We start from the raw sequence: 144179 nt of genomic DNA on the forward strand, positions 1-144179 counted from the left end.
AAGGAATTGCTGGTAATCGGCATCTCCTCACAGGGGAACATTAAGGAATGTAATGAGGGTACTGATCATCAGTGCCCTGATTACAATAGTAAAAAAAAAGTGTAAAAAAAAACAGTGCCCACCAATGCCAACGATCAGTGCCCACCAGTGGCAGCAATCAGTGCCCATCACTGCCCAAACGTGCCACCAATCAGTGCCCATTAGTGATGCCAGTCAATGCTGGCAATCAATGGCACCTATCAGTGCTGCCCATTACTGCAGTCAATCAATGCCTATCAGTGTCACCCATTAGTGCCACCCTCAATGCCCATCAGTGTCCATCAGTGCCACTTATCCGTGCCACCTATCAGTGCCCACCAGTGCCGCCTATTAGTGCCCATTAATACCACCTATTCGTTATTCGTGCCCACTAGTACCGCCTAACAGTGCCCACCAGCGCTGCCTATCAGTGCCCATTAGTGCCGCCTATCAGTGCCCATCAGTGCTGCCTATCAGTGCTCATCAGTGCCACATATCAGTGCCACATATCAGTGCCCATAAGTGTGGAATATTAGTGCCTCCTCATTAGTGCCACCTGATCAGTGCTAGTAAGTGCCGTTGTCACACAGTACCAGTTTCTTTCAGCCGATCCGGCGATACTGTGTGATAGGTGACCTGGGATGCGTCCTCCAAGTAAGTCTCCAGGCTCTTCCAGAGATACCAGCCTTGTTGCTCGGTCCTCTCCTGAAAAAGTCCTCCCCTGGATCCTCCAGTTGCTTGGCTTCTCCCCGCAGGCAAGACAGCACAGGACCACCCCTGGATCGGTAGGTCCCAAGACTTTTGGGCCTACCCTTTCAGTTACAAAGCCTCAGGCCAGCTGGCCCCGAGACACAGGAACAGGCAGCACACACCCCAGGCCAGGAGGGCCATGAGGTTGGGATAATGAACCCCCGAAAAAGAACCCTCAAAAATGGCATCAGTACCTTAAGTATCCCCACCCAGAATGCACAGCGGGTGAACCCCTTCCACTCGGCTATTTCCGAGTAAAAGGGGTATTCAATGCACTCAGCCTGTTGCATTTCCAACACTTACCGGTGGTGACAGCGACACCCACGGCCAAGTGGAAACTAGCACAACCCAGCTGAACTGGTACAGGAACCAGAACTTTGAAATAATTAGTCTGAGCCAAACTGCAGCTTCAGACAACTTAACTTTACAAAAAACAATAGCGTCTGCAGGGCGCTACACTTATATAAGGTTTAACTTGTTAATGTTAATGTGATTTCCAAGTTGTTTTCAATCTATTTAACCACTTGCTTACCACTTTTGTTATAAAATTTTGCAAACGGGTCATTTTTCTCCTTCATTGAAGTGCGCTGATTAGGCGGCACTGATAGGCTGCATTGGTGGGCACTGATGGGCTGCATTGGTGGGCACTGATGGGCTGCATTGGTGGGCACTGATAGGCTGCACTGGTGGGCACTGATAGGCATAGTTAAGGCGGCACTAATAGGCACAGATAAGGCGGCACCGATGGGCACAGATAAGGCGGCACTGATGGGCAAAGATGGGCACAGATAAGATGGCACGGATGGGTGGCACGGATAAGTGGCACGGATGGGTGGCACGGATGGGCACTGATAGGTACCACAGATAGATGGGACTGATGGGCACTGATAGGTGGCACTGATAGGTGGCTCTGATAGGTGGCACTGCTGGGCACTGATGGGCGGCACTGCTGGGCACTGATGGGCGGCACTGCTGGGCACTGATGGGCGGCACTGGGGTGCAGCACCTGAGGCAGATTTTGGGTGGCACTGTGGGTGGCACTGCTGGGTGGCACTGTGGGTGGCACTGTGGGCACTGCTGGGTGGCACTGTGGGCACTGCTGGGTGGCACTGTGGGCACTATGGGCACTGCTGGGTGGCACTGACAGGGGGGCACTTACTTTATTCAGGATGGCACTGCGGGTGGCAGGTGGGCACTGGCAGGGGGCAGGTGTCCTTTTATATTGCTGGCCGTGATCGGGACTGATGTCCCGAACACGGCCGCCGGCGATCGGCTTTTTTTTTTTCTCCTCGCGCTGTCAGCGCGAGGAGGAATACTAGCCGATTACCGGCTCCGTTTTATCACATGATCAGCTGTCATTGGCTGACAGCTGATCACGTGATAAGGGGTCGGGATCGACCCCTTACACGGATCGGTGATCAGGCGAGTCTCACGGACTCGCCGATCACAGAGCGCGCCGCGCGCGCCCCTCAGGGGGCGCGCAGGCCGCTCGTAACCGGGACTACGTCAATAGACGTAGTCCCGAAAATGTGGGTCCGCGCTATTGCCGTCATTTTGCAATAGCGCGGATCCCAAGTGGTTAAACATGGAGAGTTCAGTAAATGAAACTGAAAGATTGTTCCATGAGTGTTCTCTTTCAAGCACTTTCTGATATTTCTATCTTTGCACCTTTATTGTCGCCCTGTCATATACATCCTTGGAAAAGACTACAGGTGGCCATGCCAACACACAATGGGGGTTATTTACTAAAGGAAAATCCACTTTGCACTACAAGTGCACTTGAAAGTGCACAGAAAGTGCACTTGGAAGTAAAGTTGCTGTAGATCCGAAGGGGGACATGCAAGGAAAGTAAAAAACAGCATTTTAGCTTGCACATGATTGGATGATAAAATCAGCAGAGCTTCCACTCATTTCAAATCTACCCCTTAGATTGAGAGTGACTGCACTTCCAAGTGCACTTTTAAGTGGGGGTTCTCTAGGACTGCACGCACTGCACATTATCATGCAGCCCAAACCTCTGCAGGACCACCCCTAGCAGTCCTGTCCAACCTCAGAGCAGGCAGCACAGAGCAGAGGAAAGCTTGCTGGGTTCCTCTCCAGCTATGATATGTCCAGAGGAGGCACCAGGGGCTGCCATGGATGATGACCCAGAAGAAGACAGCCCCCATCCTACATTGAGTGAAAAAGCTATGATATGTCATATGACACAGCCGAAGGGGAGCTTGGGAGGACTTTCGCTCCTTAAGAATATGCCGTGCCAACATCTTTGGTCACCTTTTTTTCAATGGGGGGAGGGACATTTGCTGAAATACGATTTGTTGGGGGGAGGGGAGTTGGGGTTTTGAAGCATGAAGGATTATCTTTTTGGTGGGGGACTTTCCTGAAGGGGGGGGATTTTTCTGGAGATGGTGATAGGGAGTGGGGAGTTTTGGTGGAAGTTTTTGCTGGGGGGAGGGAAGTTAACTCTTGGGGGAGGGTGATATTTGTTAGGAAACATTTTTGTTGGGGGTGGAGTAGGGAGATGAAAGAGGGAGGCATTTGGAGGAGGGAGGAGGAATTTTAAGCCATACAGCAGGGATATGCAATTAGTGGACCTCCAGCTGTTGCAAAACTACAAGTCCCATGAGGCATAGCAAGAATCTGACAACCACAAGCATTACACCCAGAGGCAGAGGCATGATGGGAGTTTTTCAACAGCTGGAGGTCCGCTAATTGCATATCCCTGCCATACAGTATATTGTCTGAATTGTCTACTCATTTTCCACTAATGGAAGTTTTTTGTATGGATATTGTCACAACTGCCCGTTTAAGGTCCATGTATTTTCATAATTGCCTATTTGTTGCCAACATATTGTCAAAATTGTTTGTAAGTTGTCACAATTGCAGATTTGTTTTTTTAAATATAGTCACAATTGCCTATTTTTTTCCAGCTTTTTGTCACAATTTACGGTTTTCAGGCTGCATTAGTAAATATTGCCCATTTGCTACCTGACTATCAGTTTACCTGACTGTTGCCTATGTATTGTATTGGGGGGCCCATATATGGTCAGGATACCCAGTTTGTGGATCATTTTAGAGGATCACATTACTGTAATTGAATTCTCTGTAGGCCTGTCACTGTCAAAGCACGCCACTATTATACTCATGTTTCACCACTCCACTATGTATAACCTTGAATTTCATTTTTTTTATCCAACATGATTATATTTAAAACATATGGATACAGAAATTATACACTGATTGCAGTTTTACCAATTATTAGTATTCATTTATTTTCATGATTACTGCAAAAATACTGTAAATTTGATGTTTGTGGTGGATAGGTCTGGGCAGGGGCAGACTGACCATTGGGTCACCCGGGCACTGCCCAAGGGCCCCATACCACTAAGGGGCCCCAGCCAGGGTTGGCAGCCTCAATAAAGCCAGGGACAGTATGTAAAAATCTGTGTTTTTTTAAAAATCCCAAGATTATAGCTGCCCCACTTCTCCGGTACCTTTTCAGTGTGTGTCTGTGTATTCTGTGTGTGTATACTGTGTGTGTATATTGTGTGTCTGTGTGTGTATACTGTATGTGTGTGTGTGTATACTGTGTGGCCCCATAATCTATTGCCTGGGAGGCCCATAATCTCCTATTGCCTGGGGGCCCCATAATCTCCTATTGCCCGGGGGCCCCATGAGTTGTCAGTCCGCCCCTGGGTCTGGGTGTAATAAACAATATTGTAGTACAATCTCGCTTTGGCTCACTAGAGATGAAAAGTGTTGGGTAAAAATAAATAAAAGACCTGATCGCTTTTCACTAGCAGTTTCCTTATGGAGTTATTTATGAGTCATTCGTAGAGAGAGATTGCCACATGACAACATGACAACATGACAACCCGGAAACTGGCATCTCCAGTAGCCAATACCATAAAAATGACAAAACTTGATTCATGGTGTATGTTGATGTGACTTGAACCTTACCCCTCTTGATAAAGTTCGAAGTACTGTATGTGGAGGTGGTGTTGCCTCTCTGACTCACTTTATTGCATGGATAAGGATTGGCAATAATCGGGAACTCTATAAACCATCTAAAAAAAATGCATTGATTAATGTTGTTGTACATTTTTTTTCTTGCACTGGGATATAAGTCAATCAGATCATTGTAACAATATGTTAATGCCTGGATATTTTTGTATTTATCAACACATCATTTGCCACTATTATTGATATTGGTGAGCATTATTTAGAGCAGGGTTTCCCAGCTGGGGTTTTGTGGAACATTGGGGTTCTCAGGGATTCCACCATGAATTTATATTTGCCCAATGGTGGCTTTCGATGTGTCCCCTATAAGCTGCAACACAAAGGTCCGCTAGAAGGAAAGATATCAGCCTGATAGTATTAAATCCTTTGTTACCCCAAAACTTCATATTCTTGCTGTTACATCTACTTGTATGAGAAAGTATCCTACCGTATTCTCTTTGTATTGCTTGCTTTTTGTGAAATCTCTGGTGTTCCTGCCATTCCCTCTGCTTTCCTAATAAAAACTGACCACACTAAGCAGGAGAACACATCGTGTTCAGTTGTCTAGCTATGCTGGGAACCCAGCAGACTTGACACACCCCTGCTGCACAGCCATTCACTGGGAAGCTCAGTGTGCTGCTGCTTCTCCTCCCCCAGCTCTTATGCAGCTCAGAAAAGAGGGAATGTAATCACTTATAAAAATGGGAAAAAAGGTATTTATAATGTATTTTTAGATCTATACAAAAATGTTTGCCTTTCATCTCTATTTTAAACTGAATGGGTTGTTTTACAAGGTGATCGTTTACAATCATTTTAGGTTTCGGAGCCTGACTTCAGCATTGCGCTTCATGTCTACGCAGTAAAGCTGGCCATACAATTTTTGGAATTTTAGCTTATTCCTGCTGAATCTGCCAAAATGTGATCTAAGGGTGGCCCTATTGGCACCCCTAAACCCCCCTCCCCCCAAACACTTGAGAAAAGTTGATTTCTCAAACCTTTTGGCTGAACTGCACTTGCATCCAATCAGAGCACCAGCAGTGACTGCTGAATACAAATGACATTCCTCGGGGGAATCAATGAATTTCTCTCATATGGTGGCACCTGGGCCTACCAGAGCCATTGGTTGTTATGGTGCAGGCGCCACTAGCTGCCTAGCAACCAGGTCAGTAATGCTGCCCCATGTTAGAAGTTACTAGCCCAGCATATTATGTTACAAGCCTGTAATTACAGTGCTAACTAATTAGTTAATCCTTACTGGTTACATGTAGCTGTAAAAGCCAGACTGGCTCTGGGCATGAGACAAATTGCTCTCTAAGGTGACCGATTGTTTCTCATGAATTCATTCCACTGGAAATTTAATGAAATTTGGTGAAACATGGCACCGTTTATATAAAGTGTTTCCATCATTTTTTTTTTTTTTCCTTTTCTAAATTTTTGAATAGAGTGGGAAGGGTTAGGGTGACATCAGAAGGGTGTTCCTGCTAGAAACAAATCTCCAGCAGTAAGATTGCTAAAAAGGCTGCCAGTCTGCCCTATGATATCACTCTTTTTGTAGCCAGATGCAGCGAGATGTGGCTCTGACACTGGCCTGAATGTTACTGATCCTCAATCTCTAGTGATGGGAGCGACATCTCTCTGTTGCAGAAGAGGTGACTCGATAGGGACAAAATCAGGAAGCCTCATATGCTCCATTCACAGTTGGTATTTTGTGATCTCGGGCAGAATTGCTGCGAATCTGCCTGCCATCTCAAATCGCATTGCAATCGGAAAACGCATGTTTTTTTCAATGGCACATAAATCGTGCAGCAATCTCGTCAAAACCTCAACGTGCAAAGCTTGTTGCCCAAAAGAAGCTCCTGCTTTGGCATTGCAGATTGTCATGCAATAATTGTGGCAAAACTGCACAGTGGTTAAGGTGTCACTGAAAATTAATGGCCCCCGAACATGCGTTTTGGATTGCAGTGTGAATTGAGATTGCAGGCAGAGTCACAGCAATTCTGCCCGAGATCCCAAAACATCAAATGTGAATGGAGCCTTTTATGGTGCCTATACACTAGATTGTAAAATCTGTCATTTGTACAGTTTGTTCGTTTTCCGTCCAGTTAATGTTCACAAATGGAGAGTTGGTTGTGCCATTTTTGATCCAAAAAAATAATCGAAGGAAGAGTTTGGAAATAATTTGAAGGGTTTATGTGTTTCTCACCTGTTAAAAATTGAACTGTTGGTACTGCGCATATGTGACCCAGAAGCAAAAAACAAACGAGAAACTGATTAACCACTTGCCGATCGTGCCATAGCCGAAAGACAGCTACAGTGTGGTCGTGTTTTTCTGGGTGGTCTTCCATGGACATCCTCCCAGAATCTTGCTCTGAGGCACGCTGCCGCAAACATCCGTGACTGCCGGGTCCAGAAGACTCGGCGCATCACGGATCAAGGTAAATGGCCGCTGGTAGCGTCCGTTTACCACGTGATCGATCCGTCAAATGACAGAGTGATCACTTGTAAACAAACCACCGTCATGTCATGACAATGGTTCCTCCCTCCCCTCTCTGTACCGATCGGTACAGTGCGAGGGGAGAGGCGGAGAGATGGCGCTGTGAGCTGGATGTGCAGTGCCCGCAGTGCTGCCCAGTGCCAATGCTCTCCCCATACTGTGCAATACTCTGCCAATACTGTGCAATACTCTGCCAATACTCTGCAACACTGTGCAATACTCTGCCAATACTCTGCAACACTGCAATACTCTGCTAATACTCTGCAACACTGTAATACTCTGCAACGCTGCAATACTCGGCCAATACTCTGCAACACTGCAATACTCTGCAATACTATGCCAATACTCTACCAATACTCGCCAATACTCTGCCAATACTCGCTAATACTCGCCAGTACTCGCCAGTACTCGCCAATATTCTGCCAATACTAAATTTTCAGTCTGTTTTGATTTATATCGCAAAAAATAAAAAACCCAGCGGTGATTAAATACCACCAAAAGAAAGCTCTATTTGTGTGAAAAAAAAGGACAAAAATTTCATATAGGTACAGTGTTGCATGACTGAGTAATTGTCATTCAAAATGTGAGAGCACGAAAGCTGAAAATTGGTCTGGTTAGGAAGAGGGTTTAAGTGCCTAGTTGTCAAGTGGTTAATTTATGTCCATTGAATGATTTATCATTTGAAATTCAGACATTACATGATGGCAATATTGTTTGCTCTCACGACTGTCTGTTAGTTTTTTTGAAAACGCATTCAAATTTGTTTTCAACTTGTGTATGGCTAGCATTAGACCCTCTGACATGTTTATTACTGTGTCCCCTTTGGGGAAATTAGCCCCTCTATATTGGTAGCCATTGTCACAGAGAAATTGAGGGGAAATGTCCTCAGAACAATATGTGAGGGAAATGTTCAGATAGAAACCCCTGTTCCAGGGACAACTAGGGGCTCATTTTCAAAATCGCTTCATGAAGAACAATGGATTGCATTTTACAGAGGGGTGCAGGTGCAGCTGACAGGCATCCAGGAGGCAGGGGCAGAACTACCAGGTCACAAAGGTCTCAATAGTGACCGGACCCTGGTGTTCTGCCACTGTGGGGAGGCCCTGGGCCCCTTCCCCAGCACAACCCGGCTTAGGCACGCTATGCTAATTCCCAGAGCCCAGTGCCAGAACAGGTTCAGGCACAGTGCTCCGGTTACTTGCCTAATGGGGCGTACCAGTGTGGACACCCAGGACACCTGCACCGCATCTCTTGCGGGGTGCACGTGTTCCCGCGCGTGGTAATCAACCCCTCTGTGTGGCAGCCGGCACTCTTGTGCTGACTGCCTGCACAGTATAGACCTCGCTAAAACCGGCTCCTCCTCCTCGGCTCTGATGTTCTCCTGTACACAGACAGGAGGAGCCAGGGAGGAGTAACATTAAACTGGAAGAGCTGCTGATCTGAGGTATGTTTTTATTGATGATGTACTGTGTACAGAGGGAGACACAGTATCTGGGAAGGGGGGGGGGGGGTGCAGGTAGTCACTTAGAATATACACCTGAAGGAGTGATAGGGTGGTGGGAGTGCTTTGGGAGGGGTGAGTACTTGTTCGGAGGGGGGGGGTTGGATAACAATTCCCCCACAACACCCTCTCTCCCCTCCCAAAGCACCCCGAGCGCATAGCATATATATTCTCCAAATCCACCCCCCCCCAATCAAAGAGTTGCCACCTGCCACAGAGGGGGCAATCACATTGTCTGGCACCCTGTAAGAGATATGAGGCAAGTGCCTTGGGTGCCCACTCTGGAAGATTGGGGGTGAAGGGGGGATCTGTGGCGGGATGGAGGGGTGTTGTACTGGTAAGGAAGATTTGGGGGGGGGTCACGAGAATTTATGCTGGAGAGGATTGGGGCAGTGGAGAGGGACAGGGACGTATTTATAGGAGTCGCAATTGTGGCATATAGTGGGGAAGCAATGGGGGTGGCATATAAAGGAACTGATCCCCTCCATTTTCCTCCTGAAACCTTTCTGGGGGGAATTGGTTTGTCTACATGCCACCCCTGCCACCCCTCCTATCCACCTCCTGCTGCCCCCAGACCCCTGTGTACTCCAACAGCCCCCCCCCCATCCCCCACAGTGCTGTCACCTTCCCCCCTCCACTTGCTGTGGGGGATGTGTCAGGATAGAGAGCGGGGAAATTGCCAGTAAATGTATTACTTCTCTTAATGAATAAAGTCAGTGATCCAAACCAATCACTGACTGTTCATTCATAACTGTGTTTACTATGCTTCTGTTTATGAATGAACGTAAAGCTCTGTACAGATGTATTCCTGTCCATTCATTCTGTGCAGCTGAAACTGCAGAGATGGAGATTGAGGGTTGTTTCCTCAGTCTCCTTTCTCTGTCTCAAAGGTGAAATGTCAGTGGTCTGTTTAGACCCCTGACATCTCACCAAAGCCCCCAACGGGCTCCTAAAAATTGTATAAAATGATAAAAAATAAAATTGTAAAAAACAATAAAAAAATAAAATAGCAAAAATAAAAAAATGGGCTGTTTGAATGAAAATACTGCTTTTGCAGTTAGGAGCCTAGAGCTTGGCTTGCAGTTGTGTTGTGGCCCTATTCTCTTGAATTTGCTGCATTTGGTGGTGGTTAGAGTTGAGTCGAACACCCCCAAGTTCAGTTTGTTCCAGAACTCTTGAACATCACAAAAGTTCGGACCCAAACCCGAACCCCATTAAAGTCTATGGGACCCAAATTTGAAAAATCAAAAGTCCCCATTTTGAAGGCTTATATGGAAATTATTAGCCATAAAAAGTGTATGGGGTCCGGGTACTGCCCTATGGGATATGTATCAGTGCAAAAAATGTTTTCATGGGAGCAGAGATTTTAATGATGCTTATAGTGAAACAATAAAAATGAAAAATTCCTTTAAAAGTAGTGCCTGGTGGGTCCCCTTAGTCTGGATGTAAAGTGGCGCATCTGTACCATGTATAGAACCTGCTGCAGCGAACCCTGACATTTATAAAGAAAAAAAATTACATTTAAATTTCCCACCCCAATCCAAGAACCTAGTATGGATTTTATGGGGAACTCCACGCCAATATTTTTTAAAAAATTGAGTGGGGTCCCCCCATAATCCATACCAGACCCTTATCCATGCAGCCTGGCAGGTCAGAAAAGGGGGGGATGAGCGAGCACCCCTCCTGAACCATACTAGGCCATGGGGGGACAAGGGCCTCTTCCTGTCAACCCTGGGCTGTTGTTGTGAGGTCTGTGGGCCAGATCCCAGCCCCACCCATGTGAATGAGTATGGGGTACATTGTACCCATACCATTCACCAAAAAAAGTGGCTTGCACACCCCCCCTCCCCCTTTCCTGTCCTGCCAGGCTGCATGCTTGGATAAGGGTCTGGTATGGATTTTGGGGGGGACCTCATGCCGTTTTGTTTTAAAATTTTCGCATGGGGTTCCCCTTAAAATTAAAACCAGACCTGAGGAGGACCCTTATGCTGTTTTTTCACAGGGCTTAGAATGCACTGTGCAGCGCATGCCCCAGAGATTTGGATGTTTGCTGAACGGGCAAGCAGGCGATGTTCGAGCTGAACTTTTGCTCGGTTCGAACTGTTTGCCCAACTCTAGTGGTGGTATTACCTCTCTTCAGATAAATGAATAAATAAAGTCGTGCTATGGAAAAATCAGATCTTCAATGTGATAGAAATATGTGAAATAAAATTAGAAAAATGGAGAGAGAAAATGGAATATACTGGGTTAGAGCTGCCTGTGCCTGAAGCCCTCACTTCCTTATTGGGGAGGAGAGGGAAATGAAAAGTGTGAAATAAAAAGGTTATGGCGCTAAACCCTATCAGTGATGTGATGAGTTAACTTATCATCAAAGCCTGGTGTTTATTTTTTATATAAAAAGAAAAATAAAAATAAAAAACTGTTGGTGATAACGTGCAGAGGTATCCTAAAGCAATTTTATCCAAAGAAAATTGTGTATGATTAATGTGGAGTCAACATTCATGTTCCATTATAATTAAAACCAAATTGGGTATTAAATTATCCTATACGTATCAACCTACTAAAAACATGTAAACATTCATTTAAGTGTGCAAAATGGTGGAAATATTGTTAGTATTCAACAATGTGCTAGTTTAAAACAGATTGTGCAAACATGTGCAAAAAATGTGCAAAAAAGCAACTAAAGGTCAGAACAACCAGGGATCAGAAATAATTCAACCAAAAAATCGCATGAAGACGCAAAATGTGCAAATAGACAATAACTAAGGATCAAAACAACCAGGGGTCTGAAATATTTTCAACCAATAATCGCATGAAGACGCATCTATGTCCAATGTAAGTCCAAAATTAATATTTGGCTTAGTAATACTGCCTCTTCAGATTATTGTTGTAATTGGTACATAAAGTCAATAGGGAATATTTGATTCACTCGTGCAAATAGTGCGGGTTTTCAATTAGAGAACTTCATCCCCGGTGCGCCACTCAGTGCTATAGTATGTGAATGCTCTCACCAGAGTTAATGCCCCTGTGGGGCTGGATGGACCTTCACAATGTAAGCCACTGTGTCGCTCTCTGGCTGCTGCTGGTGCACTGGGTGAAGCTTCGTTATTCCGTCCGTATGGTATCCAACGTTAATTATATAAGGAAAGACATATCCATAGTGTAATACGTTCTTAACCAAATCGTTCGTTTATTAATATTAAGATCTACTCACATTTTACATTAAAAGCATATGCGTATGGAAAAAACTCAGCCGTTCGTCTCAAACGAGTGCACACAACGTGGCCACGCCCTACGCGTTTCGTCACTACGACGTCCTCTGGAGCGGCCATATTGGTGCACCTTACTGCTTAAATAGGGTGCAGTGCTCCACTACGCCTACGCTGAACTAACAGCGCCATTTTGGGTGTGGGATGCCCTTACTCTGCTAGGGATGAACACAGTTACTCCCCCTATAGCGTCCTTAGGGAAGACAGATAGAATTAGCCTTGGAGCACTGCAGCCTACCCATAAACCATACTCAATTTAGATGACATTCCTTAGTATTTTCCCATGTAACCGGAAGTTTATAATTACTTCTATCTGGGGAATATTGGATGAGAAAACAAAAATGACAATAAAAATACAATAAATAAATATATGTATAAAAATACATATATAAAATTCACATATATAAAAAATTCATACATATATAAAAATTCATACATAAAAAAATTCATACATAAAAAAGGGGGGTACACATTAATACTGAAGAAAAACGCATGAAAATTCATAAAAATTATGTGACATCATTTAAGAGGTTTTTTTATATTTAAAAAAGTTTTTTTATGCATACTAATATATAAATATAGAAGAGGAAATTATTCCAGAGGAAAGTTTTTCGGGAGAAATTGAAATTCTTAAAAAGATTTAAATATATGTGGAGGTACTGAGAAGGTCTATTTAGAATCGTCCTATAGGTGATTGTGATATTTGTGACTGTGTGTTTGGTTCCAACAGGGGGACCTTTAGATTATTTAGATTATTATTACTTCCCAATTGGGGGTAAAACTATTTTTTGTTTGGTCGTACTGTAAAAATAAAGATTGAAATTAGAAAATATAAAATATGTTCTAACCTACTGAGAATTAAATGTAAATGTAAAGTGTATAAAGGGACGCTCATATACCTAAAGTGTCTGGTAGTCAAGTCTTGTTGTAATTCCGACACATCTAATGTATTTTGAATGAATAACATTCGACCTGAACCCAAAGGTATAGGCCATGAAGTTCATGAATTGTCTTGTGTTGGGGCAGATAGGCTACTTATATATGTGGCTAGGTCTTGTCGGAATCCTGTAACATCATGTGTGTGTATGGATAACATTCGACTTTGACTACGGAATATTCGTCCAGCATTATCCAATGCTGAGGCAAGCAGTTAACTATTAAAAGTTAGTTAAGAAGCAATTGAGGTCTAAGTCTATGTTCATTCCCCTTGGCTGGAGGGTATCTAAATTGAAAATCCATTTCGTTTCGTTCCTGGATATTTTGATCGTTTTGTCTTCCCCTCTCCAGTGGCCTCTTATTTTGTCTATTCCGTAGAAAATCATTTGTCCAGGGTCCCGATTGTGGAAATCCCTAAAGTGTTTGGAAACACTGTGTTTCTGGAAGCCTTTTTTGATATTTGCAATATGTTCCCTTATCCTGACTCTTAACTCCCTGGTGGTCCTTCCCGCATATTGCTTGTGGCAAGGACATTCAATGACGTAAGTGACGTGGGAGCTATTACAAGTGATCAATTCTTTGATTTTATATTCTTTTCCATTAGAGGTGGATTTAAAAGTAGTTTTCTTTTTTTCGGTCTTTTTACTATTTCTGCATGGGAGGCAGTTTCCGCACTTATAGAATCCTTTTAGGGTCTCAGAGATTCTTATTTGTTTTGGTGGGTCCACCACATTTTTTACTAATTTGTTTCGGAGTGTTGGAGCCCTCCTGTAGATGAACCGTGGTTTGTTCGGCAGCATGGCCTGGAGTGAGCTGTCTGCTTTTAAGATCGGCCAGTGTTTTTTGATGATACGCTCCACATCTTTGTGTTGCCTGTTATACCCTGTAAGGAACGCGATGTTATGGAGGTTTTGTTTTGGTTTTACTTTCTTGCCTTCAATTAATTTTTTCCTATCCATATGTTTTACTTCATTTTTTAATTTACGGAGATTTTCTTCTTTATACCCTTTCTTCCTAAACCTTTCGATGACGATTTCCGCCTGCTTGTCAAAGTCGTCAATTTTGCTACAGTTCCTGTATAGCCGTAGAAGCTGGCCCTTGGGTATGTTCCCTAGCCACCTGGAATGGTGGCAGCTATTTGTGGGAATGTACCCATTGCGATCTGTGGTCTTGAAGAAGGTACGGGTGCCAAGATTTCCTTCATGTTTGTAAATTTGGAGGTCCAGATAATCAACAGTCTGGGTGTTAAACTTTCCTGTGAATTTAATGTGATATATATTGTCATTGATTTCTCCAAAAAAGTCTTGCAGTTGTTCTACCGTGCCTCCCCATACCAATACAATATCGTCTATATATCGACGGTAAAATTTCAAATTTTGCCTATGCACTCCATAGATTTGTTCTTCCTCCCATCGGTTCAAAAACAAGTTCGCCACACTTGGAGCGTACTTTGCCCCCATTGCCACGCCTTTCGTCTGTGTATAGAAAGTTCCATTGTACCAGAAATAGTTCGAAGTCATTGCCATCCTTAGGCCTTCAATGATGTATTTTATTTGCTCCTGTTTTAAATCCGATAGTCGTTGCAATGCCCACTCGACACTGCTGATGCCATCCTCTTGTTTTATATTTGTGTATAACGATTCCACGTCTATCGTCACCAGTATGTCACTTTCACTGATGGGGATTCCATTCAAGTCCTCTAGTAATTGCTTACTGTCCCTTAAGTATGACCTTCCTTTTGTCACCAGGGGCTGTAGGAAACCATCCACATATGCCCCTAGCCTGGAAAACAAAGAATCGATTCCACTTATTATGGGTCTCCCGGGTGGGTGAGTTTGATTTTTGTGGATCTTAGGGACGTAATATATAACTGGGGTCTTTGCCGCCTTTGGGAGTAGGTATCTTACCTCTTTTTTATTCAAAATGCCTAAATCTTTACCCCTTTTGATATATTTCTTAAGTTTAGTTTCATATTCTGATTTCGGGTTTTTCTTCAACTTCTTGTATGTGTTAGGTATGTTCAACAAGTTCTCCATTTCTTTCTCATAGTCTTGTCTATCCAAAATGACAAGGCTGCCTCCCTTGTCTGCGGGTCTGATGATAATCCCCTTTCTCTTTTCTATTGATTTAATGGTGTCCCATATTCCTTTTCCTCTGGTTTTCCTCACCTCTATATTCCTTAGAATATAAAAAAGTATGATAAGGAAATACAACAAAAGAAACAAAAGAAATTTAAGAGGGATGTGCTGGATTATAAAAACCAGCAGGTTTACAAATGGCAAATAGAGGGCAACTATAACGAGGAAGACAATGAACTATCCATAATGGAAGAATCCAGGGAAAACCCAACCCAAGACACAGAACAGGAGTGGGACCAACCCACACACACACACAAGATGGAACAGTAAGAACTGACATTCCACACACACCAGGGTATAGGAGACCCGAAGGGAGGACAGTAGGGGAATATGAGCAAGACAGATATAGGGGGAATCACACTCCCTATACACCCAATATTCCGAGACATCACAACAGATACTCTCCTCTAAGGGAATACCCACAATACACCCCATTTAGAAACCGGAGATTTGAAAGAGATTTTTTTCCCAGGGGACAGGAACACAGACCACCAGGCCCGAGAGATACGAGACATGGTCCCCAGAGAGAATGGAGACCTTTCCGATATCCAATAAGGAATCAACAGTACGGGCCCCCCAGAAGAAATGGTGGGTGGAACCCGAGATGGACCAGAGAAGACAATACGAGGAGGAACTATGGGGGAAACGGCCATCATCGGAATCAAAGAGGGGAAGAAACACACTGGATACAAGACAGAAGAGCAGAAAACGCATACGAGGAAAGAGAGGAGGCCTCCAGAAAAAGAAGAAGGGAACAATAGGGGAGGGCATTTATAATTTAAGTAAGGTGGTCTTTACGGAGGAAGAGCTCAGGGTGCTGGACATGGGCTTAAAGTTTGCCCCAGATAAGGGATTAGATAAATTTGAAACATATATAGACCTCCAAAGATTTGTGAGGAAACTTAACATCAAAAAATTTTTTGCAACCAGGAATCCCCACACGAAGGAAGATATTAACACATTTTACCAACACTCGCAATTAAGAAACAACTCAACCTTCAATCCCAAAGTCCAGCAGGATGAAAACATTAAGGTCTTCAAGAAGATGGTTGAACACGACCTAAGGAATATAGAGGTGAGGAAAACCAAAGGAAAAGGAATATGGGACACCATTAAATCAATAGAAAAGAGAAAGGGGATTATCATCAGACCCGCAGACAAGGGAGGCGGCCTTGTCATTTTGGATAGACAAGACTATGAGAAAGAAATGGAGAACTTGTTGAACATACCTAACACATACAAGAAGTTGAAGAAAAACCCGAAATCAGAATATGAAACTAAACTTAAGAAATATATCAAAAGGGGTAAAGATTTAGGCATTTTGAATAAAAAAGAGGTAAGATACCTACTCCCAAAGGCGGCAAAGACCCCAGTTATATATTACGTCCCTAAGATCCACAAAAATCAAACTCACCCACCCGGGAGACCCATAATAAGTGGAATCGATTCTTTGTTTTCCAGGCTAGGGGCATATGTGGATGGTTTCCTACAGCCCCTGGTGACAAAAGGAAGGTCATACTTAAGGGACAGTAAGCAATTACTAGAGGACTTGAATGGAATCCCCATCAGTGAAAGTGACATACTGGTGACGATAGACGTGGAATCGTTATACACAAATATAAAACAAGAGGATGGCATCAGCAGTGTCGAGTGGGCATTGCAACGACTATCGGATTTAAAACAGGAGCAAATAAAATACATCATTGAAGGCCTAAGGATGGCAATGACTTCGAACTATTTCTGGTACAATGGAACTTTCTATACACAGACGAAAGGCGTGGCAATGGGGGCAAAGTACGCTCCAAGTGTGGCGAACTTGTTTTTGAACCGATGGGAGGAAGAACAAATCTATGGAGTGCATAGGCAAAATTTGAAATTTTACCGTCGATATATAGACGATATTGTATTGGTATGGGGAGGCACGGTAGAACAACTGCAAGACTTTTTTGGAGAAATCAATGACAATATATATCACATTAAATTCACAGGAAAGTTTAACACCCAGACTGTTGATTATCTGGACCTCCAAATTTACAAACATGAAGGAAATCTTGGCACCCGTACCTTCTTCAAGACCACAGATCGCAATGGGTACATTCCCACAAATAGCTGCCACCATTCCAGGTGGCTAGGGAACATACCCAAGGGCCAGCTTCTACGGCTATACAGGAACTGTAGCAAAATTGACGACTTTGACAAGCAGGCGGAAATCGTCATCGAAAGGTTTAGGAAGAAAGGGTATAAAGAAGAAAATCTCCGTAAATTAAAAAATGAAGTAAAACATATGGATAGGAAAAAATTAATTGAAGGCAAGAAAGTAAAACCAAAACAAAACCTCCATAACATCGCGTTCCTTACAGGGTATAACAGGCAACACAAAGATGTGGAGCGTATCATCAAAAAACACTGGCCGATCTTACAAGCAGACAGCTCACTCCAGGCCATGCTGCCGAACAAACCACGGTTCATCTACAGGAGGGCTCCAACACTCCGAAACAAATTAGTAAAAAATGTGGTGGACCCACCAAAACAAATAAGAATCTCTGAGACCCTAAAAGGATTCTATAAGTGCGGAAACTGCCTCCCATGCAGAAATAGTAAAAAGACCGAAAAAAAAAAAAACTACTTTTAAATCCACCTCTAATGGAAAAGAATATAAAATCAAAGAATTGATCACTTGTAATAGCTCCCACGTCACTTACGTCATTGAATGTCCTTGCCACAAGCAATATGCGGGAAGGACCACCAGGGAGTTAAGAGTCAGGATAAGGGAACATATTGCAAATATCAAAAAAGGCTTCCAGAAACACAGTGTTTCCAAACACTTTAGGGATTTCCACAATCGGGACCCTGGACAAATGATTTTCTACGGAATAGACAAAATAAGAGGCCACTGGAGAGGGGAAGACAAAACGATCAAAATATCCAGGAACGAAACGAAATGGATTTTCAATTTAGATACCCTCCAGCCAAGGGGAATGAACATAGACTTAGACCTCAATTGCTTCTTAACTAACTTTTAATAGTTAACTGCTTGCCTCAGCATTGGATAATGCTGGACGAATATTCCGTAGTCAAAGTCGAATGTTATCCATACACACACATGATGTTACAGGATTCCGACAAGACCTAGCCACATATATAAGTAGCCTATCTGCCCCAACACAAGACAATTCATGAACTTCATGGCCTATACCTTTGGGTTCAGGTCGAATGTTATTCATTCAAAATACATTAGATGTGTCGGAATTACAACAAGACTTGACTACCAGACACTTTAGGTATATGAGCGTCCCTTTATACACTTTACATTTACATTTAATTCTCAGTAGGTTAGAACATATTTTATATTTTCTAATTTCAATCTTTATTTTTACAGTACGACCAAACAAAAAATAGTTTTACCCCCAATTGGGAAGTAATAATAATCTAAATAATCTAAAGGTCCCCCTGTTGGAACCAAACACACAGTCACAAATATCACAATCACCTATAGGACGATTCTAAATAGACCTTCTCAGTACCTCCACATATATTTAAATCTTTTTAAGAATTTCAATTTCTCCCGAAAAACTTTCCTCTGGAATAATTTCCTCTTCTATATTTATATATTAGTATGCATAAAAAAACTTTTTTAAATATAAAAAAACCTCTTAAATGATGTCACATAAATTTTATGAATTTTCATGCGTTTTTCTTCAGTATTAATGTGTACCCCCCTTTTTTATGTATGAATTTTTTTATGTATGAATTTTTATATATGTATGAATTTTTTATATATGTGAATTTTATATATGTATTTTTATACATATATTTATTTATTGTATTTTTATTGTCATTTTTGTTTTCTCATCCAATATTCCCCAGATAGAAGTAATTATAAACTTCCGGTTAAATGGGAAAATACTAAGGAATGTCATCTAAATTGAGTATGGTTTATGGGTAGGCTGCAGTGCTCCAAGGCTAATTCTATCTGTCTTCCCTAAGGACGCTATAGGGGGAGTAACTGTGTTCATCCCTAGCAGAGTAAGGGCATCCCACACCCAAAATGGCGCTGTTAGTTCAGCGCAGGCGTAGTGGAGCACTGCACCCTATTTAAGCAGTAAGGTGCACCAATATGGCCGCTCCAGAGGACGTTGTAGTGACGAAACGCGTAGGGCGTGGCCACGTTGTGTGCACTCGTTTGAGACGAACGGCTGAGTTTTTTCCATACGCATATGCTTTTAATGTAAAATGTGAGTAGATCTTAATATTAATAAACGAACGATTTGGTTAAGAACGTATTACACTATGGATATGTCTTTCCTTATATAATTAACGTTGGATACCATACGGACGGAATAACGAAGCTTCACCCAGTGCACCAGCAGCAGCCAGAGAGCGACACAGTGGCTTACATTGTGAAGGTCCATCCAGCCCCACAGGGGCATTAACTCTGGTGAGAGCATTCACATACTATAGCACTGAGTGGCGCACCGGGGATGAAGTTCTCTAATTGAAAACCCGCACTATTTGCACGAGTGAATCAAATATTCCCTATTGACTTTATGTACCAATTACAACAATAATCTGAAGAGGCAGTATTACTAAGCCAAATATTAATTTTGGACTTACATTGGACATAGATGCGTCTTCATGCGATTATTGGTTGAAAATATTTCAGACCCCTGGTTGTTTTGATCCTTAGTTATTGTCTATTTGCACATTTTGCGTCTTCATGCGATTTTTTGGTTGAATTATTTCTGATCCCTGGTTGTTCTGACCTTTAGTTGCTTTTTTGCACATTTTTTGCACATGTTTGCACAATCTGTTTTAAACTAGCACATTGTTGAATACTAACAATATTTCCACCATTTTGCACACTTAAATGAATGTTTACATGTTTTTAGTAGGTTGATACGTATAGGATAATTTAATACCCAATTTGGTTTTAATTATAATGGAACATGAATGTTGACTCCACATTAATCACACACAATTTTCTTTGGATAAAATTGCTTTAGGATACCTCTGCACGTTATCACCAACAGTTTTTTCTTTTTCTTTTTCTTTTTATATAAAAAATAAACACCAGGCTTTGATGATAAGTTAACTCATCACATCACTGATAGGGTTTAGCGCCATAACCTTTTTATTTCACACATTACCTCTCTTCAACTGTAAAAACAAAGGTAAGAAGAGACATCCCCTTACTTCGGGAGATTTCCGCTTTCTGTTGTGTCTCTGGGACAGGAAGTGAAGGGAAATTCCCCATATGGTACACAGACAGGAACAAATAATCTGACAGGGGGTTTTAACCCATCTCTACTCTATATAATGCTAAAAAAAAAAGTTTGATCTACACGTCACATACATCGTAAAATACATTCTAGTGCAAGCAGGGTGTGTTGTACAGTTCTATATGTAGATGGAGGTGTGTGTGATAGATATATATATATCTATATATATACACACACCTCTCAACATTTTGAGATGGGAATGAGGGACACTTACTAACAAATGTAAGTAGGCATAAGAAACGCCCTCTGCCACACCCCCTTAAAGGAGAATTAACCAAAAAAAGTTTAATTAAATCCACAAGGGCTTTTTTTTTACCACTACTATTCTGAAAGACTTTTTGAAAGATAAAAAGTGCATTTTATATACAACTATATAGATCAGACCAAAATGAGGGACAAATGTGACGGGAAGAGGTCCCTCAAAATAAGGGACATTTGGGAGCTATGGTGTATATATATATGTAGAAGGAGGTCGGACAATGCTATATTTATAGCTGGGATTAGTGTGACAGGAATAGCTGGAATTAGGGAGCTCCCACCACATTCCCAGCACCTCAGGACGGAACCATGCTATGAGGGGTGCTCTGCATTCGTTTGACATACTTCTATCCGTTATTGGAAGCTTAGACGGTTTTAGTTTTTCACATTTACATGAAGTGTATTTAGGCGGCAAAGCGTGATGGAGTCATCCGTGATGTGTTTGTATAGCCCAGAGATAACGGTGTGATATAGATGTGGACGCCCCCCCAGCTGTGTGCACATGGTACGCCCGGAGCTCCGGCCGCCTGTGTTTGTGCTGTCAGTCTGGGCGGAGGGAAGATGGCGGCGGCCGAGCAGGTCAGTGGTGGACTGCCTGCATGCCGGTGTAAATCTCCCGGGATTACAGGGTTGGGGGAAGGAAGGTGGGGGGACATTCAGAGGCAATAAAAGGGGCTTTGTTAGAGCATGCAGAGAGGAGCTGTGCGGGAATGAATTCTATACATTACACTGTGCTCTGTGTCATCACTAACAGTACACCTCTGTCTGTCACTGTGTGTCCCCCATGGTCAATGTTGTGCACAGTGTCACCCCTGCTAACATAACCCTCGTGCATGTGTCACTCAGTCTGTAAGGAAGAAGTAACACAACATCCCAGTGTCATAGATATTGTAACATTACAGCATGGAGAAATAAAGGTGTATCTAGATATCTCGAGGAAACTTTTCCTTCTTTGGTTTGGATACAGTGGGGGAGGGGCTCCTGTGTGTCCCAAAAGAGGAGATGTCTCTTCTGTCAGAGCCTTAGACCTGGAAGAAGCTGCATAGAGCGGATGGGAGAGCAGCTGCCACCATCTTGGTGACCGGTGGGCCAATATGGGTGTTAGAGAAGCCGCCACCACCCTGTTGAGTGGTCAGAATACTTCCAGGGATTTCTGATTCCTTGTGCAGCTAAAGGACCGGATGTGACCCAGACCTGGGCATTTTACAGCCTGCAGGCCACGTCCGGCCTGCATGAGGTCCATTAGAAATCCCTGGATATATGCTGACCACTCAGCAGGATGCTGGCAGCTTCTCTTCCACCCTTATCGGCCCACCAGACACCAAGTTGCGCTCCCACCCTTTCCAAACGGCGGCAACCCTCAAGCAACTAAGGGCTTGTAGAACAGTGGAGATAATATATAAATGTTGGTTTGGTTCCTACAACAGTCTCAGTATCATGTGCGGCCCCTTGGGAAAATGAACCCCTTCCCGCCTAAGGGTAAAACAAATGTTAATGCCTAAGCACAATTTTGCAACTTTGACATGCATTAGTAAAATTGTACATATCATCACAACTACTTTATGTATCCAGGTGGATTATACCTTGTTTTTTCAGGACAAATTGGGCTTTCATTTGGTGCTAAATGGTAACGGATATCTCATGATTTTATTTTATTATTATTAACCTCCTCGCGCCCGCCCTATGGCCGAATGACGGCAGTAGAGCAGGCGCCTTCGTCCGGGTTGTCGTCCCTGGACGGCGTGATGTTTACTTCCGCAATGCGCGCCGCCGCGGGCGCGCATCGCGGATGTTCTGTGTTCGCCGTGTCCCCCGGGGACAGGCAAACACAGATCGCTGTAAACGGCCAATCACAGCGGCCGTTTACAGCGTGATCGGCGTATCCAATGGGAGATGATCTCATATGTTTACATATGAGATCATCTCTCAGCGCCGCTCTCCTTCCTCGCACAGACAGTGCGAGAGGGGAGAGATGAACGGCTGCAGCGGCAGCCGTTCTGACTGTGAAAGAAAAAAAAGTAAAAAAATAAAATAAAGTGCCATCCTCCCCTAGCAGTGCCATCCTCCCCTAGCAGTGCCATCCACCCCCAGCAGTGCCATCCGCCCCAGTGCCATCTGCCCCAGTGCCATCTGCCCCAGTGCCATCCGCCCCAGTGCCATCCACCCCAGTGCCACCTGCCCCCAGTGCCATCCACCCCAGTGCTACCTGCCCCCAGTGCCATCCACCCCAGTGCTACCTGCCCCCAGTGCCATCCACCCCAGTGCTACCTGCCCCCAGTGCCATCCACCCCAGTGCTACCTGCCCCCAGTGCCATCCACCCCAGTGCTACCTGCCCCCAGTGCCATCCACCCCAGTGCTACCTGCCCCCAGTGCCATCCACCCCAGTGCCACCTGCCCCCAGTGCCACGTGTCGTCAGTGCCACGTGTCGTCAGTGCCACGTGTCAGTGCCACATAGTGCCATCTGTCATCAGTGCCATGTATCAGTGCCATTTGTCATCAGTGCCACCTGTCAGTGTCACGTGCCATCTGTTGTCAGTGTCACGTGTCATCAATGCCACTTATCAGTGCCATCTGTCATCAGTGTCACGCGTCATTGGTGCCACGTATTAGTGCCATCTGTCACCGGTGGCACGTATTAGTGCCACGTATTAGTGCCACGTGCCATCAGTGCCACGTATTAGTGCCACGTGTCATCAGTGCCACGTATTAGTGCCACGTGTCATCAGTGCCACATATTAGTGTCATCTGTCATCAGTGCCACATATTAGTGCCATCTGTCATCAGTGCCACGTGTCATCAGTGCCACGTATAAGTGTCATCATTGCCACGTATCAGTGCCATCTGTCATCAGTGTCACGTGTCATTGTCCTGGTATTTCAAAAGTGTAATAAATAGTCAACAAGTTAGATGTGTAATTTATGCTTCTAGAACACGTGATGGCGCTCCCTGCATGTTGGGCCTCTCTATGTGGCCAGGCTGTGAAAAAGTCCCACACATGTGGTATTGTAATATTCAGGAGGAGTAGCAGAATTTTTTGGGGGGTGTCATTTGTGGTATACACATGCCACGTGAGAGAAATAACCTATTACAATGACAATTTTGTGGAGAAAAATAAAAAAAATGAAAAATCTTCATTTTGCAAAGAATTGTGGGAAAAAAATGACAACATCAAAAAGCTCACCATGCCTCTTACTAAATACCTTGGAATGTCTACTTTCCAAAAAGGGGTCATTTGGGGGGTATTTGTACTTTTCTGACTTGTTCGGGTCACAAGAAGCGAGATAGGCCACCAGTACATCAGATGTGATCAATTTTGTGCGATTCGCACCACAGCTTGTAGACGCTCTAACTTTCACAAAGACCAAATAATATCCACTAATTTGGGTTATTTTTACCAAAGATATGTAGCAGTATAAATTGTGACCAAAATTTATGAAGAAAAATTTATAATTTGCATAATTTTGTCACAGAAACAAAGAAATATGCGGTTTTTTTCAAAATTTTCGGTCTTTTTTCATTTATAGCGCAAAAAATAAAAACCCCAGAGGTGATCAAATACCACCAAAAGAAAGCTCTATTTGTGGGAAAAAAAGGACAAAAAATTCATTTGGGTACAGTGTTGCATGACTGAGTAATTGTCATTCAAATTGTGAGAGCACCGAAAGCTGAAAATTGGTCTGGGCAGAATGGTGTTTAAGTGCCCAGTAAGCAAGTGGTTAAAGGAAAACTGGCCAAAAATAGTAAAAATAAATGATTTTTTAACCACTAGATGACCAGCCGGTGCAGTTATACTGCGGCAGGTTGGCTTTCCTGGGCAAAGCGCTGTAGGTATACGTTGGACGCTTTAAGACCACTAGGGGCGCACACCCCCGGCGCAACGATGGAGCCAATGCACGTGCCCGGTGGCTGCGATGTTTGCTGGGCACCCGCGATCGCTCCTGAGAGACACAGAACGGAGATCTGTCAATGTAAACAGATCGTTCTGTCAGGGGTGAGGAGACACATCTGTTGTTCATACTAAGCATGAACAGTGATATGTCTCCTCCTTCAGGCAGTCCCATCCTCCCACAGTTAGAATCACTGAGTAGGACACACATTTAACTCCTTGATCGGCCCCTAGTGTTAAGCCCTTCCCTGCCAGTGACATTTATACAGTAATCAGTGGCTATTTTTAGCTCTGATCGCTATATAAATGTCAATGGTCTCAAAAGTGTCTGATCTGTCCGCCGCAATGTCGCAATAAAAATCGCAGCTCTCCGCCATTACTATATAAAAAAAAATGTATAACAAAAATGCGTAGAAGAATACATATCGCCTAAACTGAGGAAGAAATTTTGTTTTTTTATATTTTTTTTTGGGGGGGGATATTTATTGTGGCAAAAAGTTAAAAAAAATATAGCTTCTTTTTCAAAATTATTGCTTTTTTTTGTTTATAGTGCAAAAAATAAATACCGCAGAGGTCATCGAATACCACCAAACGAAAGCTCTATTTGTGGGAAAAAAACATCAATTTTGTTTGGGTAGAACGTTGCACGACCGCATAATTGTCAGTTAAAATGACGCAGTTCTGTATCGCAAAAAATGGTCTGGTCATTAAGAGGCAAATCCTTCCGGGAATGAAGTGGTTCCTTCAGCTGCATATTTCTTGTTACTACCATAATCTACCTCCAAAAAGCAACCCAAAATACATTTTCCTGCTCCTGACAATCGCAGCAATATCACGTATGTGTATATTAGTTGTTGTTTGTACCTGTAAGTACGGCCCAGAAACAATGGTGCGCATTTTGCATTTCTTTTATTCTGCCTAAGGCTGGATTCACATCTATGCAGTTTTAGTGCTTTTTGCATTTTGCTGATTTGCACTACAGAACATTCAACATGGTTTCCTATGGAACAAGTTCTGTAGTGCAAATCTGCAGAATGCAAAAAGCACTAAAACTGCATAGGTGTGAATCCAGCCTAAAACACACTGACACTGATACTAATTAAAAAAATTTTTTTTATGCATTCCATCTTTATTAGTGTTTTACAAAAATAATCAAATACAGGATATGGTACAAAAAGAAAAAAGCAAACGCACTTCTAGTTAGGCATTCCAAGTAGATAGGATATCAATGTGTGGGGTCCTCGGTAAGGGGCGGACATACAAAGGTGTGTGAGTGAATGTGGAGAACATATTCAATATGTTGCATAAGACCATGTACAATATAGACTCCACTATAATGGGAATTAAACTGTGCCAGAGTCCCCAGGGTTTTAGGAAATGTAGGAGGGCCCAGCTTTAGAAGAAGGTAAGGGAAAAAAAGGCAGGGATGGTGAAAGCCTATTGGAGAGGGGTGGAAAAAATGGAAGGAAGGCATGAAATTAATTCTACCTAAAATATGCTGACTGTGAACCTAACCTTGACCCTAACACTAACCCTGGCAAACTTGATATTGTTATTTTTTCTTTATTTTTCATTTTTCTTTCATTTAATTTTTTACACTTTAAAAAAAAATAATAATCATCTCCTGCAAGAACCTCTCCCTTCAGAAAAGGAGGTAAACACAGGGGTGGGCTTACAGTAACTGATCATTGTGATAACCAATAAGAGGCTATGACAGTGATCAGGTGACCCGGAATTGGAAGTCCTGGTCATTAATATGAGACCCAGGGCTCTTAGTGAGAAGCACGGCAGAAAGAGAGATACACATATATGATATCCTGCAGAAAAAGACCCACTTCCATGAGGCTGCATATGTGTGTACAGTTGGCGGGAAGGTGTCATAGCAGGGTTAGGCATTTAACCACTATATTCCAATGTAGAAGTCAGGAGGTGATCAGTACAGTGTAGGAGCCATGGGCGGATGGGGCGGGGGGGGGGATTTGTCAAAGATTAATTGAACAAGCTGAAGTTGATTGGCTACCATGCACAGCTGTACCAGATTCTGAGTGCTTCATTATTAGTAAATCAACCCCACAGTGTTATTTTAAAGCAGAACTGCACTTTTTAGTGTTGCTCAGCACAACTCCCTTCCCCCTTCTCCAAGCTAAGGGCACAATTACATCAAAACACAGTGTGTCCTAATGCATGCTTGACGTTAAGCAGGGTATTCATTGTGAGTGGCTGCAGCACCAATCCCAGCTGCAGCTGTCCTCCATCGCCTCTAAGACCGAGAACTGAGCGTTCAAACATTGCTGATCACTCAGCTCTCAATCTTCAGCCTGCAGAAAGCTGGTGACTGTCAGTCAGCAGCTCTCCCCTCCAGCACTTACTGGAGTGCTGAGCTGTGGAGGGGGCAGGAGGGGCTTGCTCAGGTTCTCAGCAGATCGCTAAGACATTATACAATTTTCTTATTCAATTTCCTTTAGATTTACCTTCAACTATGTAGGGTAAGGGCCTGCCTGATGGCATACACATTGAAAGTGTATAGGTTTGACCCCATATGATTTTGGTAAATCTAAAGGAAAATTGAATAAGAACATTGTATAATGTATGGCCAGCCTAATGCTGCGTACGCACGATCGGAATTTTGGCCAGCAAAAGACCGATGAGAGCTTTTCATCAGAAAATGCAACCGCATGTAGGCTCCATCGGAATTTAGCTGCCAGATTCTTGCCAGCAAAAATTTGACAGCATGTTCTCAATTTTTCTGACGGAAAAAGTTTCGATCTTCTGTAGAAATTCTGACGGGCAAAATTCCTACACATGCTCAGAAACAATTTGGCGCATGCTCAGAAGCATTTAACTTGATATTTTCTCTGCTCGTCGTAGTGTTGTATGTCAACGCGTTCTTGACGGTCGGAATTTGGTGAGACCGCGTGTAGGCAAGACAGCTTGTGCGGAATTCCGTCGGGAAAAACCATCAGAGCTTTTTCCGACCATAATTCTGATCGTGTGTACGCGGCATAAGAGGCTGATCCAGTTGCCAGCCCTGGCTTCTGGACAGATCTTGACCATATGGTCAGGATCCTTTCAGAGCCTGGACTGGGTCTGTACTCCGGGGTCTAACTGTACTCCGGTGACCCTCAGGAGAAGAACATAAAAAAAAGCTTTGGCCACACTTCTCCTATAAGAAATGCCGCAATTTGTTTTTAAGAGCAACTTGCAGATGACATGTACTTGTGCGTTTGTAGGGCATTTTGCACGGGTGCATTGCAGTGCACTGTTATTGTGTGTTGGGGTTTAGTTGACTTTGCAATGCACATGCCATGCATTGCTTTACAGCAAGTTGTACCAATCTCATAAAATGAGAATCACCCCAGGGACCAAGCTCTGATTGGTGGCCCTGTTTTGGATTTAAAGCCTAATTGCTATAAGTCCAGCGGGGCTGTGTTATACTTGTCCTTACAGTGTTCATCTATCATAAAAAAGATCACTCAGTACAGTGTGATTCATCTGCCAGGGTTGTGTATGTTTACAAGCTAGATAGGCACAGCTCTGTGTCTCTGTTGTGAATGGCAGCATTGGTCCCCAGAGTGGGCCCTCCTGCCAAAGACCAGGTATCTCAGTCACAAATCTATATACTTTCTAGCTGTGTTTTGGACGGCGAAGGGAGTGGTAATTGACCAAACAAACTGCTTAGCAACGGCTGAACTGGTCTGAACAGTAGCAAGTGCTTGGTGCCCTGAAAAATGGAAATATCTTGTGATATAAATGATCTCTTTAGATCTGCCAAACATCACTCAAATTTTGGCTGGTTCCTGCTGAATCGGCTGAAATTTGAGCCATGGTTGGCTCCTTCAGACAGATGTTGCTCAGCTGTCAGAATACAATAGCCAGCGCAATTTGCTGTGGGCCAAGTCACTCTCACTTCACATGCTCACATAAACATATGTCCTGTACACATGAGTGGATTTTCCCGTCGGAAAAAACCTGGATGGTTTTTCCAACGGAATTCCGCTCAAGCTTGGCTCGCATACACACGGTCACACAAAAGTTCTCTGAACTTTCGACCGTCAAGAACACGGTGACGTACAACACTACGACAAGCCGAGAATATGAAGTTCAAAGCTTCTGAGCATGCGCTGAATTGTTTCCGAGCATGCGTAGGAATTTTGCGCGTCGGAATTTGTACAGACGATCGGAATTTCCGTTCTGAATTTTTTCCGACCGAAAAATAGAGAATCTGCTCTCAATATTTTGCTAGCTGGAATTCTACGGAGCATACACATCCGACTTTTGCTGGCAGAATTTCTGATTGTGTGTATGGAACTTAAGAGGCAGACTGCGGAGTGGAATTTACTCAGCCCAAAGCTCAGTGGAGTAAAAAATAAGTGCACGTTTGTCCAGAGATGAGTTTGGAGGATGCTCAAGAATGTCTCTGGTTAAGAGTCTTAACCTAAAATTCCTGCCAAACTTTGTTTAAAATGTTCCCTCCCCACTCCTGCTGCCTGTACATGCGCTGTACTTGTCTCAGTGCTAGCAATGAAAAACTCTTCATCCATAACATGTATGGAAGTCATTTAAAAAATCGTCTGCGTATAGCTTGTATGCTGGTTGCTATTGACAGCTGTTACACGGCAAACTGGATTAAATGCATCCGTGGACAGAGAGGTAAGCATACATAATCTGGCCATGTGTTTGTATTTAAAGTATGTGTATGCAGAGAGGAAGGACAGGAGGAGTGTAGCATGGAGACAGTGCCAGTATCACTTATCTCTGGGGGGACAGTAAGATCGGAACAGGATTTCTAGTATGATGGATGAGTGTTCTGTCTAACCCCTACACACGACCAGACTTTCCATTAGAAAAGGTCAGACGGAATCATTCCGTCGGATATTACGATTGTGTGTGGGCTTCATCTGACTTTTTACTTAAAAAATTCCTAGAAATAGAACATGTTTCAAATCTGTCCGACGGAATCAATTTCTATCGGGATAACCGTTCGTCTGTATGGTGGTCCGACAGACCAAATACGACGCGAGGGTATCTATTGGCTACTTGCTATTGAACTTCCTTTTCTAGTCCCGTCGTTCATCATCACGTTCAAGATGGACTTTGGTCCATTCGTGTGTGGGCAAGTCCGTTCGGTCAGAAGACCGTCGGACCTTTTCTGCCGGAAAGTCCGGTCGTGTATACACGGCATTAGAAGTTAGAACATGCAATATTCGGGTAGATTTCCAAGGGGTTAAAACCAACATGACTGCTATGCTACTTCAAGAACGTATGTCCAGTATTGTCCATGATTCTCATGCTAAATTTCTAAAAATCTGGGAGCCGTAGATCTCCTATGAGTTCCCTGTGCTCTAAGCCGCATGTCTGGGCTTGGTCTAACTCCCCTCGGCGAGGCGTCCACGCCCGAGCTTCCCCCTTCCTTTCTCCCCCCTCTCTTCTCTCTAACCTTCCTTCTTTTGTTCCCTATCTCTTTTCACTCTTCTTTATAATCTCTCCCATTGCTAACAAATACTGCTGCCCCCTGTGGAAGGGGGTAGTGGGAGAAGGGCTTTCCCTCCAGAGACAACAAGGGGACAAGTTGTTCGGTACTGTAGCCAGTCTCGATACCATCCCCTACTCATTTTTTGTTATAAGTACAATGCGATGGTTGGCCCTTTGGTTTTGTATTCATGCTTTGTAGCCCCTGCGAGGGCGCTCAAGGAGAAGATTGTAGTTTCTTGTTTATTCTTGTTTATTCAAATTTAAAATAAACATATTGAAACAGAACATGCAATGTATCCCTAAAGGAAGACTTGATCCAGAGCTTTTTTACATTTTCTATAATAAATATCCCCCAAAAATATATAAAAAAAGTTTTTTTCCTCAGTTTAGGCCGATACGAATTCTTCTTCAACATATTTTTGGTAAAAAAAAATCGCAATAAGCATTTATTGATTGATTTGCACAAAAGTTATAGCATTTACAAAATAGGGGATAGTTTTATGGCATTTTTATTATTATTATTATTTTTTTTTTTTACTAGTAATGGCGGTGATCAGCGATTTTTATCATGACTGTGACATTATGGTGGACACATCGGACATTTTTGGGACCATTGTCATTTATACAGCAATCAGTGCTATACAAATGCACTGATTCCTGTGTAAATGACACTGGCAGTGAAGTTAACCACTAGGGGGCAGTGTAATGGTTAAGTGTGATTCTAACTGTGGGGGGGGGGGGGGGGTGTGGCTACCTGTGACACGTCACTGATCTCTGCTTCCGATCACAGGGAGCAGAGATCAGTGACACTGTCACTAGACAGAATGGGGAGATGCTTGTTTACATTAGCATCTCCCTGTACTTCCTCTCTGTGAGGCGATCGCGAGTATTGCCACGGCGATTGAGTCCGAGGGACCCGTGACCTGACTCACGGAGGTCCCGGCCGGCGGCACGCACGCGATGGCATGGCGACAAATTTAAAGGGACGTACAGGTACGCCCATTTGCCCAGCTGTGCTGTGCCATTCTGCCGGCATACGTGCGCTGGTCGGGAACCAGTTAATAGGAAAACCAGGGTGTCTCATAATTGGCAGGTATATAAAAATCTCTTTTGCACTTTTTCCCAGAGCTCAAATGGACCGGTCAAGAAGTCAATGAGAGAGAAAGCCGTGGAGCGTAGAAGTGTGAATAAAGAGCACAACAGTAATTTCAAGGCAGGATATGTTCCCATCGATGAGGATCGCCTTCATAAAACTGGACTGAGAGGCAGAAAAGGCAACTTAGCCATCTGTGTGATTGTCCTCTTATTTATCTTGGCTGTGATCAACTTAATTGTAAGTACAATAACTCAGAGAAGATTTGTGACTAAAAGGCCGTACACACGATAAGAAAATCGGAAATAACATTTTGTACGACGAATGATCGACCGGTTATCTGATCGTTATAGTGCTTTCAACAGCAGATTCCGACTTTTCGGACGACAAAACCTGAAGGTCCATGCTATAAAGATTTTAATTTACACGCACAATTTCCTATTTTCATTTAATTAGTACTGTTTTCGTCCTAAAAAAATCGTAAGAGCAAGACTAAGCATGCTCAGAAACGAAAGAATACATTACAAAACAATTCAACATATTACATCACTTCTGAAGTTGTATTCTGTCGTACGAGAATTTATGTAAGTTGAGTAACCTCTTCACTTTCAATATGAGACTAGCATCCAAAAAACAATTATTCATCCGATAATCTGATCGTGTGTACCAGGCTTAACCACGCAAGATATTCTTTGCTCATAGGCAGGCACACATTGCAGACTGTAGGTGTGGCCACTGAACAACAAAATATTCCACTCTTTTATTAAATGATACAGGATTCCTAGACATTTAGGTTATACTGTGACCTACAGGAGGATTTGGACACTGGCAAAGATAAAAACTGTGACCAGCCAGTATAACCCTTCCCACTTCCAGCATTTCTCAGCTTCTTGCTAATGTTTCAGAAGGATATAGGTCTTTAATTTGCAAAAGTCTAACCATTATTACTAGTCATTTTTCCCTATAGTCTTCAATCAGCACTTCCCTGAGCTGGGCTTTATATGCAGCTATCCTCTGCAATGGCTTTGGAGGCCATACCTGGACCTCGCTGGACTGGACAATTGTAGGGCTAGCCTGAGATGTGTCTTTAGGGTGATGAGTATTGCATTATAGTGCTTTTCAGACCTGAGTGTTAGCCGTGGAGAACTTTCCGGTTCCAGAGCTGTGGTGCAGCCTCTGGTGTGACCCAGTCTCTGAAGATTCACTTTGTGTATGGATCGAGCACTTAGCTAATAGGGCTGTTGGTCATCTTTATTTTTCCTATTTTTCATCATTTAACGTACAAAGGGTTCATGTGTAAGGTCTGAGTGGTCATGCACTTAGCTAAGAGAAGTGTTGTATGTGTGCAATCTACACTCTTGGTCCTCTCATCTCAGTGTGACTGAACATCTCCTGCTACTACTTCTTTTCACTGCACTGGAATCTTCTTTGGTTTGTCTTTGCTGCCCACATTGATCCCGTTGTCTGAATCTCTCTGGCCAACTAAGCCTTCTCTGCTTCCAGCAGCCAGTTCGTGAATGTTCAAGGGTTAACCTTTTATCCTGAACAGTATAAGCTCTGCCTTGCAGCACATGTCAGATCCTAGACAGACGGGTAGCAGTCCCGCTGTAACGTATCCCTCCAGCTCTCAATCCACTGAAGGCTCCAGTGCTGTCTACTGTGCAGTGTTAATTTTTAAGTCTGCACGGTGGGGGAGCCTATGTGCAGGTCTGGCACCCATGATGTCAACCGGCCACCTGCGAACGCTCCTCAGAGAGCAGAACAAAGCAGATCCCCATTCTGACAGGAAAGTACAGTGAGATCGTCTGTTCCTAGTGATCATGAACGCGATCTCTCTGTACTCTGAATCAGTTCACTCCCCCCACAGTTAGAAAGAACTTCCATGAGACACACTTAACCACTTGTTCGCCCCCTAGTGTTAACCTCTTCCTTGCCAGTGTCATTTATACAATGATATGTGCATATTTTTAGCTCTGATCACTGTAATAATGTCACTGTTCCCAAAAAAGTGTCAAAAGTGTCTTATCTGTCTGCCCCTATGTCACAGTCCCGCTAAAAATTGCTGATCACCGCCATTACTAGTAGAAAATAAGAAGAATAAGACGCTATAACTTTTGCGCAAACCAATCAATATATGCTTATTGCAATTTTTTACCAAAAATATATAGAAGAATACATATTGGCCTAAAAACTGATGAATAAATAATTTTTTTTACATTTTTTGGATATGTATTATAGCAAAAAGTAAAAAATATTGTTTTTTCTTTCAAAATTGTCGGTCTTTTTTTTTTTATAGCGCAAAAAATAAAAACCACAGGGCTGATCAAATACCACCAAAAGAAAGCTCTATTTGTGGGAAAAAAAGGACATCAATTTTGTTTGGGTACAACGTCACACGCTCGCGCAATTGTCAGTTAAAGTAACGCACTGCTGTATCGCAAAAAATGGCTTGGTCATTAACGGGGTAAATCCTTCAGGGATTGAAGTGGTTAAAATAATTTTTTTTTTACTGTAAACGCTATTGGCTGTAATGCCATTGCACATATTACCTGAATATATTACCAATATTAAATATTAAGACCAAAAAATAAGAAAAGCCTTTTTCTTAGCCCCTGTACACACGGTCGGAGATTTCGACAACCAAATCCGTCGGATTTTGCCCGTCGGATCTTGTCCGAAACTGTTGCATACACACGGTCGGACAAAGTTGGCGAAAAATCCGATCTTTCAGAACGTGATGACGTAATTTCGTTACGATGGGACTATATTCAGGCTAGTAGCCAATAGCTTTGATGTAGGAATTTGATCTGAGCATGCGTGGTACTTGGTCCGATCAAAATTCTCTACACATGATCGGAGTATGTCCGATCTGGCCCAGTTGGTCGGGAAATATTTCCAACATGTTGGAAAATTGGGTCCGACGGATATTCCGACGTAATCAGTCCGATGCATACCACACACAGTCAGATTATCCGACGACACGGTCCGATAGGACACATTCCGACGGATTCTCCGACCGTGTGTACAAGGGCTTAGAGTAGTAGTAAACGCTGTTACACCACTTATACCTTCAGGTAAGCCTATGATAAGGCTTAACTGTAGGTACTGTGAATATCTCCTAAACTTGCACTGTTTCTTGGAGAATCTTGGAGTTCCATCTTCATTTAAACGGATGCAAAAGTTTACATATCATTGCACCTGAGAATTTTAAACTGGCTAATTGCTGTGATGTGGATGAGCTGAACATTAAGGATGAGCTCCGACGTGTTTGCATAATCCACGTGCAGAGCCCGCCAGGAAGTCGGCGCAGAGCTGCGCTAATCACTGGTAGTGAGACATTGCCCCGATGTGCGGCTGCAGAGATCGGGAAATGTCTCACTGCCTGTGATTAGCACTGCGCCGACTTCCTGGCGGGCTCTGCACGTGGAGTGTGCAAACACACCGGAGGTCATCCCTACTGAACATCTATGGAAGTCAGTCAGTTCCTTGTTTTTTTGAATCACCAGTTTCTGGTGGTGTTTGGTTGTGAAAAAAACCTAGGAGAGTGATATCCACACAGGTGGTCATAGCCCACAGATAGTCGGAACTCTGTAACAGGGATCCAACATATCTGGTAAGAGGCCAACTTTACTTTATGAAACATCATAGTAGAATCCAGTAGACATCTTGCAAAATGTCAACGCTTTTCAGCATAGGAGATCAATGCCTGAAAATCTGTCTGAAAAGATGCCACATGTGGCATCTTTGCTCATGAATATTAACTTTGTGCGATATAATTGTTTATCACATAAAGCACAATTTTTTTATACATAGATTGTTTATTTATATGTACTGTTTTGAGCATCTCAGAGTGTCACTTATGCACCAATCTATTTAGTATCAGTCCCCATTTATCAAGGCAATTACCTCACATACTATTGTGTCACTCTTTGTTCCTTCAATATATTGTGTTACATACTTTAACAAAGGAAATAGCGTACCATTTCTATTATTATTATTTATGTGATTCCTTCCTGGTCTTGAGTAGCAGCTGTTCCACCAATTCAGACCAGCGCAGAGATTTACATTTATTCACATCATTCAGATATCCCCACTCAAAGTCAATGACAATGTAGGACATCCTTGGGCTGGAGGTGGTTAGATGACGAAAACACTATTTTACTTTACAGTAAGTTTATAGAGTATATGCTCACATATCTCTTCCCAAATTCTACACTAAGCTTGGAATTGTTTTGTTAAATTCATAATGGAGTAGTATATGAGAAATATTACACATTTTATTAGTACATGCAATAACCTAGTTCTCTTTTTAACTAGATTACATTGGTTATTTGGGTTGTAATTCGTATTGGTCCGAATGGCTGTGAGAGCATGGAATTTCGTGACAGCGGTTTGCTCCGATTTAAACAAGTATCAGACATGGGAATCATCCATCCTTTATACAAGAGTACTGTGGGAGGACGGCGTAATGAAGACCTTGTGATCACTGGCAACAACCAGCCTGTAAGTTGAAGGAGAGCTGCTTGTTAATTAGATATACATGTGAAAGAGGGCAGAGACAATATAATTCCAAGTTTAACATAGGTCATTGGGGCGAAGCTGGTCCAGACTGATGATTTCCTTGCCTGAATGTTCTGGCAGCTGTAATAGGCTGTAGTAGCATTAGCTACATAAAGTATTCCAGTATACTTTAAAGAATAAAGTGTTCCAGCAGCAGTATGAGACACTTCCTCTTTGCTGTGGGATATAGATCAAGTCGGTCTTAGTATGTCTCCCCATTCAGCAGAAGCTTTGAATTTTTATCAATGAATACAAGGCTTCCTCTGATTGGCCGAGGTAGAGATTGTGATGTCATCCACTCACCTCTTCACCTCGGCCAATCAGAGGAAGCCTTTTATTCATTGATAAAAAATACAAGGCTTCTCCTAATATGTGGGGAATGTGCTAAGACCAACTTGATCTATATCTAGTAGCAGAGAAGAATGGTCTCATACTGCTGCCGGCACACACAGCAGCTTACTATATGTAACTGATTCTACTACAGCCTTACTGTTTTGGTGAGGAAATAATGTATCGCTATTTAAAGTGATTATAGGCCTGAAATTTACTTTAATGCGAATAACCTATGCGTTAAAGAATCATATGTCTTTGTTTAGTTGCTACATATGCAATCGTGGGAACTTTATTTCCCATATATATTTTACATATACAAGCTCTGTTTAGTAGTATTGCTGCACAGAAATTGTGCCTTGCTGATCTTCTTATCTCCCTGCAAGTTTATCAGACATTTTCTAACTGAAATCAATGGACTGAAAGCTGTTTCTAATGACATTAAACAGCTTTGGTGCTCCTACTAGCAATAGACCAATACAATTTAAGCACTCGTGGAAGAAAATTGCCCTCCTGCAGCACTATTGTGTTATGCTGACGGGGGCCTTCCCTGCCGGGACAACACAATGATCACTGCAGGCAGCTATAGCCACCAACAGCAATTACAATAAATAAAACTGACAGGCTTACTCAGAAAAGACTCAGGAATTTAGTGTAGTTTTCCTGACTCCCATAGCTGGTTATTAACTGAACAGATAAAGCAGAATAAGGGATTTGACAGTTTTATGTGAAATTATGGAGTCTGACTTATTCTATTTAGTGTAAAAAAAAAACAATTGAGTACAGTCTAGGATACCTCTTTATTTGCACTAATCTCCAGATTTTCAGGACAAGCTTTCAGGGTCTACCCTCTTCTTCAAGGTCCAAGCAATTGTTTTTGTTATAAGTGCACCAATATCGCTACAATCACAGTAATTAAGGCTACTTTCACACCGAGGCGCTTTACAGGCGCTATAACGCTAAAAACAGCGCCTGCATAGCACCTTGAAAGACCCTCTCCTCTCACTCCAATGTGAAAGCCCAAGGGTGTGAAAGCCCGGAGCGGTGTGCTGGCATTTTTGCAGCTCTGAAATCAATGGGCAGTGGCGCAGAACGTCCGGCAAAGCGCCACTTTTTTAACCCTTTTAACCACCACAAGCGGCCGAAAAACCTCTGCAAAAACTACGGTAAAGAGCCTCTAAAAATAGCAACTATTTACCGCCGATGCCCCAGTGTGAAAGTAGCCTAAGTGTAAAGTTGCTTATGGTAGATGCTTGCAGATGAGGGGACAGCTGAAGTGTGACGCCTACGTCTTGCTTACTCTCTCTGTCAGTACAGTAGGCATTCAAACTACGGATGTACACCATCATCCATAGAAAAACCCAGAAAAAAACAGTAAGCTGATAGGTTACTGATTATTTTAAAGTGTGGGGTGATATCACTGTGTCAGCATCAGCTTGCTCTCACCGGTTATTTTTATGTAATTGCACAAATAGTTTTTTTGTTAACATCCCTAGAAAGCAAAAGTGTCCTTTAAATTTGTTTTATATAGTAAAATAATATATAAAAACTACCGTATATATCCCAGTGAAGTTTTAATTATGGTTCCTTTATTATTGTACTCATTACCAAAAAGCAATGCAGAAACTGGGTGCACATATACAATTGTTATTTTTCTGATTGCAGGTGATTCTTCAACAAGGTTCAACAAAACTTAGTGTGGGAAAAAGCAAGACCTCCATTACCAGCGACTTAGGCATGGAATTTGTGGACCCAAGAACTCAGAACACTTTGTTCAGCACAGATTATGAGAAACATGAATTTCATTTACCCAAGGGCGTGAAGACCTTAAATGTTCAGAAAGCATCTACAGAAAGGGTAATGTATTTTGTTTCTAATATATTAATCACTTTCTGCTCACAACCTAAAGGTAACTTAAAGCATAATGCTTTAAGGGAACATAAACCCACTGTACATTTCCTTTTGGAACTAGGAACCTACAGAGACCATGCTGTCACTGGCAGCTCAGTCTCAATTACTCCGATTGGTTCCTGATCATGTGATCACAGCAGCCAATCATAATGATGGCCAGATGGGTATATATCAGGGATATGCAATTAGCAGACTTCCAGCTGTTGTAAAACTACAAGTTCCATCATTCCTCTTCCTCTGGGTGTCATGCTTGTGGCTGTCAGAGTCTTGCTATGCCTCATGGGATTTGTAAAATACACTCAAAATAACACTGCGCTGCCTAAAAGCTCTTAAAATAAGCAAACCCAAGCAGCTAACACAACAAACAGATACATTTGTTTTTAAAAGTAAATAAGTGTATAAAGTGCAGCGCTAAGGATGATAGTCTGGTTAGAACATGTCAGGACCCCCAGACATATAAACCTACATGAAATGATACTGTAGTGAACTGGTGGCCTATACTTAAAAAATATGAAATAAAATACCCAAAGACCTCACAACCGCTGGTCAGAAGTCGAAAAACTATGGTTGGCCCCCGACACACCCTAATAGCATGCTCTGGAGTGCGGCGACATCGGTCCCCCAGTCCCGACTGTTGGAATCTATGTCCCACCTGCCACGCCTCTGGCGTAAGCTTTCTAAAGACTTTGGCCTGGCCTCGGACAAATCGCTCCTGACTTCCTTTTTAGGCAACCCCCAGGTGCCAGATAGCCTATCCCACCAGATGTCACACCCCTGGTCTTCCCGAAACCTCTTCCACCTGGGGGCCCTCGTGGACCCCAGGTCGCAGAGACTTCTGTCTTATGAGGACCTCCAAGCCAAACACGGCCTCCCCCATCAGGGATTCTATAGCTATCTGCAAATACGTCACTTTGCCCAGACCATATCCTCCGACCTCCGCTTCTCTCCGCCTACCTCATTTGAAAATGTTATTCTAGCGGGCACAGCCCAGAGAGGGATGATCTCAGACATCTACAAAATACTTAATGCATTTCCTATGGGCTCCAAAGGCAAACATGCATACATGCTTAAATGGGAGGGGGCACTGGGTGAAGTGCTTACGGAGGAGCAATGGCGGATGATATGGTCACATGCATCCAAAAGCTCCATGTGTACACTATATCGGGAAAACGCATACAGAATTTTATTCTTCTGGTACATGACCCCGGACGTTCTTCATGCCATATACCCCTCTGCAACAGACAGGTGCTGGCGTTGCCGGGAGCACAAGGGCACCCTCCTACACATTTATTGGCAGTGCCCCCGTATAGTCCCTTTTTGGAAGGAGGTCCTACATCTCCTGACCAGCATTCTGGACCATCCGCTGGACTTGACTCCTAAAACTTTTTTGCTTGGTGTCCCCGTCCCCAAACTGTCAAAGCCGTTGCAAAAACTAACTCGACACATCCTGACGGCAGCACGGTGTCTTGTGGCCCTGCACTGGAAAAAGACACAGCCCCCTACCCTGGACACGCTACATGTCAGAATCAGGGACGTGGAACTAATGGAAAAGATGACCGCCAGGATACAGGACCGGTTGGAGGCGCATGATGTGGTTTGGAGTCTCTGGAACCTCAGGGAAGGCCGGACCTGACAGACACACGGAACGTTTACGGTGACTACCCCCCCACCTCTCTCTTCCCCCTCTTCTCTTTTCTTTAACACTTTTAGTACCCCCCTCTTTTCCCAGCTTCTGGCTCTTCTCTCACTTCTCTCTTTTTCTTCCAAACTCTCCCAGGAACATATGTTTAATAATGTTATATACTAGTATACAGCACTTTAAGACGGCACCTGCTGTCTCCACAAGTTGTTCTTCACTAGACAAAGAGATTTGAGGATTAGTTTTGTGTCGATTGATCTTTAACTTTTTATTTACGTTTGAGAATGATCCTAATGCCTGTGGACAGCACTCCCTGGCCTAGTTCATACCTACTCCAAGTGGCTATACCCCACAGGCCGGTGTGCACTTATTGTTTGCTAACTTTCTGTTTCTGGCTTCACCATTGTTACATTGAAGTGTAGGACATGTACTGCTTGATATTATACAAATAAAATGTTATTTGACAAAAAAAAAATATCAAATAAAATTACAAAACTATGTGATAATATCAAATTCAAAATTACAGAGTGTAATTAGTGATACACATTAATGACCCGTGCAGATATTAACATTTCACATATGTAAACCTGAAGCTGGGCTAGTGATGAACCTGTACAGAAAGCCTAATTAATACAACATAGATAAGCATAAAGCATGTGAAAAAAAGTATTTAGGTGAAAAAGTTGAATGTGCAAGGAAATCCCACGTGGATGGATATGAGCGTTTCTTCAAAACCTCAAAGAAGAGAAGTATGTTGACGCACAATTGCTACTCTGACAGTCCCACCACCTATGAAGATGTGAGCTTACCGAATAGCTCAGACCCAAACGAACGTACGTTCTATGAGTCAAAAGAGCTTAGAAGTGTCAGCTGGCAACCTGGGATGCGATATCTGGAACTGCGTCCACGAACCTTTCAAAAGGGGTCCGTCTCCACACAGGGATCCAATTTCAACCGAAATAGTGGGAGAGGATAGAGAAGACCATATAGCGTAATTCCATATAACAACGACAATTTATTAAAAAGTAACACATTACATTTTAAATGTTTCATGCGCCTGTAAAAGGTATATATATTGGCGGCAGTGGAGTTCCCCCGGCGCGTTTCGTCTCCATAAACTTTGTCTGGGGTGTCCCTCCACTGCAGCCTTACTTACATTTATAGACATAATAGACCCCTCTAATGAGAATCCAGCTGATGGTGTCACCGTTTGATTATGCCGCCTACTTCCGGGTAACGCCAAAATGCCCGACCGCCGTGCGATCCACGTCTCAGTATCATATTACGTTCGGAATACCGGAACTTCCAGTCGTTATGCGTTACAACCCTCTATAGCGTCCGAACGGCATAATGTAACATCCGATCGGTATGCGTTCCACCTACACCCAGCTGTATACCAAGCCTCGATGTGGAAACAACAAGATACATTTCTATAAGGAAAGAACTATGATCGTATACCAAGCCTCAGTATGAAACCTGGCTTGCGTTCCGACGGCATATACATACCAAACCCCAATATGAAAACTGGCTTGCGTTATGATAGTGTATCCATGTCCGGGCTTACATATTAAACTTTACTGAACTAAAATTTAATTAAAAAACGTAATTAAAATAATGTTAGCACTAATGGACCCTCGGCTGTAATCCAGGCCCCCAAAGGGACCCTACAATGATATGCAGATTGCAAACAACTTATTGCCAAAATCGCATTAGACACCAGTCAAGTACGTAGAACGTAATATGATACTGAGACGTGGAATGCATGCCAGACAGCCATTTTGGCGTTACCCGGAAGAAGGCGGCATAATCGAACGGTGACACTATCAGCTGGATTCTCATTAGAGGGGTCTATTATGTCTATAAATGTAAGTAAGGCTGCAGTGGAGGGACACCCCAGACGAAGTCTATGGAGACGAAACGCGTCGGGAGGACTCCACTGCCACCAATATATATACCTTTTACAATCGCTTGAAACACTTTTAAAATATGTGTTACTTTTTAATAAATTGTCCTTGTTATATGGAATTACGCTATATGGTCTTCTCTATCCTCTCCCACTATTTCGGTTGAAATTGGATCCCTGTGTGATGACGGACCCCTTTTTGAAAGGATCGTGGACGCAGTTCCAGATATCGCATCCCAGGTTGCCAGCTGACACTTCTAAGCTCTTTTGACTCGTAGAACGTACGTTTGTTTGGGTCTGAACTATTCGGTAAGCTCACATCTTCATAGGTGGTGGGACTGTCACAGTAGCGATTGTGCGTCAACATACTTCTCTTCTTTGAGGTTTTGAAGAAACGCCCATATCCATCCACGTGGGATTTCCTTGCACATTCAACTTTTTCACCTAAAGACTTTTTTTTACATGCTTTATGCTTATCTATGTTGTATTAATTAGGCTTTCTGTGCAGGTTGATCACTAGCCCAGCTTCAGGTTTACATATGTGAAATGTTAATATCTGCACGGGTCATTAATGTGTATCACTAATTACACTCTGTAATTTTGAATTTGATATTATCACATCGTTTTGTAATTTTATTTGATATTTTTTTAGTATAGGCCACCAGTTCACTACAGTATCATTTCATGTAGATTTATATGTCTGGGGGTCCTGACATGTTCTAACCTGACTATCATCCTTAGCGCTACACTTTATACACTTATTTACTCATGGGATTTGTAGTTCTGCAACAGCTGGAGGTCCGCTAATTGCATATCCCTGGTATATATTAACAAACAAGCTTGTGGTTATGGACCACTAGTACAGACAAAGTGTTGTGTGTGGGTATTAAATCTTGCCCTCTGTACTGAGAAACATATGCTGAATGCCATTTTTAAATCCTCCTGCAAATTATAGTTGTCAATCATGCTTCAGTATTTTGACCTAGTAACCCAGAATGAGAATGCACATAATGAATTCTGATTTCATTCTAAATGTACTGATTTGCCTATTGGTTTAGGGTGAGTGATTTAAGGTCCATTCACATGGGCAAATGCATATTTTCTGTATAAAAGCAGGTTCTCTCTGGCAGAAGATCCTGCGTAAAATACTCACATTTAGACTTGTTTAGACAGCATTTTGGCACATACAATGCTTTTTAAATGAATGTCTATACTGTAGATATGCACATAAAATCTGCAGATCTGTGCATCCCTTTTTTGCGTTCTTCTGGGATCAAGTGGCAGGCCTCCGGATAAGGCGCCGCTTTTAGAAGGAGGTCAGCCTCCTTTTCCTTTGGAAGGGTTCATTGTAAAATTTGAAACCCACCAAATCGCTTGGAATCACCTAATAAATGTAAAGTTTCTATTCTTTTCCTGTAGTTTTCCTTGTAGAGCTTGTATGGAAAATAGAGACATAGAAAAGTGACAGCAGAAAAAAACATTTTTTCCTGTGTATAAATAGATTTTTGTCCCAAGCATGTTTTTTTTTTTGTTTGAAGCCATTTACTGTTGACTGGCTTACTAAGGCCTTATTCACACTTGACTAAATTACTGCTGCTCAACAAACGGTCTTATAGCATTTGTATGGCATTAGTATGGGCGTCAATGAGCTTTAGAATGGGGCATTTTACAAGCGTTAAACACTCCCTAAATGTTCTATGTGCGGTTTAATAGCATTTGATGAGCATTAAAACTGCTCCACAATGGAAAGTGACTACTTTTAACGTGACGCAACCGCACCAATACCGCACCCAAAACACCTGCCAGAGCATTTGTGGAGTGTTACCATAGACTTGAATGGGAGGTTGTTGAAGGGCTTAAAATGTCTCCTGACTTGACACGAGGCTTCAATTTTGAAGCGACGCAATGCTAGCGCTTAGTGAGAACAGCACAATGTGCTGTCTATTATATCTTGTGCATAAGCGTTTGAGGGGTGTTTTTAATACCTCTCAAATGCCTGCTCTTAATGCCATTGTGAACTAAGCCTAATTCTGCTGGAAGTTTATTCCAACCATTTACTATCCTTTTAGTAAAATAATACTTTGAACTTTGCTTTAGCTAGTTTAAGGTCATGTCCCCGTATTCTTGATTTTGGTTTCATAATGAAAAAACTGGCCTCCTGAACTTATTCACCCCCTTGATGTATTTAAAAGTTTAATAACTTGTAGCATTCTATCATCTGCCTTTTACTTCATCACCAGCATTCTTCATATTTAAGCCAGCCATGTATGGATCGAAATTCATTCAGTTCAACAGGGACCGAATTTTGGCCCATATATGGGCAGGGTGGTTGTACCGAAGTCGATCTACAAGCAGCCCGCTGGGTTTGTCCCGATTGACCACTGCTACCGGCTATAGTGTGTATACTGACGGTGGGGAAGTCTCCTCGCTGTCAAAATACAATAGCTCAGAAGGGAGGATTCAGATGCGTGGATGCAGGAATAGGTCATTTTTTTTTTCATTCAACGCTCTGCTTGAATGAAAAAAAAAAAAAAAAAGAATAATGTAGGTTCTGGTTGCACGAAAAAAAAAAAAATTTATGGCTGGCTATAGACCGAAATTGTTCAGCAGGAATTTCGATCCATCTAGGGGCAGGCTGGTTATACTGAAGTCTATCCATCAATCAACTTCAATACACCAAGCCTGTCAGGTTTTTTTCTTGCAATTACCGCCAGCAGCTAAAGCGACCAGGAGTGATCATTGTATTCTGTAGGTGGGGAAGGCTCCCCATGATCCTTCAGCAGAACACAATCTCACTGCAGGAAGGATTCAAGCTATTTTCTTTCCTTCAACCCATAATGTTTGGACTGCCTTAGTGTGTCATAGTGATGGACGAACTTCCGACGGGACGTTTCGCGAAAGCGAAATGCGAACGGACCCAAACGTTCGCGAAACCGAACGTTCGCCGCGGGCCCCATTGACTTCAATGGGAGGCGAACTTTGCAAACCTTCATGTCGAATTTGCGGCCACGTGGTAATTATTAGGGGGTAAAACGTAGTCCCACCATCTGGACAATGACATAATACATGTATGAGGTGAATTTGGGATCGATAACTACAAGCATTTTTATTTTATTTGGGAAATTGTTCTAACAATTCAGGACTATGGAGCTAATGAAGGCAATGGAGGAGAGGGAAGGTCAGGGACCAGGGTAGGCAAAGAAGAGGGTGCAGGAGATGATCACCAGCAGCGTGACATACCGGAATGACACATGCACCGTGATAGAGGCATCTGACAGCAGCACCGTAATACAGAGCGCTGACAGCAGCACCGTGACATACAGCGCTGACAGCAGCACCGTGACATACAGCGCTGACAGCAGCACCGTGACATACAGCGCTGACAGCAGCACCGTGACATACAGCGCTGACAGCAGCACCGTGACATACAGCGCTGACAGCAGCACCGTGACATACAGCGCTGACAGCAGCACCGTGACATACAGCGCTGACAGCAGCACCGTGACATACAGCGCTGACAGCAGCACCGTGACATACAGCGCTGACAGCAGCACCGTGACATACAGCGCTGACAGCAGCACCGTGACATACAGCGCTGACAGCAGCACCGTGACATACAGCGCTGACAGCAGCACCGTAAGCAGCCCCAGGAGGAAGTCAGCACAGCACAGGGATGGTGTGATCCCCTCATAATAAGAACCCCCAGGAGGAAGTCAGCACAGCACAGGGATAGTGTGATCCCTTCATAATAAGAACCCCCAGGAGGAAGTCAGCACAGCACAGGGATATCATAAGCAGCCCCAGTAGAAATATGACACCGCTCAACCTCTTCAAAGAGGAGGGTAGGGGCATATAGTACGGTGTGCTTTTTTGGGTCAAGGAAGTGAGCCAAATGAATTAAGAAGGTCTGTGTGCTTGATTAAAAAAATAGTTTATAGACATATACATGGTCTACTGGTCACATGTGTTGAATTCCTCCGAGATCCATGCCTCATTCATTTTTAGAAATGTGAGGTAGTTAACACTGTGGTGAGCTAGGCGAGTACGCTTATCGGTCACAATCCCCCCTGCTGCGCTGAACGTCCTTTCGGACAGGACACTGGATGAGGGGCAAGCCAACAGTTCGATTGCAAATTGGGCAAGCTCTGGCCAGAGGTCAAGCCTGCCCACCCAGTAGTCTAGGGGTTCATCACTCCTCAGAGCGTCCACATCGGCCGTTAACCCAATGTAGTCGGACACCTGACGGTCTAGGCGTTCCCTGATGCTGGATCCGGATGACACCTGTCGATGGGTCGGCTGAAAGAATGACCTCATATCCGAAGTCACCAACACATCTTCAAACCGGCCTCTTCTTGCAGGCGCTGTTGGATTGGTACCCGCAAATCCTTCTCTGGGAGTGGGAATTGCTCCTCTGCCAGCGCACGCAAAAGCAGAATGCAGCATTTCTCGAAGCAAGGCCTGGAAGTGCTGCATTCTGACAGCCCTCTGCGACGGCGGTAACATTTCCGCCATTTTGTGTTTGTACCGGGGGTCTAAGTACGTTGCCACCCAGTACTGGTCCTTGACCCTCATGCTTTTTATACGGGGGTCCCTATTAAAACACTGGAGCATGAAGGCCCCCATTTGCACTAAAGTGGAAGCGGTGTGGTGGCCTGGCTCCTGCTCATCATCCAGGATAATGTCGTCCTCTTCATTCTCCTCTCCCCATCCTCGCACAACAGGGATCCCAGAAAGGTTTAAAGCATGCTCTTCTTGCTCCTGCTCATCCGCCCCGGCACCATCCTCCTCTGACTCCTCATCAGACTCCTGTTGTTGACTTGTCTCAGATAGAGTAGCCCCCCCTGGGAATTCATCCAGCATTGCGACTTCCTCATCTTCCCGCTCCTGCTCCTCCACAGCCTGATCAATGACACGACGCAATGCACGCTCCAGAAAGAAGGCATAAGGTACCATGTCACTGATGGCGCCATGGCTGCGACTGACCAGTTTGGTGATCTCCTCAAATGGCCGCAGAAGTCTGCATGTGTCGCGCATGAGCAGCCACTGGCGCGGTGAAAAAAAACCCAGCTCCCCAGAACCGTTTCTTTCGCAGAGTTCATACAGGTAGACGTTAACTGCACGTTTCTGCTGGAGCAGCCTATCAAGCATATAGAAGGTTGAGTTCCATCGCGTCGGGCAATCGCAAATAAGACGTCTGACCGGCAGATGGTGTCGCCGCTGAATGTCAGCAAGGCGAGCCATGGCCGTGTAAGATCTTCTGAAATGGGCCGAGATTTTCCTTGCCTGCCGCAAGATGTCCTGGACCCCAGGGTATTTGACAAGGAATCGCTGCACGACCAAGTTTAAGACGTGTGCCATGCACGGCACGTGCGTGATTTTGCCCTGTTTCAATGCGCTAAGCAGATTGGCACCGTTGTCACACACCACTTTACCAACTGTCAAATTGAGCGGTGTTAGCCACTCATCTGCCTGTGAACGCAAAGCTGAAAGGAGTGCCGGGCCAGTGTGGCTCTTTGCTTCCAGGCACAACAGACGCAGCACGGCATGGCAACGTCTCACCTGGCATGTGGAATAGGTTCTGGGGAGCTTGGGCGGTGCAGTGGAAGAGACGCTAGCAGCGGAAAAGGAGGAGGCAGCTGAGGAGGAGAGGGAGGAGGATGGAGTAGGAGGAGGAGAAGAAGAGTCAGGCCTGCATGCAATCCGTGGCGGTAAAACCAAATCTACACGGGTGCCACGGGTTACATGCTTGACGGCCGTCAGAAGGTTCACCCAGTGGGCAGTAAAACTGATATACCTTCCCTGCCCGTGTTTGCTAGACCACGTGTCTGTGGTCAGATGTATCTTGGCACCGACACTGTGTGCCAGAGATACATTCACTTGCCGCTGAACATGGCCATATAGCTCTGGGATGCCCTTCTCTGAGAAATACTTCCTTCCTGGGACCTTCCATTGTGGTGTTCCAATGGCCACAAATTTGCGAAAGGCCTCCGAGTCCACCAGTTTATATGGCAGTAGTTGGCGGGCTATGAGTTCTGACAAGCCAGCCGCCAACCGTTGGGCAAGAGGGTTATCCGGCGTCATCATTTTTTTACGCTCAAACATTAGGCCCACGGAAGCCTGCCTTTTTGCAGAAAAATGTGAGCTTGGCGTGATGGAAGGTGGAGTGGAGGACAATTGTGAGGAGAGAGGAGAAGGAGAAGTAGAAGACGAGGCTGGACGGTGAGAGCCTGCAGTGTGGCTTTGTGTGTTCCGTTGCTCCCACTGGGCTCGGTGATGGCTGCTCATGTGCCTTCTTAAGGCGGTCGTCCCTAGGTGAGTATTGGGCTTACCGCGACTAACGCGTTGACTGCAAAGATTGCAGATGGCAACGCTATTGTCAGCAGCGGACACGTTAAAAAAAGCCCACACTGCGGAGCCATGTGCCGGTGTCCTGGGAGCGCCAGATGTGACCGTACATGGTCGATGACTCGCTCCTGATACATTTGCAGTCTGCTTTGTCCCTGCTGTGCAATGTAAGTCATTGCTGCTTCTCCTCCCTATCTGCTGGTCCATATCTCCCTCTGAACTCCCCTCCTCTTCCTCTCTTGTGGGCACCCACGTGACATCACTAGACACGTCATCATCAACGTCACCTTCCCCACCGCTATAAGTAGAGATCTCGGAGTAGGCAGCAACACCGGGGACCAACCTCCTCCTTGGGCTGATCTGGGTACTGGCGTCAGACTGCTGAGTAGCGCTTGTTGCTACCTCCTCTTCCTGATCCAATACCAAGAGTGGCTGCGCATCAGAAATGTCCTCTTGATATGGATCGGAAAATAATTCCAGTGACTCAAGCGGAAGGTATGTGGTGGTGGTGGTGGTGGTCGTGTTGTTGGTGGTAGTGTCTTTGGGGGTGCACATAGCAGAGAGTGAAGAAGAGGGTGCAGATCGAGAGGATGAGGAGGGTGCAGAAGAGTAAGGCTGAGCGAGCCACTCAACCAAGTCTGGTGCATCCTTTAAAGTAATTGAACGCACCTTCTGCAACTTCCCACTTTGGCTCAAGCCTGTTGCTCCTGCCCTACCCCTACCACCCCTGCGGAAGGGCCTGCCTCTTCCTCTGCCTGTCATTTTTTAAATGACCCTGTGACAAAACTCTTAGTCCCTATACCGATGAAGGACTGCTGCAGTATAGGGCAGCGGTCAGCAGTGGTGCACGTCAACCCTATCTATTGTGGACCGATAGCGGTCCTTACAGAACAGCAGACTGTGCCGCACTCAAGCCTATGTACCGTAGCACCCTATACCAAGTTACCAGTCCTTATAAGAACTTTTGTGGAACAAGCAGGTTGTGTGTTAGTGATTAGCAGACTGTACGTCAGTCCCTATACCGCTGAAGGACTGCTGCAGTATAGGGCAGCGGTCAGCAGTGGTGCACGTCAACCCTATCTATTGTGGACCGATAGCGGTCCTTACAGAACAGCAGACTGTACCGCACTCAAGCCTATGTACCGTAGCACCCTATACCAAGTTACCAGTCCTTATAAGAACTTTTGTGGAACAAGCAGGTTGTGTGTTAGTGATTAGCAGACTGTACGTCAGTCCCTATACCGCTGAAGGACTGCTGCAGTATAGGGCAGCGGTCAGCAGTGGTGCACGTCAACCCTATCTATTGTGGACCGATAGCGGTCCTTACAGAACAGCAGACTGTACCGCACTCAAGCCTATGTACCGTAGCACCCTATACCAAGTTACCAGTCCTTATAAGAACTTTTGTGGACCAAGCAGGTTGTGTATTAGTGTTTAGCAGACTGTACGTCAGTCCCTATACCGCTGAAGGACTGCTGCAGTATAGGGCAGCGGTCAGCAGTGGTGCACGTCAACCCTATCTATTGTGGACCGATAGCGGTCCTTACAGAACAGCAGACTGTACCGCACTCAAGCCTATGTACCGTAGCACCCTATACCAAGTTACCAGTCCTTATAAGAACTTTTGTGGACCAAGCAGGTTGTGTATTAGTGTTTAGCAGACTGTACGTCAGTCCCTATACCGCTGAAGGACTGCTGCAGTATAGGGCAGCGGTCAGCAGTGGTGCACGTCAACCCTATCTATTGTGGACCGATAGCGGTCCTTACAGAACAGCAGACTGTACCGCACTCAAGCCTATGTACCGTAGCACCCTATACCAAGTTACCAGTCCTTATAAGAACTTTTGTGGACCAAGCAGGTTGTGTATTAGTGTTTAGCAGACTGTACGTCAGTCCCTATACCGCTGAAGGACTGCTGCAGTATAGGGCAGCGGTCAGCAGTGGTGCACGTCAACCCTATCTATTGTGGACCGATAGCGGTCCTTACAGAACAGCAGACTGTACCGCACTCAAGCCTATGTACCGTAGCACCCTATACCAAGTTACCAGTCCTTATAAGAACTTTTGTGGAACAAGCAGGTTGTGTGTTAGTGATTAGCAGACTGTACGTCAGTCCCTATACCGCTGAAGGACTGCTGCAGTATAGGGCAGCGGTCAGCAGTGGTGCACGTCAACCCTATCTATTGTGGACCGATAGCGGTCCTTACAGAACAGCAGACTGTACCGCACTCAAGCCTATGTACCGTAGCACCCTATACCAAGTTACCAGTCCTTATAAGAACTTTTGTGGAACAAGCAGGTTGTGTGTTAGTGATTAGCAGACTGTACGTCAGTCCCTATACCGCTGAAGGACTGCTGCAGTATAGGGCAGCGGTCAGCAGTGGTGCACGTCAACCCTATCTATTGTGGACCGATAGCGGTCCTTACAGAACAGCAGACTGTACCGCACTCAAGCCTATGTACCGTAGCACCCTATACCAAGTTACCAGTCCTTATAAGAACTTTTGTGGAACAAGCAGGTTGTGTGTTAGTGATTAGCAGACTGTACGTCAGTCCCTATACCGCTGAAGGACTGCTGCAGTATAGGGCAGCGGTCAGCAGTGGTGCACGTCAACCCTATCTATTGTGGACCGATAGCGGTCCTTACAGAACAGCAGACTGTACCGCACTCAAGCCTATGTACCGTAGCACCCTATACCAAGTTACCAGTCCTTATAAGAACTTTTGTGGACCAAGCAGGTTGTGTATTAGTGTTTAGCAGACTGTACGTCAGTCCCTATACCGCTGAAGGACTGCTGCAGTATAGGGCAGCGGTCAGCAGTGGTGCACGTCAACCCTATCTATTGTGGACCGATAGCGGTCCTTACAGAACAGCAGACTGTACCGCACTCAAGCCTATGTACCGTAGCACCCTATACCAAGTTACCAGTCCTTATAAGAACTTTTGTGGACCAAGCAGGTTGTGTATTAGTGTTTAGCAGACTGTACGTCAGTCCCTATACCGCTGAAGGACTGCTGCAGTATAGGGCAGCGGTCAGCAGTGGTGCACGTCAACCCTATCTATTGTGGACCGATAGCGGTCCTTACAGAACAGCAGACTGTACCGCACTCAAGCCTATGTACCGTAGCACCCTATACCAAGTTACCAGTCCTTATAAGAACTTTTGTGGACCAAGCAGGTTGTGTATTAGTGTTTAGCAGACTGTACGTCAGTCCCTATACCGCTGAAGGACTGCTGCAGTATAGGGCAGCGGTCAGCAGTGGTGCACGTCAACCCTATCTATTGTGGACCGATAGCGGTCCTTACAGAACAGCAGACTGTACCGCACTCAAGCCTATGTACCGTAGCACCCTATACCAAGTTACCAGTCCTTATAAGAACTTTTGTGGAACAAGCAGGTTGTGTGTTAGTGATTAGCAGACTGTACGTCAGTCCCTATACCGCTGAAGGACTGCTGCAGTATAGGGCAGCGGTCAGCAGTGGTGCACGTCAACCCTATCTATTGTGGACCGATAGCGGTCCTTACAGAACAGCAGACTGTACCGCACTCAAGCCTATGTACCGTAGCACCCTATACCAAGTTACCAGTCCTTATAAGAACTTTTGTGGAACAAGCAGGTTGTGTGTTAGTGATTAGCAGACTGTACGTCAGTCCCTATACCGCTGAAGGACTGCTGCAGTATAGGGCAGCGGTCAGCAGTGGTGCACGTCAACCCTATCTATTGTGGACCGATAGCGGTCCTTACAGAACAGCAGACTGTACCGCACTCAAGCCTATGTACCGTAGCACCCTATACCAAGTTACCAGTCCTTATAAGAACTTTTGTGGAACAAGTGAGTTGTGAATGTTTAGCAGACTGCAGCAGAAGGGCAGCAGTCAAGTATAATATCCTTTCTATATTTGGAAGAAAGAATATTATACATGTACAAGCCTATTACTGTACCACTGATACCAGTCCTGAAAAGAACCTTTGTGGAACTAATAATAACAGCAAGTCTTTAAAATTACCCTCACTGCCTGACAACACTGCTTCCTTCCTGTCCCTATACAAATTGGCAAAAAAAGAGAACGATTAGTGGTTACTGGAACAGCTCTTTTGTGGACCTTGATAGTAACAGCTAATGATGATGATGATGATGATGATGATGAAAGACTAATCTGGCTGTCCCTGTAGCATACACCGTCCTTTCCCTTTCTCTAAACTAACAAAAGACACTCAGGCTGCTGCAAGAATCAGCAGCACAGCAAACCTATCAACACCTAACACCTATACCAGTCCTGAAAAGAACTTTTGTGTACCAAATAGCTAGTGGTTTATCTCTCCCTACTCCACACAGGAACCTGTCCCTATCGTAACAGAAGAAAGAATGTAAAATGGCCACCGGATCGGGTGTATTTATAGGTTAGGGGGAATGTACAAGTGTCCATGTGCTGTCATGTCTCAATTGGCTGTCCTGTATCACATGATAAACGTGTCACCAAAGGTTAAAGTTCTTGTATACATTAAACACGTAAGTCCGCCGCGGCGAACGACGGAAAAAGGCGTTCGAACGTGCGGACCGCGAATGTCGGAAATTCGCCGCGAAACGACCGCCGGGCGAAACGTTCGTCCATCACTAGTGTGTCATACTATTAAAGGGCAGGTGAAAGCATTCTGAAATTGTTATTCCCTGAAACAAATAATTCCTGTATAACTCGTACATTCCTTCATTCATTCACTCATACATTATATTTATGTTTTTAATATAATTATATTGTATATTTTACTTAAATCAACAATTACAATATTTACAATTAATTATTACAATAAATTGAACTGCAGACAAAAGGCCATGGTATAATCCAGTTATGAGTTCAATAAAAAAGATGATAAATGTATTGTAAATTAGAGCTATTAAAAGTACCTGAATCTCTGTCTCTCTCTCTCTCCATATCATTCTACTGATAGCAGCACTCTTTGTAAAGGGGAGGATCAGCAGGCCAGCCAGTTAGGATGTATTGCATTGCACATTGCTACTCATTTGAGAGCTTCCTGACAGGAGGAAAAAGCAGAAACCCAAACTCATCAATGTCTGGAAACCCCTTCATTTCCCACAGATAGGGCAGGACCAGATCAAGGTCCAGGCTGTATTGTTTAGCTTCTGTATATATTGTCTGCAGAGTGGTCTTAGAGGGTACAGGTCCTGGCTCTGATAATTAGCAGGGGTGTCTGGATCACTAGACAGATGCTTTGCCTAGTAACATAGTTATATAGTTAGTCTTTTTTATGTAATCTACCGAGATGGAGCTCATATATGAAGGTACCTTACTTTTTGCAGAGTGCTCTTTTTTCCAGGCACAATGAGTTGCACTGTGTCTTTTGCAATGATCTTGCAGCAAACAGCTGTCCTCCAAGTTTACTATGAGGACCATTTATGTCTTTTATACAAAGTGACCATATCCACCCTTTGATTGACTCTTCTCAAGGATTATGTCTCTCTCAAGTCTTTTTTTTTAATTCAAGGAAATATCTTGCTGATTCCTCAAGCTGTATATTAACATAACATGCTTCTATTAAGTGTATAATTAGCTGTGTATTTAAGAGTTTGCCTGGAGTTCAGTTTTAATAAGCACATTTGCAGCTTGAATGTCATTTTATAGTGTTATCTAACATAGAAAGACTGAGAACTATTGATCTAAACCAGAACAAATTATTTGGAGTTAATACAATTTTTCTTGTCCCCTTTCAACCGGGTGATCCGATCAGGGTTGCCTGTCAGTTTTTCAGGTGGACCTGATCAGAAGCTTCATGTTAGTCTATGGGTGGCTGGATATAAGCAGGCTTGTGCCTGTTTCCATCCAAATACCTCCGAGTCTGTCTGGGTTCAGAAAAGAAAAAAAAGATTAAAAAAAGTTTCCTTTCCATATTTTCTGACCTAAATATGATGGACTGAATAAATGTATTTGGATGTAAATGGCCTCCCATAGGTCTAATATGAGTCCAGAAAGACTCATTATTTACATGCACCAAAAAAATGAATGGACGTGGATGTCACAAAAGTGAGTGTTCAATTCTGCTATTATTCAGCAGGAAATGTTCATGGATCCCCTCCTGATTGGACCAAACACAGGAAAGGGGCCTTAAGCCCCATATACACTATCAGATTTTCTGCAGATTTTTTTTCCTTCAGGTTTACCAAAACTATATAATATGAGGTCAATCCTTAGGAGTTTAAATGTGTGTGGAATCAGGCAGGCCCTTGCACTACATGGTTTTGGTAAATCTGAAGACAAAAATCAGCAGAAAATCTGATAGTGTGTATGGAGCTTTAGACTTTCAGTATTATAGACTTAAAAAATAAAGCTCCATGCACACTGGACGTTAAAATAAGGTTATAAAAACCACCAGTAGCTTTGCGGTGAGTTTCTTAACGTTTTTTAACGGTTTTGCAATAGCGTTTTTTTTTTTTCAGTGGATCAAAAATGTTAAAAACCGTTGGTGAGCCACGTTTTTGAGCATTTATCAACATTTATGAGCGTTTCCCGTTTTTTGTGGTCAGAAAAACAACTCCTGAACGTGATTTTATGGCGTTCAGAAGACAGCCCATAAACGCCACTGCTGATAAACATCCAAAAACTTCCATGTGTGCATGGATACATAGGATAACATAGAGGGGAGTTTATGGGCTGTTAAACAAAAAAATGCCCAAACTGCCAAAAACAGCCGTTTACGAGCTTCAGTGTGCATGGAGCCTAAGGCAGGCCATACACGATTCCCGCTGGTTAGAAAATCAAATGAATGTTTTTAAAACAAAACATTTTTGCAAAATTCTACTAACTAGAGTATGGCCAGCTATAGTTTTAACATATAAGATGCTTACAGTGGAAAAAAAAAAATCTATATGCAAGTTTTTGGTTTTATTCCAGACTTCAATCTCTCAGTGGAAATATTTGTTGTTATCTTTATTTTTCAGATTACCAGCAGTGCAAGCAGCGATCTTAAAATCAATGTGGATGGGCATATCACCGTGCGTGGTAATGAAGGAGTTTTCATCATGGGAAAGACCATAGATTTTCGAACAGGTGGAAATATTGTGCTAAAAGCAGTAAGTACTGCTTAATTGTCATTCTGTCTTGCGTGGTATATTTGGTATATTAACTTTTCTACATTCTTGCAGTAGGGAAACTCTTGTTCTGGAAAGCAAAAGAGCCTAGTGCTCCAAGAGATCAAAATAGTATTAGTTAATAGCAAATCATTTTCTAGCAGAATGTTTACAAAGTAGCTGAAGCACTGTTCAGGAGAATGTAGTTTATCAATTAGATATTGAAGGTGAAGTCAAAGAAAGATGAAGTAATTCGTCCCTGTCATTTCCCCAAGCACTGATCTCCAGATACTTCCAGATTTTCCAAGTTGTGTAATTACTCAAGGTTTATGCAACTGTAATATTAGATGACAGGGTAGGGAATTAAAATGTTTGTCCAGCTGCTTTTGGATAGAGTGGGAAAGCATTATAACCCCCGTTGAGTATTTACTTCTATCCTGGGCTCCATTAGAAAGATTTTCCCCCACTTCCTGTCCTGCTGACAATATTTTACCAAACAGGAAGTGAGGGAAAGTCTACAAAAGCAACACAGACAGAAAAAAAAATGTTTTTCTTTAGCAGAGTAGGGGAAAGTTAGAACCCCCTTTAGATTTGCACTTCTTTCTGTGTCGCTGTTGCAAATACAACCCCCCTCCCCCCCCTCACTTTTTTGTCTGATAGAAACCATTATCAGCTGGTCCAAAAGTGAGGGAAAAGCTCCCAAATGGAACCCAAAATAGCTCTGAGGGCAGACAGAGCTTCTCATTCCCCACTCTATCCAAAACTAAAAACAACATACTTTTTGTTAGACTCACACTGTACTCACCTTTTGTATGCAGTAAAATGTTTACCTTATATCCTTTTGCTTGTCTTTCTCCATTAATTGTAGTCAACATTCGTGTTAATATTCTTGATATATAGACACAGTTGGTTTACTAAAAGCAACTAGGCTGTTCACTTTGAAAGTGAATTTTCCCCAGAGCTTAGTGAATGTGGTGAAATTTCATTTTTAAAATAATATCCAATCACATGCAAGGAAAAAAGAGCATTTTGCTTGCACATGATTGGATGAGTGTTTTCATTCTCTAAGCTCTGAGGAATAATTCCCTTGCAAAGTGAACAGACAATTTGCCTTTAGTAAATCAACCCCATGAACTGCTGTGCCATTGCATGTTTTCTGTAGAAAACTGTTAATGACCGTAGTGTGCTATGCAGAAGTACATAACGGCGCAGAGAGGGCTAATGATATATATATATGGTGCAGCTAGTAGTCTGGTTTCAGTTTAGTGTTGTTAGATGAATACAATTAGGATGCCAAGGTCGTTTATGGACTGTAAGGCCATGGAGTAAGCAAATAGGAACATTGTACCGTATATACTCGAGTATAAGCCGAGATTTTCAGCCTCTTTTTTGAGGCTGAAAGTGCCCCCCTCGGCTTATACTCGAGTCATCGCTGTCTGCCCGCTCGATCAGCGTGTCGAGCAGACAGACAGCGGCCATTCTATTCAAAAGCCGCGCCTCCGGCTCCGCCTTCGCCTGTGATAGGCGGAACACTGAATTTCCCAGCAGCCTGTGTTCCGCCTATCACGGACATCGTATCATCCTCGTACTACGGACGAGGATGATACGACGTCTGTGATAGGCGGAACACAGGCTGCTGGGAAATTCAGTGTTCCGCCTATCACAGGCGAAGGCGGCGGCGCAGCTTTTGAATTTTACAATGGCCGCCGACGAAGAGGGCACGGGACGGAGGCAAGGCAAGGCACGGCACGGCACGGGACGGGACGGGGGCAAGGCAAGGCACGACACGGGACGGATGCAAGGCAAGGCACGGCACGGGACGGAGGCAAGGAGGCAAGGCACGGGACGGAGGCTCGGGACAAAGGTAGGCTGGACACACACACACACACACACACACACACACACACACACACACACACACACACACACACACACACACACACGGATGGATGGAGACACACACAGGGATGGATGGATGGATGGATGGAGACACACACACACAGGGATGGATGGATGGATGGATGGAGACACACACACACAGGGATGGATGGATGGATGGATGGAGACACACACACACAGGGATGGATGGATGGATGGAGACACACACACACAGGGATGGATGGATGGATGGATGGAGACACACACACACAGGGATGGATGGATGGATGGACACACACACACACACAGGGATGGATGGACGGACACACAGGGATGGACGGACACACAGGGATGGACGGACACACACACAGGGATGGACAGGCATGTCTCACCCTCGGCTTATACACGAGTCAATAAGTTTGCCAGTTTTTTTGGGGGTAAATTGGGGGCCTCGGCTTATATTCGGGTCGGCCTATACTCGAGTATATACGGTACATTAGTTGTTGCCTGTCTTATTCTGCAGTAATTACAATGCTAGGTAAAAATGAATAGGTTGCTCTTGGCTTATATTCTGAAAGCACTGAAACACCCCCAAGTTCTCTAACCTCATATGCCTTTCCTTCCATAGGAGAACAGTATTATTCTGAATGGCAGTGTGATGGTCACTCCTTCTCGATTACCTACAGCTACAGGGGAGCTGATGTATGATGACGGAACAGAACGCTACAAGCTGTGCATGTGTGCAGATGGGACTTTATTTCGGGTACTAGTGGAGAGCCGCAATATGGGATGCTTAACCTCGGTCAATCCTTGTGGCTCAGTATATTAAGAAATAGCACATCACCTGCAATTACATCAGTGTTATATCTTTACCCTTATTTATGTTTGTTTAAATGTGTGAGGTTTTTGTGATAATGCTTTCTCAAAATGTTTTGCAGTATTAACTATTTATTTTCTAGGAATGACAGCTACATGACTGCCTGTGCAGTATGCCCGTACAATATTAATTTACAGGATTTATATAGCTCAGCAGTTTTCGCAGCAGTTACATGCACATTTGATCTATGTCTATGTCTGTGCCTGTGTCAATGGGCTTTTACTCACATCAGAGCTGCTTTTTTCTTCAACCAGGTTTAGGGGAAGGCAAAAGCAGCTTGAAGCATGTCAGTCAGGTAAAATTAATCTGTCAATAATTTCTGAATGATCTCAGAAGCGTCTCCAAAGGAATGCAAAACACAAACTACATTTGCACGTAAACCCAAAGCCTATTGACATGCGCTCTGATATATCTCTGCTGTCTCTATCTTTACAACCATTCTCCTAGCTGATAGGGCTGGGTGATTATTGCACTAGTGATAGGGAATACATGCTGGGAAGAAGGGTGTATCAGGTACTGACATTAGCACCAGTAGATGACTGTTGACTAAGTAGATGAACACTCCCAGTTACAAGGAAACCCTGAGCAGTCAGGTCATACTTCCATACTCCTGTAGCACACCAGGCCTTTATATATTTACAGTGTGCCGGTTTACATTCAGTTTACATTTACATTGCAGCAACTGGTTTTAGGTTATATGGTCTAATTAATGCTTGTTATTTTTCTTTGCTAGCACTCACTTAGTAAATTTGCTTACTCATTTATTGTTATGAATTAGCTTGGCTTACATTTGTCCAAGCAAAGCCATATCTGTCACTGTCAAAATACAGATTAGACATATACCTGCAAGTTTTTGGTTGCATAGCACACAGGTATTTCTCATGTATCATACTGTTTTGTAATTTGATTTACTGACATAATTATAGTGGAAATTCAGCCAAAACTTTTTTTTTTTATCGCTACAAGTAAGCCAATCTCTGAGAGCAAGCCGTTTGGTGAAACGTGTTAGATGAGAAGTCCCATAGGCAAGAAATGTCACATTGATTGTCAACTTCAATAAACCGAAACATGTGTGAGGTCATCAGTATTTTGCTTTTTCCTGTTCAAAACTTTTTGGGGAATTAAATTATTTATCGGGTTTAAATTACTGGTTATTTTAGTCAGATTTTGTCAGAGTTGTAGTTTACAACAGCATTTTCAACCTTTTTTTCAGTCAAGCACCCTTATCCTAAAGCACCTCAGGAAAATTGTGCCATTATTTAGTGGTAAAATGTTTGTGATTTTTTTTTTTTATCTAAGGAAAACTGGCATTAAATTGTAAAAAAATAAAAAAATTTAAACTTTAGATATATAGTTTTCCACCCTACCACCAAAAATAAATTCACCCACACCTGATGTGCCTGGAGGTACCACATAAATGTACATTATATGTTGTTTACACCCGTAGTAGAAAGCAGGCTACTTAAACACACTGACACTAAATATAAAACTTTTTTTTTTTACCTAAACACACTGACCCTAATGCTAACACTGACGTGAACACTAACCTAGATCAAGCCTTGATTGGCTTTCACAGTGATCACATGATGGTCTTCTTCCCCCTGATTGTTGCTCCGGCCTTTATATATCTACAGTGTGCTTGTTTACATTCAGGAGCCAGGAGCCGGTGGTGACTTAGGACTGGCTAGAAATGGTTATAGATACATCTGAACAATCTTGGGATAGAAAGTAATTCTCACAGCAAATTTGTATGGCCTTTACAGTATAATTAAAGACATAAGGTTGCACACTATTTGTTGCTAACAATGTTACGTGATTTTTATGGTAAAATCTATAGCCAGGATGGGATATTAGTGTCATCATGCCATCTGCCTTATATATAGAACTACTACTGGATCGTACAGTCCAGCAATAAAGAACTTGAACACTGAACTTTAGAAAGGCTTGTAAATTTTCTCAGCAGGTCCATCACCTTCTGCATTCCTTTTTTTCCAGGAGTTACACACAAGTATCTAAGAGTGGACAAACAAGGCAATTCAAAGTTCATAGGTAGCAAATACCATGCTACTGTCCTAAGTACTAGTCTGCATGTGGCTTATGTGGCAAATACTGTGCTCAATAAAGGTTTACAAGCTGCACAGTGGACAAGAGAGCTAACCATACAATAAATATATACTGGAGCAACCTGTTAGCAGTCTCACCCAGTAGCGCAGCACATAAATACAATGGACATTTTCCATATTGTTATAGTAATGCTCAGTTTTAGCTGTCAATTTGCCAATGGATATGATTGTTTCAGTGCTTTGCACTGTTTAAATTTGTTTTACTTTGTTGGATGTGAACAAAGTGTACACTCCATTCAGGTCTCTATACAGCAGCACATTGCACTGCATTTCTGCATTGTACCACACCAGTGTGGTGGTGTGAAGAGGGCCCATAGAAAACAATTTGCGTGATTGGCATTGATCCAGTAAAACACCTGTTCTGGTGTTTTGCTTATATAGGAGACTTGTCGCTACACAGTTCACTTCTGATTGAAGCAAAACTACTTTCTTATATTTCACTTAAAGTGGTTGTCATCCCTCACATACGCCCAGTGAAGTGACTGGCCTCTGATGATACACAGAGATGAACAAATTCCTTCTACATAAGTTGTGCCTGTTTATCTGCAGCAGTCTTTTCCCTAAATTAATTCAAATTGCGGAATTTACACAGGATCTCTCAGCTCTGAAAAGCAGGAATGGGAGCTGAAGTTACTTCAATGAGGAGAGCTTTGAGAGCTGATTGGAGGAAAGGGACACAGCTCACAGGAACAGAGCTGAGGCTGTCAATCATAGGCTGTGCCCTCCCCTGTCACCATTTTTCTCTTGGTGTCAGGAAAACTTGTCAGAAGTGACTCATGCTGATAGCAGAGGAACGAGGCACCAGACAGAAATTACACTTGACACTTCACAGTGCTCTTGACTGAGAAAAGGAAACATTATAGAGGGATAAGCTTTGTTCATATTCCATGTCTGAGGTTTACAACCACTTTAAGCATTATGAATGCTTGTTGTTCACTATGTTCTGAAATTTGAATAGTATATTTTATAAATTCACTTTAAGGTTTTAGCACTGCACAACACCTTGGTATATACAGTATATAGTTTATATCTGTGAGGTGATACTCGAAGTGTGTTAGCTGCTTTTTGACACTCAATAGAATAAATGTATTTTGTTGCGCGGACACTTTTTGTATTTATATTCTGTAGATTAATTGGGCTGATTAAAGCTAGGAGTCTAACCCCAGCACAAAACAGCTCTAAAATGGCATCTGTCAGTCACAAACCTTCCTTGAAATCATTATCACAGTGTCAGTGATTTGAGTTTATCTAGGGAATTCCTGGTAAAGATACAGCTGATCCCTATGCCTTTGTCAAGTCATTTTATTTATTGTTAGACTGAGCAATGCACCCACAAATATTTCTGCACAATTATAATAAACATTTTATTATTTTACAATTTATTTATATGGATCTTAAATACAGGACAACTGTTGTTTCTCCATTAGGCTGTGTGTCCTATTTAGATCAATTCTATACTGGACGACTACTGCAGCTAATGCATTAAAACATATTGGACAGCAGTGTTCCTCACTTATGGGAATAGACCTATTTTCTGTACATCTTATCAATTTACCACAGAGTTCAGTGGTTCCAGCTGAAATGTACAAACATAAGTGATTGGGTCAGAGCAGTGACTTATCTCATTGTATCATCCTAGGTTACATTGAGAGCCAACACACCTGAAAGATAAGTACTTGTGTGGTGCTCTCGCTAAATAACTCACTGTGCTCTGGGAATCCTTTGTCGTGTTTCTATGTAAAATATTGAATGCATAAACACATACATCATGTGACTCAAAAAAGATGGTTTCCTGTTATTGTAAGAGACCAGGATACACACATGTCTATAAGTAAAACAAAGCCTCACACTAGAGATGTAACATACGTTGCCTAAGCTGGGTGGTATGTTTTGTATAAATTGTAATTTACACTTATTTTTCACATAGTCAATGTTTATACTCTGGAAAGTGTAGCTCAAAGTCTTTGTGCAAAAAGAAAATACACACATATCCTCATAGTGTCGGGGACGTTTCAGTGGCGTCAGAGCTAAGAATTAAGGGGCATTAAAACCATGCATTCACCCAAATTGAGGTGGGTAGTTAATGGCATGTATTTAATTTTCCTCTACACATATGGGTCGTAAAATTAAAGCTGAAGATTAGCCAAAATAAAAAAATCTTCTCTAAAGTTTTAGTGACCTAACTGAACCTGTAATAAAGTATTATCTTATGTTTGTGTGGGCAGCTGGATCCTTGTGTGTAGGGATGCCCTGTCCTCTTCTTGCTGCTGAACCTTCAGAACCAAGGAAGGTAATATTTCCAAGTCTTCTGTGAAGCTGCAGTGACCATTTTTAGGTAAGTTATGTCACTATAGCTACAAAGATTTTTATTTTAGCTAAACGTCAGATATATGTTTTCATGGATGCTGAAAATACATTAACCTACAGTCTTCAGTTACAAAAAACAAACTATAATATTGTTTATTTTTGGTATCATGTTAAAAACTCTACTAAAGCGATTTGTATATTTTTATATAAGACCTGTCAAACCCAGTACAATAATAAATACAAATGTTTTGTTCTGCAGTTACTGCAGTATAAAATGTATGTCTGCACATGTCAGAGTGTACGTTTCCATTTTCTATTGTTATGGATCAACAAATAAAACAGAAGTGTTACACTGATGTTTCTATAATTGTATTTTTGTATTGTATGGTATTTTTGTTTACCTCGTTGGTTCATATTTTATTAAATAGCTCAATAGTGTTCCCTAGAACTAAAGCCATTTGTTTTGCATTTTGGACATAGTAAGGGAGGGTTATAACCCCTGTCTTTTTTTGTGGAAATTTCCCTTCACTTTATGTCCCATAGCCAAACAGGAAGCTGGAGAAAATCCTTTAAAAGTTAAAGTGTTACTAAACCCAGGACCCTGCATTCACTATACCTGGTCTCCCACAGTATACAGAACATGGAAATGCAATTATTTTAATTTACCTTTTGTAATCAGTAGTATATAGCAGTCTTGTGACTTCTGTCAGTGTCTGGTTCAGACCCCTTTCACACTGTGCCACCACCGCAGTGGTGCTTTACCGTCGTTTTATCGCCCGCCAGCAGCCGAAAAGGGGTTAAATCCACTCACAAAACGCCGTTGCATCGGTGTTTTGCCAGCGGTATGACATCGCTGCCCATTGATTTCAATGGGAAGGAGCGGTGTGTTCACTGCTCCAAAGAAGCTGCTGTCAGGACTTTTTCTGACGCCCTGCCAGCGCAGCGCTCCAGTGTGAAAGCCCTCGGGCATGGAGTGAATGGAGCAGCTGTTTTAGGGCGGTTTGCAGGTGCTATTTTTAAAGCTTTAGTACCTGCAAAACGCCCCAGTGTGAATGGAGTCTAAAGCTTGTAGGAGGAGTTTTCATTCTGCTCTGACTGTCCTATGAGGCTGCATGACCCTCTGTCCTGACAGTGCTGATTGGCCCTGTGCTGATCACATGCACCCTCCCCAAAAAAAAAAAAAAAAAAAACTCTAGCAATACACACCAAACTGAGCATGTGCGGAGAGCCTCCAAGGCTCTGTTGTATCAGCAGATGGATTGGGGACAGTAAAAGAAGGGGAGGATCAGAGAGGACAGGTTTAAACAGCCTTTTTACACAATGTGGAGAATTAACCCCTTAGGTTCCACAGAGAGTATAACAAGCATACTGTTGTGGGTTTAGTAACACTTTAAGGAATCATATGAAGAGAAATTATGTGCACCACATGTAAAAATGTGTATAAAAAGGCTGCAAGCCAAAAATGAATGATTCATTCAGAAATAATAAAGCACATTTTCATTTAAGCACTTGCGGACCAGCTGCCCACAATATACTGCAGACAGGTGGCAGTCACTCCCTGATTCCAGGTTTAGGGCGTGCGCATGCGTTGCCCCCTGCTGACACCCACTGTGATTTTACACAGCAAGAGTCTGTCAGCAACTCCCGGACAATTAATGATTTGTGGCTGGGACCTGCTGATCGGCCGTGTGCACAGCCCAGAGTCCTGTGTTGACAATGAAAACAGAGCTCTGTACAGGGGGGAACAATCTCTCAAAGCAGGGATAAGAAACAAAGAGATCTGTAGAAAAAGCAGCACACATTACACATTGTTGGCACACGTTTAACCCCTTGATCACTTTAGATGTTAACTCCTTCCTAGCCAGTGTCATTAGTACAGTGACAGTTTATAGTATTATCACTGATCGCTGTATTAGTGTCCCTGGTGATGTCAGTGGCAGTTAGTCAGCCCCCCCCCCCCCCCCCCGCAACAGTTAGTTTTAGATTGCCTTATTACCCTATTGCAGTCCCATTATAAGTCGCTAATCACCGCCAGTGACAGTATAAAATTAAAAAAAAAATTCCAGTTAATATACCATCGTTTTTAGACACTATAATGCCCCATACACACGGTTGGACATTCCGACCACAAAATTCGTCAGATTTTTTCCAACGGATTTTGACCGAAACTAGTCTTGCATACACGCGGTCGCACAAAGTTGTCGGAAAATCTGATCTGAACGAGGTGACGTACAAAAAGTACGACAGGACTACGTAGAGGCCAGTAGCTAATAGCTTTCGTCTCCAAGTTTTTTCAGAGCATGCGTGGCACTTTGTGCGTCGGAATTCTCTACACACAATCGGAAAAAGTCCGATCGGATTTTGTGGGAAAATTTTAGATCCAGCTCTCAAACTTTTTCCATCGGAAATTCCAACAGAAAAAGTCCGCTAGAGCCCACAGATGATCGAATTTCTAACTGTGTGTATGGGACATAACTCACGCAAGACAATCAATATACACTTATTGTTTTTTTGTTTGTTTTGTTTTTTAATCAAAGGCATGTAGCAGAATATATTTTGGCCAAAATTAATAAAGAAAATAGATTTTTTTTTAAATTGTTTTATTTGATATGTTTTGTAGCAGAAAGTAAAAAATAGGGGAGTTTTTTTCTTCAAACTTTCAGTCTTTTTTGTTTATTTTGCAAAAGATAAAAAAACAAGTGGTGATCAAATACCCCCTAAGGCAGTGTGGTTCTCAACCTTGCTAGGGCCGTGACCCCTTGATAAAATTTCCCAAGTTGTGGGGACCCCTAACGGTAAAATTATTTTCTTAGCATGGGTTGTCAGCACCCAAGTCAAGACAAGTAATTTGCGCCCCTAACCCGTGGACATTTAGCGCTCCCCGAGTCCCTTCCACTTGTACAGTATTAAAACCCCTTATGGTACATTTTAGGATGAACCACTCTTTGTTCTCCTGTCTTTTCCTTTTATCTATATTCTAATTTCTTGTTTTTTTCCCACCCCATTCCTCTCTCTAGCCGTGTTTCTTGTTCTCTTATTTTCTTACAGAGTTGGCGGTAGCTGGTATAAGTGGCAGTGCTGGGGGGAGTTCTGATCAACCAGTTTAGGTGCTCTTGATCAAGGTCATCTGCCGATCTGAAAACTATAGTGGGGACTTTTAATGGCAACTATAATTACAGGTAGTATTACTCACCGTGTCACCGGTTTCACTGTCTCCATGTCTGTGGTGTCTCACAGCAGTGATGCCTATGCTGAAATCAGGAGTTAGGGTCTCCTCCAGCCTCTCCCACTTCACATTCCTCACCAGTCAGCTGACCTCTAGTCTCTGTCCCCCCAGCCATGCCGTGAACTGAATGGGTGGCCCCGAAGAGGCCAAGTGGGTGGCCGTGGGCTCTAGGAACAGCCCAGCTGGGCAGCCACAAAAAGGTTGGGAGATTGTTGCGGGCTTCAGGAACAGCCCAGGATTCGGTGACCCCTGGCAAATCGTCATTCGACCCCCAGGCTGAGAACCACTGCCCTACTGAAAGCTCTAGTTGTGTGAAAAAAATACATTTTGTTTGGGTGCAGCGTTGCATAACCACACAATTACCAGTTAAAATAGCACAGTGCTGAATAACAAAAAATGGCCTGGTCATGAAAGAGGTAAAATCTTCCAGAGCTCAAGTGGTTAAAGTTATGGACTGATCTGTGGAGGGGGCGGGAGCGGCTGGCTCAGGTTCTAAGCAGCAAGCCGAGCATTGCTGATGGTCAGGCATATGTTTGACATTATTCTGGATCCTTCCAGAGCCTGGACACGCTCTGTGACAGCAGCCTTTAGCCCACTTGTTGGATGAATCTGGGTCACAGGAGTGCAGCAATCCATGCAGTCCTGTGACCTAGAAGAGTAGTATGGCAAAAAAAACGTATGCCCCGTACACACGACCAGACTTTTCAACATCAAAAGTCTGACGGAATGATTCCGGCAGACCATTCGAACGTGTGTGGGCTGCAGCGGACTTTTGATTTGCAAAAGTCTGACAGACTTTAGAAATGGAACATGTTTCAAATTTTTCCGACAGAACTCTGTCGGACCCAGTTCCTACCGAGAAATCCGCTCGTGTGTGTGCTAGTCTGACGGACTAAAACCGACGCTAGGGCAGCTATTGGCTACTGGCTATGAACTTCCTTATTCTAGTCCAGTCATACGTCATCACGTTCGAATCCGTCGGACTTTGGTGTGATTGTGTGTGGCCAAGTCCGTTCATTCGGAAAGTCAGTCAGAACTCTGTCAGAACTCCGTCAGAACTCCGTCGAAAGTCTGTCAGACTTAGGCCGCGTACACACGGGCGGATTTTCTGCCCAACTAAGTTCGGCAGACAATCCGACAGACAGTCCGTTCAAAATTTGCATGAACGGACTTGACCACACACGATGAGCAGACAGTCCGCTGAAAACGTGCGTGATGACGTCTACAGCACGTACGACGGGACTAGAAAAACAACGTCCTATACGCTGCAATGCAACCTTCGGCCGTGTAAATCCTTTCTGAGCATGCGCCATACTTAGTCCGTCCAACTTGCCTACACACGAGCGGACTGTCCGCTGAAACCAAGTTTGGACGGACAAAACCAAGTTTGAACGGACTGTCTTACGGAAATTCTGTAAGACTTTGTTCGTCAGATTGTCCGCTGAAAAAGTCCGCTGAAGCCCACACACGAGCGGATTGTCCGCTGAAACACTGTTCAGCGGACTAAGTTGGACAGACAATCCGCCCGTGTGTACGCGGCCTTAGTCCCTCGAAAAGACTGGTCGTGTGTACGCAGCATCAGACCACACTTCTCTTCTAATGGACAGTTAGGGAACCCACTTGTAGTATCCATGCCTCAATGTCAGTACATGTTTCAACAAATTAATCATTACTAATCATGAATGCTTATCACTAAGCAATGTAAGGAATTTGAGAAGGTGGAATGGCTGTTACACCTGCATATAACACATTTGTGATAACCGCCTATTATTTAATTGTATGCCTTTTTGCCTGAACCCAGATAAAAACATATAACAATACTACCACTGCTGATCGGCTGAGTCCAATCTCACACAGCGTTCTGTGTTTACAAGAACACAGAACTCTGTGTACAGGAAATGGCGATCTGGCTGTTCCTTCTCCCTGAAAAGCAGAGAAAAAAAAAAAAAAGATCAGAAAGTAAAAGCAGCACACCTTACACATTGTTAGTAACACAGAAAACTCCTTGATTGCCCCAGATGTTAACCCCTTCCCCGCCAGTGTCTTCAGTACAGTGTTAATGTACGGTATTATCACTGATCACTGTATTAGTGTCACTAGCGAAGTCAGCGTCTGTTAGCAGCAGATTGCCCACCACCCTATCACAGTCCCACTATAAGTTGCTGATCACCGATTGTACAGTATAGCGTCTATAACTGCATAAATTTTGGTATATACACCATAGTTTGTAGATGCTATAGCTTTCACACAAGCCAATTAATATACAATTATTGGGATTATTGTACCAAAGATCTGTAGTAGAATACATTTTGGCCTAAATTTATGAAGAAATTAGATTTTTTTTCTTTTTCATTGGATATGTTTTATAACAGTAATGCCACGTACACACGATCAGACTTTCCGACGGGAAATGGTGGATGTGAGCTTGTTGGCGGTGCATATGCTCCATCGGACAATTGTTGTCAGACTTTCCGCCAACAAATGTTGGATAGCATGTTCTCAAATTTTCCGCCAACAAATGTGTGTTGTCGGACTTTCCAATCGTGTGTACACAAGTCCGTCAGACAAAAGTCCAAAGTACAAACGCGCATGCTCGGAAACAGAAGCGGTCGGTCTTGTAAACTAGCGTTTGTAATGGAGAATTAACATTTGTGACATAGAAAATTATTAAATCTCCAAATGCAGCGCACATTCTCTTCTTCTTTAATGGGATAATAATGAAGCTGTTTTGCTGGTGATACAGATGGAGTTATTGCAAACAAATTTTCAAAGGCTTTTTTTTTCTAGTAATATCAAGAATAATATTATTCTGTTTTTTTTTTTTTATTATTTGGGAAAGTTACCACAACACCATTATCCCTTAGTTTATAAGAACAAAGATACAACTATGTTGGTGTCCCTTGTCAATTTTACATTGTTTTTTTTCAAATGTAAGTGCCTACTCCCAAAATGTAATTTATATTATTCTATACATTTTTTTTATTGTGCATTAAAAAAACTAGACATGCTATCCGCCAATAGAACTTAACCAAAAAGTGCATTCTATGCATCCAAAAATAAAAATATACCAAATCAAATCATTAATCAACCAAAAAAAATAATGTCAAAGTAATAACTCCAAGGCCAATAATAAATAACACGTTATCTCCTCCGATTCCGCAACATGCCTGGTTGACGAACAGCATTTTGGAAACAAACTGAAAAGCACATAATGAAAAGCCCAAACTAAAAAGCGCTAAATGAAAAACGTGAAAAGAAAAGCGAAAATCAAACTCACCAAACTTCTACTAACACTAAATTAGCAGAAAAAGCCCAAAGGGTGGTGCTAAAGAGGGGAAAAACCACGTAGTATGTCTAGTACATCACTACGTTCATAATTGTTGGCCAACATTTGTGTGACTGTGTGTATGCAAGACAAGTTTGAGCCAACGCCCTTCGGACAAAATTCCACGGTTTTGTTGGTGGAAAGTCTGATCGTGTGTACGAGGCATAAAGTTTGAGCGACTTGTGTATATCAGTTAAGATGGCTCTCATAGGGAAACATTAAATTTGACATGTCATGCGACTTGGGGTCTCACAAGTTGGATACCATGTGGCAGCAGTGTGAACCAAGCCCAACTGGGGAACCTTGCTGATATTAATTGTGGCTGAGAAGGCACAAGTTTTAAAGTGACGTGGCAAATTATGAAATCTCCAAATGCAGCGCACATTCTCGTCTTCTTTAATGGAATAATAATGAAGCTGCTTTTCTGGTGATACTGATGGAGTTTTTGCAAACAAAGGCTTTTTTTTTCTAGTGATAGCAAGAATAATATTATTATGTTTTATTTTTTTTTTTATTTGTGCAAGTTACCACAACATCATTATCCCTTAATTTATAAGAACAAAGATACAACTATGTTGGTGTCCCTTGTCAATTTTACATTGTATTTTTTAAAATGTAACTGCCTACCCCTAAACTGTCAATTGAATTAAAACACAGCCAAGTATTATTCTATACAATTTTTTTTATTGTGCATTAAAAACAAAAAATAGACATGCTATTTGCCAATAGAAAATAACCAAAAAGTGCATTCTATGCATCCAAAAATATAGAAAATGTAGCAAATCTAATTATTCAACCAAAAAAATAATAACTCCAAGGCCAATAATAAATAACACGTTATCTCCTCCGATTATGCAATATGACTCGTTGACGAATGGGCGTTCAGAAATGAACTGAAAAGCACGAAATGAAAAGCGATAAACGAAAAACACGAAAAGAAAAGCACGAATCAGCATTCTTCTCAAACTTCTACTAACACAAAATTAGCAGAAGGAGCCCAAAGGGTGGCGCTAAAGATCTGAGAAACCACGTAGTACGTCTAGTACGTCACTACATTCGTAATTGTTGGCCAACATTTGTGTGACCGTGGTCCAAGGTTTTGTTGTTGGAAAGTCCGATCATGTGTACGCGGCATTAGTAAAATATATTGTTTATATTTCAATATTTTCAGTCTTTTTTCATTTATATAATAAAAAATGAACAACCCAGTGGTAATCAAATACCACCAAAGGAAAGCTCTATTTATGTGAAACAAAAATTATAAATTCATATAAAATTATAAATTTAATTTGGGTACAGTGTTGCATAACCACGCAATTGCCAGGTAAAATAGCACAATGCTGAATAGCAAAACATGCCCTGGTTATGAAGGGGTAAAATCTTCCGGAGATCAAATGGTTAAAGCCATATTTATTGGTGCCTCATGGGCATATTGGGTAATAATTACCTGTCATCATCTCTGAGTTTATTAGGTACAGCTATGCGAATGATTGCGCATTCACTATGTGTATCCCAAGTAATAAATTCTGTAGACTTTGTACAGTAATAAAATGAGCAAGACTGGGAATTGTGGTCAGCTGCACACCCATAACACTGTACTTAGTCTAGATGTTGAGATTCCCAGAGCAGCAAGCCATTGACTAAAGCGCTAATGAAGTGCTTATGCTTTTTTGTTTTTAGTCCAAGGTTTGAGTCTTGGTTTGTAGCAGATGTCAAAAAAATGGAATATCTGGATGTAAACAAACAATATGAGAAGTTCTAAGGACCTGGGTGATCCAGAGGAGGACGGAGGCTGCAATCTTCAGGTATTCCTCCCTTGTTTTCTAACTTATAGATTTCAAGTTGATTTGTTTTGGAATATGCAAATCCATTCTCACAATACGCTGATACAGATCACTGATTCTGGGGCCTGTTCTGCTTTAAACTACACCTTTAACCACTTGACCACTGGGCACTTAAACCCCCTTAATAACCAGACCAATTTTCAGCTTTCGGTGCTCTCACATTTTGAATGACAATTACTCAGTCATGCAACATTGTACCTATATGAAATATTTGTCTTTTTTTTCCCCACACAAATAGAGCTTTCTTTTAGGGGTATTTAATCACCACTGGGTTTTTTATTTTTTGTGCTATAAAAGAAAAAAGACAGAAAATTCTGTAAAAAAAATAATTTTTCTTTGTTTCTGTTATAAAATTTTGCAAATTAGTAATTTTTCTTCATACATTTTCGCCAAAACGTATACTACTACATATCTTTGGTAAAAAATAAGTACAAATTGGTGGATATTATTTGGTCTGTGTGAAAGAGTCCACAAGCTATGGTGCCAATATCTGAAAATTGATCACACCTGAAGTACTGACAGCCTATCTCATTTCTTGAGACCCTAACATGCCAGAAAAGTACAAATACCCCCCAAATGACCCCTTTTTGGAATGAAACATTCCAAGGTATTTAGTAAGAGGCATGGTGAGTTTTTTGAAGTTGTCATTTTTTCCCACAATTCTTTGAAATATCAAGATTTTTTTTCCTTTTTTTTCCTTCACAAAATAGTCATATTATCAGTTTATTTCTCACACACAGAATATGCATACCACAAATTACACCCCAAAACACATTCTGCTATTACTCCGAGTATGGCGATGCCACATGTTTACACATGTGTGGCCACATACAGAGGCTCAGCATGCAGGGAGCACCATCGGGCATTCTGGAGCACCCAGGCCAATTCTGACATTTCTCTCCTACATGTAAAAATCACCATTTATTTGCTAGAAAATTACATAGAACCCCAAAACATTATATATGTTTTTTAGCAAAGACCCTAGAGAATACAATGGCTGTTGCAACTTTTTATCTCACACGGTATTTGCGCAGCAATTTTTCAAACGTGATTTTTTTGGGAAAAAAACTGTTATGTGCTTTAAAAAAAAAAAACAGTAAAGTTAGCCCAATGTTTGTGCATAATGTGAAAGATGAAGTTAATAGATACCTAACATGTCACCTTTCAAAATTGCACACAATCGTGGAATGGTGCCAAACTACTTAAAAATCCCAGCTTTAAATTTTTTTTACTGGTTACATGTTTTGAGTTACAGAGGAGGTCTAGGTACAAAATTATTGCTCTTGCTGTAACGTTCGCAGCGATATCTCACGTGTGTGCTTTGAACACCGTTTTCATATGTGGGCGGGACTTACATATGCGTTCTCTTCTGCATGCGAGCACACGGGGACAGGGGCGCTTTAAAACATTTTTTTTTATTATTGTTCATTTTACTTTATTTATTTTAGTTTGACACTTTTTTCCCCAAAAATACATTTTTTGATCACTTTTATTCCTATTACAAGGAATGTAAACATCCCTTGTAATAGGAATATGGCATGACGGGTCCTCTTTACAGTGAGCTATAGGGTCAATAAGACCCCACATCTCACCTCTAGACTGGGAAGCCTGAAATAAAAAAATAAAAAAAACGATTCTGGCTTTGATCGTAGCAGTGAGTCAGTAGAAGCACCAGAGGGCGGCGGGAGGGGGGGAGTCCCTCTCGCCTCCCGTAAGAACGATCAAGCAGTGGAACAGCCGCTATGATCATTCATATGGTGTAGGGAATCGCCGACTGAAAAAGCTGATATCTGAATGATGACTGTAGCTGCAGGCATCATTCAGATATCCCCGCACAAAGTCAAGGATGTCATATGACAGCCGGCGGGCGGGAAGTGGTTAAAATGCTTTGGACAAAGTTGTCCATTTATACAATAATACTAACACATAGCATGTACGTACCAAAAATGACACCCCAAAATAGATTCTCCTACTCCTCCTGAGTACGGCGATACCACATGTGTGAGACTTCCACAGCCTGGCCACATACAGAGGCCGAGTACAGCTGAGCATGGCTGAGCATGGCCGAGTATGGCTGAGCATGGCTGGGTATGGCTGGTTATGGCTGGGTATCACCGAGTATGGCTGGGTATTGCAGGGTATCACCGAGTAGGGCTGGGTATTGCAGGGTATCACTGAGTATGGCTGAGCATGGCTGAGTATGGCTGGGTATTGCAGGGTACCACCGAGTATGGCTGGGTATTGCAGGGTATCACCGAGTATGGCTGGGTATTGCAGGGTATTGCAGAGTAGAGCTGGGTATTGCAGGGTATCACCGAGTATGGCTGGGTATTGCAGAGTATGGCTGGGTATTGCAGGGTATCACCGTGTATGGCTGGGTATTGCAGAGTATGGCTGGGTATGGCAGGGTATTGCTGGGTATGGCAGTTTATAGCAGGGTATTGCAGAGTATTGCTGGGTATTGCAGAGTATGGCTGGGTATTGCAGGGTATCACCGAGTATGGCGGGGTATTGCAGAGTATGGCTGGGTATTGCTGGGTATGGCAGGGTATTGCTGGATATGGCAGTTTATTGCAGAGTATTGGCAGGGTATTGCAGAGTATTGCTGGGTATTGCAGAATATTGACAGGGTATTGCAGAGTACTGGCAGGGTATTGCAGAGTATTGGCAGGGCATTGCTGGGTATTGGCAGGGCATTGCTGGGTATTGCAGAGTATTGGCAGGGCATTGCTGGGTATTGCAGGGTTAATTGTCAGTGAGCAGCGCGGTGGGCACTACAGATCTAGCGGAATTCTGGTAGGACGTCATAGTACGCCCTCCCAGAGTTAAGCAACCGCCCTGTAGCCGTCATTCGGCTATGGGCCGGTTATTAAGTGGTTAAATACATCCACAAACTTTTACAATCATTTGTGTGCTTTGGTAGTTTTCTAAGGAATTTTAGTGCTAATTCGCAGTCTTCTAAGACAGGAGCTTGTTTTGGGCTCCTAATAAAATTGAGACAGTAGTATGAAAAAATGGCATGGCGAACTGTGTTCACAGACATTAATTTCTGGAAGTATTCCTGAGCGCATTCAGTGATGTCCGTCACAGAATCATGCCAGTGGCACTTGAGGGCCCAGGGAATAACGGGTATCCAATATTGCATTTCAGCCCTGTCCCTTGTGCACAGAGATTTCTCCAGACTCCGCAATGATGTCACTCCATCAGTCTTGCTTAAAGTGATATTAAATACAAAAAAAAATAATTTTTATATGTGAGTGAGTTTTTGGGAAAAGCAATATGCCTAAATTCAGTATTTTGGTTGATGCCAAGTTTGTTTTAATGTTAGATGTTTGTTTTTCCTTTACACAGTAACAATTATGGAAGGTCACTGCTTATTCATGGTGATTGCTGGCCTTCTTGCTGGCTCTGTCAGATGCCACGAAGTCTCCTCTCATTATTCTGGATGTCAGTGGAACAATGTCCTCTTTCTGAACTGCAGATCCACAGGAATTACCACTCTTGGAAATCACTTCTTCCTGGATCAGACAACCAAGAATGTGACTTCCTCAGACCATTTACAAAGATGCATAAGGACCACCACACACATTGATCTTAGTTCTAATATGATGTCAGCATTATATCTAAATGTCCTCTACAAGTTTGCATCTCTGGAAACCTTAAACCTCACCAATAACCAGATCTACAAGTTGTCAATGAAAGAGAAGAATGAGAAAGGTGCATTCCTGACTTCATTACAGAGACTTGTGCTAAATGGAAACAGGCTGACTGCTATTCCCAAAGGTAAGAAATAATTGCAGCAAATGATATAACCCTGTTCAGGTCCACTGTTTAAATCCAAGCATGCCCAAGACAAAGATTATGTTAGTGGCCTATCAGAATCATTGTGTAACAGTGCCAAGGGTAGCCATGGCACTATATGTTTAAAGTAAATGCCCAGGTGCTCACCCACACTCATGGGTCTTCCAGAGGAGGAAGATCAAAAACTGCAGTGTTTTTATTGTCAACGTGTCGATGAAGCTCAGTCCATCTTTCTCAAGACACGTGAGCGCCTACAAACCAGTTTTGGATTTATAAGAACTTTTGTGTGATGGAGATCTGGGAGGTTGAGCCTATCAAGTTGGACAGGTGAGTACTTCATTTTTCAAAACCTGTCATTTTTGGCGCACATGCAATTTTCATATTCATTTTTAAAGTGCAAATTTTAGAAACAGAAAACTTCTAAATGCTCACAAGTTTACAATCTACACAAATCTCCACAGACACACAACATTTTGGGTAAATCCTTCCCAGAAGAGTGGGAGCTGTTATAGCCCTGAAGGGGCTGTCCAACAAGATCTTATAGGTGCGATGCTCATGTGTTCTATATATATGTACTTTAACCCCACTTTTATGGGCTTTTTTTAAATTAGCTTAGATTTGCCTTTTTAGCACAAAAGTAGCCTGTTAAGTTAAATTATCTTTTTTTAGAAAAAGTTGTAACCTACTGCTGCTACTGCAACTCGCTTTGCTACTTGGCCGTGAATGATGTATGAACAGCGTAGGTACTCATCATACTAAGTGATCATTAGCAAGAATCATTAAATGCTGCAGAAAACCTAATTAGGAGCTGCTAATTAGACGCAAACAAAATGTGCTTATTTTCTTTCCCACAAATAGGACTTTCTTTTGGTGGTATTTGATCACCACAACTGATTGTGACAAAAATTTTGAAAAAAAAAAAGATAATTTCTACTTTTTGTTATAAAAAAATCTAAGAAATTCAATTTTGTCATACATTTAGGCCAAAATGTATTCAGCCACATGACTTGGGTAAAAAATAAATAAATAAGCGTCCTTACATCAGGTGTCTCTGATGTAAGGAAGGACTCCGCTGATGGGGACACTGATGTAAGGAGGGGCTCCACTGGGGACACGGATGTAAGGAGGAACTCAGATTAGGGGCACAGATATAAGGAGGGGCTCCGCTGGGGACACTGATTTATGGCGGGACTCCGCTGGGGACATAGACATAGAAGGGACGCCACCTGATGTAAGGAGGGACTCTTCTGGGAGCACCTGATGTAAGGAGGGACTCCACTGGGGGCACCTGATGTAAGGACAGACTCTGTTGGGGGGCACCTGATGTAAGGACGGACTCCACTGGGGACACCTGATGTAAGGGCGGACTCCGCTAATGACACCTGATGTAAGGACGTACTCCACTGGGGATACCTGATGGCATCTAGTGGCAGGCGACGTGGTAGGTGACACACTCAGGGCTCCCACTGATTCTGCATTATGGTGAGTTGAATGATTTCATTTTATATTACAATGTAATAATAGAAATAATGCGCTCCAGTCATCCTGACACCATAACAACCATGATGCCAGGATGATTGAAGTGCTAACCCCAGGTGTTTGGAGAATCTTTATCTGCTGATCGTTAAACTTTCTAGAATACACATATTTCTATTGTTGTGTAGGACCTGGGAATGCTGTCCCTCCCTCTCTCCCTCCCTCTCCCTCCAACCCTCCCTCCCCCTCCAACCCTCGTACATCTCAGACGATAACCACACCCCCTTAGAGCTACACTATTTAAGCCACACCCGTTATTTCGCTGAAACCACACCCATTTTCACCAAGTGGCGCCCCTCCATCCTAAAACTTCACCAGCTGCCATTGGTCACAAGTGACACTAATACAGTGATTAGAAAAAAAGGTCCTTACACTGTACTAATGACCCTGTGACAGGGAGTGAAAGGGTTAACTAGGGGGTGATCAGAGGGTTAAAACTTTATTAGGGAATATGTAGCAGGACCCTGACACTAACTAGTATCACCCGTGACACTAATACAATGATCAGAAAAAGTATCTGTACACTGTACTAATGAAACTGCACCAGGGAGTGAAAGGGTTAACTGGGGGTGATCAGGGGGTTAAAACTTTATTAGGCAATATATGGCGGGTACACTCAACCTATCTAAGACAGACGCTAACTGCTGCTAACTTCCGCTGACGCTAACTGGCATCACCAGTGACACTAATACAGTAAAAATAAATCAGTAAAAAATCTGTACACTGTACTTCGTGTGACACTGTGACAGGGAGTGAAAGGGTTAATCATTGGCCTGAACCTGATGATTGATCCGTTCGGAACCGAATCCGATTGCTGTGGGGGTGGCAGGCACAAATCACATACCTGTAGGTGATTTTGCGCAGCTGGGCCTCTCTGCTGCAGTAAATGTACGTGGGGTGGTCCTGGAGTGGTTAAAGGTAACGTGAGTTGCCATATCAGCTGTGAACTTTTAGCACATGTATTCTTACTTGAATCTTGGTGTGGTTTGTATTCTCCTGACGGGGAAAGACCGTGATTATTGCTAGAGGCTATACCAGCTGCTAGCGACATTAGCATTTAAGATCTGGCAGCCTGGCTGTACCCAAGTTGATTGATTGATCAACTTGGTACATTCACCCTGCCGATACATGGTTCGAATCTCGGCTTCTGCTTAACCACTTGCAGACCGGACCATTTTGCTGGTCAAAGACCAGACCACTTTTTGCGATTCGGCACTGCGTCGCTTTAACTGACAATTGCGCGGTCGTGCGACATGGCTCCCAAACAAAATTGACGTCCTTTTTTTCCCACAAATAGAGCTTTCTTTTGGTGGTATTTGATCACCCCTGCAGTTTTTATTTTTTGCGCTATAAACAAAAATAGAGCGACAATTTTGAAAAAAACGCATTATTTTTTACTTTTTGTTATAATAAATATCCCCCAAAAATATATAAAAAAACATTTTTTTCCCTCAGTTTAGGCCGATACGTATTCTTCTACATATTTTTGGTAAAAAAAATCGCAATAAGCGATTATTGATTGGTTTGCGCAAAAGTTATAGCGTTTACAAAATAGGGATAGTTTTATAGCATTTTTATTAATAATTTTTTATTATTATTTTTTTTACTGGTAATGGCGGCGATCAGCGATTTTTATTGTGACTGCGACATTGTGGGGGACCCATTGGACATTTTTGACACATTTTTGGGACCATTGTAATTTATACAGTAATCACTGCTATATAAATGCAGTGATTCCTGTGTAAATGACACTGGCAGTGAAAGGGTTAACCAGTGGGTGGCAGTGTAGGGGTTAAGTGTTCCTAGGGGTGTGTTACTAACTGTGGGGGGGTTGGGCTTTCATTTAGTGAACACTGATCTCTGCTCCAATCACATGGAGCAGAGATCAGCGTCACTAGTTGCTAGGCAGAATGGAGAAATGTTGTTTACACAGCATTTCCTCCATTCGGCCGCTCCGTGAGACGATCGCGGGGATGCCCGCGGCGATCGAGTCCACGGGTCCCGCGACTGGACTCATGGGGGTCCCGACCAGCGTGGGAGCGCACCCCGGCGGCGCGCTCCCGATGGCAGGGCGGCATTAAATATTGGACGTACCTGTACGCCAATATGCCTGCCCGTGCCATTCTGTCGACGTACATCGTCGTGCGCTGGTCGGGAAGTGGTTAACCAGCCGAGATTCGAACTGTCTATGGCTGGCCTTAGTGGCTATTGAGGAATATATTTAATTTAAATTTTTTGTACCCAGGGTTCAGCTTTAACATTTTAGTTTTCAGCAGTTCTTGAGATTTGAAGAACGCTAGTGCACCAGTGACTGACGATGGATCTGCATCAGGGGGATATTGATTTTTTTTTTTTTTTTTAATAAAAGAATTGTCAAAAACCTGTGTAGTCTTTTTACTCTCTTTTTTGGTATATGGGTAGGAGTACCCCCTACTCATTTGCATGGAGGGGCAGGATCTGGGGGCCCCATTGCTAAAGGGGACTTCCAGATTCCGATACGCCCCCCACCCGCAGACCCCCACAACCACTGGCCAGGGTTGCGGGGAAGAATCCCTTGTCCCCATCAACACGGGGACAAGGTGTCTTGGGGTAGGGCAGAGCCCCCTGACCCAAAGCACCCCCCCATGCTTAGGGCACATGGCCTGGTATGGTTCAGGAGGGGGGAGGGGCTCGGTCATCCCCTCCGTTCCCTGACCTCATGGACTGCATGCTCGAATAAGGGTCTGGTTTGGATTTTTGGGGGGCACCCCATGCCATTTAAAAAAAAAATGGGTAAGTGGTTCGCCTCAGAATCCATACCAGACTGACAGCTGATGACAGTGGTTGTCAAGGTTGTTAAGGAGCTTCCCAGCCCACTCCTTAACAACCAGCTATACACAGTGTTGTATGGAGATTAGAAAAATAAATGTAAAAACACTTGCATTTTTGGTGCGGGTCTTTTACAATTTTTTTTAAAATGCAATCTGCTGTGGGAAAAAAAAAGTCTCTGACCCTTTCCAAAAACGCATCGCCTGAAAAATGCATGGATATGAATGTATTCCATAGTAAACCATGTTAAATGGACTGTAGTGCGTTTCTACCAACTGTAAAACACACTATAAAATAGGTGGGTGTGAACCTAGGATAAATGTTACTGAACAATGGTTCACTAAGCATGAAAGGAAGTGAGATGTCTGCCTTCCAGGACAAGATCTACCTTGTGATTTGATGGATGGGCTAACGCTACATGTATGCAGTTATTAGTTATTTACTCTTTTCATTAAACCTGGGTTCATTCAAATCATGCACTGCATTATGGCCTGTTAAGGATCGCTACAACTCAAGTGCATTGAGTTGCAATGCCAAGGTACACATTTCATGTGTTTTGTAGTAACGCAGTACAAAAGGTGCATTTTACTGCACATTACTGCAACATGCTAGTGCGAATACCCCCTGTATGTGATGAAAAATGTGCTTCCAGTGGTCAGAGGACATCTTGTTTTTGTCCACCAATCAATAAGATGCATCCACAAAATTAAACTATATTTTCAAAGTAGTGTGTATGTAAAAAAAATAATAAGTCCCACCTATATCAGATAACATTGTGTTTACTTACACTGTACTTTTCTCATACAGCACTGTGCAAACTGAAATCTTTACAGACTCTCAGCTTATCAGCCAACAGAATTCTGTATGTTCAAGGAGATGACTTTGCAAACTGCACAAACCTCCAGCACATAGATCTGGGGGAGAACAGGATCAGCAACATACATCCAGATTCATTTCGGGACCTCAGAAATCTACAGGTGACTTGTTTTATTTGGGTTATTTAAAATCAAATCTAAAGAATTAGAAAAGCAAAACAGGTTATTAAGGAAATCATAGCTTGAACACTGGCTCCTGCTTGATCATTTATTATCCATGACAACTGTTTTCATATTTCATATGCATGCACATTATATACTGTAGAAGATCACATTTAGAATAGTTTTTTTTTTTCACAGTAAATTTATACAAATAGATTTTAGTTTGCTGATACATCATTAGGCCTCATGCACACAAGACGCTGGTGCAAACTCTGCTGAACACGTTTTTAAAAGCTGAAACCGGCGGTTATAAACGTCGGTTTTGTCGAAAATTGCATGCCACGTTTAGCAGCATTGTACCGCGTTTTACCGCATTTGCGTCTATAAGCGTTTAGTTAAGATAACACCATAAGACCCTCCCCAAGCTCAAAAACAGTATTATGAACTATTTCAGCCATTTTGTGAGACCAGAGTGAGTAGCAGCAGCTGTGAGAGCAACGGTGTACTTGTATTTTGTGTGTCACTTGCCACATCACCTACCACAATTTGGGGATTGTCCACTTGCCACGTCACCTGCCATGTCACTTGCCACATCATCTGCCACAAGTTGTGGATTGTCCACTTGCCACATCACTTGACACGTCACCTGCCACAGCACCTGCCACAAGTTGTGGATTGTCCACTTGCCATGTCACCTGCCACATCACTTGCCACATCAACTCCCATAAGTTGTGGATTGTCCACTTTCCACATCACTTGCCACGTCACTTGCCACAAGTTGTGGATTGTCCACTTGCCATGTCACTTGCCACATTACCTGCCACGTCACTTGCCACGTCACCTGCCATGTCACTTACCACAAGTTGTGGATTGTCCACTTGCCACGTCACTTGCCACATCACCTGTCATGTGACTTGCCACGTCACCTGCCACAAGTTGTGGATTGTCCACTTGCTACGTCACCTGCCACGGCACTTGTCACATCACCTGCCACAAGTTGTGGATTGTCCACTTGCCACATCACTTGCCATGTCACCTGCTACAGCACCTGCCACAAATTGAGGATTGTCCACTTGCTACGTCACCTGCCACGGCACTTGTCACATCACCTGCCACAAGTTGTGGATTGTCCACTTGCCACATCACTTGCCATGTCACCTGCTACAGCACCTGCCACAAGTTGAGGATTGTCCACTTGCCATGTCATCTGCCACATCACTTACCACGTCACCTGCCACAAGTTGTGGATTGTCCACTTGCCATGTCACTTGCCACATCACCTGCCACGTCACTTGCCACATCACCTGCCACATCACTTGCCATGTCACCTGCCACGTCACTTGTCACAAGTTGTGGATTGTCCACTTGTCACGTCACTTGCCACCTGCCATGTCACTTGCCACAAGTTGTGGATTGTCCACTTGCAATTGCAATTGTTTAAAATATTTTTTAATGGTTTTTCATCATTTGCCATAATTTTTGAGATTTTCAATGTAAAAAAAAAATAGGGCACCTTTAAAAACGCCAACACTGCAAAACGCGGTACCGGCGCTTTGTCACGTTTTGCAGCATTTTACGTCTGAAACGTGGAAAACGTTTGCGTCTGAACCCATTTTTTTTGCTCCTGGAAAAACGAGGTTAAACGCAACTGCCTAAAAACGGCAAAAAACTAGACTGTGTACATGGACACATAGGATAACACTGAATGAGTTCATGGGAAGTTGAAAAAAGTGTCCAACTGCCTCTGAACGTGCGTTTAACAGTGCCTTGTGTGCATGGGGCCTTACGGTCCTGCTGCCCGACACTGACACATCCTGTGACATCATAACCCTGACCGAGGTCATCCCGAACATCCCTGTCATCATACTTTTTATCCTCATCCAACTGTACCCCCACGTCATATGCATCCCCCTGTCATTATCCCCCCTGTACCCCGGTCATATAATCCTCCAATCATTATCCCCCCTGTAACCCCCCTTTTATATGCATCCCCCTGTCATTATCCCCCTGTCATTACCCCCCCTGTCATATGCATTCCCCTGTCATTATCCCCTGTACCCTCCCCTGTCATTATCCCCCCTGTTATTATCCCCCCCGTACCCCCCATGTCTTATGCCTCCCCCTCTTATCCCCCCTGTACCCCTCTGTTATATGCATCCCCCTGTCATTATCCCCCTGTACCCCCTCCTGTCATATGCACCCCCCTGTCCAGGGGTCAAGTCCTGGGGAAAAAAGTGTGGGATCTCCCACCCAAGATCCACTCCCCCACCAAAAATGTAAAAAAAAAATGATATGCTCATATGCACGAACGCTTCAAAAGTGGTATTTTTCATCCAATTTACGTATTGTGTGTATGAAGCTTAACCACTTGCCTACTGGGCACTTAAACACCCCTCCTGCCCAGACCAATTTTCAGCTTTCGGTGCTCTCACACTGAGAGAATGACAATTACTCAGTCATGCAACACTGTACCCAAATGAATTTTTTGTCCTTTTTTTCCCCACAAATAGAGCTTTCTTTTGGTGGTATTTTATTTTTTGCGCTATAAATGAATAAAGACAGAAAGTTTTGAAAAAAAACACATATTTCTTTGTTTCTGTGACAAAATTATGCAAATTATAAATTTTTCTTCATAAATTTTGTCCACAATTTATACTGCTACATATCTTTGGTAAAAATAACCCAAATTAGTGGATATTATTTGGTCTTTGTGAAAGAGAGTCTACAAGCTGTGGTGTGAATCATACAAAATTGATCACATCTGATGTACTGGTGGCCTATCTCACTTCTTGCGACCTGAACAAGTCAGGAAAGTACAAATACCCCCCAAATTACCCCTTTTTGGAAAGTAGACATTCCAAGGTATTTAGTAAGAGGCATGGTGAGCTTTTTGATGTTGTCATTTTTTCCCACAATTCTTTGAAAATTAAGATTTTTTATTTTTTTGAATTTTTTTCCACAAAATTGTCATTGTAATAGGTTATTTCTCTCACATGGCATGTGTATACCCCAAATGACACCCCCCAAAAAAAACTGCTACTCCTCCTGAGTATTACAATACCACATGTGTGGGACTTTTTCACAGCCTGGCCACATAGAGAGGCCCAACATGCAGGGAGCGCCATCACGTGTTCTAGGAGCATAAATTACACATCTAACTTGTTGACCACCTATTACACTTTTGAAGGCCCTGGAGCAAAAGGACAATGACACGTGACACTGATGACAGATGGCACTGATACGTGGCACTGATGACACTTATACGTGGCACTGATGACAGATGGCACTAATATGTGGCACTGATGACAGATGGCACTTATACGTGGCACTGATGACCGATGCCACTGACAACAGATGGCACGTGACACTGACAGGTGGCACTGATGACAAATGGCACTGATACGTGGCACTGATGACAGATGGCACTAATATGTGGCACTGATGACAGATGGCACTATGTGGCACTGATGACACGTGGCACTGATGACAGATGGCACTTATACGTGGCACTGATGACAGATGGCACTGGGGACAAATGGCACTGACAACAGGTGCACTGGGGACAGATAGCACTAACAGGTGGCACTGGGGACAGATAGCACTAACACTGGGGGCAGGTGGCACTGGGGAGGATGGCACTGGGGAGGATGGCACTGGGCGAGGAAGGCACTGGGGAGGATGGCACTGGGCGAGGATGGCACTGGGGCGTATGGCACTGGGGGAGGATGGCACTGGGGCAGATGGCACTTTTTTTTACTTTTTTAATACTTTTTTTTTTTTAACTTACAGCCGCTGCAGCCGTTCATCTCTCCCTTCTCACACACTGTCTGTGTGAGGAGGGAGAGCGGCGCTGACAGATGATCTCATATGTTTACATATGAGATCATCTCTCATTGGACACGCCGATCGCGCTGCAAACGCCCCCCACTGTGATTGGCCGTTTACAGCGATATGCGACTGGCTGTGTCCGAGGGACACTGCCAGCACAGAACTTCCCTGATGCGTGCCCGCGGCACCGCGCAGAGGGGAAGTAAACAGGAGGACGTCTAGGGACAGCCTCCCGGTAGTTAGCGTCCGCTCTGTAGCCGTCTTTCGGCTATAGGGCGGGCAGGAAGCGGTTAACTGTTAGTACATTAAAAAAAATAATCCTCAATAAACATAAATACGGGAATTCTCTGAATAATCAGCATTCATTTAATTGTGCTTCCATGCAAATGTGAACATCATGTTCTGATCTTTATTGGGGAATTTTATTTTCTATATAGAGTGTTTATGTGGTGAGTTTACACTTTTCATTGAACAGAGTTTGGATAACACACGGTTAAATGGAAAGGTCATAAATTAACTGCACATTATCTGGACAGAATGCTTGGGAGATAGTGATGTGTTCCTGCTTAGGAGATGTATGTTAGCTTGGGGGGCTGCAAACTCTACAGGGCTCCAACACACACTCGCTGCTATTCCAACCCTTCATATATTTCCACATAAACTTCCCTCCTGGCATTAAACTTTGCCAAGTATTGCGCTCAGCTTACCACCCCAAACTGATGTTCCTCTATCAGCTCACCTCTTTCCCTACATGTCCTATGAGCAGAATAGCTGTGCTCCTCCTCTGGGTTCTCTCATCATATGGCACTGAAGATAGAGGAGGGGGGGATTCAGCGGGACACACAGAGCAAGTATGCAGGAGACTGGGGGGGGGGGTGAGGAGACAGAAAATCATGAGGGGCAGGCGGGGAGGAGCGCATCACGAGAGGTCTGACTAAATGCAATCTCTTAGCAGCAGGGACCTGATCTACCCGTCAGCTAGCTGTGATTGGCAGGTAGATCACAGCGGAAGCTGTCATGGGGCCCCCTACTGGCAATGCCTGAATGGTCAGTCCACCCCTGGTTTGCGGCACTTACTATTGCGAGCTGTGTCGGCGGCTGCTAGTGTAGCACCTGCCACACAGCTCGCATACTTCAAAGTCTTGCAGGACATGGCTGCTAATGGGAACTGAGTTCCTGTTGTGGAAAAAGTGCAGGAACTCCGTTCCCATGCGTTCCTGCAGGACTTGAGCCCTGCCCCTGTCATTATCCCCGCTGTACCCCCCGTGATATTCATCCCCCTGTCATATGCATCCCCCTGTTATTATCCCCCCTGTACCCCCCCTTGTCTTATGTCTCCCCCTGTTATTATCCCCCCTCTACCCCCCATGTCTTATGCCTCCCCCTGTTATTATCCCCCCTGTACCCCTCTGTCATATGCATCTCCCTGTCATTATCCCCCTGTACCCTCCCCCTATCATATGCATCAACCTGTCATTATGCCCTCTGTACCCCCTCTCTCATATGCATCCTCCTGTCATTATCCCCTATGTACCCCCCTGTCATGTGGATCCCCCTGTACCCCCCCTTTCATATGCATCCCCCTGTCATTATCCCCCCTGTCATTATTCCCCCCTGTACCCTCTCCTGTCATATGCATCCCCCTGTCATTATCCCCCCTGTACCCCCCTCTGTCATATGCCTTCTCCTGTCATTATTCCCTATGTAACCCCTGTCATGTGGAACCCCCTGTACCTCCCTTTCATATGCATCCCCCTGTCATTATCCCCCCTTTCATATGCATCCCCCTGTCATTATCCCCCTATACCCCCCTGTCATATGCATCCCCCTGTCATCATCCCCCCTGTACCCTCCTATCATGTGGATCCCCCTGTCATTATCCCTCCTGTACCCCTCTGTCATATGCACCCCCTGTCACCATCTCCCCACTGTACACCCCCTGCCATATGCATCCCCCTGTAATATTCCCCCCCATACCCCACCTGCCATATGCAAACCCCTGTCATCATCATCCATCCCTGTCATATGCATCCCCCTGTCATCATCATCCCCCCTGTACCCCCCTGCAATATGCATCCCCCTGTCATCATCACCCCCCTGTACCCCACTGCCAGCTTCCTACCACACCACCCCGTCATCTTCATCCCCCTGTATCTCAGTGCCAGCTTCCTACCACCCCACTCCTTGTCATCTTCATCCCCCCGTACCCCACTGCCACCTTTCTACCACCCCACTCCCTGTCATCTATATCCCCCCCTTTACCCCACTGCCAGCTTCCTACCACCCCACTCCCTGTCACCTTCACCCACCCATACCCCACTGGCAGCTTCCTACCACCATACTCCCTGTCATCTTCATTCCCACTGCCAGCTTCCTACCACCCCACTCCCTGTCATCTTCATCCCCCCCGTACCCCACTGCCAGTTTCCTACCACCCCACCCCCTTAATTTTACTGGTGCACATCACATATTATAGTTGCAGGGACAATTTTTTTCTTCCAGACACCATCAATGGCCAGGGACTTTTTTTCTTTCAGTTACACCAAGGATGCAGGTGCACTTCTACCTGAGTCTCTGCTCACGCAGGCTGGATTCACACCTATGCATTTTTTGTGCTTTTTGCAGATTTGCACTAAAGTCCATTTAACATGGTTCCCTATGGAACATATTCTGTAGTGCAAATCTGCAAAATGCAAAAAGCACTAAAACTGCATAGGTGTGAATCCAGCCCATAGTGCAGTGACCTGTGTTTAATATTTGGGGGATGGGTGCACGTGGCTAGTCTTGCCTAGAGTGCAAAATAGCCTAGCAATGGCCCTTTCTACCTTCCCCACGCGATGTGGCCATCCACTACGGCCGTCCATTCCTAAGATGAGGTCAGGGAGCTTCTCAGCCACGGAGGCCATTATCCGCACTCTGCACATGTTAGGGGATCTACAGAGTGCGGGAGAAGGGGAGGAGCCGGGAGAGGGGAGCACAAGAATCCACTCACTGACCCAGCAACTGTTGGATTGAGGTTGTGACAAGCTCCCAGCACCTCCTCTTCTTCCTCCACAGGTCTGCACGGTGGCGCCACCCTGAAGGGACTACTGCTGTCACACATCGAGATATGGAACCAGTGGCCGTGGCTGCACCCTAGGCAGCAGTACGCCCTAGGCGACTGCCTAGTTCGCCTAGTGGTAGCGCCGGCCTGTCTTGCTGTAATAAGATCACAAAAAGGTGAATCTTTTAGGCTGGATAAAGAAGGGCTTTTGGTAGACAAAATAAAGAATCCAAGTTAAAAAGCAGAGTCAAAGATATTGTTTAAATATGTGATTATCACAATTTATTTTTACAGGTTCTGAAACTAAATAGCAATACTCTATTGAGCCTCTCACCCCTGGTATTTTTATTCAAACACATCCTGAAAGCAGATATTGATTTATCAGACAATCCATGGGTTTGTGATTGCAGTCTTCAGCCTTTAAAATATTTAATTTCATCTCTATCTACCGGAGTAAGGAAACCTTGGAATGCTACATGCCATACACCCTTCTCTAAAGCAGGACAGCTCATCCTTTCTGTAGAAATCAGCAAATCCTGCCAGACGTCTGATTACAGCCATGTCTTTGACAAGACACTATTAATCACTGCTGGAGAGGAGGCGACTTTGGACTGTGAATCTTTCAACCAGTTGAGTAAGTAATATACCATATTCCTTTGATCCTGATGACGTCAGTGTGACGAAACGTGTTGGGTGGGGCTTACTACATCACTTCTGCTTTCATACTTCCTGTCTGACCAGCGCAGGTGGTTTCAGGAAATGGTTTACATGTGCTGTAGCTTGTTTATATAGAGTAAGTGCATTTTAACTGATTGGGGATGTCTGAATTTATTTTATTGTTATAGAGTGGAGAGGGATTAGAACACCTGTCCATTTTTATTGTTAACTGTCCCCCTGTTAGGGAGATTCATCCTCTTTATGTGTCCTGTTTACAGATATCATCAAAAGTGAAAGTAAATCTCTAATTTTGGGTTGACACCAAAACAGGAACTGAGGGGAAATCTACTAATAATAAGGGCACTAGTTCTAGTGACACCCCAGGATTACCTCTCACTTCCTGTTTTGGCTATGGGATAGGAAGTAAAGGAAAATCTCCCCAATGGGACACAGATGGCAAAAAAATCTTACAGGGGTTTTAACCCTTATTTACTCCAAAATGAAGAAAAAACTTTTTGCTACTTGAATACCACAAACAAAACTAGATCTCATATCTACAGTTAGTTTTTCTTATTTTAGTTAGCTTGCTCATTCAGATATAAACACAAGCTGTGCAATTTAAAATCAGATTTACAATTCACTTTAAGGCCTTGTACACACAGGATACAGCTTAAAGGGCAGTATATACAAGGTTTTACAAAACACCCTTCAGCTTAGGAAATGTTAAAGTGATTGTAAAGTCTTTTTTTTTTTTTTTTTAACCACTTGCCGACCGCCTCACGCCGATGTACGTCGGCAGAATGGCACGGGCAGGCATAAGCACGTACATGTACGTGATTTGCCTCCCGCGGGTCGGGGGCCCGATCGGGCCCCCGCCCGGTGCCTGCGGCGGTCGGTTTTCGTTCGGGAGCGATCCCGGACGAGGGGACGGCCATTCATTCATGGCCACCCCCTCGCGATCGCTCCCGACGAATGGAAATCCCCGGTGACATCACTTCCTCTCCTGTAATGTAAACACAGGAGAGGAAGTGATGTATTCTCTCCTCCGTGTCGGTATTTTTCGTTCCGACACGGAGGAGAGCGGATCAGTGAGTTGCACCAACACATCCCACACACAGTAGAACATGCCAGGCACACTCACACCCCCCCTTTACCCCCCGATCACCCCCCCAATTACCCCTGCCCCCCCAGTCACAGTGACACCAATGTCATTTTTTTTTTTTTTTTTTTTTTTTTTGCATTGGTGTCATTTGTGACTGTAATAACTGTTAGGGCAGTTAGGGTTAGCCCCCTTTAGTTCTAATGTACCCCCCTAACCCCCCCAATAAAGGTTTAACCCCGTGATCACCCCCCGTCGCCAGTGTCACTAAGGCTGGGTTCACATTGCAGCGGTTTATGAGAACGAATGTGATTCGCACCGCACTGCAGTGCAAATCACATCCGATCTCTGTGCGATTCGAGTTCAGCCATTCGCCGCACCCGCCACACCCGCCGCACCCGCCGCAAATTCGCACGGGACCCTTTTTTTGGCCCGCAGCAGAATCGGATCGCATGGGTGTTCACACCATGCGATCCGAGTTTGCAGATCGCACTGCGATATGCGAACTGATCTGGGGGTGTCAGTAACATTTCACTGACACTCCCAGCAGTTCGCATAGGGCAGTGTGAACTGCCGCCGGGAGGCATGCGATGCGGGAACCCGCCGCGGATTCGCGGCGTTTCCGCATCGCTCCAGTGTGAACCCAGCCTAATAAGCGATCATTTTTCTGATCGCCGTATTAGTGTCACAGGTGACGCTAGTTAGGCAGGTAGGTATTTAGGTTCGCCGCAGCTTTTTATAGCGCTAGGGACCCCCATATACTACCGCATAAAGCCCCCTGATTGCCCCCTAGTTAACCCTTTCACCAGTGATCACCATATAACTGTTACAGGTGACGCTGGTTGGTTAGTTATTTTTTTATAGTTTCAGGGCACCCGCCATTTATTACCTAATAAAGGTTTAACCCCCTGATCACCCGGCAGGTGTCATTTGTGACTAATAACTGTTAGGGCAGTTAGGGTTAGCCCCCTTTAGTTCTAAGGTACCCCCCTAACCCCCCCAATAAAGGTTTAACCCCGTGATCACCCCCCGTCGCCAGTGTCACTAAGGCTGGGTTCACATTGCAGCGGTTTATGAGAACGGATGTGATTCGCACCGCACTGCAGTGCAAATCACATCCGATCTCTGTGCGATTCGAGTTCAGCTATACAGATAGTATGGCTGAATTCGTGTCGCACCCGCCGCACCCGCCGCAAACTCGCACGGGACCCTTTTTTTGGTCCGCAGCAGAATCGGATCGCATGGGTGTTCACACCATGCGATCCAAGTTTGCAGATCGCACTGCGATATGCGAACTGATCTGGGGGTGTCATTAACATTTCACTGACACTCCCAGCAGTTCGCATAGGGCAGTGTGAACTGCCGCCGGGAGGCATGCGATGCGGGAACCCGCCGCGCATTCGTGGCGTTCCCGCATCGCTCCAGTGTGAACCCAGCCTAATAAGCGATCGTTTTTCTGATCGCTGTATTAGTGTCACAGGTGACGCTAGTTAGGCAGGTAGGTATTTAGGTTCGCCGCAGCTTTTTATAGCGCCAGGGACCCCCATATACTACCGCATAAAGCCCCCTGATTGCCCCCTAGTTAACCCTTTCACCAGTGATCACCATATAACTGTTACAGGTGACGCTGGTTGGTTAGTTATTTTTTTATAGTTTCAGGGCACCCGCCATTTATTACCTAGTCTCACTAGTGTACCCCTAAATTTAGGGGTGTCTACTTTCTAAAATGGGGTCATTTGGGGGGGGGGGTTTGTGCCATCTTGGCATTTTATGGCCTTCAAAACTGTAACGCCCTTAGAAAGCCTGAAGGCGGTGCTTGGTTTTTGGGGCCCCGTACGCGGCTAGGCTCCCAAAAAGTCCCACATATGTGGTATCCCCGTACTCAGGAGAAGCAGCAGAATTTATTTTGGGGTGTCATTTCACATATGCCCATGGCATGCGTGAGCAATATATCATTTAGTGACAACTTTGTGAAAAAAAAAAAAAGTTTGTAATTTTCCCGCAACTTGTGGCAAAATATAAAATATTCCATGGACTCAACATGCCTCTCAGCAAATAGCTTGGGGTGTCTACTTTCTAAAATGGGGTCATTTGTGGGGGTTTTGTGCCATCTTGGCATTTTATGGCCTTCAAAACTGTAATAGGTAGTGAGAAGTGAACTCAAAAAATTACGCCCTTAGAAAGCCTGAAGGCGGTGCTTGGTTTTCGGGGCCCCGTACGCGGCTAGGCTCCCAAAAAGTCCCACATATGTGGTATCCCCGTACTCAGGAGAAGCAGCAGAATTTATTTTGGGGTGTCATTTCACATATGCCCATGGCATGCATGAGCAATATATCATTTAGTGACAACTTTGTGAAAAAAAAAAAAAAAAAAAAAAAGTTTGTAATTTTCCCGCAACTTGTGGCAAAATATAAAATATTCCATGGACTCAACATGCCTCTCAGCAAATAGCTTGGGGTGTCTACTTTCTAAAATGGGGTCATTTGTGGGGGTTTTGTGCCATCTTGGCATTTTATGGCCTTCAAAACTGTAATAGGTAGTGAGGCGTGAAATCAAAAATTTACGCCCTTAGAAAGCCTGAAGGCGGTGCTTGGTTTTCGGGGCCCTGTACGCGGCTAGGCTCCCAAAAAGTCCCACATATGTGGTATCCCCGTACTCAGGAGAAGCAGCAGAATTTATTTTGGGGTGTCATTTCACATACGCCCATAGCATGTGTGAGCAATATATCATTTAGTGACAACTTTGTGTAAAAAAAAAAAAAAAATTTTTTTTTTGTCATTATTCAATCGCTTGAGGCAAAAAAATAAAATATTCAATGGGCTCAACATGCCTCTTATCAATTTCCTTAGGGGGTCTACTTTCCAAAATGGGGTCATTTGGGGGGGTTTTGTACTGCCCTGTCATTTTAGCACCTCAAGAAATGAGATAGGCAGTCGTAAACTAAAAGCTGCGTAAATTCCAGAAAACGTACCTTAGTTTGTAGATGTGACAACTTTTGCGCAAACCAATAAATATACAATTATTGACTTTTTTTTTACCAAAGACATGTGGCTGAATACATTTTGGCCTAAATGTATGACTAAAATTGAGTTTATTGGATTTTTCTAATAACAAAAAGTAGAAAATATCATTTTTTTTCAAAATTTGCGGTCTTTTTACGTTTATATCGCAAAAAATAAAAATCGCAGAGGCAATCAAATACCATCAAAAGAAAGCTCTATTTGTGGGAAGAAAAGGACGCAAATTTTGTTTGGGTACAACATTGCATGACCGCGCAATTACCAGTTAAAGCAGCGCAGTGCCAAAGTGTAAAAAGACCTCTGGTCATTTACCAGCAAAATGGTCCGGTCTGAAAGTGGTTAAATAACAAACTTGTTATACTTGCCTGCATTATGCAGTTGCTTTTGCGCAGAGCAGCCCAGATCCTTCTCTTCTCCAGTCCCTCTTCTGTGATCCTGGCCCCTCCCTCCTGTTGAGTGCCCCCACAGAAAGCAGCTTGCTATGGGTGCACCCATGCTGAGTTACAGCTTCCTTTGTCCATTCAGTCATGGAGCCGCGACCCGGACCCACCCCCTCTCTTTCCTGATTGGCTGAATGATTTTGTATAACAGCAGCGGAAACCAGTCATGCCACACTGCTGTCTCAGCCAATGAGGAAGGGTATCCCAGACAGCTTAGACACTCCTGCAACATCGCTGGATAAAGATGGGCTCAGGTAAGTATTAGAGGGGCTGAGGACAACACAGTAAATGCTTACTGTCCCATTTGTTCACTATGCTCAGATGCAGGCATAGGCTCCTTTTCCCACAACTCCCTGAGTTCTTGGAGAGCAGCTTTGATGGACCACGACTGATAAGGCAGAGGTCAATGGGCAAGTGATCTGCAACCAGGCAGCCGGACCAGAGCCTACAGTAATAGTGTGCGTTTTCTATAAGGTGTGACAAGCTCCTCTCTTGTCACTACCATTGTACTCCAGTCCCAGTGGGGTGATACTTGGATTTGGATTCCTCCAGCTATTCACCTGTGCTATCAGACCTACCCTGGATTTCACAGTGAAGGATACTGTCCATGAGGATATTTGATATTTTGAAGCAGTGATTCTCAGCTTGACTCTCTATTGTTATAGAGATTGTTATTGTGGCTATAAAGCCACATTACCCTGACTGAGTCACAGCAACATTGCAATGAAGAGTCACTGAACAGATTTCTGTACTAACACAAGTGATGTAATTGCGGCCATCTCCCCCACCAGAACACATTGGTCAGCACTTTCTTTGGCTGTGATTGGATGCTGGTTTTGCAACATGGTCGTTCAACAGAAGTAGGTCATGAAATCAGCTTCTGTCAGACAGGGAGATGTACACATGGGCCGAAAGTCACCTGGTTTCTACTGTACTTGCTGATTTTGGCTGATATTTGGCCAGTTTGCTCCTGACAAGCTAGGACACCAAGTTTAACACAATGGGTAATTGGTGGAATGATCAGAGAGTAAAGCCGGGGGGAGACTTCAGGGGCAGCTGAAAACTGCAGCCCCTCTATATTTAAGACATAGCATTTCAGCCAGAGACTACAGACTAAAGCCTGGTACATACTATGAGTTTAAAACTGCCAGCTTCGGTCAGAGCCTCTGTACTAACTATGCAAAGTTAGTATAGCAGTCTCCCCTGCTGAGCTGCTGTGTTATGACAGTGGGACGGATGTTGTGTTCTGACATTCTGGTGGGGAGACGTCCCCCCGCCAGAATACAGCCAATGGCAGAGAGCACTGATTGGGAGTTAGTCGGCTGCTGGTCTTCCATAATTTTCATCCGATAGAAGCTGGCTTCTGTCGGACAGGGTGGCATACACACTAGCCAAATGTTGGGCTTTTTTTTTTTATCAACCAGCCATTGTCTCCCGATATTTGGCCATGGGTACGGGGCTTTAGACCTCATGCGCAATGGCCATTTAGCCAGCATTTTTGTGCATTTGGAAGGCATAGGTGCACTATCTAGCCCTGCAGTCTTTAGCCTGTAAAACTCTTTGAGAGGCTGAAAGCTGCTTTGGCTGGATGGGGCTGGACAGTGCAATGAGTTGAATTAACTTTTAGGGCCCAGGCACAAATACCCAGAGCACAGACTTATTGCGCAATGTACCGTGTAGCCACAGCAGCTTTCAGTTTCTCATAGAGTTTTAGAATAAGCTGGCAATGGGGCAGGGCTGGGCTGTGCACGTTTCCCTTTCAAGCACGAGAGATAGATGCCCATTGTGCATGGGACCTTAAAGCAGACCTTCAGTCATTTTTTCAACTTTCCATCTATTAAATCTTCTGCCCTTGCTGTTTTAACTTTGGATAGTAAAACATTATTTTTTTTTGCCAGTAAATACCTTATACTGCCGACTTCCTGTTTCTTATCAGGTCATTAACCTAGACTTATGACATACACAGCTCTCTCTCTCACTCTTATGAGAGTTTGCCAGGAAGGGAAAGGGGATGAGTCATAAGAGGGCCAATGAAAACTACAGGGCTGCATAGCTGGAGGTGTGCCTCTGTGTGTGTCTGTGTAAATGCAGGAAGTGAACAGGCAGCAGCTTCAGCTGCCCTCTGTTAAAATGGCTGCAGCCATTCTTAGTGGAGGGAGATTTCTGCAGCATATTTGGCAAGTACAGAATCACAGTATATATAAAATAATATGCAAAGTGGTTGGAGGGAAGCTTCAGAATATCAAAGATGTTTTTATTACAAATTATGTAAACAGACTGCAGTTCCTCTTTAACCACTTCAATACAGGGCACTTAAACACCTTCCTGCCCAGACCAATTTTGAGCTTTCAGCGCTGTCGCACTTTGAATGACAATTGCGCGGTCATGCTACACTGTACCCAAATGAAATTTTTATCATTTTTTCCCCACAAATAGAGCTTTCTTTTGGTGGTATTTGATCACCTCTACGGTTTTTATTTTTTGCGCTACAAATAAAAAAATACCGAAAATTTTGAAAAAAAAAATGTTTTTTTTTGTTTCAGTTTCAAAACTTTGTAAATAAGTACGTTTTCTCCTTCACTGATGGGCACTGATGGGGCTACACTGATGGGCACTGATAAGGTGGCACTGATGGGCACCAATGTGGCACCAATGAAGTGGCACTGATAGGCGGCACTGATGGGCGACACGGATGGGCGACACGGATGGGCGACACGGACGGACACTGATAGGTGGCACAAATTGGCACTGATAGCTGGCACGGATGGGCGGCACGGATGGGCATGGATAGGCGGCACAGGTGGGCATGGATAGGCGGCACAGGTGGGCATAGATAGGCGGCACAGGTGGGCATGAATAGGCGGCACAGGTGGGCACTCATAGGCGGCACAGGTGGGCACTCAGGCGGCACAGGTGGGCACTCAGGCGGCACAGGTGGGCACTCATAGGTGGCACAGGTGGGCACTCATAGGCGGCATCGGTGTTATAGTAATGGATGCCAATCAGTGCCAAACAATAATGCATGCCAATCAGTGATGCCCATTGTGGCCACTGATTGGCATCCATTATGGGCACTGATTGGCACCCATTGTGCTGACTGGCACCCTGGTGGTCTAGGGAGGATTATGGATTTTTATTACCTTTTCCCTGGTGGTCTAGTGGTGTCCCTGGTGGTCCAGTGTGGGCATCCTCGGGGGGGCTGTGCTGATAATCGATCAGCACAGACCCCCCCTGTCAGAGGAGCAGCCGATCGGCTCTCCTCTACTCGCGTCTGACAGACGCGAGTGAGGGAAAGCCGATCACCGGCTCTTCCCATTTACACTGTGATCAGCCGTGATTGGACACGGCCGATCACATGGTAAAGAGTCTCCGTCGGAGACTCTTTACCGAGATCGTAGTTGCCGGGTGTCAGACTGACACCCCGCAACAACGATCGCCCCGATGCGCGCCCCCGGGGGCGCGCAGCGGCTCATTATCCTAATCACGTCATATGACGTCCGGTTAGGATAATGAAACCACTTTGCCGCCGTCAATTTGTAATAGGGCGGGCGGCAAGTGGTTAAAGCAGTATTAAACCCAAAAGAAAACATTTATTATATCACAGCTTACCAATTCTTAGATGTGATGGCTACATTAAGTTTTTTTTTAGGTTTTCTTTCTTCTATTTTCACCTGGTGATCCAGCCATTAAGTCTGTTGTTTTTCAAAAGAACAAGCTCTTTTCCAGATGTATCAATTTACAAATTTAAGACAAACCATTTACCACTGACGAGTGCTTGCATTGATCAGCTTTTATTTGGTCATGTAAAACCCTTTATCCCAAAAAGGAAAAAAACTGTTTGATGTAACTGATTATGAAGTGTGAGCTGGAGTTCGGCTTCAAGTTGTTAATGTATCTAAATCTGCTAATACATCCAACACTCCCCTCCCCCTAGACTGACAAAACTGCTGTGAAAATGTATTTCTGTGCTCCTTCAAACAGAGTGGGGGCACTCTAATACAGGAGGTGTGTTACTGGCCAGATCACCAAGTGAAAAAAAGAAAACAAATGTAGCCACCACATCTAATGGTTGGTAAGCTGCAATATATTCAATTTTTGGTTTTGGGTTTAATACCACTTTAAGTATAGCACTTACACTGTACATTTAGGGTGTAACCGGATAACAATATACAAACTATATAAGAGGAATGAAACAGAAGAATATACATGGAAAGGGGCAGAATACAAAGTTGGATACAAAGGGGAGGGGTAAAAAGCATTGGGATGTGAGGGATGCTTCATGCAATGGCAGTTGCTTTTTTCTAAGTATACCAACACTGTAACTGCATAAATAGTTTGTGATGCTGCTCTTCTCTGGCTTCTTCTCACAGCAGGATCGGCAGCAGCAGGAGCCATTGGCACCTGCTGCTGTCAGTCAAATCCAAGGACTCTGAAGCAGGGGATGGGGCTGAGCCACACTGCATGTGTCAACAGATGCAGACAGTGAAGCTCAGGATCCAGCCTGCTTGAGTGCACCTATAGTAAGCATCTTGGTATGGGGGTACTCAGAGAAGAGGAGCCAGGAGCCAAAAGCAAAACTATTGCACAGAGCAAGCAAGTATAACATGTTTGTTATTTTGGGAAAAAAGTAAACCTTTACAATCACTTTAACAGGTCCAGGGATAGTTGATCCATTGGTGAGAGGATACTCCCTGGATCAACTATCCCTGGACCTGTTAAAGTGATTGTAAAGGTTTACTTTTTTCCCAAAATAACAAACATGTTATACTTGCTTGCTCTGTGCAATAGTTTTGCTTTTGGCTCCTGGCTCCTCTTCTCTGAGTACCCCCATACCAAGATGCTGGGGGATCAGGAAGGAATTTTTTTTTCTCCCTGCTAGAGCAATTTGGATCATGCTTTATTGGGGTTTTTATTTACGTTCCTCTATCAACTACAGGAATAGGATTGTGTATATGGAGGTTTTTTTTTTCTTTTTTCTCCTATTGGTCGAACTAGATGGGCTTTCTATTTTCAACCTATGTAACTGTGTAACTTAGGGGTTTAGATATAAAGAATCACACAGCAAACGTTTCTTCTGTCTCCTCTATCGACAATCCGCTGTATGATCCTGCGGGCACTCCAATACCTGACTCGGCTACACTGCTCCTTCCACGGGTGACTATCCACAGCTCTGAGCTACCTAACGGTTCTGTCACACCAGCAATCAGGACAAAGTGCACAAAAGACACCTGGACCTCGTGGACCAAGATGGCGACGTATCGCAGAGAACACAAAAGGAGAAGTACAAGGAGCCTGCTCAAAAGTTGTTCTGCAAAGCTATGTCAAAAAACCCATCCGCACTGTCTACCAACACAGAGGACTCCTCGGGAGGTGCTTCGGAGGCAGATAATACTGTTCCCCTTGAGGATGTTAACAGATAATGCATTGACTGGGACACAGTTAGTACCCCAGAAGACATATTTGCTAGGCCCCTGGAGCCCACTACCTCCATGGGACAGAGCGAAACAATCCTAAGAGATATTCTTACAGCCGTTACCTCATGTAATGTCTCTATTACAGCGCTAACTGACAAGATTAACCACTTCAGCCCTGGTAGGATTTATCCCCTTAATGACCATGCAATTTTTTGCGATACGGCACTGCGTCGCTTTAATCCTTTTTTTCCCACAAATAGAGCTTTCTTTTGGGGGTATTTGACTCTGCAGTTTATATTTTTTGCATTATAAACAAAAAAAAACAGTAAATTTTGAAAAAAAAAAAAACAATATTTTTTACTTTTTGCTATAATAAATATCCCCCCCAAAAAATGTAAAAAAAATATTTCTTCATCAGTTTAGGCCAATATGTATTCTTCTACATATTTTAAAAGCAATAAGCATATATTGATTGGTTTGCGCAAAAGTTATAGCGTCTATATAATAGGGGAAATATTTATAACACTTTTATTATTATTATTATTTTTTTACTAGTAATGGCGGTGATCATTGATTTTTAGTGGGACTACAACATTGCAGCAGACAGATCGGACACTTTTGACAGTTTTTTGGGACCAATGACAGTGATCAAAGCCACTGGTCACTGTATAAATTACATTGGCAGGGAACAGGTCAACACTAGGGGGTGATCAAGGGGCTAAATGTTCCCTAGGGAGGTGTTTCTAACTGTGGGGGGAGTGGAATGACAGGGAGTAGAGAGAGATCTCTCTCCTCCCCTGACAGAATGAGGATCTGTTTGTAAACATTGGCAGATCCCCATTCTGGCTCTCTGTGGAGCAAACGTGGGTGGCTAGCAGCACTGGCGCCATCTAGTGAGCTTGCGTCTGCAAAAGCCTTTAAAGGGTACCGGTACGGCGATTCGCGCAACTGAGCCAACCTGCCACAGTACAACTGTGGCAGCTGGTTGGCAAGCAGTTAAAGGGGTAAAAACTGAAATCACTTTCATAAGACAGGATATGCAAAAATTGAGGGGGGGACGTCGGCCTTAGAAAGCAGAATCAGCTCTATAGGAGGATGATATGGCACACCTGCAACGGGATGTTAGTTATAATACCCACCTTACTGCACAACATGCGGCTCATCTAGATGACATGGAAAACAGGCTAAGGCATAATAATGTGAGAGCCATTGGTATACCAGAGAAAGCAGAGGGGAAAAATCCGTTGAATTTCAGTGAAAAATGGCGGCTTTCTATTTTTGGCAGTGAAGCATTTTCCCCCATGTTTTCCGTGGAAAGGGCACACAGCCTGCCCGACCTCCACCACCAGGATAAAGTCCTCATCCCTTCTTATTCAAACCTCAAAATGACAAAGGGCATAGATCCCATTCTCTCTAAAGCCAGAACCAGATCTGAGACCCTGGGGATCAATAACCCTAAAATATCACTCTTTCCAGATTTTTCTGCCAAATTGCAGAAACAAAGAACAAAGTTCATGGATGTGAACCGTTACCCCATGTCCCTGGAATTAAAATATGCCATGCTCCATTCAGTCTGATTGCAGGTGGAGGCAAAGGATACAATCAATTTCTTTGATAAGAATGGAAAATTATGTATATCGTGCTGACACGAAAAAACTTCAAACAGCAGCCAGCGCAGCAATAGACAAATGCAAATCTAACTAGAAACAAAAATAAGTGCAGCGCTAAATATTCTGTACTGCTACAAAATCATGTGTGTAAAAACAACGTGTTCAAAATCGATATGAATCATTATGAATAAACACAAATTGTATATTGAATACCAACACCAATACAAGGGACATCCACACTTGTACTTCTGACCAAAGTGGAAGATGATCCCTCCATCCGATGGATGGCTCAGACAGACATTTTGCAGATGTGACCAACAAGATGAGCAGAGTCTTTCTCATGCAGTCTGCCTGTGTTTCTGTATGGATTACTTATTTCAATTAATAATTTTTTTCTGGTAAAAAAAAATCTCTCTGTTCTGCCGTATACTGATGGGCAAATCTTGTTTGAATTAAAATATCTGTGAAAAATAAAGTACAAAGACAGTTCTCACAACAGGGAACACACCTCATAGATTAAGGGTGGAGTCCTTCACTGGGTGCTCTGGCTCAAATGGCCTCCAGCCATTGAAAATGCAGCTCCAAGAAAGATGTAGCCGCAACTCCAGAATACCAGGAAATGTTTTATTTGCTACATAAAGGTCAAGATTAAAAACAGCTGACACATTTCAGCATACAGTCTTGTTCACAGCATCACTGCTGTGAGGAAGACTGTATGCCAAAACGCATCAGCTGTTTTTAATCTTGACCTTTATGTAGCAAATAAAGATTTTCATGAGATTCTGGAGTTGCCGGCTACATCTTTCTTGGGTCAGTGGAAAATATTCTTTGTAATTGGGATCTATTATGTTGTATGCTGATGCTGAGCGAATCACGTTTGAATTTAAATCTGATAGGTAAATCTTGTTTGTAAATAGATATTATATCATATGCTGATGGGTGAATCTTGTTTGAATTTAGGGCTGCATTCACATATGAGCGTACTCCAAAACTCTCAACAACAATATCCCAAGATTTTCAATGGTGGCTGTTTACATAAGAGTACTCAGAGATACCTGAAGCTTTTTGCCTCACGCTCCAAAAACTACAAGATTAAGGCATCTGCAGTCCCAAAGATTTCAATGAGAGTGCCTTTAAGGCTTAAAGTGGAATTACACTGTATCTGAGTGCCACAAATCAAAAACACAATTTAATTCAATTGTAACATCCAAAAAAAACTCACCCATCCATCCATGTCTCTAAAAACCAAACACATATGAATTAAACAGGTTCTGGGGCTGGTGGTAATTAAATTCACTTAGTGCCTTACCTGCATAAAATTAGCCTCAGAACCTGTGTAATTAATATGTGTCCGGTTTTAAAGGGATGAGGTGGCACCTCTACTCCATGCTTTATTTCATGGCTGCAGCCATCTTGATTATGGGCAGATGATTTGTGTAGCGTTTACTTCCTGGAATCCATCTGCCATCTGAGTAAACCCTTTTTCGCTTCCTGAAGACTCCTAGGATGTATGACATAATTTGCCTACACAAACCAGGAAGAAACAGTAGAAATGTAAAAAAACAAAACAAAAAAAGTTTAAAACAAGTAAATATTATATACTTTCCTATCTATTTACTAATGCTAGCAGCACAAGGATTAAAACTAGTCACTGTTGGTTGAGAGCGTGAAGTTCCACTTTAAAGGGATTGTAAACCTTCGTGTTTTTTCATCTATGCATCCGTTTTTCTTACCTGAGCCCTTGAACTGGAACCAATGATATGGGCTTTCTGTTGGCTAAAACAAAAACACCTAAAGCTTGAATATACCTTGAATATACCTATACAATGCTTCTAAAGTGCTTGTGTGCTTGAAGTGCTTCATGTGATAGCTGTATCTTGTTTGTAATTGAAAACTCTCTATTATCTTGCATGCTAAGTTTGATGGGTGAATTTTTGTTTAATTTTAAATGCAACTGGCGAACGTTGAAAATGAAATCCCTCTATTATGTTTGTAAGTTGATTATTAATCCTCTTTCAAAATTGTTGAAAAGGGTAGCCAAATAAGTGAATGTCCATCATACATTCACTGTGTGAATTGCACAGCATATCCTTATAAATAGGCCCCTGATACAGAAACCTAAATACAAATGTTATGTTCTAAAAGTTAATCCTCATTTTCATGTGTTTATGATTTGTCACTATTTTGCAGGAAATAAGGATATACTATGGTGGACTCCACATGGTATTATTTCAACTGAAAGACAAAATACCAATTATTACCTCAGCAACACAAATAGTCTAATAATAAAACAGGCGGAGGATTCTGATGAAGGTCTGTATCTTTGCCTTACAAATGCTGCAAGGATTGCATATCAGGTGGGCATACAAGTAAATAACCTAAAAAGTATAAGGAGGAGTCCAAGAGATCTACAATTGAGGAATGTTCGAATGCAAACTCAACAAAACTTTGATCTAGCGGTTTCCCTTTCAGTTATAGTAACATTCCTGATTGCCTTTTTTCTGGGTGTATTCATAAGACCATACCTGGAGAGTTTATGGAGAAAGTGGTGCAAGTCAAAAAATGCAGAAGCACAACATTCAGATGAAGTTTATGAAAATGAAGGATTTACGCCAGACTTTACAACAAGAAAACATGGTGCGAAGAGTAATGTGAATAGTTTACCACAGAACAACACAGGACAAACTTATGAAATGAATGATAATTACAAACTGGAAACAGAAAATATTTCACAAAGACAGGAGCGTGCTATAGATGTTGAATTCCCCACATGTAATGCTGTTCAGGAAATAGGTGAAGACATAAATAAGCCTGCTAATAGACTGCCTAGAACAAAACAAGTAAAATGGGCCAGCAATGAAGACTTTAGTGCAAACGTGAACCTTAAATATTTAATGTCTTTAATTAAACCTATTAATTTCATAGTTTTAGACTCCTCTATGCCAGATATGGTATATGATCATCAATCAAATAACACAATTGCTGAGGACTTTAATCACATTAGTGGCCACACAAATGATGACACTACCAAGATGTCTGATGACAGCTGTTCTTCTGATGAAGGTTCTAGCTTTTCTTTGGGTTCAGAGTATGACGTTTCAGATAATGATAGCATAGTAAATGAAGTTTTGCAGGAGACAAAACAAGGTGGACAGGATGACACTGAAAATGTCCAAGGTCCAACAATTAACCTCAAACATTTGATATCTTTATTAAAACCTATTCACATCATAGTGCCAGACTCTACAGTTCCTGTAATATCAAAAAGTCCCAAACAAAATAAAGATACTTTCAAGACATTATATGATACAAATTCATCTGATGAAAGTTATATTTACGCATTTGATTCGGAATATGAATTTTCAGACGAAGACGAAATACGAAATGTTAATGTATTGGAAACAAAGAAAAGCAATGTCAGTCCTACAGTGAAAGTTCCAGAGTCAACCACAACCCAAATAGTAAAGAGTCCTAAACAAAAGCAGTTTTTCCCATTAACTATGCCTGAAAATCCGGAAAACAGAATGGGGAATTTGGAACACTTTTCTTATATGCATGATCAAGACAAACAAATAACAGATAATCAGTGCAAATCTCCATTACCTAATATATCTAGAATCCATTATACAACTGCACTAAATGATAGCAGTTTCTCAGATGAAGAGTCAAACATTTCTGTCAATTCAGATAACAATTTTTCAGCTGAAGATGCATGTATTGGTTATAATTTCCTAAAAACCCAAACACAGTTGGCTAATGAGACTCTTAGTCCTACAGTAAACCTTAAACATTTGATATCCTTATTAAGGCCCATTAACATCACAATTCCAGATTCGACCATGCCTACAGTCATTAGGACTTCTACACAACAGCAGTCGTTTCCAATTAATATTTCTAGATATCCAGCAAACAAAATGGAAAATACTGACATTTCTTCTGATAATCATGATAAAGACAACAGTATACAAGTGGAGCGAAGTGAATGTTATTTACAAAGCACAGAACCTAGAAATCAATATTCAGATTCAAAGAACTCCATAGAGGTTATCTGGCCAGCATATCACAGTAGTTCATCTGAGGATAGTTCAAATGATACTGATGATTCAGATCAAGCTACAAGTTCTGTTATGACTAAACCATTAGCAAGCAAATGGGTAAGCAATGAGAATGTATATCCTACAGTGAAGCTCAGACAAATAATATCTAATTTAAAACCTATTCAAATCAAAGTTCCAGATGCTTGCCATTATTCAGAAACACTTGTGAGTCCTAAGGAGGATTTTGAGGTTACTTCCGAGAAGCTGTATTATTACAGTTCATCTGATGAACATTCAAATGACTCTGTTGATTCTGACCATGACAGTACATTTGCATTTGTGACTAAGACTTTCCCTGTACCAGCACCAAGAAAAAGGGCAGACAGTGAAAAGCTTTATTATAGTGTGAACCTCAAAAATATAATATCTTCATTAAAACCTATTCATATCAACATTCCAGATTCAACCTATTATTCAGATACTCTAGTAACTGTTAAGATGAAAACAGAGGTTACACAAAACCTGTATGGCCAACGTTTATCGGAAACTTCTAATGATTCTGCTGACTCAGAACATGAAAGTTTTGATGAAGATGTCATAATAAGTCCTAATGTTTATGAACCGATGGCAACAGAACTGAAAAATCATGAGGATCTTACTCCAGTGGTAAACCTCAAATATATAATTTCATCATTAAAACCTCTGAATATCAAATATCCAGACACAACCAATCTTCTTGTGAGCTCAGATAAGAATAACGAAATTATGTTGTATGACAGAAGTTCATCCGATGAAGAATTTAATTATTTGGATGATTTAGAACAGGAAGATTCCTACAAAAATGTAATAAGGGGCCAAAGCTTACCAAGACCAATATCAAATGAAAGTTCAAATGATTCAGTGGATTCAGAAAATGATGGTTCAACAGAAGATGTCATATGTCAACTTAACTTGACTACAGCAATGCCAGCAGACTGGGAAAAGAGTGTGAATGTTTATCCTACAGTGAACCTAAAACATGTAATATCATCATTAAAGCCCTTTCATATCAACGTACCAGACTCAACCAATTATTCAGATCCTCAAGTGTTTCCAAAGCAAAATATAGAGGCTACCCAGAAACAGTTTGACAGCACTTCTTCCGATGAGAGCTCAAATGATCCTTTTGAGTCAAAGTATGAAAGTTCAGATGAAGAGGTGGTAAGGACTCCTGCTTTGCTTCCAACAACAGGAACAGAATGGGGAAGCATTGAGGATCTTCATCCTACAGTAAACCTTAAGCAGATAATCTCTTCATTAAAACCAATTAATATTAGCATTCCTGATACAACATGTAATTCTGATATTCTTGTTAAGAACGATACAGATGTTTCCCAAAAGCTGTATGACTTTAGTATCTCTGAAACTACAACGTCTGAAAGTTCTAATGATTCTGCTGACTCAGAAAATGAAGATTCAGATGAAAAAGTTAAACAAAGTATTATTTTGCCGGAAGCAACAACAAAATGGAAAAATTATGACTATCCTACTGCCACAGTGAACCTCAAACATGCAATATCTTCGTTAAAGCCCTTTCATATCAACATACCAGACTCAACCAATTATTCAGATCCTCAAGTGTTTCCAAAGAAAAATATAGATGCTACCCAAAAACTGTTTGACGGCACTTCATCTGATGAGAGCTCAAATCATCCTTTTGATTCAATGTATGAAAATTCAGATGAAGAGGTGATAAAGGCTCCTGCTTTTCTTGTAACAACAGGAACAGGATGGGTGAGCAGTGAAGATCTTCCTCCTACAGTAAACCTCAAACAGATAATGTCTTCATTAAAACCAATTCATATTAACATTCCTGATACAACATGTAATTTAGATATTCTTGTTAAGAAGGATATAGATGTTGCCAAAAAGCCGTATGACTTTAGTATGTCTGATACTACAGCATCTGATAGTTCTGATGATTCTATTGAATCAGAACATGAAGGTTCAGATGAAGAAGTTAAACAGAGTATTATTGTTCCTGAAGCAACAACAGAATGTAAAAACCATGACTATCCTACGGCTACAGTGAACCTTAAACATGTTATATCTTCATTAAAGCCCATTCATGTCAATGTTCCAGACCCAACCAATTATACAGATCCTCAAGTGTTTCCAAACAAAAATATAGATGCTACCCAAAAACTGTTTGACGGCACTTCATCCGATGAGAGCTCAAATGATCCTTGTGATTCAACGTATGAAAATTCAGATGAAGAGGTGATGAAGGCTCCTGCTTTGCTTGTAACAACAGGAACAGGATTGGTGAGCAGTGAGGATCTTCCTCCTACAATAAACCTCAAACAGATAATGTCTTCATTAAAACCAATTCATATTAACATTCCTGATACAACATGTAATTTAGATATTTTTGTTAAGAAGGATATAGATGTTGCCAAAAAGCCGTATGACTTTAGTATGTCTGACACTACAGCATCTGATAGTTCTGATGATTCTGCTGAATCAGAACATGAAGGTTCAGATGAAGAAGTTAAACAGAGTATTATTGTTCCTGAAGCAACAACAGAATGTAAAAACCATGACTATCCTATGGCTACAGTGAACCTTAAACATGTTATATCTTCATTAAAGACCTTTCATGTCAATGTTCCAGACCCAACCAATTATTCAGATCCTCAAGTGTTTCCAAAGAGAAATATAGAGGCTACCCAGAAACAGTTTGACAGCACTTCTTCCGATGAGAGCTCAAATGATCCTTTTGATTCAAAGTATGAAAGTTCAGATGAAGAGGTGGTAAGGACTCCTGCTTTGCTTCCAACAACAGGAACAGAATGGGGAAGCATTGAGGATCTTCATCCTACAGTAAACCTCAAACAGATAATGTCTTCATTAAAACCAATTCATATTAACATTCCTGATACAACATGTAATTTAGATATTCTTGTTAAGAAGGATATAGATGTTGCCCAAAAGCCATATGACTTTAGTATCACTGATACTATAGCATCTGATAGTTCTGATGATTCTACTGAATCAGAACATGAAGGTTCAGATGAAGAAGTTAAACAGAGTATTATTTTTCCTGCAGCAACAACAGAATGTAAAAACCATGACTATCCTACGGCTACAGTGAACCTCAAACACGTTGTATCCTCATTAAAGCCCTTTCATGTCAATGTTCCAAACTCAAGCAATTATTCAGATCCTCAAGTGTTTCCAAAGAAAAATATAGATGCTACCCAAAAACAGTTTGACAATACTTCATCTGATGAGAGCTCAAATGATCGTTTTGATTCAAAGTATGAAAGTTCAGATGAAGAGGTGATAAAGACTCCTGCTTTGCTTGTAACAACAGGAACAGAATGGGTGAGCAGTGAGGATGTTCTTCCTACAGTAAACCTCAAACAGATAATGTCTTCATTAAAACCAATTCATATCAAAGTTCCAGAGGCAGACCATTATTCAATTTTTCCTTTCCAAACAAATATACATACAAAGGATAACCACCCACTGTATGACAGTACTTTATCTGATGAAGGCTCAAACAATTATGTTAGTTCAAGTGAAGATATCAGGAGTGGATCTTATGTAGCAGACACAGCAGAAATGACTCCAAATCTCTATGGCAGTTCATCTGATGAAGATTCAAATGAATCATCTGACTTAGAATGTGAAAGTTTAGATGGAGAAATGAGGAGTGCCATTTTGCATATTCCAACCTTGAAAGAAGCAGAAAACAATGAGAATATGTATGCTACAATAAACCTCAAACATGTAATATCTTCATTAAAACCCATGCATTTTGCTGTTTCAGATTCAACCCCTTATTCAGATACTCTTGTGCATTCAAAGAAAAATAAAGAGGAGGTTACCCAAAGTTCATACAACAGTATTTCATCTGATGATCTGTCAAATGATTCTTCACATTCAAGGTATAAGGGTTCAGATGAAGAGGTGATAATGAGTTCAGCTTTGCTTAAACCACCAACAGTATGGGTAAACGACAAGACCCATACGCCTACAGTAAACCTTGAACATGTAATATCTTCATTTAAACCAATTTGCATTGTAGTTGCAGATTCCTACAAGAGTACTACAGTGGTTACCCCAAAGCTGTATGACAATAGTTCATCTGATGAAAGTTCAAATGATTCTGCCGATTTGGAGCATGAATGTTCAAGTGAACATTTGATGACCTTTCCAATGCCTAAACTGATACAGACAGGACAAGAAAGCAATGAGAATGTCTGTCCTACAGTTAACTTAAAGCATTTAATATCTTTAATAAACCCTATACAAATCAAAGTTCCAGACGCAACATGCTATCTAGATATTGTCACAAGTCCTAAGGAGAATATAGAGACTACTAAACCGAAGCTGTATGACTACAGTCCTTCTGATGAAAGTTCAAATAGTTCTGTTGATTCTGAGCATGAAAGTTCAGCTGAGGATATTATAAGAACCACTAATATACCCAAATGTATTCCAACATGGGCAAGCAATGAAAATCTTAGTTTTACAGTGAACCTGAGGCATTTAATGTCTACTTTTAAACCACTTGATATCACAGCTGAAAATTCAACCAAATATTTAGGTACTTCTTTGATCCCAAATAGAGATACAGAAGTTTTGCAAAAGCTGTATGGTGACATTTTACCTGATACACTTCCAAATGATTCTGATAATTCAGATAGTAAAGTTTCAGAAGATGTGGTAATTTCTAACTTACCTGAAACAGTGTCAACAAAATTACCAAGCAATGAGAAGGTCTATACTACGGTGAATCTCAAGAATGTAATCTCTTTATTTAAACCCATTTCTATTAAACATATACATTCAACAAATTATTCAGAGTCATTTATAATACCCACAAAGGCTGTAGAAGTATCCAAGGAGCTATATAAAAACAGTTCATCTGATGAAAGTTCTTCTGAATCAGGACATGAAGGCTCATATGAGGTAACTAACCACAGTATGCGCAATAACAGTTCAACTGATGACGATTCAACTGATGAAGAGTCAATGCTTAAAGATTCGCAGAAAAGCATTCTATTAGTTCAGCATTCTACTTTAGCTAAACCAACACCAACAGAATGGGCAAGAAATGAGAACCCTAGTCATATGGTGAATCTCAGACATATAATATCTTTATTAAAACCCGTTAAAATCAAAATTCAGGACTCAGCCTATCATTCAGATTCTCCAAAGAATGATAATAGCTCACATGATAATAGTTCTGCTGATTCAGAACATGAATATCCAGATAAATCTGTGATAAAGAGTTATTCTTTGCCCAAACTAACACCAACAAAAAAAGTCCCAGAATCAAACCTGTATGAAGACACACCCATGACTTCAAAGAAGAATATAGAGGTTATTTCAAATACAGGCAATAATATCAGCCTACCCAATGAATATTCAAATTATTTTATGGATTCTGATCATGAAGGCTCTGTAGAATATATGGAAAGGAGAACAGAACAGGAAAGACAGAGGCATGTTTATCCTACAGTGAATATAAAACATTTGATATCATTAATAAAACCTATTCGGATCAAAGTTCCAGATGCAGCTCACTATTCAGATACTCTTAAGAGTTCAAAGAAGAAAAACAAGGTTACTGCTGAAAAACACGTTGACAACAGTTCATCTGATGAAAGTTCAAAGGATTCTAGTGATTCAGAACATGAGAATTCAATTGAAAATATGAGTTCTAAATTGGCTAAACCAACATTAACAGAATGGGCAAGCACTGAGATAGCCTATCCTACAGTAAATCTGAAAAATGTAACATCTTTACTTAAACCAATAAATATAATAGCCCCAGACTCTGCAGTGCCTGAAGTGCCAACATGGAGGCCATTTTTCTCAGACATCACTAGATATAAAGAAAATCAAACAGATAATTTTGAAAAATATCAACCGGTCAGCCATTCTTTCAGTCAACCTAAAAGTAAGTTACATAATAAACATTATAAACACAATTTTTCATATGCTTTCAAGAATTCCAGCAAAAATAAAAATGTAATTTTAACCTCATATAAGAAAATGTTATCAAACAATACATCAGATAATATTGATGAGTGGAGTCATAAAGGATTAAATATAAGTGATACAACAAATTCTGATCTCCTTACATCAAACTTGGCTGCACGGGCAAGTAATGAAGATGATGCTCCTGTGGTTAATCTTAAAAATGTGATGTCATTATTAAAACCAGTTAAATTTGTTGATCCAGAACTAACAATGACTGAACTAGTTAAACATCCTCCACCCGTCCCACCAAGAAAGTCTAGAAAAAAGTTTCAGGAACAATCATCCCTCCGCTTTCATGAAAAGCCAATGGAATCAAGATTCCCTGTACAATACTCTACAGTTTCCAAAGACTTATCACAGAAAGATCTGATCAAATTTGATACGGATGACCTTGAGGAAGTTGTACTTTAAAGAGTTTTTGATGCTTTTTTTGATCACATGAAATCTGAACAATTGATCATGGCACCCTTCTCAAGTCTGTGATCTATATTGATGTTAATACTGCTGTTTGCTTTTTATATTATGTATTACTATATAACAGAAAAGGTTTATTTAACAACCCTTATACCATAGTACTCCTGATTCTTTTTAAGTATTTAAAATATGCCTGATTAAGATGTATTATTCTCTAAACGGAGACTGCATTCAGGATAACATCAACCATAAAGATTAATTTATCTTAAAGCAGAACTACACTACATCTGAGAATCATAAACCAAAAAAGCTATTTAATTATTTTTTAATATTCAAAGCAAACTCAACCATCCATCCATGTCTCCAAAAACAGCCTCTTAGCATTTCTGGCTGTGGCCATCTTGAGTAAGGGCAGAGGATTCAAGAAGCATTTACTTCCTGGAATCCATCTACCCTTAGCAAGGCATGCATGCAGAAGAGTGTGCTTAGGTGGGAAAGCCCCTCCAGAAGACTCCTGAGATTATGACATGATTTACCCAGGCCTGGAAACCAGGAAGTAACTGAATATATATAAAACAAAAAAAAAAGTTAATATACTTTCCTATCTTTGTACTAATGATAGCAGCATTAGTATTAAAATTAATCAATGTTAATTTAGAGGGTTAAGTTCTGCTTTAAAGGAATCCCCTTACAATAGAAACACAGAGGTGTCCATTGCTGACCTCTTCCTGGAAAAAAGCTAGTTGATTGGTTGTTATATTGGACCATTTCCGATACTTTGTCACTAACCAGAACAAGTATGCTGATACAGACTCTCTACTCTCCTATATCTTTCCTGATCTGTAAATTATACTAAAATCAGTAAATCAGAAAAAAATAAAGACATCAGGCCAGCCTAACAGTCAGAGAGGCAGGCCAGCAATGGCAGTTCTCACTTTTCACTTCGAATAGATGCCATCACAGGTGAAGTTACATGATTTTAACCGCTTGCTGACCTGCCGCCGCAGTTATACTGTGGCAGGTTGGCTCGGCTGCATGAATCACCGTAGCTGTATGTCAGTTCCTTGAACAGCTACAGCAGGTGCGTACGCGTGCAGTGCGTCGTTGGGTCCCATACACTTTGCAGGCGGCCATGATGTCTGCCTGCCTCCCACTATCACTCCACAGCGAGTCAGAATTTGTATCTGTCAATGTAAACACACAGATACCTGTTCTGACAGGGGAGTAGAGAGAGATCGTCTGTTCCTAGTGATCAGGAACAGCAATCTTTCTGTACTCCCTGTCAATACACTCCCCCTACAGTTAGAAACATCTCCCCAGGGAACACTTAACCCCTTGATCGCCCCCTAGTGTTAACCCCTTCCCTGCCAGTGCCATTTATACTGTAATCAGTGGCTATTTTTAGCTCTGATCACTGTAATAATGTCTCTGGTCCCAAAAAAGTGTCAAAAGTGTCAGATCTGTCTGCCGCAATGTCGCAGTCCTGCTAAAAATCACTGATCACCGCTGATCACTGCCATTACTAGTTAAAAAAAAAAAGTATAATAAAAATGCCATTAATATATCCCCTATTTTGTAGACACTATAACTTTTGCGCAAACCAATCAATATACGCCTATTTCGTTTTTTTTTTTACAAAAATATGTAGAAGAACACATATTGGCCTAAACCGATGAAGATTTTTTTTTTTTTTTTTTGGGGTATTTATTATAGCAAATAGTAAAAACTATTTATTTATTTTTTTCAAAATTGCTCTTTCTTTAGTTTATAGCGCAAAAAATAAAAACCACTCTGTGGGGAAAAAAAGGATATCAAGTTTGTTTGTGTACAGCAGCGCATGGCCTAGCAATTGTCAGTTAAAGCGACACAGTGCCGTATCTCAAAAAATGGCTTGGTCATTAAGGGGGTAAATCCTTCCAGGGCTGAAGTGGTTAAATTCCATTTTAAGTACCAGATTTCTGTATCTGGCTAGGCCTACTTCTGCCTCAGATTACATGGTCTGCTGTGTCCAGTCTTATCTATAGTACAAAATGTCAAAACCAGGCCTTTGAGGTTCTAGTGGATAAAATACATGCATACATTACACAAATCCACACAACCGAGGCATGGGTAACAAACCATTTTAATGGCTTATTAACCATTTAAGCCCCAGACCATTTTCCAGCTAAAGGACCAGGACCCTTTTTGCGATTCTGCACTGCGTCGATTTAACTGACAATTGAGCGGTTGTGCGACGTGGCTCCCAAACAAAATTGGGGTCTTTTTTTTTCCCCTCAAATAGAGCTTTATTTTGGTGGTATTTGATCACCTCTGCAGTTTTTAATTTTTGCGCTATAAACAAAAATAGAGCAACAATTTTGAAAAAAATGCAATATTTTTTACTTTTGCTATAATAAATATCCCCAAAAAATATATAAATTTTTTTTTTTCCTCAGTTTAGACCGATACATATTCTTCTACATATTTTTGGTAAAAAAAAATCGCATTAAGTGGTTATTGATTGGTTTGTGCAAAAGTTATAGCGTCTACTTAATAGAGGATAGTTTTATGGCATTTTTATTAATATTATTTTTTTTACTAGTAATGGTGGTGATCAGCAATTTTTATTATGACTGCGACATTATGGCGGACACGTCGGACAATTTTGATACATTTTTGGGACCATTGCCATTAATACAGCGATCAGTGCAATTAAAAATGCACTGATTACTGTAAAAATGTCACTGGCAGTGAAGGGGTTAACCACTAGGGGGCAGTGTAGGGGTTAAGTGTGAGTGTGTGTTTTTTTTACTGTAGGGGGCGTGGCTTGGCGTGTGATGTCACTGATCGTCTTTCCTTATGACAGGGAACAGACGATCAGTGACAACCTCACTAGGAAGCACGGGGAGAGGTTTGTTTACACTTACCTCTCCCCGTTCTTCAGCTCTGTGACCCGATCACGGGACACAGGCGGCAAACGGGTCCACGGGTCCCGCAGCCATGGTCACGGAGCTCAGGACCAGGTCGTGAATGCACCGCCGGCGGCACGCCCAACCCACGGCTGGGCTCTTAAAGGGCAACGTGCCTGTGCCCAGACGTGCCATTCTGCCGACGTATATCGGCGCGAGGCGGTCCTTAAGTGGTTAAAAGGTCACCACATCTAAATGGCATATTTTTCACAGACTATTTTCTATAAAAACAGAATTCAACTAGAAATTCGATTAGCTTAATGTAAATATGTTAATGTTTTAAAACATTGTTTCTGTATATAGTTTTGCAAGTTACACGAAAAATTACTTAAATATTATAACAGTAACAAAACATGCTCACTGAAATATGCTACAGTTTTCATAAAGGGTTAGTTTACCTTTACCAAAAAACTGCCTATACAGATAAGGGACATCTGTAGATAAAAACCAACTGTGCAGCTCTGACTAATGTTGAATATCACCCTTGCTATAGGTGTAGGCCATTTACGTACCTCCTGAAGCCAGATTAGAATACTCTCAGGAAGATGCTATGACGTTGCAAAGAGAGGCCTAGCCATTACTGCTCACCTCCTCCATCACAGGAGCGAGCTCTCAGATGCTGAGCTCAGTGCTACTGCATCAGGGGAGAAAAAGAGTATGTGAGGGGGTTTAAATTAGCGAAAAAGCTCACTTCTGTGATGAAAGAGGTGAGCAGTATTCACTAGGCCTCACTTAGCAAGGTCCTAGCAATTTAGTCAGAGCTGCCAAACATACCTTACCTGCATAGGCAATTTTTTTTGTAAAGGTGGACTAACCCTTTAAACATCATTTACAATTAATATGTGGCAGGGGCAGACTCAGGATTTTACATTATTTTAAAGAAAAGGATCGCATAGTGGGGAAAACTTACTACATCCAGACTTTCTTTCTTGTAATTCCATAGAAGGAACAGCTAGTATTCTGCATGGCACAGTGATAACAGTTTTGCCTTTAGTTTAACCTCTTTGCAACAGCGCCTCATGGTCCTTTAAGAGGCCTAGGATGCCAGAAAGCAGGGTGGGGTTTTATGATCATGTGGCCTCCATGATTGACTGTTGCGAGTGGTCACATGATCTGAAAGCTCCTTTCCATTAGCCACCGGTAACTGTGTCGAGAGCACGCAGGGTGTGCGCTCTCGGCACAACTCTATTTACACTAATTCATGCAAATATGCAACCGCTCGGCACGAAGGCCCACCCACTGAGAGGCTGCATGTTTGCATGTGGCCGGCACCAAGGGGTTAAAAGAACTTTTGCATACACTTTTGCATATCCACTGTATATTATTTAAAATGTTTTCATTAAATTGCTTATCCTCTCTTCTGAATTTAGTTACATTAATTGTTAAAATGAAATTAAATTAAATGTTTTTGTTAGTATGCATTATAAAGTGTATCTAAAGCTAAGAACAAAAATATATTATATTAAAAAGTACTAGTCTGTAGATGTTGTGTCTGTATTAAGTTTTAGGCACTTTTTCCTTTATTTTCACCTTTCGACCCTGCGTGACACAGTGTTAGCAATACAGAACACCTCTCTTTTTTTTCAATATAGGGGGTTGTTTTGTAGTCCATGAAAGAGAGCTTAACACAATATAAATGATTACAGTCTGCACTGGAAATTATTATCTCACAAGGTTTCAGACAGAATCAATTGGTATATTTTTGCGCTTCGCACGAAGTTATAACAAAATACTTGTTCATGCTTGTTTAATGACTCAGAAAGTATGTAGACCTTTGCAGCATGGCCATAAGTATTTTCAGGCGAGGTCAGATGCCAGACTCTACTCCGCCACAGGCTTCTTTTAAAAAACATACAGTACCTTGAAAAAGTTTTCATACCCTTGAAAATCTCCACATTTTATCACGTTACAACCAAAAATGTAAATGTATTTTTTTATTAGGATTTTTGTCACACAAAGTGGAATATAATTGTGACGTGGAAGGAAAATGATGAATGGTTTTCAATTTTTTTTTACAAATAAATATGTGAAAAGTGTGGCGTGCATTTGTATTCAGCCCCCCTTTACTCTGATACCCCCAACTAAAATCTAGTGGAACCAATTGCCGTCAGAAGTCACCTAATTCATAAATAGAGTCCACATGTGTTTAATTGAATCTCAATATAAATGCAGCTGTTCTGTGAAGCCCTTAGTGGTTTGTTAGAGTACCTTACTGAACAAACAGCATCGGGAAGGCCAAGGAACACACCAGACTGGTCAGGGATAAAGTTGTGGAGAAGTTTAAAGAAGGGTTAGGTTATAAAAAAATATCCCAAGCTTTGAACATCTCACGGACCACTGTTCAAACAATCATCTGAAAATGGAAAGCGTATGGCACAACTGCAAACCTACCAAGTACGTTTTTTTATGCTGTCTGTGTCCCTTTGGGGAGATTTCCATTCAGTTCCTTAGAGACAATAACAGAAAGGAAGCAAAAATCTATCCAAAGTGAGGGCAAATGAGCTACTAGTTGTCACCAAAACAGGTCTTCCCATTGGAAGAATTCATCTTCACCTTCAGGATCATGTTTTTGTCGATCAAAAAATGGCTGTTCATATACTTTAACAACCTCTATTATACTGAATGTTCTGTAGTAGGAGCCTCTGGGTTGATCCTGAGCTAAAAGTATACAGTTCTGACATTATTCCATTTTCTGACACCCATTAAAAATGAGGATCTAAGGGAAAATCTTCCCATCTGGGAAGCAGCAAGCAATAAAACTAGATTAAAGTGGATGTAAACCCTCACATCACAGGGTTCACATCACCCTCACACAGCCTCAGATACACAGAGATGAAACAAATCTCCCTACATAAGATTTACATGTATATCTGCTGTGTTCCGCTTTGTATATGGTTTAGAAAGTGCACGTCCTGTTAGAATTTTCTCTACCTGTTCCAGCAGTGGGAGTGGAGTCTTGCCATACACTGTGAGACAGCTGATTGGAGGAAAGGCACACACCCCCTGTCCACATAGGCAGAGACTTGCAGAGCTGTGCTGTAAATTGCAATCTATATAACACACTGTGCAGTGCTGATAAATTTGGAAACAATACTATATAAATATATAAATCCAGTAAACACTTTATATATAACATAAATGTCTAAAGCATAACAACATATAAACACTATAAAGTGCTTGTGCTCCGTGATATTGCACTCAGTCCTCAATGAGGTTATTAAACTAAACAACAGTCCATATATATGAAAATAAAGTGCTTGTGCTCTGTGACTTTCAATTAATCCTTGATGAGTGTTTAAACTAAACAGCAAAAGTCAATGTTAATATCAGCCATGTGATAATTGTGCAAAGATCCTCCTTTGATTGCTTTATCCTATGCAGGTTTGTGGAACACTTGAATGGAACACAGGCCACCTGCTACTTCCGATATTTTCTCCTGGTATGTTCAGAGACTCTCCTCATGTACACCACATGCGGAAAATAACAGAGGCATGCAATAGCGTGATAACGGTTAATTTTTTTTTAATTACAAACAGAACTCCACATATATATAACTCACATTTCAAATAAATAAAAATCGCCTTTAAAGTGCTATAGTGCTTCCAGTTCTGCAGGCCCGGTTTACATGGCATCCCCCCTGTCCTATGCCAGCTCTGAAACACTTCCTGGTACCTCTCTTGTCAGCCCATCAAGCTCCTGTGAATTGACCAGCTGTCTGCTAATCTATTTATAGCACCCGCCCTGACACAAATTTCAGGCTGGTTTTATCAAATGTGTCAGAGAACTTGTCAGAAGTTATCATGATAAGAGAAGAATGGAGCAGGAGAAAGCCACAGGACTTAGGGCTTTGGAGAGAAATAAGAAAACTCTGCAGATATATGTGCCCAGCTCAAATTTCATGAATCGGGTTTACATCCACACTAAGATTTGAAAAAAAAAAGAAAAAAAAAAACAGCAAATCTAATGTATTTGTTTTATTTACTTTTAAATTAGGGACCATACAGGTGATGCCTCTGTGTATCCTTTCGTTTTAAATGGTTGTTCATCAGGATTTTGGCCTATGCCAGGGTCCTATGGTATCAGATCTTATTATGATTGTTCCACTTATTCCATAGTTATGTTTTCTAAGAACGTATACAACAATAGGTTGGATATATAGGGCTCTTTTTTACATGAACTCCTCTCTTTTGTGAATTGTTTATCAGTCCTATACTCACCTGCATTTTGTCTCCTAAATAAAGAGATTTTTAACACAATGAACAATCAACCAACAGCACACAGAGTAAATTAAAAGATCACAGCAGGGTTTCAGCAGACATTTTTGTTAAACAGGGAATGTGCATGACAATCATGTAATGTAGTTCATTAAGGACAAGTATAAGCTTATTATCTCTTCTTTTCCATCTGTTCGCCTCTTCATTCCACTCTCTACCAGCCTATCACTGCAGCAAATGAATGTACCTACTGCCGTTCTTGTTTTTTTTGCAATGCACTTCCACAACTGTCAACTGTTGTGATCATGGATGTTTTCTAAGTACAGTCTTTATGTTTATCTGACCGTTTTAACACTTTCTTTGCTGATCTCCCTATGTGTGCTTGTCCCTAAAGTTGCCCATACAGGTGGCAGTTTGTAGAATGATTGAACTTTCAGTTCCATTTTTTGGCAAAACCACAAAGCGCCATAAAACGTAAAAAAGGTAGTTTTAATTGCCCTCAAGGAAAGTAAATTGAAATTACCATGGCAACAACATTAGAATAATCCAGTTTTTATTTAATTTCAACTTGAAATCTTTCAATATCAAAATCTCTCAGTAAAGAGTACAGGTCACTGCCTGTTGCTATTAGAGGGATATTTACAGTGCCCCTTGAAATTTTCCACATTTTGTCACAATACAACCAAAAACGTAAATGTATTTTATTGGGATTTTATGTGATAGACCAACACAAAGTGGTACATAATTGTAAAGTGAAAGGAAAATGATAAATGGTTTTACATTTTTTTTCCCTCAAATAAATATCTGAAAAGTGTGGGGTGCATTTGTATTCAGCCCCCTTTACTCTGATGCCCCTAACTAAAATATAGTGGAACCAATTGCCTTCAGAAGTCACCTAATTAGTAAATAGAGTCCATCTGTGTGTAATTTAATCTCAATATATTATATACAGCTGTTCTGTGAAACCCTCTGAGGTTTGATAGAGAACCTTAGTGAACAAACAACATTGTGAAGGCCAAGGAACACACCAGAGGTCAGGGATACAATTGTGGAGAAATTTAAAGCAGGGTTAGGTTATTAAAAAAGCTTTGAACATCTCACAGAGCACTGTTCAATCCATCATCTGAAAATAGAAAGAGTATGGCACAACTGCAAACCTACCAAGACAATGACCGTCCACCTAAACTGATAGGCCCCGGGCAAGGAGAGCATTAATCAGAAAAGCAGCCAAGAGGTCCATGGTAACTCCGGAGGAGCTTCAGAGATCCACATCACAGGTGGGAGAATCTGTCCACAGGACAACTATTACTCGGGCACTCCACAAATCTGGCCTTTATGGATGAGTGGCAAGAAGAAAGCCATTGTTCAAATAAAGCCATAAAAAGTCACTTTACAGTTTGCGAGAAGCCATGGGGGGGGGGTTGGGGGTACAGCACGTGGAATATGGGCTCTGGTCAGATGAGACTAAAATTGAATTTTTTGGCCTAAAAGCAAAACGCTACATGTGGCTATAAACTAAAACTGCACACCACCCTGAACACACCATACCCACCATGAAACATAGTGGTGACAGCATTATGTTGTGAGGATGCTCTCTTCAGCAGGGACAGGGAAGCTGGTCAGAGTTGATGGGAAGATGGATGGAGCCAATCTTAGAAGAAAACCTGTTAGAGTCTGCAAAAGACTTGAGACTGGGTCGGAAGTTCACCTTTCAGCAGGATGAGGACCCTAAAAATACAGTCGGAGCTTCAATTGAATGGTTTAGATCAAATTATATTCCTGTGTTAGAATGGCCCAGTCAAAGTCCAGACCTAAATCCAATCGAGAATCTGTGGCAAGATTTGAAAATTGATGGTCACTCTCCATCCAGTCTGACAGAGCTTTTGCAAAGAAGAATGGGCAAAAATGTCACTCTCTAGATGTGCAAAGCTGGTAGAGAAATCCCCAAAAAGAGGTGCAGCTGTAATTGCAACGAAAGGTGGTTGAAAAAAGTATTAACTAAGGGGGCTGAATACAAATGCACGCCACAATTTTTACATATGTTTTCGTAAAAGATTTGGAAAACCATTTATCATTTTCCATCGACTTCACAATTATGTGCCACTTTGCATGGGTCTATCACATAAAATCCTAATAAAATACATTTCCGTTTTAGGTTGTAATATCGCAGCATGTGTGAAAATTTCAAGGGGTGTGAATACTTTTTCAAGGCACTGTATATTCCCTGTGATCAAAACATTTAAAGGGACAGTGTAAAAATAAAATGAAAACAAATTTTAAAGTGTCCCCGTCCACGCGCGCAAACAGCGATCGTCCCACACATGTGAAGTATCACTGCGAATCTCAGATTGAGGGCAGTAATTCTAGCACCAGACCTCCTGTATAAATCTAAAGTGGTAACCAGCTTGTCATCATCCCATAGGTGTGATGACAAGCTACAAGCATGACATGTTTGGTATCTACAGTCAGGTCCATAAATATTGAATCATTGACACAATTCTAATGTTTTTGGCTCTATGCACCACCACAATGGATTTGAAATGAAAACGAACAAGATGTGCTTTAACTGCAGATTTTCAACTTTAATTTGAGGATACAGGCATACCCAATTTTTAAGAACACAATGGGGTTTATTTACTAAAACTGTAAAGTGCAAAATCAAGCTCAATTCTGCATAGAAACCAATGAGCTTCTAACCTCAGCTTATTCAATTAAGCTTTGGTAATAAAACCTGGAAGCTCATTGGTTTCTATGCAGAAGTGAGCCTGATTTTGCACTTTCCAGCTTTAGTAAATAAACCCCATTGTGTACTTAAAAGTGGGGTATGCCTGTATTTACATCCAAATCAGATGAACGGTGTAGGAATTACAACAGTTTGTATATATATGAGAACAATGGCCGACAGCCAAACATTTTGTCCATCCCACCACAGGCCATTTTCAACGGCCCTCAGACCCACATACTTCCACTACCACGGACTGGCTTTCCACAATTTCCCTGAATCAATTTAGCAGATTTCTGCATCTTTCTGGATGGGTTCACAGACCTCTCACACCATTTGAGGATTTATTTAGTCTCTCTCAGACCTCCAGACACACTTTATCTCTAATATACAAAGAAATTCAATCTCACCTGTGTGACTCTCTTCCTGCATACACACACAAATGGTCCAGAGACTTATCTGTTGAAATATCCCCAGCTCAGTGGACTACCTCATTTATACTTACCCACAAATCATCCAGGTCGGGATTCACACAGAAGAATTACAAACTATTATCACAGTGGTACAGAGTTCCAGTCACGGTACACAGGTTGATTCTGTCCACTACGGACACTTGTTGGCGATGTCAGGGATGAATAGGTTCTTATATTCATGTATGGTGGGAATGTGTCAAGGTTCGTCCATTTCGGGATAAAATATTTGTCATCTATAATGATATGTATAAGACATCTTTGGTCCCCTCGCCTTTAATAGCTCTCCTATCCATCCTCCCAGGTTCACTTCAGTCACAAAAGAAATGTCTCCGACAATTCTTCCTTTCCGCAACCTGCTATGTTGTCACTCTCTACTGGAAGAAGGACTCCACCCCTCCCATTTCAGGATGGGTGGACATCCAGAATGACATAATGCTTATGGAGGAGCTGCAGGCGAAAGCGGATGACACATACGACAAATTTATTCTCTTATGGTCCCTTTGACGCCATCATTCCTCCTCTGATCTCTTACTCAATAATCTAAACTTATGAGGTTGGGATCAGATGCTGTGAGAGGAATGGGGGACGGAGTCATTGGTCGAGCTCTGAGCCATAACTAGATGAGAAGCGGAGCTAAGTAGCTCCGCTTCTCATCTACTTCTACACAGCATCTCGTTTTGGCAATCATCTTTTCGAATTAACTAGGTAACTTAGATAATTATGGCAAACCCATACATGCTGAGCGTCCCCTTCTTCCCCTCCTTTTTCTCAGTTTTTTTTTTCTCCCCCCCCTTATATCCATTGGTACCCCCCTCCTTGAGACAGTGTACAAGATAGAGTTTAACTCTGGGTTGTGTCCGAAGATTGTTGGCACTGCACAGAGTTGTGAATATGGCTAATGAAAACTGTTCCTAGTTTTCAAGGTTATTTATCATTGCACTTTAATACATTTTGCACTGAGGAGAGGACTGCTGGGTGCTTCCTCTTCCTCTTTCCCCTTGACATTCCCTTACTTTGCTCCCTTTCCCCCCCTTCCCTGCCCCTTTCCCTTTACCTCTACCGATATGTATTTTTGATAATGACTTTGTTATACTGTTGATATTTTGTATTTTTTTTCTGAAAACAATAATAAAAATTATATTCAACCTTAACACTGAATTTTCCTATTGAACGTTTACAAATGTCAGTATGATATTAAAATGTAACTAAAAGCAATTTTCTTTGCATTTAGTTACACTTTTCCAACAATAAATTTTTATTTATGTTAAGTAAGAAACACTACAAATAATCAGGGGTAGGGTTGGAGGAAGGGGAGGCACAGAGATGATCAAGGTCTCTCTCAAAACCTTTAAACTATGTCAGATACTGGTGCCTGAGGCCCAACCAACAATCTCACCCAATCATCCCATATGGAATAATCCTTCGTTTCCGCACTTCCATGATTTACCCGATGCTGGCAGATGGGCGGAGAAGGGCTTAAAATATGTTCACCAACTGTATGAGGAAGGTATCTTTAAAACATTCCCCACGTTGCGAATGGAGCTGGGTATATTTTAGCACTGTTATCTCCGCCAGGGATAGAATGATACAGATACATATTTTTCACAGGATATATTACACTCCACTGTGACTTTTTCGAATGCGGAAAATACCTAGCCCAATGTGTCATAAGTGTGGTAGAGGGGTAGGAAACTTGCTGCATATGCTATGGGACTGTGAGAAAATAAGACCGTTTTGGTCCCAAGTGACCCACTTTGTTGTGGTCACTTTTGACCTGCCCAATATTTGTAGTACTAAATGGTGTCTCCTCAGTTTTTGAAGAGGTGGAACTGCAAACAGTTCCTTCGCTTTCTATTATATTATGCTAGGAAGTCTATACTTCTACAATGGACACAATCAGCAACGATCTCCTTAAAGCATTGATTAATCAGGATATACCAGTGTACAAAATAACATACGAGACAAGGGGAAGGACGGGGAAGTTTCTTAAAATATGGGGAGACTGGGTGGAGAAGGTAGAGACATGTGGGATTCCTGAACTTTGAACCTGACCACAACAAGAGCAATACTATGGAAGATTTCTTGGGCCTATGGAAATGGGTTTGAGCTTAGTGGTAATGATAGACTGATTATCTGGCATATGCTTGCAGAAGTTTGACTGTTTATTATTGTTTGGGGAATGGGGGGAGGGAGGAGGCAGAAAAGTACACACTTAAGGTATAAATAAAGAACAGGGAAAATAAGATTGAAAGAAGAGGTGTGTGGAGTAATAATTCTAATGATAATAAGTTTATGACATGGGAATATTCTACACCATGATGTAAAATGTCTGTTGTACATTGCCTGTCTGTAATGATTGTTCATAATAAAAGAAGTTTAAAAAAAAAACAATACAAATAAAATTACCGTATATATTAACATTGGTAGTAATATCTATACTATAAAGGAATTTAGTTAGGATTTATTCAGTTCTTGATGTCCTGGACCTGCCTACCACTAATGGGTTCAGGCCTGGGAGGTCGCCAAGTAAATCTATCTTTCAGCCCATTTAAACTTTAATTAGGGAAAGAATATTAGAAGAGGGGAAAAAAATATATATATAAGGGAAACCAGAAATAATAAACTACACGACATATTGCTTAAATGATTGTTCCGAGTATTCCAATCTGAGGGTTAAGGTTATAATTGACATTCCTTTACGTAATTAGAGGCTCTAGGGTGAGATAACCAGTTGTGCCATTTCTTTCTAAAGGTTGTGGTGGAGTAGTTCTTGTAAGCTAGCAGTAGTCTTTAGTCTGGATATAACCGTAGATAGATTAGGTGCATCAATAGATTTCCGCAGACTGGTTATTGTGAGTCTTGCTGCTATTAAAATATTAACCACAATTGTCCTGTATATTATGAGATATTTATCAAGGTTTAGACCTAATAAGGCTGTAGCAGGAGTAAGCGTGGAAAGGTTCCCTGCAATATCTACTATGAAGGATGTTCCTTTAGTTACACTTTAATATAAATCTATAGAGAGGAAAGCATTAATAAGAAAAAATTGTGACAACTATACCATTTTTTCCTTTACATGCTTTTGAATTTAGTGGTACTGCAATCACCAGCAAAATCTGTTCCCAAACCTAAAAATTCTATTATTTATCAGTTCAGAAACACATGAATGCTTTTGGTAATGTCACAAATCCAATACTTTTGTACAGTATTATTGTTGTCTTCCACAAAGGTGTACAATTCAGTTTTAATATTATATTTATGAGGTTGTGTTTGTTTCATGTTTTTGTCTTTGAAATTGTTTAAGTAATGTGAATTACCATATTTATCGGCGTAAAGCACGCACTTTTTCCCCCCTAAAATAAGGGGAAAATCGCGGGTGCTTGTTATACGCCTACAGCGTACCTTGGAGGGGAAGGAGGGGGACAAGTACCGCTGGAAATCACCGAGCCGTCATCTCCTCTCCACTCGGCTCTCCGCTTGGCTCTAACTCAGCTTTCACTCGGCTCGCACGTCACACACACAGTCCTGCCTCCGTCATTGGACCAGTGTTCTGTCTATCACAGGAGCTGGTCCAATACCGATGGTGGAGGAGGGACTGTGTGGGTCATTGCCGACTGAGAGCCGAGGAAACAGATGGCGGCTTGGTGATTTCATATGAGATGGTGAGCTGCATTGATGGGGGAGATGGGCACAGAACAATCTGCAGATGGGTACAGAACAGGCTGCAGATGGGCACAGATTAGGCTGCATTGATGCTCACTGACCATTATTTTGCTTCAAAGTGCTTTTTTTTCTCCTGAAACTTCCCTGTTAAATTGGTGTGTATGTTACAGTGCCTTGGGAAAGTATTCGGCCCCCTTGAACCTTTCAACCTTTTGCCACATTTCAGGCTCCAAACATAAAGATATAAAATTTTAAATTTTTTGTGAAGAATCACCAACAAGTGGGACACAATTGTGAAGTGGAACGAAATCTATTGGATTTTTGAAACTTTTCTAACTAATAAAAAACTGAAAAGTGGAAAAATTATTCGGCCCCCTTGCGTTAATACTTTGTAGAGCCACCTTTTGCTGCGATTACAGCTGCAAGTCGCTTGGGGTATGTCTCTATCAGTTTTGCACATCGAGAGACTGAAATTCTTGCCCATTCTTCCTTGCAAAACAGCTCGAGCTCAGTGAGGTTGGATGGAGAGCGTTTGTGAACAGCAGTTTTCAGCTCTTTCCACAGATTCTCAATTGGATTCAGGTCTGGACTTTGACTTGGCCATTCTAACACCTGGATACGTTTATTTGTGAACCATTCCTTTGTAGATTTTGCTGTATGTTTGGGATCATTGTCTTGTTGAAAGATAAATCTCCGTCCCAGTTTCAGGTCTTTTGCAGACTCCAACAGGTTTTCATCCAGAATGGTCCTGTATTTGGCTGCAACCATCTTCCCCTCAATTTTAACCATCTTCCCTGTCCCTGCTGAAGAAAAGCAGGCCCAAACCATGATGCTGCCACCACCATGTTTGACAGTGGGGATGGTGTGTTGAGGGTGATGAGCTGTGTTGCTTTTACGCCAAACATATCGTTTTGCATTGTGGGCAAAAAGTTCGATTTTGGTTTCATCTGACCAGAGCACCTTCTTCCACATGTTTGGTGTGTCTCCCAGGTGGCTTGTGGCAAACTTTAGACGAGACTTTTTATGGATATCTTTGAGAAATGGCTTTCTTCTTGCCACTCTTCCATAAAGGCCAGATTTGTGCAGTGTACGACTGATTGTTGTCCTATGGACAGACTCTCCCACCTCAGCTGTAGTTCTCTGCAGTTCATCCAGAGTGATCATGGGCCTCTTGGCTGCATTTCTGATCAGTCTTCTCCTTGTCTGAGCTGAAAGTTTAGAGGGACGGCCAGGTCTTGGTAGATTTGCAGTGGTCTGATACTCCTTCCATTTCAAAATGATCACTTGCACAGTGCTCCTTGGGATGTTTAAAGCTTGGGAAATCTTTTTGTATCCAAATCCGGCTTTAAACTTCTCCACAACAGTATTACGGACCTGCCTGGTGTGTTCCTTGGTCTTCATGATGCTCTCTGCGCTTTCAATAGAACCCTGAGACTATCACAGAGCAGGTGCATTTATACAGAGACTTGATTACACACAGGTGGATTCTATTTATCACCATCAGTCATTTAGGACAACATTGGATCATTCAGAGATCCTCGCTGAACTTCTGGAGTGAGTTTGCTGCACTGAAAGTAAAGGGGCCGAATAATTTTGCACGCACCACTTTTCAGTTTTTATTTGCTAAAAAAGTTTAAAATATCCAATAGATTTCGTTCCACTTCACAATTGTGTCCCACTTGTTGGTGATTCTTCACAAAAAAATTAAATTTTATATCTTTATGTTTGAAGCCTGAAATGTGGCAAAAGATTGAAAAGTTCAAGGGGGCCGAATACTTTCGCAAGGCACTGTATATGCCGGCACATGTTATACGCCGATAAATACGGTAGTTGAAGAAACTTTTAAAATCCAGTGTTCCATCACATGACTGTTAAGATGTAAGCTTAAATTCAAAGCTTTGCTGTTAAATTATATACGATTTGATTAAACTATCAGTATAGGTTTTATTATACATTTCAGATCCCTTCATCTTCAAGAAGCAGTGCATGGCAGGCATCTCCACACCAACTTTTCTGAAAAGTTTATCTCTTCAAGAAAATAAAGTGGAATTATGGATAAAATAAAAAGTTATGCTATATAATGCAGTCTGTTACTAGCATGAACATAAAAGCTTATTTCCTGCATACACCATCCCTCCTGTAACATAGTTTTATTACAGTTGATCCTGCCAGCGGGTAGATCTGTTATTTTTCTACTTACAGTGCCTTGAAAAAGTATTCACACCCCTTGAAATTTTACACATTTTGCCATGTTACAACCAAAAATGTAAATGTATTTTATTGTGATTTTATGTGATAGACCAACACAAAGTGGCACATTATTGTAAGGTAGAAGGAAAAGGATAAATGGTTTTCAAGATTTTTTACAAACAAATATGTAAAAACTGCATCGTGCATTTGTATTCAGCCCCCCTGAGTCAACACTTTGTAGAACCACATTTTGCTGCACTTACAGCTGCGAGTCTTTTGGGGTATGTATCTACCAGATTTGCACATCTAGAGAGTGACCTTTTTGCTCATTTTTGTTTGCAAAACATCATCAGATCTATCAGATTGGATGGAGAGCATCTGGGAACATCAGTTTTGAAGTCTTGTCACAGATTCTCAATTGGATTTAGGTCTGGACTTTGACTGGGCCAGTCTTAGCCCCTGTACACACGGTCGGAGATTTCGACAACCAAATCCGTCGGATTTTGTCCATCGGATTTTGGCCGTCGGATCTTGTCTGAAACTGTTGCATACACATGGTCGGACAAAGTTGTCGAAAAATCCGATCTTTCAGAACATGATGATGTAATTTCGTTACAATGGGACTACATTCAGGCTAGTAGCCAATAGCTTTGATGTAGGAATTTGATCTGAGCATGCGTGGCACTTGGTCCGATCAAAATTCTCTACACATGATCGGAGTATGTCTGATTGGCCCAGTTGGTCGGGAAACATTTCCAACAAGTTGGAAAATTGGGTCCGACGGATATTCCGACGGAATCAGTCCGATGCATACCACACACAGTCGGATTATCCGACAACACGGTCCGATAGGACACATTCCGACGGATTCTCCGACCGTGTGTACAAGGGCTAACACATGAATATGCTTTGATCTAAACCATTCCATTGTAGCTCTGGCAGTATGTTTAGGGTCGTTTTCCTGCTTGAAGGTGAGCCTCCGCCCCAGTCTCAAGTATTTTGCAGACTCTAGCAGGTTTTATTTTACGTTTGCCCTGTATTTGGCTCCATCCATCTCCCCATCAACTCTGACCAGCTTCCCTGTCCCTGCTGAAGAAAAGCATCCCCACAACTTGATGCTGCCACCACCATGTTTTACGGCGGAAATGTGGTATGTTCAGGGCGATGTGCAGTGTTACGTTTTTTGCCACACATAGTGCTTTGCTGTTAAGCAAAAGTTCAATTACCCTGTCACCTGACCAGAGCACCTTCTTCAACGTTTGTTGTGTCCCCCACCTGGCTTCTCGCGAGCTGCAAACAGGACTTCTTATGGCTCTTTCAACAATGGCTTTCTTTTTGCCACTCTTCCATAAAGGCCGGATTTGTGGCGTGCAAGCTTAACAGTTGTCCTGTGGGATTTACCATGGGCCTTTTGGCTGCTTCTCTGATAAATTCTCTCCTGGAGACAGTTGTATCATATTCTTTACATTTTCAGATGATGGATTGAGCAGTGCTCAGTGAGATGTTCAAAGCTTGGAATATTTTTTTTTCTAACCTAACCCTGCTTTCCACTTCTCCACAACTGTATCCCTGACCTGCGAGAAAAATTTTATAAAACAGCGCTAAACATCTAAACAATATAATGACATAATGGCTTGTGCCATAAGAATCAATATGTGAACATGAAATACACACAGAAATATATAAAGTGCTTGGTGCTCATATAATGATTTAATAAAGTGCAACGGTGCTCCAAAATAGCATTGTGTGAGGTTGCATGCTACCCCTTTGGTGACCCCACTCACCAGAAATATTAGACCCTCAGCTTTGCAGTCTAGGGGTCAAAATAGGCTGTGATCTATTGATCTGGGGTATGAAGGATGGTTGCTTAGAGGCTTCTCCAGAGGAATTGCTTTATATCAGAGAGGATTCACCACACTCCATAGATCAGGAGACAAAGAGAACACTCATAGTGAAATACCGCTAAAATAAAGTAAAAAGCATAACTTAGCGCTACTTACAAGATGACTGGCAAAAAACAGGAATTAGAAACATCCGAGTCCACCGCTGCTTGATGTGCATTCCACGGAGGTGGAAATTGTGTCAGTAGTTTAGCATGAACTGGAAGTGCGTCATCAAAGGACATGATGTCCTTTGACGTCCTGGAGGAGGGGCGAAACATGTAGGTAGCGCCAAGTTATGCTTTTTACTTTATTTTAGCATTATTTCACTATGAGTGTCCTGTCTGTCTCCCCATCTATGGAGTGTGGCAAATCCTCTCTGATATAAAGCAATTCCTCTGGAGAAGCCTCTGAGCAACCTTCCTTCATACCCTAGCCTATTTTGACCCCTAGACTGCAAAGCGGAGGGTCTAATATTTCTGGTGAGTGGGGTCACCTCACACAATGCAATTTTGGAGCACTGTTGCACTTTATTCCATCATTATATGAACACCAAGTACTATATATTTTTGTGTGTATTTCATGTTCACGTAGTGATTCTTATGGCACAAGCCATTAGGTCATTGTATTGTTTAGATTGATGTATTTTCTGCTAGCGCTGTTTTATATATTTTTTTCTCACTGGTATAAGGTTCTTTGCACAGCTGCTGCAGTTTTTTTCATTTATCACAATTTGATTACATTAGCACGAGTTTTTTGTACAGTTGTATCCCTGACCTGTCTGGTGTGTTCCTTGGTCTTTATGATGCTGTTTGTTCACTAGGGTTCTCTAACAAACCTCTGAGGGCTTCACAGAGCAGCTGTATTTATATTGAGCTTAAATTACACACAGGTGGACTATTAATTAGGTGATATCTGAAGGCAACTGGTTCCACTAGATTTTAGTTAGGGGTATCAGAGTAAAGGAGGCCAAATGCAAATGTACGTCACACTTTTCATATATTTACTTGTAAACAAAATGTGGAAAACCATTTATAATTTTCCTTTCACTTCACAATTATGTGCCACTTTGTGTTGGTCTATCACATAAAATCTCACGTTTGTTTGTTGTAACATGGCAAAATGTGTAACATCTCAGGTGTGTATGAATACTCTTTTAAGCCACTGTATGTAATAGGGTGACAGTGCTGTGTATTCTGCATTAACATTGCATTAAAATTGCACTGCAGCATCATCACCCTGTAGACAGGGTAATCTTAGATGGACGTAAAGCTTTAAATAGATTTTAGGTAACAGACACACTAATTCAGGTGTAACTCAAGCCAAAGGCTTTTTAATTAATTACAGAAAGAGTACATGTCACATGCTTATTGCTGTCACAAAAGATGTTTAAATTCTTTGTGAGAGCAAGAAAAGTGATACAAAAATTTAAAGTGACAGGTTAAAAATATAATAAATCATAAAAAAAAAAAAAATGCCCCCCCCCCCATACAAAGGGAAACACACTGGTTGGTCCCGTGCACATGCAAACAGCGATCGTCCCGCACATGTGAGGTATCGACCCAAACGTCAGCTCATGGGCAGTAATTTTAGCACCAGACCTCCTGTGTAAATCTAAAGTGGCTACTTTAAAAATATATATAATATTTGGGGGTTCTGAGAAATTTCCTAGTGAAAAATGCTGAAGTGCCTGAAAAGGCCTGGTTCTCAAGTGATAGGGAAAGGGAACAAAGAAGTTGGGCTTTAATTTTGATAAGGCGTCTCTTGTATGATTTCCAAGCCAATGAGGCCTATTTATGAAAATTGTAGAATAGGAAACTGTGAAAAAAAAGAATTGTGGTCCATAAGAACCTGTTAGAGAAATTAGATGCTTATTTTATAATCATGTATGCATGCTTACAAAAGATTGCTTAGAAGTAGAATAGTTTCAAGTTACACAGAGTGGTTTTGAGTCCTTGAAATGCATATAAATCACAGAGATAAGAAAGTAAATTTTTAGTTCACTAATTAGAAAAGAGACTTTTGACAACAGTTGAATTACAGCCTCATAAGATAAAACATCTTATACAGGTGGTTTAGAAATAATTATGTGGAATATGGGAAAGTTATGTACAGTACATTAAGTTTGACAGGGTCAAACAGGCTTGCTTGTGCCCTCATTAAAACTGTTAAAATACATTGAATAAGAAAACACTGATGTGTGTGCGTGTGTGTGTGTATATATATATCTATATGTATAAGTAAGTGATACAGTACCTTTTTTGTAGAACCAATATATGAATACATACATATAGGATTATATAGTGAGATATATAACACATAAGGTGGGGTTATTAAAAGTTCATTCTCCCAAAGTCGTAAATCTGTTATTCGTTCAATTTTTATAAACTACTAATATTTAGAGGCTGGATGGATTTAGTGGCGGTTCACACTGGTGTGTTTTCTGATGCAAATTGAGTCGCACAGAATTGCATGACAAGGGAATCATTTATTATTTTCAATGTTGTCTGTTCACATCAATGCGAATCTGTGCAGAGTGGTTTTGAAAAAGGTTTCTTTGCTACTTTGGTGCGATTTGCCTCCATAGAATATATTGACCACATCCAAAGTTGCCTTACATCAGTTGTGGGAACCAAGCCTAAAGAGTATTGTCTTACTGAAAGGGCTTCCCATGTAATGACCAAGGGAAAAAAATTCCCAAACTGCAGAAAATAATAACGTTATAGAAATACATAAACAGGGACATGTCATCATCACAAATCTATTTTATTTGTGGTTACAGTTGGTAATTTTTGGAAACAGAACGTAATCATTTCAAATAAAAGAACAGTCTTTGAGTTACACAGTTTTCGTACACAGTGTGTACACAATGAAAGGTTTTCAACACAGAAGCATTTGCGATTTTAGGTACACTGCTTTCCACGATGACAACGTAGCAGCTTTGGAAGAAACGATGCTTTCAAATTACAAAAATCAACCCATATTTTGGTTTGATTTCAGACAGCTTTGCTGGTGAACAAAACTAAATTCCATATTTACACTGAAAACAAAAATTGTTATAAGGCTAAATTACTTCTAAGGCTTTTGGATTTATTGTAGCAGCTATAGGATAAGAGGGAAAGTATACAGTGAACAATTATAAAGGTGTAACGTTTCCTTTTCAAGAAGGAAGTTCTCTCCATGTAGTTATTGGCAGGATACACTATTTCAGAGCAAAAAAATTCAAGTAATTCTTCTCTGCTGCTGAAATGTTGACATTTTTAAAACATACACGAACATGTCAGAACTTTGGTCCTTTACAGAAGCAGGTGGTAATGGAAAATTACGTAAACAGTGTTTGCAATATCCATTAGGTCGCATGAAAAACACACATATACACAATAATGTCTTTATGGTGAGTATAAAAGTCACCATTTCCTGGAGTTCAATAATGGACACAGAATTCAGAGACAAGGATGCCCAAATCCTCCTATAGTTGGCAGAATAATCCAATCGTCTCTGAATCCTGTGTCTCTCAATGAGCAATAAAGAAAAATGACCTATGATTACCTACTTACGGAACGATTCATTGAGGAGGTTGATCAACACAGTGAACCAATATGCTTATAGCAACTGGGTTTTGCTAACTAATGAAACTTGTCCTGTCATTGGTTGCCATAGGTGACTGCACACGTTTGCCTTTTGTCCTGTGTTATTAACTTAGCCCCTTATATTTTTGCCATTCAACTCCAATACGTCACAGAGAATTGAAAGAGAGAATCCGTTTCTTAAGTAAAACTTAAGAAACAAAAACAGAAAACCAAGCGTTATCCTCACAAACTGGGAAAGGTTGCATGATGCCAAAGAGAGCAAGAGGCACTCACAGAGCAAGAGAACTACGACTGGATATGGATCAAGTGCCACCATTTCCTAAGATCACAAGTTTCGATGATGGTCGATTGAGTCACCTAAAGATGGTGGACAGAAAAGCTGGGGTGCGCTTGCAGAGTCCATACAGAGTGCAAAAGGAAACTGTCTTCCTGAGGAAGTAATTGTTGAGAAGAGACTGACAGATGCTCACAGTCCAAGCCACATCTAATGTGGGGATATTTCCCTTTGTGACCCAGAGCTAGACAGAGGAATAGAAGATCAATGTCCTGATTGAGGTGGAAGACAAAAAAACCAGTTCAGACACTTGTCTCCTAAAGATAATAGATACAAGAGAGTAGAGAGAGGAGTGACTCTAATAGATCACACATGGTAATATATGAAACGCAAAGAGAACCAGATTCAGATGCCACAGAGTCACGGGAACAAACAGCAGGAGCTATAAGGAAGATTCCCTGTACAAAGGTCTAAATCAAGGAAGAATGAAAAAACATTTCTCTAGCCTTTGAACATGCTGAATAACAAACTCTGGTGGAGATCCAGCTGCAGAAAAGGAAGGACTCTTCCCACAGAGAGATCTTCCTAGGATGGAAGCTCCAAGAGTCCACCAAGTAAAATATGCTTTTCATGTCCAGTGACAGACCCTATGGGAAGTAGTCTTCCTAGCTTTTAGCATAAGAATAAACTAACTAATGCCCCTGTCCCTCAGAATCTGGGCTTTAAAGTCAGCAACTGACATAGGATCCCTGGGACAGGAGCCCACAGAATGGTTACCAGGAGACCCACAAGGATGGAGTGCCACATCTGCCTGGGTCAATCCGAAGCACTAAAGGTCATAGAAATGCCCTCTATCCTAATCCTGAGAAGCATACATAGAAGAAGTTTTAAATTTAGGGCTTACTAAGTCAGTAGTGCATCCAGAGCTTTCGCTAGAGGATCCCTGCTCTACTCCCTGGATCCAGGTGCTGCTGGCTGAGTACCGCCACTTGGCAACTGTCTACACCTGGGAAGAAAAAGTGGAAATGTAAGGTTCAACCCAAGGCAAGAACTGAACTACCTGTTTTGCCTCGGTGAGACATTTGACCCCTCCGAAGGTTGATGTATGCCACTTATGTACAATGTTAGCTTTGTCTGACTGAATTCTGGGATGACTGTCCAGCAGGGTGGTTCAAATATGCAGAAACAGCCAAAGCACTTGACGTTTCATGATAGGGAAAAGAGAATGTTGACTTAGACGATGTCCAAATTTCTTTGCAGCAACAGGCTTCCCAAGACTTTTGCCCCAGCCTGACAGGTTGTCATTCATTGTGAGGATCTTACTGAATATGGGATTCCAGATCTGGCTTCCTGAGGCACAAGGCCAGGGAGAATCTGGTCCATGGTGCCAACTTAATCAATCTGTTTGGAAACCTTAATGACCTATCTCATGACAGAACAAAGTGAAATAGAAATCCAAAGTAAAAGTGGGGAATTGGAAAGATCTCAGGAGGAGGCTATAATCAGGCCTAAGACAATCATACAAAAGTGGTAGGTAAGGTGACCCCTGGACTGGAAACTCCAATCAGAGACAAGCAATTCTGATGTTTTTCCTTTGGAAGAAACCTTTTGGACTGAGTTGTATTCCAGGACTCAACTGAGGAAGATGGGTTCTCCAGTTTTCAGTAGCATCCTATATAAATAGTATCTAGAAACAAACTGAAGAGACGTTGTCCCCCAAAAGACCATACAAAACAAATGATTTTGAAACAAGAAGTTTGCAGTCCAGCAGCCTAACCAGGATACCCACATATGAGTACTTTCAGGAGAATACACAATAAGACCACCACAATAACAAGAAAAAAATGGCTCAGATGTGGGTGAAATGAATTCTTCCGTTAGAGAGGGCATAGAGGCCATGTTTAAAAATTAATCCACAGAGAAATTGTGAGCTAGAAGATGGAATGAATGAGATTGAGTTACTAAAGCTGGAGAGTGCAACATATGCTGCAGCTGTGCATAGTAGCCAATCAGCTTATAACTTCAGTTTGTTCAATTAAACTTGACAATAAATCCCGGAAGTTGCACCAGATTTTAGTAAATCAACCCTGATGTGGTTGCCAACAGAAAAATAAATTATATCTCCTTGCTGTAAAAATGGCAATGAGCATTACAAGTCCCTGCAAGCATGTGGATGTATGATGTGTACTATCAGAGACATAAAACACCATAACAGAAAACGAAAATTTCAAAACGTTCAAAGAGCACAAATAGGTTTCTGATTAAATCAGTCACCCGCCGCTGCAGGGTGGCCATCTCACAATGAGGGCAAGGCATGCTAAACAGAAGCTGCAGGAGCACCAGAAGTAAAGGAGGCTCCTCAGAACTAATGGATCCCAACTATAAAAAGCTGTAGTGTTGGAACTGAGCTCCCTAAGTATAAACCATGAATAGTTTAATCTATTCATTCTGCAGACTAGTACAAACCAAGACTATCAGTCACCTCAGCAGCACTCCCTGCACAAATAAGCCAAATAGCAGCAGTCAAGAGGAAAAAAAGCCCTAGTACAAAAAAAAGGATGGTTCAGGAATATTTGGAGCACTGCCTCAGCTCTAACCCGGAGAAATACTCTGCTACAATTAGGGCCAGTATTTTGGGTATTCTACAGAGTTCTGTGAAACCAAACACAGAATGGGTTGTACATATGATACGTTACGGATCTGGTCCCGATATTCAACAAGGAATTCCCAGACAATGCTGGCCTGATCTTAAAGCATATCTAAACACATAAATAAAAATGTTAGTCTTTGCAGCTTTACCAATTATTTAAGTGGACCTTTTCCCTCCCCATCCCTTTCTTCCATTCTCCTCCTCTTACACGCAACTTCAATATATATATATATATATATATATCTATTACACACACACACACACACACACACACACACACACACACACACACAGGTGCATCTCAAAAAATTTGAATCATCAAAAAGTTTATTTATTTCAGTAATTCGATTCAACAAGTGAAACTCATATTATACAGTTTACACACAGAGTCATACATTTCAAGCATTTGTTTTCTTTTAATTTTGATGATTATGGATCAAAGCTAGCGAAATCCCAAAATTCAGTATCTCAGAAAAGTAGGATATTGTGAAAAGGTTTAATATTGTAGACTCATGGGGGTCACACTCTAATCAGCTAATTAACTCAAAACACCTGTAAAGATTTCCTGAGCCTTTAAATGGTCTCTCAGGCTTGATTCACATCTATGCATGTTGCTTTTGAGCGTTTCTGCAGTGCTTTTTGTGGTGCTTGCTGCATTTTTTGGACATGGGGTTTTACCGCGATTTGCATTATTTTTACACTGTATACAGCTGGTTGCTAAGGAGGGGGCTGGGAAGCTGGCCGCCGCGTTCTTAAACTATGAGTCATCGGTTGTGAGCGGGCTCCCCGCTGAATGTAAAAAAAAACTAAATTAAGAGAAAAAACAGCGTGGGCTCTCCCCCCAGGTCCATATCAGGCCCTTGGGTCTAGTACACAGCATGACCCAGACGGTGACGTCACAAGGGTGTGTGGCCTCTGGATGATGTAATCTAATTGGCACACCCCCATAGTTATTTAAGAAATGCAGGACATTGGCGCCATCAGATCAGCGGGATGCAGCATCGTAGGAAGGTCGGTGGCAGAAGCAGCAGCAGAGGAAGAACACCGGACAAGAAGACAGAGGAAGAGCGGAAGAAGAAGCAGGGAGAGAAGGAGAAGACCAGAGGATGAAGATGTGGGAGAAGATGGAGGAAAACTGGAGTAAGAAGTGGAGAATATTTTTAATAAAAGACTTGTCAAAAACTGTTCACTGTGTTTTTTAACACTACACTTTTTTTTTGTGAATGGGTAGGAGTACAAATGTACCCCATACTCATTCACATGGGGGGGTGGGATCTGGGGGCCCCCTTATTAAAGGGGGCTTCCAGATTCTGATAAGCCCCCGCCCACAGACCCCGACAACCACCGGGCAAGGGTTGTCCGGAAGAGGACCTTGTCCCCATCAACTTGGGGGTAAGGTGCTTTGGGGTGGGAGGTGCAGAGCCCTCCTGCCCCAAAGCACCCATCCCTCATGTTGAGGGCATGCAGCCTGGTACGGTTCAGGAGGGGGGGTGCTCGCTCATCCCCTCCCTTTCCTGACCTGCATGCTTGTATAAGCGTGGGGGCCCCACACCTTTTCTTTTTACATTTTGTAGTGTCGGGGTCCCCTCCCAAAACCATAATAGACCCAAGGGCCTGGTATGGACCTGGAGGTGGACCCCACACTTTTCTTTTTCACGTTTTTTTTAGCCGTCATTTTTTTTTTTACGCAAATCACGTCAAAATCGCTGTACATACGTTTTGGATACGGGTCCATTGAATTCTATTACATGCAAAGCACTGCATTTTGCGGGAAAGTCCCCGACCCTTTCCAAAAATGCAGAGGCACAAAAATGCATTGATGTGAACATGTTCCATAGGAACCCATGTTAAAAAAAATCCTTGAATTCATGCAAAATGCATCAAAAAGCGCATAGGTGTGAATCGAGCCTCAGTCTGATTCAGTAGGTTACACAATCATGGGGCAGACTGCTGACTTGATAGTTGTCCAGAAGACATTGACACCCTCCACAAGGAATGTAAGTCACAAAAGGTCATTGCTAAAGAAACTGGCTTTTCACAGTGTGCTGTATCCAAGCATATTAATAGAAAGTTGAGTGTAAGGAAAAAGTGTTGTAGAAAAAGGTGCACAAGCAACAGGGATAACCGCAGCCTTAAGATGATAGTGAAGCAAAGGCCATTCAAGAATTTGGGGGAGATTCACAAGGAGTGCTAAAGCTGGTGTCAGTGCTTCAAAAGCCACCACACACAGACATATCCAGGCCACGGGCTTCAACTGTCGCATTCCTTGTGTCAAGCCACTCCTGAACCAGAGACAAGGTCAGAAGCGTCTTAACTGGGCTAAGGAGAAAAAAGGACTGAAAAGTTACTCAGTGGTCCAAAGTCCTCTTTTTGGATAAAAGTAAATTTGGCATTTCATATGGAAATCAAGGTCCAAGTCTGGAGAGGCACAGAATCCAAGTTGCATGAGTTCCAGTGTGAAGTTTCCACAGTCAGTGATGATTTGGGGAGCCAGGTCATTTCCTGGTGTTGGTCCACTGTGCTTTATAAAGTCCAAAGTCAGCACAGTCCTCTACCAATAAATTCTAGAGCATTTCATGCTTCCCTTTGCTGACCAGCTTTATGGAGATGCAGTTTTCGTTTTCCAGCAGGACTATCACTGTGCTTGATCGGCCAGCAAACTCGCCTGACCAAAACCCCTAAAGGGAATTTGTGGGGTATTGTCAAGAGGAAGATGAGAGCCACCAGACAACAATGCAGATGATTTGAAGGCCGCTATCAAAGCAACCTGGGCTTCCATAACACCTCAGCAGTCACAGGCTGATCGCCTCCATGCCATACCGCATTGGTGCGGTAATTCATGCAAAAGGAGCCCTGATCAAGTATTGAGTGCATACTATACTGTACATGAATGTACTTTTCAGTAAGCCAACATTTCTGTATTAAAAATCCTTTTTAATTGGCCTTATGTAATATTCTAATTTTTGGAGATACGGAATTTGGTGTTTTCACTAGCTGTAAGCCATAATCATCAAAATTAAAAGAAAGAAATGCTTGAAATATATCTCTCTGTGTGTAATGAACCAATATAATACAGGCATTTCAATTTTTGAATTGAATTACTGAAATAAATTAACTTTTTGATGATATTCTATTTTTTTGATATGCACCTGTATATCTACGGTATCTCCCAAAAGTGAGTACACCCCTCACATTTTTATAAATATTTTATTATATCTTTTCATGTGACAACACTGAAGAAATTACACTTTGCTACAATGTAAAGTACTGAGTGTACAGCTTGCATAACAGTGCAAATTTGCTGTCCCCTCAAAATATCTTAACACACAGCCATTAATGTCTAAACCGCTGTCAACAGAAGTGAGTAAACCCCTAAGTGAAAATGTAGAAAATTGGGCCCAATTAGCCATTTTCCCTCCCCGGTAACATGTGACTCATTAGTGTTCCAAGGTCTCAGTTGTGAATGAGGAGCAGATGTGTTAAATTTGGTTTTATCACTCTCACTCTCTCATACTGGTCACTGGAAGTTCAACATGGCACCCCATGGCAAAGAACTCTGAGGATCTGAAAAAAATAATTATTGCTCTACATAAAAGATGACCTAGGCTATGAGAAGATTGCCAAGACCCTGAAACTGAGCTGCAGCACAGTGGCCAAGACCATACAGAGGTTTAACAGGACAGGTCCCACTCAGAACAAGCCTCGCCATGATCAACCAAAGCAGTTGAGTGCACGTGCTCAGCATCATATTCAGAGGTTGTGTTTGGGAAATAGACGTATGAGTGCTGCCAGCATTGGCAGGGAGGTCAGTCTGTCAGTACTCAGACCATAAGCCGCACACTGCATCAAATTGGTCTGCATAGCTGTTGTCCCAGAAGGAAGCCTCTTCTAAAGATGATGCACAAGAAAGCCTGCAAACAGTTTTCTTTTCAAATGTTTTTTATTGAAATCAACTTTTGACAGATAACAAGGGTTCTCAATAGGGATGCACCGATACCATTTTTTTTTACAATGAGTACAAGTACCGATACTTTTTTTTTTAGTTCTCGCCGATACCAATTACCGATACCTAACGCAACTGTTTTGTTTTAACTGCAGCTGTCAGCAATGGTACAAAGCATTGAAAAGTTATTTACAAATTAAATAGATTTTTTTTTTAATTTAGTGCTTTTTCAATGTGAAATGTGTAAGTATATGTAAAAACATGCGTGAACAAAAGAAAAAAAAGCAGGAAAATAATAATTAAATGGAGGAGAATAGGGAGTTAAGGCTGATTACAGTAAATTAAGGTTTATTAAGGGGTTAAACAGAGGAACATTTGTTCATCCCTTTGATCTGCAGATGAAGAAACAGAAATATACAAAAAAAAACTCTTTATTTTAGTGTTTCAGGGATGAGCAATGTTGCTAATAAACATTGCCAGCTGCTTTTTTATTTCCATTTACCGGACTTCTTTAACACTGGGGAGACCCACTGAAAGCTCAAACAACCAAGCCCGAAAGTATCGGTTTCAGGTATCGGTGCATTTGCGCGAGTACCGATACTTGTGCAAATACTCGTTATCGGTACCGATACTAGTATCGGTGCAACCCTAGTTCTCAATGATACAAGTATCATGTCAACAACAGTGTTACAATAGCGAGTATCAGATCAGTGGGAATGGATCATTATATAACTATACTAAAACAAAAAGGTACTAACCCTGTCCATCCCTGTCTCATAAACAAAGTAATGGGTCATGAGATGCCTAGAACTCACTGATTGATAAAACGGTTCACTGTATACCTAACGATAGTATTATTACCATTTACAACAAGTCAAGGCTATTCTGGTATGATTCCGAAAAGCCAAGGGAAGACAAAATAGTGAAATTCCCCATAAAAGAACTATCGTGTGGTGGTGTGGTGGAACCAGATTTTCCCAGCTTAAAGTCATGGTAGAAAATGTAGTTATCAAATATAAACTGGACTTAATGTACTTTAGAGCCCACTGTCAAACATGTGGGAACCCAAAAAAGGGGGCACAGTAAGAATTTGTATGAAGGAATGATAGAAGAGAAAGAGAAGAAGAAATAAAAAAAAAGAAAAAAAAAAAGTGTGCGATAATTTTCCATGCTCCAGACTACTGACCTCTCCCCCCGTCCCTCGCAGTTACTGGAGATATCTCATCCAAGGGTTCCAAACCCTTTCAAACTATGTTGGTCACGAAGAATACTAGTTAATTTTTCATTTATCATGATCCAGGAAAAAAAATGTTTCACTGATGCTAAATTTATCATAGGGGTTTTCCATGCTTGTGCTATGGTGATCTTAGCTGACAAAAAGATAAAAAAGATGAGGGACCTGAGGTGTCTGGGCAGTTCATTCAAAAGATCAGAAAATAAGGCTGTCTTAACATTTTTAGGTACCGTATATACTCGAGTATAAGCCGAGATTTTCAGCCTCTTTTTTGAGGCTGAAAGTGCCCCCCTCGGCTTATACTCGAGTCACCGCTGTCTGACTGCCCGAACAGCGTGTCGAGCAGACAGACAGCGGCCATTCTACCTTTCAAAAGCCGCGCCTCCGCCTCCGCCTGTGATAGGCGGAACACTCAATTTCCCAGCAGTCAGTGTTCCGCCTATCACGGACATCGGCTCATCCTCGGATGAGCCGATGTCCGTGATAGGCGGAACACTGACTGCTGGGAAATTGAGTGTTCCGCCTATCACAGGCGGAGGCGGGGCTTTTGAACAGGGGAATGGCCGCCAGGGCGCCGACGAAGAGCGGCGATCCTGGCATGGGACGACACGGAGGCTCGGGACGGGACGACACGGAGGCTCGGGACGGGACGACACGGAGGCTCGGGACGGGACGACACGGAGGCTCGGGACGGGACCGGACGGGACCGCTCGGGACACAGGTAGGCTGGACACACAAGGCTGCACGGACACACACACACACACACACACACACACACACACACACACACGGATGGATGCACACACACACACACAGGGATGGATGGATGGATGGACACACACACACACACACACACACACACACACAGGGATGGATGGATGGATGGACGCACACACACACAGGGATGGATGGACACACACACAGGGATGGATGGATGGACACACACACAGGGATGGACGGACACACAGGGATGGACGGACACACACAGGGATGGATGGATGGATGGACGGACACACACAGGGATGGACAGGCATATCTCACCCTCGGCTTATACACGAGTCAATAGGTTTCCCAGTTTTTTGGGGGTAAATTGGGGGCCTCGGCTTATACTCGGGTCGGCCTATACTCGAGTATATACGGTATATTTACTCCAGCCATCGAATAAACCAAATTAAAAACTCTTATCCAAAATCTTTTGACTTTTGGGCATGTCCACCAGATGTGGAGCATTGTGCCCTCCTGACCACACCCCCTGAAACAGAGAGGCAATGCATCTGGGTAGATTTTAGTTACATGCGCCGGAACGAGGTACCATCGTGACAATACTTTGTAATTCGCCTCCACCAGAGAAGTGTTCAAAATTCCCTTCTGCACCATGGTTGACCACTTGGACCAAACGTCCTCGTCAATAGTCTCCCCCAGGTCCACCTCCCAAGCTAATTGATCGGGAAGTTTAGAGCCCTGGTCGGTTAGCAAAACATACAACTCTGAAATACTTCCCCACGTCCCAGGCCCTCTTAAGCATTTATTTTTGTAAAATATTCTAGTAGTAATGTCCCCCTGGTCTTGACAAAGCGATTGTAAATAATGGATAATTTGGCAGAGTCTAAATGACTCTGTCGGGGGCATTTCCAATGTATCTCGAAAGTAGGAGGGTTTTCTAATGCCCTTATGATCTATGAAATGTGCTATTTTGTATAAACCTTATTAATCCACCATGCAAACTGTTGTAGAAGTTGTCCTGGGGGAAAATGCACATTTTTCCGAAAATGGGGGTCACTGGGGTATGGGGCGACCTCAGAGAATGTTTTGCACATCCTGTCCCAGAGGCCCAGTGAGTGAGAGAGAGAGGGGCTCATAATGGCTCTTGGGTCCATAGGGAGTGGAGAACTCGCCTACACCTCCAGATTCACCAAATTAGGGCGGTAAGTTGTAGAAAATATTTGGTAGAGTTGCACCAACTGGGTTGCGCTATAGTAATGTAAAAAGTGTGGTACCCCAGATTCACCCCTTTGAGACACACAAGGAAGATCAAGCCACTCTGCAACCTCCCTGGCTCCAGATAAAAAAAATTGAATTAATGATTGGAGTGGTTTAAAAAATGTTGTGGGAACTGGTATCGGTAGGGACCTAAAATAATAAAGAATTCTGGGAAGAGTCATCATTTTAATGGCATCTATTTTGCTCATCCAAGAAAGACTATGGTTTTGCCAATTCTTTAAATCTTCTGTTGTGGAAGAAAGAAGAGGGGCGTAATTGGCCTTATATAGGGTAGATACGTCCGGGGTGAGTTTCACTGCTAGGTAGGGGAGGGCCTGTTTACACCACCGAAATGGAAAGGATGCGAGTATAGAGGTCAGGGTTGAGGCAGATAGATTAATATCCATTGCCTCTGATTGATTGACCTTCAGGCCTGATACCGCTCCAAATTTAGAGAGAAGTGAAGCCAAATTATGTAGGGTCATGACGGGATCTGTGATGAATAATAAAAGATCCCCCGCAAATAATGTGCATTTATGATCTCTGCCTCTACTTAAGACACCGAGTATATTAGGATTAGACCTGATGGCAACAGCCAATTTTTCTATATCAACTATAAATAAGAGTGGTGAGAGGGGACAACCTTGTCTGGTTCCTGTTCTAATTTGTAGCAGGTCCGATTTGTGGCCAAAAGCTACAATGTTAGCTGAGGGTTGGAGTACAGTACAGATAATAGTGAGAGGAGTTTAGGTCCAAAATTCCATTGTCTCAAAATGTGGAACAGAAAAGGCCAAGAGCGGGAATCAAAGGCCTTATGAAGGTCAGAGCAAGGAGGAAAAAACTGCGCTACGGCGTGAAAATGATGCTGGTCGGAAGCTGCAATTCAGATGTACACCAAAAATACACAAAACAGAAAAGAAAAAAAAAGAGAACTGCGCTAACCTCAAATTCCCAAAGTGAATGGGATATGTGTGTGTGTTAAACCCACAGTATAAACCTTAGTATCTTAATGTCTCTAAGGCCATCTAAAAAAAAATAGTGCATACTATTATATATACAAATATATAAAATTAAATACAAAAATAGGACACAAGTGTGTGTCAATGATGTGAATCGCCCAAACACAGCACAAATTGTATAGATCTCTGTGTATATACCCCATAAAAATAAAAAATGAAAATTTTCTTAAAACTGAAAAAGTGCATAAAATAAATTACCAAGAAAAATATTTTGAAAAACTCTATGTAATGTCCATATAATTATATGACAAATTATTGCTGTAAAGTGTCCATATGGTAAATAAACACCAGTGAAGAAAACTTCGTATGAATAGCTGAATTGGAAGTGCACAAATTAATAATCTTCTCCAGGAGTATAATGGGCTTTTCCCATCACCAAATGAATGAATTGGCTCCTTACCAGATCCGAGCGACCCCCCGTTACAGAGGGTCACCACAGGCAAAAACAATCAAAGGATATCCGGGTAGCAGTTCCCCCTCAGGCGATCCCAAATCTTTCACACAATGGGGCTATGGCTGTTGCTCCACATATCACTCCCAACTCAACGTGGTATCACATAGGGAAAAACATAGGCTCCAGATAGTGTAAAACCAATGATTTTAATTTGCAAGTAACGAACGTATACACTTACATAAAAGACTTTAAAAGCAGGCTCAAAACAGAAGCGTGCACCGGCCGGACACACGCCAATGCAGAGACCAACCCGTCCTTCCTGGTCTAAAACGAACGAACACGACTGGGGTGACGTCGACACGTTCGCACCGCCCTACGCGTTTCGTAATAATTTACGTCGTCCAGGGGCATGGGCGGCGTGCGACGTCACCCCTTTTATAGCCAACAACATAACCAAGCCTCGCTTTGGGTCAGCGGCCATCTTAGAGGTCATATAGACGTTAGAAATCAATGACCATGGACCAAGCCTCACTTTCGATCCACGTTGCCCCGTTTTTCATGTTAACTTGATGGAGATGTGAACACATTAATTATTTTGGTGTTTCTCTATACTAATCTGGGATACTTCACCTCATCTCATTTTTATTTTTACTCATTTTAGTATTATTTTTATACTTTTTATCCAAGTTCATGCTCTATTTTGTATTTTTTGTATTTTAATTTCATATATTGGGACGCTCCGGGTTTTCATGTTTTTGTTAGTTCACATATGCCCAGTTTACAACTTAGCAAGATCTGTGGGAAGGAATGACGCAGACCTTTTGGGCAGTGAATGTACAGTTCTTAATTGCGCTGTCCCCTCGTTTTGATATATATATACCTGTTTTGTATTAAAAATCTTTTTTATATATTTTATATATATCAATTATAATAAAGAAGATTTTTCATTTTTGTGTTCGGTCTAGTATCGGTAGACCTTATTCCGTGTCTCCACTGCATGTTCGGGACTTGTGTTCCGGTTTGTTTTTGGACACAGGAAAGGTATTCTTATAATAAGGGCTAATTTGCCATGTCTTTTTTCCAATATGGCCATTGACTGAAAGCGAGGCTTGGTCCATAATTATAGGACGTTCGTTGGGGAACGAGGCTTGGTCCATAATTATAGGACGTTCGTTGGGGATATATACACTTATGAAGGTCAGCATTCCCCCTCTGGGTCCTAAGCCATCCCAATTAGAGTGAAGTAAAGATATAATATCCACGGTCGTGCAGATCTGATCTGCCTGTCGCCCTGGGACAAAGCCCACTTGATCCACATGGACATATTTTGCTATAAAGGTATTAAGTCTATTAGCATAAAGTTTTGTTTCAAATCCACATTAATAAGCGATATGAAGCAATAATTCATTCCCTCACTGTGATCTTTATCAGGCTTTGGTATTAAAAAGATCTTAGCTCTAGTTAGGTACCCCCCAGGTGAGACCCATCCTGCAGGGCCATGAAAAATTCCAACAGGTGGGGCGCTAATACCTGGGCAAATTTTTTATAAAAGGGCAGAGAACCCATCTGGACTTGGGGTCATTGAAGCATGAGCTTGTTTAATTGCAGACATTACCTCTTCCATAGTGATAGCCCCATCCATTATCTCTCTATGGGAGTCAGAAAGGGATGGGAGAGGCAGATCTTTTATGAAGTCATCTATAGCACCTGGTTTTAGGGTCTCCAGCTCTTTATATAAGGAGGTAAAATAAGAATGGAAAAGATTCAATATCTTTTGTGGGTTTTGTGTAAAGGATCCATAAAGCTGTCTTATCTCTGGGACTGTCCTGCGGTGGGGT

General features: G+C 42.2%; 2 protein-coding genes across 2 annotated transcripts; both read left to right on the top strand.

Annotated features, from left to right (window-relative positions):
* The first annotated feature begins 21085 nt into the window (after positions 1 to 21085).
* On the top strand, positions 21086 to 62408 carry SGCB (sarcoglycan beta). Its single transcript, XM_077477504.1, has 6 exons — positions 21086 to 21221; positions 31129 to 31335; positions 35413 to 35598; positions 37651 to 37842; positions 54739 to 54870; positions 57374 to 62408. Exons 1-6 carry the CDS (start codon positions 21117 to 21119, stop codon positions 57572 to 57574), a joined length of 1023 nt encoding a protein of 340 aa, XP_077333630.1. The 5' UTR covers positions 21086 to 21116; the 3' UTR covers positions 57575 to 62408.
* Positions 62409 to 70207: 7799 nt separating this feature from the next.
* On the top strand, positions 70208 to 114151 carry LRRC66 (leucine rich repeat containing 66). The gene is made up of 5 exons (XM_077477505.1): positions 70208 to 70408; positions 73799 to 74230; positions 79400 to 79569; positions 86735 to 87074; positions 100871 to 114151. Exons 2-5 carry the CDS (start codon positions 73807 to 73809, stop codon positions 109162 to 109164), a joined length of 9228 nt encoding a protein of 3075 aa, XP_077333631.1. The 5' UTR covers positions 70208 to 70408; positions 73799 to 73806; the 3' UTR covers positions 109165 to 114151.
* Positions 114152 to 144179: the final 30028 nt, after the last annotated feature.

This window comes from Lithobates pipiens, unplaced genomic scaffold (genome assembly GCF_037356315.1).
Source record: "Lithobates pipiens isolate NorthernLeopardFrog02 unplaced genomic scaffold, aLitPip1_a1.2 Scaffold_13, whole genome shotgun sequence".
NCBI lineage: Eukaryota > Metazoa > Chordata > Amphibia > Anura > Ranidae > Lithobates > Lithobates pipiens.

Bases quoted from the DNA above. Each gene is read 5' to 3' on its own strand.
- SGCB (XM_077477504.1), top strand. From the start codon at position 21,117: ATGTGGACGCCCCCCCAGCTGTGTGCACATGGTACGCCCGGAGCTCCG. The intron at 21,222-31,128 runs GTCAGTGGTGGA...ACTTTTTCCCAG, and splicing joins AGATGGCGGCGGCCGAGCAG to AGCTCAAATGGACCGGTCAA. The intron at 31,336-35,412 runs GTAAGTACAATA...CTTTTTAACTAG, and splicing joins TGGCTGTGATCAACTTAATT to ATTACATTGGTTATTTGGGT.
- LRRC66 (XM_077477505.1), top strand. From the start codon at position 73,807: ATGGAAGGTCACTGCTTATTCATGGTGATTGCTGGCCTTCTTGCTGGC. The intron at 79,570-86,734 runs GTGACTTGTTTT...TTATTTTTACAG, and splicing joins GGGACCTCAGAAATCTACAG to GTTCTGAAACTAAATAGCAA. The intron at 87,075-100,870 runs GTAAGTAATATA...ACTATTTTGCAG, and splicing joins TGAATCTTTCAACCAGTTGA to GAAATAAGGATATACTATGG.